Below are 139848 nucleotides of genomic sequence, written 5' to 3' on the forward strand. Positions count from 1 at the left end.
GTGACATTACCCAGGGTATAATCTGGACCGATGAACAGCTGTGTCCCCTCAGTTCTCCAACCTGGAGTGCCTTTTAAACTGCTTTGCTGTGAGAGTTACCACTCCTGGTTTGCTCATACTCAGCCTCCAACATGTAAATTCCTCCCAGGTATACCGGATGAGTGCTACGGCCAGCCACCCTTGATTTACACAGCAGAGCAACGCCAGCAAATTCCCAGTCCCAGATTTCCCCCCAGAAGTGTACATCTTGTACTACCCAGCTCGCTCCTGGACCACGCAAGCTCATATAAGTCCATCATTTTATTAATGGAAAACGATATGCAACAAACTCTGTTATCCCAAATGGAGTTTCCCAAACGCTTCAGTCCAAACACACTAGTCTAGATAAAACAATTAAAACAAGTTTGTTATCTACAGAAGGATAGATTTTAAGTGACTACAATTAATGAGTCATAAAAGTCAGAATTGGTTACAAGTAAATAAAAAAGTAAAATGCGACTAATGCCTAACTTAACAAGCTAAGTGATTTCAAAGCAAAGGCCTCTCTCACCACATGTTCTAGCCGTCTTACTAACTGACTTCTTTCAGCCAGGAGTCCTCCCCCAGCCCAAAGCTGTTTCCTTTGTTCTCCAGGTGTTATGGATGCTATGGGTAGTAAGAAAAGGAGGAATACTTTAGGAGGAAAAGGAGGCATACTAGATCTTCTTACAGTCCTTTTTCTTCTTTGAGAATCATCTCCAGCTAAGGTTCATAAAGTCTATGTGGATGGGAACCCCCAGCTGTTTCTTTTGTCAAGATGTAGATTTTTGCCCACATCCTCTTTCCTGCCCAAGAATGACCACTTAACCAAGTGATGGTCCATTTGATTTTGTTAACATCTGGCTGAGGTGCCGGGTAACCTTTTGTCTCTCGGGAACTGGTTTGCGACTCTTCCCCAGACTCAGAACGTGTCTTTGGTCATATCATACATTAGCACCCTATAACTTTACATACAATGTTGCCACACGTATTTTACCAGGACAATAACGATCAGTAAAGTATGAGTTTTCAAACAGCAGCTCACAGGGCATACTTTGTATGAAATTTATCATAGTCATGTAAAAGGGGTGAACATAGGGGTAACAGGCTGTCACAAGTACCTAGACACCCCAATTGAGATCAGGGTCTGAGTGTGCTAGGCGCTGTACAGACGAAGTGTGATAGGCAGTGCCTGCCCAAAGAAGCTTGCAATCTACAGGTATGTCTGCATTTTAGTCAGGAGGTGTGACTGCAACACGTGTAGACAGAACTAGCTTTGATCTTTGCTGTACTGAGGGACCCAGGCAGGCAGGGCTCACCCATGCCACAGCTTGTTACTCGGGATTGATCACATATGTCTACACATGCTGCCATCACACCTCCTGGTTGTAGTGTAGACATACCCTAATAGACAAGACTAATAGAGGACATAGCGGGGTAGTGACTTGCCCAAGGTCATACAGGAGGTAAGTGGCAGAGCTGGGACTAGCACCCACATCCAGGCTTGTGCCCTAACCATTGAGCTACTCTGCTTACATCCCAGAACACATCTATCAGCACCGACTCCCATAGCAGCCGCTGGAAAGATTCTGCTCGCATGTGAGATTGCTCCACCCAGGACGGGAGAGATGGGTGGATGAGAAGCCACTTTGGCCGTTGTGTGTGTGAAAAGTAATGTGTTTTCTGCATTTGCATGATTAAAATCCCTCTTTCTGCCCCTTTCCCCCCACAATCACACTCATTTATGCAAATCTTCCCATTACTTCTCAGACATAAAACATTTATGATTCCCTACATTAGGGCTTTTTTTTTTTAATGTCTTCCACTCCGGCTCCCTCAGCTCTGCCAAGGCGCGCCACACGAGGAACCATTTCGTTTTAATATAACCAGTGAGCAGAGCGGCTATGAGGAATAATTTAGATTTTGCTCAGGGAATGTAATGCTTTTTTAATTGCCGTCAACTGCAGCTTCTTAGCAATGTATTATTGATAGATATTATTCAAATAAAAGTCCCTTTATTTTCCTTGTGTATGGGACTGGTGACATTTATATTGTTCATCAGGCTCGCTCTCTCTCTCTGTCTTTATCTCTTCTCTTCCCATTCTCTTTGCAAGGGTTTTCTTATTCCCCCTTTCTTCTTGTTCTTTCTCATTCTGTCTTCCCCACTTCTCCCTCTCGCTTGATCTCCCGTCCTCCCCTTGTTTCCCAGTTGGGTTTTCTCCATGATCTCTCCAGTTTATGTAGCAAGCTTTCTTTTCTTACATCTTTTTCTCCCGTATCCTTATTTTCCCCCTCTTTCTCCCTGCCTTTCTGTTTTTCTCTTCCTATCTGCTGCCTCTTTTTCTGACCAGTCCTCTCCCTCCCATGTACCGCACATGAGCTGGCACCTTCCAGGTAGATTCCAGGAGAACCTTACCGCCCTGCTGCAAGTTAAACTGGGTCAAAATTGAGGTCCTGAGTCTCAGCACAAAAAGCACACTCAATTCACGCAGCCAGCTACCGTCAGGTCTATGCCAGGAGTACTGTGCCAATACAGCAATACCACTATACTATACCAGCAAAGCACTCCTAGTGTGGATACAACTCATACCAGCAACAAACTTTTGCCCGTATAGCTTATTCCAGCCCCCTCCCACTCAGTGAAAGAAGCCGTATCAGTAAATGCGACTTTGGCCGGTATAACTGCATCGAGTGTAGAGGCTTGTGCTGGCACAGCTCTGGTAGTCAGAGATCACACCCCTTTACCTTCCTGACCATCAGAGCTAGGTCAGCAAATGCCTCTTGTGTGGATGCAAGAGGGTGTCAGACAGTGATCTGTGCAAGGAAAGGGGAGATCAGGACGAACTCTCTGATGCTGTGGCTCATGGGGAAGGCTTATGTTTCTCAGTCTTTCTTCATGCTGGACACTGATGGATATCACTAGAGGCATGCTGTGGGCCATGTTCTCAGCAGGTGGGAATTAGTCTAGCCCCACCAGCTGAGAATCTGGTCCTGTGTCTCTAAGACAAAAATCAGGGCTCTCAGGAATGCCAGTGGCTCCACTCAACACCTTCTGTGTAAGGAGCGGAGAGGAACATTACACCGCCAGAAAGGCCGGGAAGCAACTGGCAGGGCCCATCCATCTCCTGCTTGGCTGACAGCTTCCTCTCGCCCTGCCCTTTCTCACTCCCTTCCCCAGGACACCTTGTGGCTTTGGCACTTGTACGGTTCAATCCTTTTTCATTTCACCCACCCTGGGCTCCAGACTCAACAGAGTGACTCGCAGCAGAGATGATGTAGGTCCATTACGCTGGGTGCTCTCCCATTGGCCAGTCGGCTGAGCCAGCTGCCCACATGGGGGAGTATATTCTTAGGGTGGAGGTCCTGATCCCCCTTCACTTCCTCCAGTTTCCATCGGCTGGAGGCAGCAGTACCAGCAAAGTACTAGAGACACTTTTTAATTATACTGTCCAGGGGTCTCAGAGCAGCCTGGGAGCCTTAATCAAGGCTTCGGGTAGCCCCCAGCACTTTGGTTAATAGTAATCCCCTAAAGTCTGCCTTCCTGCAGCAAGGCTGAGGAGGTGAGCACCTGCCCTTATTAATGATACCTTTGGGATGTAATGCTAGCCCTGCAGGGTATAGTGAAAGCTGGTGCCGATGGGATGGTTCTAACTCCAACCAGACCCACCGCTCTGTGCAGGGGTGATCAGTGATGGGAGATGTGCAAGGGATGTAATTGGCTGCTGTTGGTGCTGTGCTTTGATCACTGCTTTGGGTTGCGAACCAGACACGGTTTTCCCGGGCTGAGCTACCAGGAAGAGATCCAGGACAGAGGAGATCCTTTCATGCTGCTTTTCTAGTTCTCCTGAAGACAACTTGTCCCTATCCTTTGTCAGGGCTGCCCAGAGGATTCAGGGAGCCTGGGGCAAAGCAATTTCGGGGGCCCCTTCCATAAAAAAAAGTTGCAATACTATAGAATACTATATTCTCGTGGGGGCCCCTGTGGGGCCCGGGGCCTGGGGCAAATTGCCCCACTCCCACCCCCACCCCCCCGGGCAGCCCTGTCCTTTGTCCTCTGGCCATTCCTGACCCTGCTGTGATTAATGGATGAACACTGGGGACTTCCCAGCATGCATTCCACTCTGCTTCTGACCTCAGCAGCAACCTCTCTCTGCAATTTGACTGTTTTCTCCTGTCTCCGGCTGCTCTGGGAAGCAGTGGTGGTGGTGGCAAGGGGAGGAGAGAAAGGAGAATGCAGCGGTTAATCTCCCTTGAAGGACATAAGATTAACCAGACCAGATGGGGCCAATGACCTGTCAAGTCACCTGCTCTGATGGGCTTTTTTGGACTGGGTGTTTGCGTATAAAGGACGGTTGCAGACATGCAGCACATTTCCAGACATGGCAGTGCAGGGATTCCCTAACTTATTAGCAGCAGGCTTCCAGATCTGGATGAGGGAGTTGTAGGTACCAGCTTCTCTCTCGTTTTCCTTATCTAAATGTAGTATCTTTCCAGCGACTAATATATGCTGGCTAGCATATAAATGTATATCATATTAATAATATGTATTATCCACACCATAGATACCTGTTAGTAGGCATTAAGTACCAATAACATTAAGCACAAATAGTGTAACAGTGATATAGCTTAAACTGGCCTATCCCATAATCCTGTTCACTTATGCTAAGTATCCCATAACTCCTTGCATTTGCTGAAGTAAGGATCTGGCAGAAGCGGATAAGAAACTTGTCAAAATCAAGATACAGTCATTCTACGTCTTAGTACAAGCTCGCACAATACCTGGAATGTGAGCACAGGCGCCAGCTTCCTCCGGGCCCAGAGCCCCCCGCTCTGCCCCCCACCCAACCCCTTCCCCCAAGCCCCCACCCCCATCCCGCCTCTTCCCACCCCACCCCAGGCCCCGCCCCCACCCGCCCCCTTCCTCAAGTCCCCACCCCTGCTCCTCCTTCCCGTCCAATTCCGCCCCCTACCCTGAGCGTGCCCCGTCCCTGCTCCTCCCCCTTCCTCCCAGAGCCTCTTGCACGCTGATTGAAGTGGGTGGAAGGCACTGGGAGGAAGGGGGAGGAGTTGATCGGCAGGGCCGCTGGCGGGCAGGAGGCACTGGGGAGGGGAGAGCTTGGCTGCCAGTGTGTGCTAAGCACCCGCTAATTTTTTTCCATGGGCGCTCCAGGGCTGGAGCGCCCACAGAGTCGGTGCCTATGAATGCGAGTATTCAAAACAAAGCTAAGGAAGGAACAGAACAACAAGTTAGGGAAGTGGGACAAACGGATGGGTTGGATTTTAGTGATGTGTAAAGAGATGTGTAACTTGTAAAATTATATAAATAACAGCAGCTGAAATGGGTTACTTGGGGAGCACACCTTCTGCGCAAGGTAAATGTAACATCACTGCACCAGGCTGCTCTTTGGAGACTCCTCTACCACATTAATAAACCGGACTGGCATTGGTTATTTGGGCTCTCGAGTATATTTCATAACAAAATAAGGAACCAACCTGTGATCAAGCAATTGACCATACAATTGCTTAACAACTGGAATGCAGGAGACCTGGGTTATATTCCCAGCTCCTATACTGACAGCTTGCTGTGTGACCTCGGACAAGTCTCTTCCCCTCTCAGAGTTTCTCCTCTCACCCTCTGGCTGCATTGTCCATGACATTTTAAATTCACTGGGGCAGGAGCAGTCCCTTACTATGCACCCAGCGCAATGGGACCCTGATCTCAGCTGGGTCCTGTAGATGCTACTGTCATACAAAGATTCATAACGAGCTCTTCCATCCTCTAGCTTCTTGCGCAGACTGTATATGAAACACCCTAGAATTAAAAGAGAGGATGTGAAGGGACAATACTCATTTGAGGTACAATTGAGGCCCCTTCACTACTCAATGAAAGTCTTCCCACTGACTCATGGGAGGTGGAGTGTGCATTCTGACCGTGTCCATTAACACGGCGCCAGTCATGAAAAAGTCAACATTCTACTTACATCATCACATTGGGATTTTGAGATACCAGAGCATTTCCCTGCACTTGGAACAGGAGACCATGGAGGACGCATCTCAGGTGTTCTTCTGCAGCAGCTCTTGGTAAATGTAGACTTGTAGGGGTAGAGGGGTAGCGTTTGATCCTACTCTGGACAAAGCTAATGGAAGAATTGAAGGGTAGGATTCCACCCGTTCTCAATTATCCAGCCCCAATGGGAAAAAAATATCATATCTCAGTTTTTATAAAAGTTTAATAAAGAACTGCTCGGTTTAGTGAATGATTTTGACTCATCATTACTTTCATAAAGCAAAAATTTGCCCAAATCCCTCCTGTACCTTATTGCCAGTTGTCCCCATAATAAAAGTAATTGCGTAATTAGAAATTAACAGGGCTTTTACAGTAATTGATAGCAGTGACATTCTAGCATATTAGTGCTTGACAGAGTAGTAGTGGGATGTTCTGTGATTCCTTTTGTGGGCTCAGAAGTGCTGTCGATTCACTAGCAGAGTTGCTTTTCTTGGAAGTTTCTGCTTTTGTTGCACTGAGTGAGAGAAAGAGACGAGATCATGGAAGGCAAGCTAGTGAGTCAGTCTAAATAGCTTAGGGAGACAAAAAGCGGGAGGGGTGAAAACAGAGGCACAGAGAGGAGAAATGACTTGGGCACGATGAGACACTTCCCTTTAAGGAGGTGATGCGGGAGAGCTGCTGTTCCACCGGCATCCGATTCACTCTCCGACAAGCAGCAGCTGCGAAGCAGAGGTGAGTGATAATCTTTCTGTTCTGCCAACCTTCATTTGTTTAGACTGTAAGCACATTGGGGCAGCGACTGCCTCACACTAGGTGCACATACAGTGCCTTGCACCTGGTCTCAGCTGGGGCCTCTAGGGGCTACTGAGCTACAAACAATAACCAAGAGACAAATGCAACAGTGAAGAAAGCATTGGAAATGTGTGACAAGGCATATTGTGCGGGCTGGTGAGAGAGAAAGCACAATATAATAATAATACCTCACTCTTTTACCCCACTTTTCATTATCCCCATTTTACAGATGGGGAAACTGAGGCATGGAAAGGTGAAGTAATTTACCTAGTCACCCAGCAAAGCTGGGGCTAGATCCCACATCTCCTGAGTTCCACTCCACTGCTGTAGCCAGTAGACCACTTTGCCTAGCCCCACCAGAAGCACTAGATGGGGGAGGACAGGTTTAAGAAGTCCTGGCCCCACCACTGCACTTGCTAGATTCAGCTCAAGCCTCTGAGCCCTGCATGGCTTCATCGGTCACCCGTGAGCATCTTCTCAGGGCTAGTCTACATGAGAAGTGCTACAGTGGTGCAGCTTTGCCGCTGTAGCGTGTCTGGGGAAGATGCTCTGGCGACAGGAGAGCGCTCTCCCATCGGCATAATAAAACCTCTTCCACGAGCGGCAGTAGCCATGCCAGCGGGAGAAGCTCTTCCGCCGACGTAGCGCTGTCCACACCGGTGTTTAGGTCAGTGTAACTTACATCGCTCAGGGGGGTGGTTTTTCCACACCCCCGAGCAGGGCTATCACCAGGTCGGGGCGAGCGGGGCAGCTGCCCAAGGCTCAAAGCCATGGAGATGGCAAAATGAGGTGGAGAAATAAAGGGAAAAAACGGTAGGGGGCAGAAATTTGCTTGCTCGCCCTGGGTGCTAACATGTCCTAGTTACGGCTCTGCTACGAGCAACATAGGTTATACCGACATAACCTGTAGTGTAGACAAGCCCTCAGAGAAACCCTTCTTTCAGACGACTACATGGGCGTTACGATCGCAGGTGTTCTTTACTCCTTTCCCACGTGGAAAGGGCTTGTAGAGGCTGGTGGACTCTTCCATAAACCCCCGGCATATTAAACAATCCCACTCGCCACGCCAGCGTGTTCAAACATTTATGCGTCTGCAGGCACGTAAAATGGAATTGCTCACACTCTCGCGCCTCTATTTTGCCCAGACTGGAGAGAGATTTTACAGCCGCCTGGCGCTGTCTTGGGTTTAAGAATAAGTCACTGTTTCCATTAGAAACCCTGAGAGTCAATTCTGCTCTCCACTACCCCAGTACAAAGCTGGATGAACTCCGTTGTAGCCACTCTGGATTCACCTTGGTGTAAACGAGATCGGAATCTGGCCCCGGGTTTTGATGGGTTTATAACCTGGCTGATTTAACTCACTGCGGGCTAAAACGCCACTTACAAGTTCCCGGCCTGGGAGACATTGAGAAAAAAATCATGATCAAATTCCTTATTCTTTTTAAAGGGGGTATCACCAGCTAACCCCAAGGTTTTTCAGATCAGCCCAACGTTCTTTTCTACTTTGTGCAAGTGGCTTTTTTGTTGCCTGTCTCTTTCTGTCTTGTCTTTTAGCTGGGAAGCTGTTCAGGGCAGGGAGTCCGTTGTATTTTGCATGTACAGCCCCTAGCACAGTGGGGCGCCGTTGGGGTCTTCAGGTGCTACCAGGGTACAAATAATACAAAGACTCATCCCTGTTGCCTCAAAACTCCAAGGTATCAGCCAAGCAACTTCTCACTGACAGGGCTTAGGGAAAATCTTTCCCTATGGGCAGGTTTTCCAGTCACTGCCTACTGTAGCAGTTCTTGTGCCTGAAGCAGCTGATGCTGGCCACTGGCAGAGACGGGATAGCAGGCTGGGTGGATCCTGCTGTGATCCAGTCTGACAATCCGTATGTTCCATATTCAAGACAGGTTCCACCGGGAGCTTTTCGTGGCTGGCACCACCAATGTTCTGAACTAGGCAGTGTCATTATAGCTGTGTCGGTCCCAGGATATCAGAGGGTCAAGGTGGGGGAGGTGATCCCTTTTATTGGACCAGCTTCTGTTGATGAGAGAGACAAGCTTGTGAGCCACACAGAGCTCTTCTGCGGGTCTCTCTAATGTTCTGAACTGTCCCTTTATAGGGAAGTTTCAGGCATCTCTTCCCCCCACCCCTTCCTGATACTTTCTGATGAACTGCATCTGAGTGCAAATCATCTGCAGCAACATGGCAAACAAATCACGACTTTACCCATTGCGTTCTGTTCCCCTGAGTGCCTGTCGGGCCTGATTCTCCCTGCCCATTGGGCGGAGTTGCAGACTGTGCAAAGCAGGGGGGAAATATGGCCCTCCCCGTGCCCTGGTATAAACGACTGCACCTTATCCAGGGTGCAGGAGAATCAGGCCTCTCCTCTGCCCATCCTGAGGCTGCTCTCCAAAGGGCGACCTTATCCTGGTGCTTGCTGGGCTGTAACCGGATGCCCTCCCTGCAGCCACGTGCCAGGGCTCAGAGCAGGCCACATGCGCTCAGCGCACGCGGCCAGAACCATAGCTCATTCTCTGCTGAACAAAAGAGAACAAATTAAATATCCAGCCGGCATCCAAGAGAAGGAGGCCAAAGGTGCAGGCACAACGCGATGGAACTGCTCCACCAAGGCTTGCCAGCAGGATCCCCCAGCACTTGGCCATGTGCACTCACCCAGATCCCCATAATGAGCGGCCCGGCCCCACCGCCACCATCTTTGTTGCAGAAAGTCCCCGGGCCGATCTCCATTTCTCCAGCTCAGGACTGGCCTCACGTGGGACAAGTGGCTGCTTTGGGGATCCTTGCTAACTCACGACTCGCTGCCCCCTTTCCAGCAGCAGGACCGCCGGAGAAACTCACAAGCCCCCCTGCCGGTAGCGGGACTGTAGGAGGCAACAAATCATGGGACCCGCAGTCAGTGGGAGCTGTGGGTGCTCTGTCTTTCTAGGCATCTATTATCCTCCCATTACGGGGTGTCCTCTCCTTCCTGAAGCTGCGTGACTGAGGGTACGTCTACACTGCAGCTGGGACCGTGCTTCCCAGCCGGCGCAGGTACACAGACGTGCGCTAACTCTGCTTGAACTTGGCTGCAGCGGCATGGGTGCCGGCTCAGGCTAGCCACCTGAGTATGGACCCGGGGGCTGGGCGCAGCGGTACTTGGGCCTGCTGCCGCGGCCACGCTGCTGTTTTCAGTGCTCTGGCTCTGCTCAGACCAGAGCACGTCGGTCTGCCTGGGCTGGGAAGCACACACCCAGCGGCAGTGCCAGAGGGGCCTGAACGGCAGTCGAGACAAGCGGTTCGTGGGGGAGCTGCGTGTCCACGGCCGCCCACTCCCGGCACAATGCCCCGTTTCTAGCAGTAGCAGGGAACCCCAATCTCTAGGCTCTGACACCAAACCAGGAGGCGAAAGCCCTTTCTGGCACAAGCAATGCAAGGGACATCCTGGCAGCAGCTCATTCCTGCTTGGGGTCCTGTTCCAGGGAGCCTTGGAAAGCCTGAGGCCAATGCAGTGCCCAGGCTGGAGGGCCTGCCTCATGGAGGCTGCACCCTTTCTTGGGGTTTTGGGGATTGGGGTGCAGCAGGCAGGAGTGGCACAAACGTCCCAGAGCACCCAAGGGGCGGAGGCTTTGCCCCCTTGTGACGGGACAGGGCAGCCCCGGGCAATAGAACGGAAAGGAACAATGGGATACACTTGATGGAATGGGATGCTTGGCTACCTTTGATCATGCTGGCCCCTGGCTATCATTAGCTCACCCACAATGCCCCCTGGGAAGTCAGAAGTGTCCTGCTCCTCCCGGGGGGGAAACTGAGGCACAGAGCCAAAGTAACTCGCTACAGCGTAAATGAGAGTGACCACTGGGATCACTTGAGAGCTCCGGAATTCCTGGCTTCCAGGCCTGTGCTCAGACCACTCCCCTCTCTTGTATATGGTGCCTACTGCATGTCCCTGGCAGGTTATTGTTACACACAAGGCGGTCGCATTAGGGCCTTAGTGTGTGAAGAGCTCCAAGTAGGGGGACCTGTGATGTTTTTACCTGCTCCGGGCCAGCGACTGGAGAGGGGAAGATTGGGCCAGCCCATAGATTGCCAAGTCGGCGCATGGCCCCAAGGCTTTATTCCTCCCTAAAGCTGTCTTTGGAGTGTATGGCCAATAATAGTAGGAAAGAAAAGACCCGCTTGGGTCCAGTGGGGCTTGGCAGCTCCCTGGCAGCTGGCACTGAGTCACCAGGATTCATTCCTGGCCCCCGGGCTAGCGTGAGCAGAGGCTGCAGGTGCAGCTGGGAAATTTCTGCATCAGAATCACTGCTGGGCTGGGAAATAGAATAGTCCCTTTCTGCCTTCCCTGTGCATATGTGCAGCCTCAGGCGACAGAGCAGCCTCTGTCTCCCCAGGCATTGGCCTAGGAAACCGGTCACCTTAATAAGCAACATGGCTCTGGTGTCTCCGTTGGGCAGGTCAGGCCTGGATTTTCCCAGCTGACTCTGTGTGGCCTTTGGATGCTCCGCACTGGATCACAAGACGCCCCACCTAAGACACCAACTTCTTTATTGGAAAAACTGATTTTTGTGCTGGTGTAAAACACCCAGAAGAAGGGCCCGATCCTGCAGCCACCACTGTGCTGGCCGAGCCGTGCACCCCTGAGCACATGGGCCTGCCCATCCTGCTGCGGGAGTGGGGCCTTCTAGTCGTGGAAAGTAATGCCCGCTACAGAAGAGGGACCATGGGCAGTGGCAATGCAAGCATCTCCCCTGTTCCAGCCCCACCACTCCACCAGCTTTTTGCAGGCTCCTGTCCCCATCCAGGGGAAGATTAGGCTGGATCCCTTAGCTGTATCATCTCCCACTGATCAACCGCATCATGGAGATCCCCATTAGTAACACCCCACGTGGCACTGAATGAAAAATGGACCGGTACCCCCTTCCCTCCCATGCCACACCCCACCCCTAATGCTGGGACAGACTGTCTGCTCTCCTCTAACAAATGGAACTTAGGGGCTTGTTGCAACCTCTGAGGTCACATGACATTAGAGTTGCATCACATGTTGCGCCCCTTGCACTCTGCTCTGCTATGGGGAGTATTTATTTAGAGGGATCACAAGATAGTGACAGTGGGTGGCCTTGTGACCTGTTACGTAAAGCTGGCTGGGCAGTGAGACACAGCTCTCAGTGTGCATTGTGCTCTGGGGCCGGGCGGGGGGGAGGGATGAAGCGGGAGGGTACCCGCTGCTACGGCTCTTTAGGGATTCAGCACGTTCCCTTCCTTTGCCAGCCAGATCTACTTGCTGCAGAAGGAAAGGAGCAGAGCCAGAGCGCCATTTCCTCTCCATGCCTTTTTGGGTGGCTAGTAGCACCGTATGTAATTTGCAACCGTGCAGTCTTTGGGCCTCTGTTACGCTAAGGCACCCTGATGCCACTCGGGCAATGTAAAAGGATCTAAAAGTGGGAGCAAAGGTCCCCTGAAAATCCCCCATGGGCAGGGGGCCTCCCAGGCCATGTCCTAAGGGGTGAATCAGGGACATATCTAGAGTTCCCTGCACTATGGCTTTTCTCTGCTTCCAAGGACTCAGAGGACTAGCCACCAGTCCAGAGGCCAGGGACAGCGGAGGGAGGATTATGATGTATAATTAGTCCCTGGGTAATGTTTGTAGAGCCAGAACCTTGAAAGATCTGGAGTCATTTGATTGTTTTAAAAAAACTACAGTGGAGCTACTCCAGGTTTACACGGGTGCAGCTGAAAGTAGAGTCTGGCCCTGGGTTTTCAAATAATAATAATAATAATAATAAGAGAGAAAATAGAAGTGAAATAATATATTTTATTGGACCAACTTCTGTTGGTGGAAGGGACAAGCTTCCTCTTCCAAAACCACCAAATCCCACAGGGAACAGGATGACTGCCTCCATAAGCACCTAACCATAACGTGTACGGAAAAAAGTTGTGTGATCATGGGGGACTTCAGTGGATGCTGGAGGTCTCATCTGGCTAGTACTAAAACATCCTTGGAATTTCCAAACATTATAGGTGACAACTTTCTAACTGGAAAAGGATTGCAGCCAACACAGGGGAATTCTATTCTAGACCTTCCCATAACAGATAAAGAGGATCTGATCACAGAACTAAAAGTGAATGGTAGCTTAGGTACAAATGATCATGACTTGATCACATTCATAATGTACAAGCAGAACAAAGTCCAAACCAATCATATATATATGTGTGTGGTGCTTTAATAGGGGCAATTTCACAAAGACGAAAACAATTATAAGTCAAATCAGTTGGGATGAAGAATTTAATCAGAAAAATGCGACTGATAATTGGGAATCAATTAAGGACACCTTAGTAGATGCCCAAAAAAGTGAAGGCAGCTATAAATACAACGCGCAAGTTTAAAAAGAGCTGGCTGAGGCGTTTGCTGGACCATTCATGTTGATTTGCAATAAGTCCTGGAGCACTGGGGAAGTTCCAGAAGAGTGTAATAGAGCTATTGTTGTGCCAATTTTAAAAAAAAAGGGTACATGGAATAACGTGGTTAATTATAGGCCTGTCAGCCTGACTTCGATCCAGAGCAAGATAATGGAGCAGGTGATAAAGGACTCGATTAATAAAGAATTAAAGGACAGTAATGTAATGAATGCAAATCAACATAATTTATGGAAAATAGATCCTGTCAAACTAACTTGATTTATTTGGTAATACTACAAGTTTGATTGATAAGGTAATGGTGTTGATGTAGTATACTTAGACTTCTGTAAAGCATTTGATTTGGTACCTCACAACATTTTGATTAAAAAAACTAGAACAACATAAAATTAACATGACACATGTTAAATGGATTAAAAACTGGCTAACTGATAGGTCTCAAAATGTAATTGTAAATGAGAAATCGTCATCGAGCAGGTGTGTTTCCAGTGGGATCCCGCAGGGATCAGTTCTTGGCCCTATGCTAGTTAACATTTGTATCAATGATCAGGAAGAAAACATAAAATCATCACTGATAAAGTTTGCCGATGACACAAAAATTGGGGGAGTGGTAAATGATGAAGAGGACAGGTCACTGATTCAGAGCGATCTGGATCATTCGGTAAACTGGGAACATGCCAACAATATGGCTAAATGTAAACATATACACCTAAGAACAAAGAATGTAGGATCCTATTCTGGGAAGCAGTAAGATTTGGAGGTCATTGTGGGTAATCAGCCGAACACGAGCTCCCCATGTGATCCTGTGGCCAAAAGAGCTAAGGTGCTGTTGGGATGTGTCGACAAGGGAATCTCAAGTAGGAGTAGAGAGGTTATTTTACCTCTATATTTGGCACTGGTGTGACTGCTGTGGGAAGACTGTGTCTTATTCTGGTGCTCACAATTCAAGAAGGATGTTGATAAACTCAAGAGGGTTCAGACAAGCCCTGAGAATGATGAAAAGATTAGAAAACCTGCCTTATAGTGAAAGACTCAAAGAGCTCAATCTATTTAGCTTACCAAAGAGAAGGTTAAGAGGCGACTTGATTAGTCTAAAAGTGTCTACATGGGGAACAAATATTTAACAATGGGCTCTTCAATCTAGCACCGAAAAGTACAACATGATCCAATGGCTGGAAACTGAAGCTAGACAAATTCAGAGTGGAAATAAGACACATTTTTGACAGTGAGGGTAATTAACCACTGGAACAATTTACCAAGGATCGTGGTAGATTTTCCATCACTGATCATTTTAAATCAAGATGGGATGTTTTTCAAAAGAGCTGCTCGAGGAATTATTTTGGGGAAGTTCTATGGGCTGTTATACAGGAGGTGCGACTAGATGATCGCAATGGTCCCTTCTGGTCTTGGAATCGATGAATGCTCACATTAAGTGATCAAGGGAGTAAGTGTTTGCAGGATCTGTTGTTTAGATGGTAAGCTATAGTAAGCAGAGACTGTTCTCTTGCTATGTGTGCATGCAGTGCTTAGCCCAACAGGGCCCTGATCTTGGCGGGAGCTCCTAAGTGCTATTGTAATCCAAATAATTAATAATAATAAAATAGAAATACAAAGAGAGATTTGCAAACGTACTTTCAAGTCTGCTGTTGAGCACATTGTAACCTTTTATTTTAAAAACATACACCCACGACTGCGAGCTGAAGTGATGTGTGAAGTGCAGTGATTTATCTGTGAAACACCTACAGGGGGAGGGAAGCCAAGCAATGGGCTTACGGTTGCTGCAGCAAGGTAAATAATGAGTCATAATGCACTGGAATAATAATATAAATCACAAGGAACAGAGGGGCGAGAGCCAGGAAGGATGGTCTGTTGGTTAAGGTGCTCGCCAGAGATCTGGGTTCACTTCCCTCCTCTGCCACTGATTCCTGCATGACCTTGGGCATGTCACTCAGTCTTTCTGTGTATCAGTTAATAATAGCACTGCCCTGCCTCACAGAGGTGTTGTGAGGATAAATAGAGATCGCGGACATGCTCAGATACTATAGCTAGGTAGATATATGGTGGGAGGAGACCAGAAAGTCATTGACTCAGGGTGGATAAAAATCAATTATTTTTTTTAAATAAAAAAAATTGGATTTTTTTTTTATTTAAATTGGATTTTTTTGATAAAATGCTGTTTGAGGAAAAAACCTATCTAATGATAGTTTTAATTAAGGTACATTATAGCTCAAAGATATCTCATCATGGAATAGGGATTATAAATTCTAATTCTATAGTATGAGACAATATATTCATGTAATGTTTAAGAAAAGTTTTGTAAATGAGTTCCAATAGTTCATGGATTAGGGACCCAATCTTATGGGTTCCACAGGCTTCTATATAGATTATTTAGGTTAATCTTTCAATCTACCCAATGGGACTCAGTGCTCAGGCTAGAAGATACCATCAGAGATGCTTAGTTTTGCAGTTCTCAAACTGTGGATTTGTGTCTCCAGAGATAACATGCGTGTTAACAGCAAAAATGTTTTTAAATAAATAAATATAGAGAGGTGAGAAATAACAGACCTCAACTCTATTGTCCCTCTGCAAATTTGTGTACACAGAGTCAATCCCTTACCTCGTTCTAAAAGTGCAAAATTTCAAAAAGTTCAATGAATAGAAGATTGTTGGGGGCGGAATAGATCTGGACAAGGAGGAGAAGTCTGGATATAAATGTGAGAAGCGAGGGACATATGCTTGTTTTGTTAAAATATTATATGTTTGCTTTTGAAGAAAACAATCCAGAATACTTAACGTTGTTGTTTTAGTTAAATAAAACAATTTAAATGTTTGTCTGGTGATGTTCTCCTCCTAATACAACATGGCAAGAAAATCCTCCAAATATTAATGATTAACCTGTTGAATTGGAGATAGTTCACCTCCCAATGACTTCACAAATATCCGCTTCAATTACCTTTGGTAAATGAAATAACCAAACAATCGTTCATTTTCTGATATAGCTGTAAAACTAATCTGAAAAGTTTTCAAAATAAATCACTGTTTAAAAATGTATAGTGTGTACCTTCTAAAAATGAAACCTACATCTATCTCTGAGTTGTGAAGAATATGTATTAAGGTTATAACAACCAACAAGAATGCACTTTTATGTAGAAAACCATGATTAAATCGAGTCTTCCTGACTAGTGATTTAAATCAATTTAAATCAAATCCACCCTGCATTGACTATTTAAAGGATGGGAGCAGCTAGTTTAGCCCTGATCCTACAACTGACTATACCAGTGATCGGCAACCTTTGGCACACGGCCCACCAGAGAAAGCCCCTGGCGGGCCGGGCTGGTTGGTTTACCTGCTGCACCCGCAGGTTCGGCCGATCGCAGCTCCCACTGACCGCAGTTCGCCGTCCCAGGCCAATGGGGGCTGTGGGAAGTGGCGCGGGCCAAGGGATGTGCTGGCTGCCTGTCCCGCAGCCCCCATTGGCCTGGGACAGTGAACCGCGGTCAGTGGGAGCTGCGATTGGCCGAACCTGCAGGTGCAGCAGGTAAACAAACCGGCCTGGCCTGCCGGGGCTTTCCCTGACAGGCCGCGTGCCAAAGGTTGTCGATCCCTGGACTATACAATCTGTCTTTGCTGGATCTGGGCTGCGAGAGAGGAAGAGTTTCATGACTCCCAATAAGTCACTGAAAAAGTAGATCCAATGCTAGACACAAACATTTCTAACCATGCACCTTTAATTAGAGCAGCCATGGGTATGTGGAGACTTTCCCTATATAAAAGGACCATATACGAGGTAGACTTAAAGCTCTGCATTTAGGCCCTGATCCTGTAAACACTTATGCCTGTGAGTAACCTTACCCACCCATTACAGTAATGCACTGGGGCTACTCATATCTGTAAAGTTACCCACGTGCATAAATATTTGCAGGATCAAGAACTTATGTTCTGTAAAACAAAGTGTTATAAAAACTAAGGGCATGTATACACACGGAGGTTACACTGGCTGAACTTACATCGGTTTACAGGAACAGGCTAAACCAAACCAGGTTTAAATCAGTTTGAGTGTCCACAAACAATAGTTGTACCAGTTTAACAAACAAGAACATAAGAATGCCCATACTGGGTCAGACCAATGGTCCATCTAGACCAGTATCCTGTTTTTTGACAGTGGCCAGTGCCAGATGCTTCAGAGGGAATGAACAGAACGAGGCAATTATTGAGTGATCCATCCCCTGTCATCCAGTCCCAGCATATGGCAATCAGAGCTTTAGGGACATGGGGTTGCATCCCTGACCATCTTGGATAATAGTCCGATCCTCCAGGAACTTATCTAATTCCTTTTTGAACTCAGTTATACTTTTGGCCTTCACAACATCCCCTGGCAACAAGTTGCACAGGTTTTGCAAAGAAGTACCTCCTTATGTTTGTTTTAGTTGTGCTGCCTGTTAATTTCATTGGGTGACACCTGGTTCTTGTATTATATGAAGGGCTAAATAACACTTCCTTATTCACTTTCTCCACACCATTCATGGTTTTATAGACCTCAATCATATCCCCCCTTCGCCGTCTATCTTCTAAGCTGAACAGTCTGTGATGGGTTATCTGCCCCACACTGGCAGAGAAGGGGTTAAAAGCAGTTTAGGGAGGCTGTGCAGGGAGCAGCCAATCAGGGCCCAGCAGGCCCATATAAAAAGAGCTGCAGGGGCAGGTGCTCAGGTGCTGCAGGGAGTCCAAGGGAGAGGGTGGGGTTCCTAGAGGACTGTAGGTGGGTAGTACTTCAGGGCAGCTGCCAGTGGGGACTGTGGGAGCTAGAGAGACCTGCTGGAATGTGTAGGCTTGAGGCCCTGAGAAGAGGGCAAAGAAGGTGCTGGGGCTGCAGGGAAGTAGTCCATGGAATTGAAGCAGCACTGGTGAGAAATTAAGGAGAGGTAGCAGGAAGCTGCTAGCTACAGGGTCTGTGGACTGGGACCCACAGTAGTGGGTGGGGCTGGTGCCCCCCTGGGGAAGTGGCTGGGCTACTGAGAAGCTAAACCTCCCTTGGAAGCTGGGAGCACAGAATGTGACATGGCTGGGGGGCTGTGTCATGAAGAGGATGCTGTGGTCCTTGGAGTGATGTGGGACCAGGAGCAGATATGACAGTGGGTAAAGCACCATTGGGAGAGAGTGCACTGACCTGTGGAGCTAATCCCCAAAACCGCCAGTAGGAGGTGCCAGTGTGGTGAGTGAAGCCCCACCACAAATCCCAGTGTTTTTAATTGCTACTCCTATGGAAGTTGTTCTATGCCCCTAATAGTTTTTGTTGTTGTTGTTGTCCTCTGTACCTTTTCCAATTATCTTTTCTGAGATGGGTCAACCAGAATTGCATACAGCAGTCAAGATATGGGTATACCATGGCTTTATATAGTGGCATTATATTTTCTGTCTTATCCACCCCTTTCCTAATGGTTCCTAAGGCTCTGGTTGCTTTTTTGACTGCCACTGCACGTTTAGTGGCTGTTTTCAGAGAACAATCCTGGGTGACTCCAACATCTTTCTTGAGTGGTAGCCACTAATTTAAAACCCATCATTTTGTATGTTCAGTTGGAATTGTTTTCCAGTGTACACTACTTTGCTCTTATCAATATTACATTTAATCTGTTATGTCACTCTTTTGTGAGATCCCTTTAGAAGTTTTGAATTATTTTGTATTCTCTGCAAACTTTGCTACCTTATTGTTTCCCCCCTGTTCCACATTCATAATGAATGTGGAACAACACGGGTCCTGGTACAGCTCTTTGGGGGACCCTGCTATTTATCTCTCTCCATTGTGAAAACTGACTATTTATTCCTCTTGTTTCCTATCTTTTAACCAGTTACTTAGCTCCTCTCATAGGTTTCCTCTTATCCCATGACTGCTTAGTTAGCTTAAGTGCTATTGGTGTGGAATCTTGTTAAAGACTTTCTGAAAGTCCAAGTACACTATCAACTGGATCACCCTTATCCACGTGCTGCTTGACACTCTCAAAGAATGGTAATAGATTGGTGAGGCATGATTCCCCTTTACAAAAGCCATGTTGACTCTTCCCCAACATATTGTGTTCATCTATTTCGGATGATTCTGTTCTGGACTATAGTTTGAACCAATTTGCCTAGTACTGAAGTTAGACTTTCCAGCCTGTAACTTCCAAGATTGCCTCTGGAGCCTTTTAAAAATTGGCGTTACATTGTCTATTCTCTGGTATGAATTATTTTGCATGGAGCAGGCTTCAGATCAACAGGATCATCTCCATAGTTAGTTCTTGCTTTACAAGGAAGCAGGAGGATTTGATATATACATTTTGGACTACTTGTCTCCTACTGTTTGCAACTCAAATTTTTGGCTGGGGCATGAGATCTCAAAAGTGAAACTGACTAGAAAAAAGTGAAACTGATCAGCCTACTTTTCACTGTCCAACCTGAGTGAAAACACAACCTAAACCATCACCAGTAACAAACTATACCCCCTATCTTGCAATGACCTCTGCCTAGGCAAAGCTCCCCTGCACTAATGTCATGGCAGGATTGGGGCCCTAGATTCTTAATTTCTTCCCATTTTACTACTCCAGGCCCCAATCCTGATACCTAATCCACATGGGTGAACCCCTGGGCCCGGGCCCTCTACCATGGATCATAATGGAATATTTACTAACCCAGGGAAAATTAGGTAGAAATGTCTTTTTAATGTTTTTCAGTAAACTGACAGGGTGCATGTACTTTTCTTCTGCTTTCACTGAGTTTGTAAAGATAGGAGGCCTGGCAAGAGATGGCAAGGAAAAATGAGCAGTGTAGCGTGTGTCCCGCCCCCCAAAGATTAAGAGAGCTTTCTGCAACACCCAGCCCTACCATAAACCCCACAACCCTCCCCCCAGCACTGATCTCCCCACCGGTTTCCTGCTGAGATCTATTAAAGGTGTGTGGGTGGGGGGGACTCTCGGAGAAGGAAGATCTGCCTTTTGCCTTTCCCCCTTAAAAAAGCAGAGCCGAGAACCAGCAGCAGCGGGGCTGGGACTGTGGCTTGAGGCCACCTTAAGAGACTTCCTCCTCCTCTCTGGGATGGGGTGAGGCTGGCTGGGGTAGGCAGTGGCGTTGCTATGACAAGCATTTTCTTAAGCTAGCGCTGCTCGTGTAGGACTCGCTCAATTTGCAAAGCGCTGGCTCTGAAAACGGGGAGAAGAGAAGGCGAGGGAGAAGAGAAAAAACAAACCCAAGCCTCGTCCCTATCTGCTGATTAGCTTCAGTGCAGAGAGCGGTGTGGGTTTGCTGTTTTTTTTCCCTTAAAGACATTCAGCGTTAAAGGACATTGGTCTCTTTCCAGCTTCCTGCTTCCCTCCAAACTTTGGGAAGAGCAAAATCAAGCGAAGAGGGGGAGTGGAAAAGGAGGGGGGGAAAGCGAATCCAGGAGTTTGGGATTTTTTTAACCCCTTCCCTTCCATGGAAATCCAGGGGGTTTTCCCCGCCAGTGAAAGGCTGGATTGCTGGAGGCGGAGGGAAAGCAGCGAGAGCAGCCGCAGCCTATGAATTGATTCAGTCGTGCAAAGCCATTGCATGGCCGCTTCCCCCGCCCGCAGCCTGCTCTTCGCCAGACTGAAGCGCCCCAACTTGGAGCAGCTGGGCGGGTGGTAATCCTCGGGCTGGAGGAACCTCGCCTCCCGAGCCAGGAGCACAGTAAGTGGTTTTTCCTGTTGTGCTGGCAGCCTTTAGCCTCTGCCAGTCCCCTTCCACCATGCATGGATTTGCTGTTCCACGCAGGGTCAGGGGCTGGGTGGGATTTCTCTCTTTTGGGGGCGGCGGCTGCCTGGCTTCCTCTCTGGCTGAGGAACAGGCACAGAATGGAAAACTGTTGCAAACATATTTTCCGTGTCTGTTTCTCTCTGCTCTGGTGCTAGTTGTCCGCAGAGCGAAAGGAGGCAGAAGAGAGACTCTCACCCGGGGAGGCTGGAAAGCAGAGTTGTGTGTCTGTCTCAGCTTTCTCAAATCGCTGGTTGCAGCAACACGAACAGCTTTTTTTTTTTTTTTTCGGGGGGGGGGGTGAGGGGAGGAATTCCTTTCTCCACGGAAATCAAGCCGATGACTCGCCCAGCCCTGCCATGCTTGCAAAAACAGCCCCTGGGAGCCCTTCGGAGTTTGCAAGTTATAATTAGCTGTGGAAAATTTAGGGAGTTCCCTTAAGTGGAGCTGGCTCTAAAACCGAGAGAAAAGCTCTGTTGTCTGGGTGGGAGGGGGGGCTTCTAGGAGAGAGTATCCGGGGCGCGGGGAAGGAATATTTGTAAAAAGGGAAAGTGTTGTGCTTGTGTGTGTTTAATCAGGCTTAGGAGGGTGACGGGGCTGGTTACTGGCTGGGTTGGTTGACTTATCAGACGCAGGGGGGCTGGAACAATTTTTATAGAACGGGGGGCCTGAGAGCCATTGAACCAAACTGTAAACCCTGGATATAATAGACCACAAACCACTTCAAGCCAGGGTGTGTGGTAGCACCCCCAACACCTAGGATCAGGGGAACTTTCATTTTTATGGGGGGGGGGCCATAAAGCAGAAGCCTCTGGTCCTGATGACTTGTTTTTTTGGCAGGTTGGGGGGGAACTTCCCCACTCCCTGGACTCAGATCTGATCAGCTGATGCAGCAGTATTTTCTTGTGCATTTTCATCCTCAATTTTTCTTCCTTCCTTCTACCCGCCAATGTATCTTGCATTAAGCGCCTCTTACAGAAAAGGGCAGGGAGGTGGTAGTGGAGCTGAATCCAGGCCAGCGTGGAAGATTTCTCCAAGGAGAACTGGGCGGTGGAAGAGTGTTGGAAGCTAGCAAGCCTGCCCCTATGAAATAACCGATAGCTTAGACAGTAAAACAGGCAGTGTGTAATTCTGCTTACCTGCATGTGGGTGCCTGCCTGGCTGTAGCAGACTGCAAGTTCCCTGGGGCAGGGGCTGTCTCTGGCTGTGTGCACTGGAAACCTGAGCCTGGCTGGGGCCTCTGGGCACTATGGTATATAAATAAGGTGTGTGTCCGTCCATCATCCTAGGCTCTAGCTTAGTGACATGCTACTTTATTGGGAGCACAATGCTGGGTCTGTCACCCCTACTGTTGAGCCTGGCTTCATTTGAGAGGGGGAGCTCAGTCCCCTGCCCTGCCTCTCTTAACCCCCTCCCCACTGGGAGGGCTGCCAGGCAGATGGGGAAAGTGCCAGCTAACTGGGTGGGGCATGCAGGGATGGGGTCAGAGAAACATTTTGCTCTCCTAAGGGACCCACCAGTGTCTAGTCTATAGGGGGATTTGCCAGGGGAGCAACAGGACGCAGTGGTCTGGCTGGGATGCTGTGCTGGGAACATGTGCTCCCAGGGCGCTCCTGCTGCTAGGGAGGGTGTCAGCTGGTTCCGCCACTGCAGAGTTCATTCATCAGGGAGATGGCTGGGGGCACTGTGTGTGTGTGTGTGGGGGGGCTGCCCTCCCTCCCTGCTCGCACATGATCCTGCTGTGTCACAGCCTGGCATGCTGTGGCGCAGCAGGTGGGATGGGGGATGCTTTTAAGGAACAAACAGGTCAGGGGAGGGGGGCTCAGCCAGGAGCCAGCAGGTTGCCCCACATCTTAGCAAGAGACATTGGGGGCAGGGGGCAGCTCCTGGGGGTGCAATGAATGACCAGCATGAGGACCGGATGGAATGGGTGGAGGGAGAGGCTGCTGCCTCCAGCCCTTCAAAGCCAAGGAGGAATTGCACACTGTGGGGTACAGAGATGAGGGGCAGAACAGGCCAGCTCAGACCACTGAACTGGCCCAGCCTGATTTCCAACAGGTGCTAAGATCTGGCTTAGCTCCCCTTTCAGAAGGGTGGGGTGCTTCCTCCTTGCTCCCCTCAGATCTCCAATAGGGGGTTGTGGGCAGGGTTCCATCCCAGGGGGACACAGCAATGACTAAGGGAAGGGAGTGTGGGGCCTATGCTGGCAGCAGAGCTAAACTATTCCTGGTGGGGGGGTGGGACATGGACAGATGTGGGTTCAGGGGGCACACCTCTCCTTTATGCCACTCGACAGAGGATCCCACCCTTGCAGCAGGGTGCTCCAGGGCCCCCTGGGTTCAAGCCCTGCAGTCTGACCCCACTGATCCATTGTGCTGGAGTGGGTGGATACCTGCAGCAGGTGGGCAAGGAATTGAAGGTGTCTCCCTCTGGCCTGCAGCACCCAGGCAATCCTGGTTGACTCCCCACCCACCTCATGGCAGGTGGGAAGGAAGAAAACTCCAGCCGGGGAGACTCCCGTCTGTTATTACACTTCTCCTTGGGAGAGCTGCAGTCATAAGCCTCTCTCCGGCTGCTGCTGCTTGGTGTCTGGGTGGGTCTCCCTGACCTTGTTAGCCTGCCCTTGGGATCACAGGGAGCATCACCATCTGGATTCCCCATGTCCCTTTGTTGCTCAGGAGGGGTCACCCATGTCTTGTCTGGTGGTCTGGGGTGGCTGGCTGCATGCAGCTGCAGGATAGGATAGTCATTAGAATGGGATGGGTGGTGTGCATCTTCCCCTCTGGAGTGCTAATCCTGAGCAGTCTGGCTTCAGGCACTGGTGAGAAGAGGTTCTCGTGATCTCAGCTGGGTGATGTTGACCCATGTGGACTGGAACCATCGGCACTGTAGCTGGTCACTGTTGGGGAAGGGTCGAAATAGCTGTGGGGCGGGGGGCTGCAGGTTGGGGTTGAGGTGCACTGTCTGGCAGGGCTGTGTGGGAGTCCAGGACTGAAATAGTGGGGGGAGGGGAGGAAGGGAAGAGCATCAGGTGTGCTGTGCGGCAGCAAGCGTTGAGGTGCCCTGGTAGGGCTGCGTGAGCACTCAGCTCTGGAACAGGCAGGGATGTCCCAAGTATATTGGGAGAACCAAGCTGGAGCAGCACAGGGCAGACATGTGGGTGGGTGGACAAGCGGGTCCTGGACTAGTAGGATGTGTTTCAGGGTGGGATTGTGGTGCATTGGCTGCGCTATATGGGGGCAGTTTGCTCCATGCCATGCCTGGCTCTACCACTCCCTCCCTCCTGTCTCTTCCCATCCGTCACATCAAATTAAAATAAAAAAATAAGCAAATAAAGCAGCAGGAAGAGCTGGATTGCAGTCCACATGGCTGGCAGGCAAATGACTGAGAATAAGTACTCTTCTGGCTCTTCTCTCTGCCCCCAGCACCCTTCTTGCTGCTTGGTCCTGTGCTCTGTAGGTTGGGAGCATTCTTCTGTCACACTGAGCATCTGGTTTGAATCTGCATGCTTTGTGGAGTGGCTCTTCTTGTTACACAGCTGGGAGGAATGTGCAGCAGGAGCAAGGCCCCCTGTGCTCAGTTCACAGGCTCACTAACCTGCCCCAACCCTTGCTGTTCACTTGAGGGTGATGCTGAGGGTCTCCCTGCAGCTCAAAGAATTAGAGGGAGCTTCTGGGGGGGAGGTTGAAATCTGGGTGGTCCCTCCCTGCTTGGCAGAGGCAAATTCAGACCAGAACTGAAAGTAAAGGGGAAGGGCGTGGGAGCTGGTACAATGGGTTATTGTCCTTGTATCTCTGGGGCCGTGGGCTTGAACGGGGCTTGGATCATAAACAACATTAGTTTAGTAAAGTTGATGGGATTTTTGTCTGCAATGCAACACACTGCATTAGCATACACCATGGTTGTCAAGAGTCTGTGAGGGAGAGGAATTGCAGTGGGTGAGTGGGGCTACAGGCTGGGATTGAGGTGGATCACCAGAGCTTGGGACTGGAATAGTAGGGAAGGTTGCAAGTCAGGCTTGAGGGGTGTGGGGAGCCTGGGGTTGGAACAGCAGTGTGGGAGGACTGGGTCAGGCTCAAGATGCATCGACCGAGTATTGGGGGGAGCCCAGAGCTGGAATATGAATACAGTGGAGGGTCAGGATGGCGGCCCCTCAGCACAGCCAGGCAGGAGGACTGGAACAGGACAGGAGCCGGGTGTGGTGGCAATATTTTGCAGGCTGCCTCTGCCTGGCTCCAATCAGTGCCCTCAATCCTTCACTTCTCTGAGCACTGAAATGCACCTAAATATTAAATGAGGCCGACACCCCCGCTGCCCTCACATCCCAGTCAGAAGCAGTGGCACGAAACTCCCTTCCAGTGCCAGCAACTAGTGAGGTGCTGCTGTGACCTCTGACCTGGCTGCTGGGTGATTCTCCCCAGGGAATTGCAAAGTAAGATACAGGAAAGGGACAGTTTGGGTGTGTGTGTGTGGGGGGGGGGTAGGACTGCACCATCTCTGGGTCTTGGCTTGGGGGGTGATTGTGGGTTTCTTTCTTCTGCTGCTGGCTTGTTGGAGGCCGTGCGTAGGGAATCCTCTCAGCTCCTGTAGAGTGTCCAACAACCCCAGAGCCTTTCCTGAAACCAGTTGTGATGCCCCTTGACCCTTGCTGAGTTCTCCATAGGGCACCTGTCACCATGGTTTCTAGGTGTTGGTTTGTGGCAGGTAGAGGAACCCTCTTCTTGGTTTCCCAGCAAGTGAACAGCCCAGCTGTGCCAGGGTTGGCATGAAAGGTGCCCAGTCTGTGTCCAGCGGGGAAGGGGACTTTTGCTGTCTGTGCAGGGCATGCTCCTGGCATGACTGCCCAGAACTGAGCAGGGAAATGCCCTGCCAGGCTGCTGTGCTCCAGGTGGAGTGGTGAGAGGCAGCAGACTGACCCCTTTGGAGATCAGTCCTCTGCATCTGTGGAGCAGAGGCAGGGTGAGCATCCCCTGGGCTCTGAGCTGGAGGCCCTGCCTCTCTCCCCAGGGCAGATGGGAGTTCCACATCCAGTCTGTTCAGCTAGTGATGTCCCTGCTGAGGCTGCAATGTTGTGACATGGGCACCAGTCTGGCCAGATGTGCACTAATACCCCTGCTGGGAGCACTCCTGGGGGAAGGAGTGGGGGTGGGGGGAGATCAGGGGAGGGCCTTTGATGGCAGCAGGAAGGGGCGAGGGTTACTTGGTGATACTGAGAGCCAGACAGATCTCCCCTTCCCACTCCAGACTAAACATGGGTCCTTCCAAGTGGGAATTCCCTGCCCTCTTAGTCTGTAAATCCAGGTGTCTGGCTGCAGATCTGCCTGTTGTCAGCATGCCCAAGGACTTGTCTGTCCCAGGCAACCCAAAGGTCCCACCAGGGCTATTCTTGTGGCAGCATTGGGAGTCCTAGTGCAGACAGGCCGCTGGTGCCCAGCAGCACATTAATCACTGGGTCCTCAAGACCTGCATCAAGCAGGTGGCTGAAGCTCCAGTGCCTGTTCTACACTAGCCCTCCCGCTGGCAAAGGCAGTGGGAGATTTGAGTGGAGAAAGGACTCCTGTAGCTGCAGCAGAGGAGAGCGAAGCCAGCGTGCAGGAGAAGGCAGGGAGGGACTGCGCTATTGTCGTCTAGGTAGGAAGAAGCTGGGTGGAGCAGCTGCTGTGAATGGAGCTTGCTCCTACTCTTCCACCCCAGGAGTGCAGTTCCCAGAGGCCCTGGGCTGCAGGGCTGCCTGCACTAGATGAGCCTTCTCCACATTTTCTGTTGGCCTAGCCCCATGCACAGGAGCAGCTGCAGGCATCCTGATGGCTCTGTTCTAGAGTGACCAGATAGCAACTGTGAAAAATCAGGATGGGGTGGGGGATAATAGGCACCTATATAAGAGAGAGCCTCCAATATCAGGACTGTCCCTACAAAATCAGGACATCTCGTCACCCTACTCTGTGCCTACCTTGTCCTCCCACCCACCTCTGCCTGTTTTGGATAGCTTGACTTGGGGGCAGGGTCTGTCATCTGTCCCTTGTCTATAAAGCACCTAGCCCCTTGGGGGCCTGATTCCAAAAGTGGTACTCTTGTAGTGTAACTTGTAGTAACTCTGCCATCCAACCCATGTGGGAGCAGGTGGCCAATGCACCAGCAGCTGCTAGCAGACTGTGTACTTGCATGTCCCCCAGTGCTGCAGTCACAGGTGGGGCTGACATGGTGACAGTAGTAGGGAAATGTAGCCTTGACTAGGCCTGTTTGGTTTCTCCAGTGTCTGCCTTTTCCTCCTCCCACTGCTCACCTTGCATCTGAATGAGCGGTGGGAAGGGGGTGCTGTACATCTCTCTGGGGACCTGGAATGGGGACACCTTCGGAGGAGACTTATGGGCTGGCTGCATCTAATCCTGCTGTGTCCTAGTTAGGGCCTTTCTGCACGAGCAATATCCTCAACTCAGCCATCAGTTTAGCAGCACTGGTCTTGGGGGGGCCCCAAGTGCTGATGAGGATGTGCCAGGTTTTGCACTGAGTGGACTAGTCAGAAATTCTTACTCATAAAGACCCCCTGAATGCCATCTGCACTAAGGGTCAGTACTGTTGCATGGACACCAGTTGTTGGCTCAGGGTTATCCCTGAGCATAGACAAGACCTGCTTTAGTAGGAGGCAGGCTTGGGGGAGCAAAGCTTCTTTGACCCCATTTTCCTTCTGCTCCCCTGGGCTCCACAAGGCTGTTTCTCTTTGGGCCGGTCAACTGCAAAATAAGATGTCTGGGAGGGCCCCAGTACAAGAGTTTTCTGGTTAACGTTGCAAAAGTGGGCCTAACAGTGTTTCTCATCCATGCTCCAGCCCCAGGCTTTCCATAGCTGGAATGCTATTAGGGGAGATGATTACATCCCATTTACTGAGCTGGTCTTGACAGCATTGGGGAGCTTCTGTTTTGTAACTGCATCCCCCAGCAGGCTTGCCCAGCGATGCCAGTGATGTTCTTCCACTCTCTGTTGCTCCATTTTGTGTGATTTCCTCTGCGCCCATCTGTCCTTCCTCCACGTTCTCTCTTCCTTCTACTCTCATGTCTCCTGTCTCTTGTATGCAGCCCTGGGAAGGGCCAGCCAGGGCTGCATACATGTCTGGACAAGTGCTGCTCCTCCCAGCCAGGGAAGGCTGCCCTCTGCTCTTCCATGTACCTACATAGCTCTAGGAATGTTAGCTGCGGGGGGGCAGGTTCAGATAAAGGAAGCTGGGGCTAAATCTCCTCACAGGTTGCAGAGGAGGAGAACCAACACAGTGGCCCAGCTTTGCTGATTCTCCGCCCTGGGTGGATCTAGCAGCTCTGACTGAGCTTGCTACCTGCTGCATCAACAAAGCCCTCAAGGTTGTTTTTATATTTTGGCACGAGAAGCCACCTGGGAGGGAGCCAAGTGGCGAGGGATTGGTACCTGCTTGGTGAGTTCCCCTGCTGGGGATTCAAAGGTAACTCCAAGTAATAGAACAGAGATCCCAGGACCAATGACAGAAAATTGCCGTTTAAATACAATGAATGCACCATCCTCTGGCTTTGGGAATTCCTGGACTGGGGGAAGAATTTCCTTCCCCATAGACCTTGCCCCAGCCTGATATTTCTAATACAAGAGTACCTTGAGGCTCCAATGGAGATTGCACAGCACCCAGTGCACTAGGCCCCAAACACACAAGCAAGAGACACTTCTGGCCCAATGAAGATCTGGTAGCCCAGGCTTCAATATGGGCTAGCTGCCTGAGTAATTGGCTTGTCCAGAATCCCAGACTGGCTTGTGCAGCCTACTCTGCTGTGGCTTTACTGCTCTTAGGCTACTAGATCAAAGCTACTTGGGTAGGTCTACACCTGCTGCCATCCCACTTACAATTGCAATGTAGACATGCCCCAAGTGACTAGCCCAAGTGGCTCAGGGAATCTGTGCCAGAGCTGGGAACTGAACCCAGTTCACTTCAATCCCAGTCCAGTGCCTTGGGCACAAAACAGCCTTCCTTGCCTCTGGTTTTCTCTTCTTGCCATTCACCCTCCTGTACTTCCTAGCAGGGTTTGCCACTGATGATGGTACCAGTACCTGAAGTGCTGAGATGCTCCTTCACAGAAGATGTCCTTAATAGACCTAATGGATGATCTGCCTCCTTGGAGGAGGTGGTGGTAGTGATGTCTAATGGTTACACAGCATGTCATTCCAAAGGTCCTGAATAGAGCTGGTCCAAAAACCAGAAAAATTCCTGAAATTTCAAAGCTGGTTCAATTTGCAGGGCTCAAAAGAACCATTTCCATGCCCAGATTTTAAATGTCTGTTTTTATCCAGTTTAGTTTCGATGCTTTCTAGATTGTGCATGGGAGGATGGCATGAGAAGGGCTGTAGACCCCACATGGTGGGGAACCATATGTTGGGAGCTGGGGGGAATAGGAGGTTCAAAGTGCACATGCTAGAGACCTGTGGGATGGGAGAAAGGGGTTCGGAGGGCAGGAATGTAGGGGATGGGGAAAAGGGGTATTTACTCCAAGGACAGGGTGAAAACTGAGTGGGTAACAGTGTCTCCCAGAAGGAGTGGGGCTGTACTGTTGTGCTGGAGGTGGGGTGGGGGGGTCAATCTGAACATCTGAAGATGGCACGTGGCGGTGCCAGGGCTCTACTAGCCTGCCCAAAGTCTGTAGTTTGCATGCATCTGAAGTGAGGTTTTTTTACCCACGAAAGCTTATGCCCAAATAAATCTTCGTCTTTAAGGTGCCACCGGACTCCTTGTTGGTTTTTGTAGTTCACCAAACACCCTTGGCCAGTCCCAGGCCATCTGCAGCCACCTCTGATGTTTACCCAGGTGGGGTGCTTGGCTGAGCACTGGGTGCAGTGTCCCAGTTGCAGGTCCTGTCTCAGTGTTTTCCCTCCATTCCAACTGGCTGCAGCAGCTGCATTCCCTGGCACCCCCTGCCAGGGCTTTCTGAGGCTGAACTCCTAAAACATCTGACTTTGATGCTGTTTTAATTAGTTGCTTTTGGCGTTAATGTGCAGGGATAACAGTTTCCATAGACTTATAAACCTGCCCCTCTATTTGTTTTTTTCTTTAATCAAGGCTTTTTTGCAGTGGGCGAAGGCTTGAGATGCACAAGACACCACAGCCGTTTGCTCTGTGTGGTACAACAGTCCGCCCTGGACAATGGCAGATTAAATATTGATGGTGATAATACTTTGTCTTCTGCAGCACCCTCTGTCTGAGGATTGCATACCTCTTGGTAGATAAGAATGAGTTAAGCCTCTCATCACCCTTGTGTGTAGGGAGTCAGTGTTCTGTTTTACAGATGGGGAAACTGAGGCACAGAGAGGGGAAGTGACTTGCCCAAAGTCTCTCAGCAGGTCAGTGGCAGAGCTGGGAAGAGAACCTAGGTCTCAGTAGATCCCAATCGCATCCTCCCAGCCAATTTTTCAGGCTCTTCAATCCTGCAATAGGGAGTGAATGGAAAGGAGGTGTAGTTGGTGACTTGGATGCAACTTTTCACCCCTCTGTGCCTCAGTTTCCCCACCTGTAAGATGAGGATGCTGCTGCTTTACCTCCTGTGGAGGTGGGATTGGATTGCAGGGGTGGGTTGGTTAATATTTGTAAAGGGCTTTGCAGATGGAAACACTAAGGAGGGTTTATTCCATACACTAATCAATGTCAAAACCAATCATCTACCCATGATCCCTGGAATCAACTCCTGACCCACCTCTAACTTGAGTGACCTGCACATGGATGAGACACGAGGCTGGGGCCATGATGATAGGACTGCAGATGCCCAATCAGGACTTGCAGGCAATTCTATTAGCTGCCCAGGGTGATGGCAGCTGCCCTGGGGGCCCTTCACCAGCTGAAGGGATCATAGGGCTGAGTGGGGACTCCATTTGGACCCTTGCTGTCAGAGTCCTTTGCTGATAGCAGCAGGTTATGGACACTGGGCAGGCCACGTGGGCCAGTGTGGAGAGCACAGCACGGATTCCGGACACCTGACTTTTCTGCTGACTTGGGAGAGTTGTTTCCTCCCTCTGCCTTGTTTTCCCTCACACCTTTGCCGGTCTAGTCTGTTTAGACTGTAAGCTATTTGGGGCAGGGATCGTCTCCCTCTATGTATATGAACAGCACCGAGCACAGTGGGGGCCCTGTTCTCTGCATAGGTGCTATTGTAAATCAAATAAACAAGCGCCTCGTTTCCAGAATGAAGGCAAGTCCAGTTACTCCAAGAACAAATCCCAGTTGACATCAGGAGGGTGGATGGCTTAGCACCTTCCTGTAATCCAATTACCTTTACCATGTGGAAGATCCACTTAGAGAAGTTGAACCCCCACCCCTGGATCTGCCTTTCTATACCAAATAGCCCAGGCTTGAAGGCAACCTTGCAGGCATCCTGTCAACATCCCCTTCCTACCCCTGAAACTCACTGCAGTGATGGGTGCAAGTGGCTATAAGTTTTGTCCTCCCCACTCCCTCCCTCCCTCATGCCTGTGCCGCTTGTTGGTGGGAGCAGCGCGTCAGCTGGGAGCCTGAGCAGGAACAGCTGTCAGAAATGGTAAGGAGCTTTCTGAATTCTTAATTCAGGCGATGATTTCATGTTTCTCTGCATCTCTTGCTTGGCGCACATGCGCAGAAGCGTGGAGTGTGGGTTGGTTTTTTTAGAGAGATTGAGCTACGCCTTCCAAGGAGCTATGCTGATTTACACCAGCTGAAATCAAGCTGAGGATTTGGTCCGCTGACAGCATTCTGTGCTGATGGGGCAGGGGGAACTGAGTGTTGAAGGTGTATGGCAGAGATGAGTCTGTTTGTTCTCAGCAGTCGGACTCTTTGGGCATGTCTACACAGCCAACAGCGCTTTAACGTGGCTGTGTAGTTGTAGCTCCCAGCACTGTAGCTTCACCCCCCTGAGCAAAGAAAGTTTCAGTGGCAGTGTAAACAAGGCCTCTAGAAATGCAGGGCTGGAAGGGACCTCTAAGAGGTCATCTAGTCCAGCACCCTGTGCTGAGACAGGACCAAGTAAACCTGGACTGTCCCTCACAGGTTTGTCTAACCTGTTACTAAAAACTTCAAATGAGGGGGATTCTGCAACCTCCCTTGGAAGCCTATTCCACAGCCTAACTATCTCTATAGTGAGAATTTTTCATAATATCTAACCTAAATATCTCTTGCTGCAAATTAAGCTCATTAGTACTTGTCCTACCTTCAGCAGACATGGAGAACAATTGATCCCTGGGCTCTTTATTACAGCCCTTGAGACTAACTATGCCCAGTTTTCTAAACCTTTCCTCACATAAAACCTGACCTAAACCCTTTATCCATCTTTCCTAAAGGGTGGCACCCAGAACTGGACCCGGTACTTCAGCTGGCAAATAACACCCAACTGCATCTATAGCCAGTGTGGGACAGTGTCTCAAACTCCTCTTAGCAACTCAACTCAGGCCTGTTCTGCCAGGGCTGTTCCAGGCTTTTGGAATTGACTACAGCAGCTCCACTAGGCTGAGCACTGTACAGGTACACAGGGGAATGTCTGCCTGGAAGAGCTTACGATCAGAACAGAAAAGACAGACAAGGTGGGAGAAAGGAAGGATTTTTACAGAAGACAGATTTAAGTGAGTTTCCTGAGGTCATCTAGGAAGTTTATGGCAGTGCTAGGAATCAAACCCAGATCTTTAGAGTCCCAGGACAGTGCCTTAAACACGAAACCAGCCTTCACCCCTCTCTCAGAATGGGGGTCCTCTGCTTGCTCTGGGGAGTGGTGCCTTTAGTCCCCAGGGCTGCCAATACTATGTGTAGTGGAGGAATCAAAGTGGAACTAGGACGCTGCTCCATACAGATTGGTTCCTTGGCCTGCTTTCTGCCCTCAAGTTGGGGGAAGTGGTAATAGGAAGCAGCATTTCTGAAACCTCCTTCCTTGCCAACGGTCAGAACGGAGAGATCCGCTCACTGGCTCCTTGATTCCCAAGTCTAAAAATAAGCCTGCTGGCCCTTGGAATGATGAGACTTCATATCTGTTATGAGCGCCCCAGCCCTGGAGCTGCATGGGGGGGCTGGTAGAGAATCTGAAAAGCCAGGGAGGGGCTGGAGGAGGTGGGAACCCCAGTGTGCTGGCAAGGGACCCTGGATTTCCTTCCCATCTCCTGGGTGTTTGGGTCTGAACTAAAGCACATGTCCTCACAGCTTTCTTAAAGGCCCAGCAGTGACTCCTGAGTGACCTTTGCTCTTTGATCACTAGATCCAAGTTGTGCTCAGATTTTCAGGTCTGTCTCAGATTTCAGACAAGGTGCCTGACTTTGCAGAACAAGATTTCCCAGGAGATGTGTTAAGGACCCCACTGTAACTGCTGGAGCTTTCATGTCCCCATGACCCATGGTTATAAAAGACAGGCCCCTTTCCTCTGCTTCTTCCCAATCACCCCCATGCTTCTCTGCATTGACTGCCATCTGTCCCATTAATCCCAGTTGTATCCATGTCCTGCACTCACCGGTCTCTCGTTTGCCAGTGCAGCTTGCTGACATCAAAAGACAGAGCTCAAAACTGAGATTTCTGCAAACTTTTCACCCTGCCCCACAACCCCGGTTTCCTCTTCTACCATCTCATCACTGCGAGAGACTTAAAATCGTTTAGTGTTTAACTATCATGCCCCTTGTGTGTGCAGGGCACCTCAGCCTGTGCTTGTCTCTTGTCCCTCCCCTGGCACTAACTACTGAAAGCAATCCCTGGATTGTTTTAACACTTAGCTGTCGTGGGCAAATCCAGGGCCTGCCGAGAAGATGCCATTAAACTTGGGTCAGGAAAAGTTACACTCCTACCTCCTGATTCTCCTCTCGTGCATGCTAGTGTAAATCGGCAGTAATTCCACTGTAGCCAATAGAACAAAAGGGAGAGAGTTGGCCCCGCTGTGTGCTTTCTTGCTGTGCTTTGCATTTAGTTTCCTATAGAGAAGAGCCAGAACCCCAGGCTGAGGTTTCTGATCTCAACTGTCTGACCACTTATGCTGGACTCCACCTCCAGTTTAGACTCATTCCATTTTAACCACATAGCCAGAAAAGAATTCCCTAGCCACTGGGGTAACTAGTCAGTTCCAAATTGTAATTAACACCTCTCCTGTGGCCAGTAAGATCTCCAGGGCAGGGACTCTTGTTTTTCACACTGGAAAGGACAATGGGTGTTCATGGGCTCTGTATAACTTGGGTTGTAAGCTCCTCAGGGCAGGCTCTTGTACATCTCTAACACTCCTTGCAAATCACTGGCACTAGATAGAGCAGATCCTACATTAAACTGCAGTTAAAATGTCACTGCACTAGTCTATTGCTCTCCATGATGCCAAATGCAGTTTGCTCTGCTCATAAGTTAAAAAGACTTGTTTGTCTCTTTCCTAATTGCCAGCCCTGCAAACTCACCCTGGGATCTGAGCGTCAAGCTGGGTTTTGTGCCTCATGCGCTCGTACCCATTAATAAGCATTTTGCAAGTGGAACTTAGTTAATAATTCTCAGACTCTGTGATGATTAATCTTTGAACTCCCTAGCCTAGACAGATGTGTGACACAGATTAGAACTGAGCTTGCACTCCCATAGCTGTTTTACCCTAGCACTTAGGAACCTCAGGCATGGACCAGAACCCCATTGTGCTAGGCACTACAAACATGCAACAAGAAGACTGTCCCTACCCCAAAGAGCTTGCAACTGAAGTATAAGACCTGACTAATAGACATGGATAGATGGGGGCGTATTAGCCAGCCTGGTCTCAGTGCACTACTGTTCGAACTGTTCTCAAGTTGTTTGTGGGCATGTTGGCAAAGTGGAGTTTTAAGGAGGCATTTGATGGAGAACAGTGAAGTGGTTTTGTGATGTTCACAGAGCTCCTCCCAAGTGTGAGGGGCAGCATGAGAGAGAGCATGAAAGCTTGTTTGCAAAACATAAGTGGGCAATGGCAGCTGGCATCATGGGCCGGTGGGAGTGGACATTTTGATAGTGAATGAGAGATGATGGGGATGGTCCATGAAGGGCCTTGAAAGAGAAGACCAGTCACTTCTGTGGGATGAGCTAGAGAAGGGTAGCCAGTAGGGGGAAGCACAGCTGTTGGCTCTGCAGTGCTAACAGAAGTTAAAAGAATAAGACTATTCATGCCATTAGTCTCTTATAAGGCACTGAACTGGGATTTGGGAAATCTTGGTTCAATTCCTACCTCTGCCACAGATTCCCTGTATGGCCTTAGATAGAGGAAGTGATTTGCCTATCTGTAGAATAGTGCTAATACTCCTTATCTCACAGGGTTGCTGTTCAGATAACTTAATATTTGTTCAAAGGTCTTATATGGCCCTGTACAGTATGAAGTGCTGAGCAAGAAAAGACCTGTACAGTAAGAAAATGCCTTTTTTACATTTTTTCCATGACCACATATTCATGTGACAGCCAAATGCTACAGACACTTTCCAAGAACTTTGTAAAAATGCAATTTATAAAAATGGAGTCTCCTTTTAAATGAGCAAGCAAGGGCCAGCTTTTCAGTGACATGCATTTTGACACACATGCTGCTTTTATTTCCTATGTGCTTCTGAAACTTTGGACCTACAAATATAACTTGGCCAAATCTCCCTTCATAAAGGGGCTTTAGCCAAAGCGGTGACATTGGCAGAAGTGATGAGGTGAAACAGAACTCACTCAAGGTTAGCACCACAATTAGCCTGTAAAGAGGGGCATACTCTGTACCCACTCTCTTCTGAAAGAGGAGGAGCTGGAATAACATCTGAAAAACTGGTAGGATGGCTCCTGTAATCCAAGACCATGTTTTGGGTCATGCCTTGGAAAAAGGACACTTTGGAAGAGACCACTGATTTTTAGGTGCCCAGCTTGACTCCTTGAGAGGTTATTTTCAGAGGGTGAAGAGGTTAGTGCTTTCAGGAAAATCAAATCCCCTTTAAAATGTCTCCACTTGGGTATCTAAAAATGGAGGCACCAAAAATGGAGAATTCAGGCTGTACAAATCAATACATAACCCTTACTGTGTGTCTATATACATCTGCATGCTCATGTGTATTTTGATGGGTACAACATGTCCTGGTGAAGGAAAGGGCAAAATTTAGAGGAGGCATGTCAATGTTCCTTAGAAAACAGAGAAAACTGTTGGGAGTGAAGAAGTTAGCTGAGAATGTACTTGGAGGAGGTTCTGGACAAGGAGGGGCTGTGGTGGAAATCTGATATAGTTTCCCCCCTACCCCTGGATGGAGGCGAATAAAGACCAAAAACATCATATTGAGGAGCTGAAAGTCACAGGCTTTGATACTCATGGGGAACTTTAATTACCCAGACATCTGCTGGGTGACAAATGCAGTTAAACATGGCTCATGGGGTGGGGACTCTTACATGCTTGCCTCGCCCAGCCACCAACCCAGTTAACGGCATTGTTCAAGGGCAGAGGATGGAATGAGCCCTGGTGACTGGACTTTCTCCTTGCCCTTAGGATAGGTCCCCATCAGGTCAGAGCTGAGTCATGCTGGCCGGGTGGAGGGGAAATTAGCCCTGTCACTGCTCATGGTGGATCTGCTCTGTGGGGAACCAAAGGCCTTCAGTCCCCAGGGGTCTCAGTACAGCACCTTCCACCAGCCCCCAAAGCTGCTTAAAAACCTCCTTGAAAGGGAGTTGAATCTTTGTGGAAAGTGCCCTGGGGGGTGTGGGCTTGCCAGCATTCCTTGAAACCAGTAGGATCTGGGGGGTAAGTCAGCCTCTATGGCCTTTCCCCTGGAAGAGCATGACTAATACTTAGTCCTGCTGTGAGTGTAGGGGACTGGACTAGATGACCTCTCAAGGTCCCTTCCAGTCATACAATTCTGTGGTGGTGTCCCACCGGGCAGTGTTATGGGGGCACAGTGCCCACAACTGGTGCCAGATTTTCCTAAGAGCATGGCATCCAACATGCTGAGCTCTCCTGACGATCTGCCCCCTGTCTCTGGCTTGCCTGAGGAGTCTGGCAGAGCCAGGACTTGAGCCATCGCTGCCTTCACCACAAGACCCCACCCTTCTTCCTAGTTTCGATGCCAGCAGCTGCATCCTCCTGCTAGCACCCCTCCCCCAGCCCCACCAAGCCCTGTTTTATGTGCTGGAGGGTGAATTCCTGCAGCAACTCACCGGACCTCTTTAATTTTTCTAAATCTGCTATCGGCGCTGTCTCAAACACTCTCACCAGCCACCTGATGAATCTCATTTCATTCCCTTCTTTCCCTCTTCTCGCCTTTATTTATCTTTGCCTCTTCTCTTCTTCCTGCTCTCCATCTGAGCCAACCATCTGCAGTCAGTTGCACTCTGTCTTCTCCAGGCATGGCCATGCATCTCAAAGTGCCAGCTCCCCTGAGCACCGGATCCTGTTGCTTGTTTATCTGGCCTTACATGGCACAGTGTAAGGTTCATATTCAGCAACGGTCAATGGTTCCAGAAAAGAGACTGGGTGGAGGCAGGGGGGAATCTTTCCACCTCATTTCCTTCTGCCGCCCTTCCTCTGCAGTACCTGCCTGTCTCTCTGCAGGGCAGCTGGCGGGGAAATCCTGCCGTCACTGACGTGTCCTGCAGTCAAACGTGTAATGCATTAAGTCCCTGCAAGATGCTGCAGATTACACTGACTTTCTGCAGCACAGGGCGGTTCGTTCTGCAGTGCTCTACACAACAATCGGGACTGCCAATGCATGGGCTCTCAGCGGTGCTATGTGTCGCCTCTGGGCAGATTGTGCAGTTGTCCCAGAGGTCTGGGCTGGAGGAAAGCTGGGGAATTGTCCTGCCTGTAGCACTCAAATGTATTGTCCTTTCCAAAGATAAAAGGAGATGGCAGGTCAGATTCCCCTCTCTTCAAACACCCCTTCCTGCTTTCTCTCCCAGACAGAGGACAGAACAGCTGTTTGCACAAGATTGTGGGGAGTCTGCTTTTATGGGCTACAGGGATAGTTGGGCATCCTTGGTAACTGCTTCTAGCTCACCCCCTATTGCTCCATCTGCTGAGGTGGGAACCCCAGCATAGTTCCTTCATTTTTTTTAAACCCTGCTGCAGATCCATCCCTGGTGTGAGGCCTAGTGATCTGGGAATGATTAACTCACGTGGGCTTTTCAGCTAGATCATTGCTTATATTTGTTTCCCCAGAAAACGGGGGGGGGGGGGGGGGAGAATTCACCCAACCATGTCAGAATTTCCCCCATGTTGCATTCAGCTGAGGCTCAAGAGGTTGCTGGGTTCCCTCCCATTGGCCTTTAAACTGGAGAGCTGGCTTCTTGCTGGCATTAATGTGCATCTTTTAAAGTGCATGAGATGTAGGACCTATGTAACTATGCTCCTGGCTGACTTAACCTCTGGATCTAAAAGCATCAGCCGCCTCTGCTAGAGGTAAAGGACCTGGTCCCTTAGACTGGCCCACGGTAATTAGACCTGTTTCCATGTTGGAGATGCACATGAGGACCTTTTACCCCAGCACTTGCAGCCTGGCTGTGTCCAGAGTGAAACATGCTTGTGCACGTGGGCTTCTAACTATGTTATGAGAACCTTACTATAGCCCTGGTCTTCTCAGGATTGTGGCACAGATCCCTTAATGTCCATGACAACATGGTTCGGTCTGGTCTGCCCATGCAAAACCCAATCACATTGCTGACCCTCCATCACACAAGCAGTGCTCCACTGACTTCTTTGGGACCATGTGTAGAACCAGGCTCCATCTGGGCCCCATTGTAACAGGCTTGGAGCACCCCTGGACTGGAAGTCCATGCCCTAACATGACTGCAATTGCAGACTGCACCTGACTTGCAGAAGTAACTGAGGCTGAGACGGGTCACTGTGGGGAAGGTTTGAGTTCCCTGCTTAGAAGACAAGAGAGGAGGGCTGCCAGACCTCTGCTGGAGTCACCCAGTGAGTGACTCAGCAAGCAAAGATTTTTCATTAATGCAAAGAATGGAAGTCAATGGGCAAGACTCTGCTGCTGGTCACACAGGTGTAAGCTATTCTTCCGAACGTTTGCTGCAGTATTTGAACATTTTCTGCCCTGTCTCCTCGCTCCCGCTCACTTCACTCTGCTGAACCTCCCTGCAGTTTGAAAACTGCCCTGGGGTCCTGCTTCTGCAGAGCGTTTGATCTTCAAATTCGCCCCCTGGATGGGAGTCTAAGGGTAGTGTCAAGCAGTGACACAGAAGGGATTTGTGAAGGAGCATGCCACAGCTGTTTGTTCCAGTTCAGTGTGGGATGACACTGAAAAAACAAGGAAATGGAGGAGCTGTAGCATCAAAGGCATGGGTGCCAGGTTACTGTCACGGTCTCTGCTTTGCAGGGTTGTCAGCAGTGGTAATATTGCCAGGAGGGGGTGCAAGCTCCAGGAATCCTGCCCAAGCAGAACTCAATTAGCAATTAAATGGATTTGTGCTAAAGAGGAAGACCTCTCTCCCTATTCCTCCACCCCCTCATAGTTTGATAAATGGAAGTGGAGAAAAATGGTCAAGTTTCAGAGCCGGGTGTGAGCAGGAATGTAGGCTGGGCCTTTGCTGTTAAGCCAGTAACCCTGGCCACTTAGCATATTCAGTAAAGATCTTTCCTACAACTGCCTGCCTACCATGCAGTTTATTGCTAATGATGCCTTCTGACACTCAGATTGCTGCGGTAATCGCCTGCCCTATCCCTTCTAAAGCGGTCACTATCCACAGATTATAAAGTATCTAATCCCTAATGCTAAAGGTTTGCAAAAGGCAGAAACTATTGCAAAGCTTCCCTTAAATGGTTAAAATGCCAAGGGGTCCAACCTGTGCAAAGTTATTAAAATGTCCAACTGTCATCCTACATAACCCCATGCTGTGCAGAGCTCACAGAGCATGTTCGCAGGGGCACCGTAGTGGTCTCTCCTCTTCCTGTTTTTTTGCATTGTTTTTTCCTTCCCCTCATCTCCCCACACACATCCAGAGATTCCAAGCAGAGGCACTTTATTTTTTTTATTGTGTTAGCACTTAGGAGCCACAGATGTGAACCAAGACCCTGCTGCGCTAGGTGCTGTACAAACACCAAACAGTCCCTGCTCCAAAGAGATTACAATTGAAACGTAAGACAAGAGACAGCAGGGGGGATACCGACAGGTTGGGGAGTACAAGGAAACCATGACAGCGTTGCTCCCCATGACAGGCCGTGGTCTCAGTACACCAACAGCCTAACTGTCAAGTGTTGTGGTTTTTTTTTGTAGGCCTCACTGTTCTGCTGTATGGATTTTGGGCCGATGGCCAACGGATCAGGACTGGTAGACGGGTTACTTAGTACAGCTAGCTGAGCTAACATTCTATCTCCCCGAGAAGAGAACAGCTCCGGTGGCTCATTGCTTTTGGTTCAAGGGCAGACAAGTTGGGGAGGTCTAGCTCACATCAGCCCTGAACTGTGACAGAGGGCCCCAAACCCTGCTAACAGGAGGCTCGCATCTGCCCTGCTGTGACTGATGCCCTCCTGCCTCTAGGATCTACCCCTGTGTCTGCAGCTTTTCCGTCTTAAATTGAATGACCAAGCCTCAAGATGCATAACCCAACTCAGTCCAGCCTGCCCCTAAACGGCTGCTGAACAAAATCCCTTCCTGACAGTGGGACTAGGGAAAATTCATCTTGTTACTATCGTTCCCTCTGTCTACACTACCAAGCTCCTTGGGGTGGGGCAGACATACATGGCCTCTAGTTGCCACTGTCCTATCAGTGATGATGTGATAGTCAGCACTGAGCTGCTAGAGGGAGCTTTGGGGGGGGGGGGGGGGGGGAATTCAGAGGCCCTTCATTAGAAAGGGAAGCTGGAGATGGAAGAAGTGGAGTCACTGCACCAGGGCAATCAACCCATCTGCTAAATGGAAGGGCATGAGATGGGTGATCATGGCTCATGACTTCAGGTTGGTGCTTAGGAAAGGGGTGTTGGGTTTTTTACTTCTATTTTGTATTCATGCAGCTGGGAACCTGTGAGGCATTGCCCAAGACAGGAGCAAGAAACCACATGATGGGGTTTGGGATGCTGCTGCAGTAAGTGGGAGGAGAATTGTAGGTCCCGCTGTAGGCACAAAAATGTGAGTTTAGAGGCATGTTGAAGGTATAATTGGGTGCGGGGGGGGGGGGGAGAGAGAAGAGAAAGGAAGTACAAGTAGGCATTTAAATGTCAGTCTGTTCTCTGCTACCCTGCTTCAGTGGGAGTGGCTCTGGATTTATTCTGGGGTAACTGAATCCAGCCCAGGGTGTGGAAAGGGAACAGGAAAAATGCAAACGCCTGGATGCACTGAAAGAGGAGACCAAGGCTTCCTTAGCTCAGGCTTCCAAAATCCTCAAGGTGGCAGTTCCATCCCAAGCGCACGGTAAAGCAGAGCCCACCACAGGGGTGGAAATCAAAACATGCAGGAGCCTCCTTGAAGTCAGGGTGAGCTGCAGCAGCACCAGTCGCTCTACAGGTGTAAGTAGTGTCTACGTGCAGGCCTTGTCTTGGGTCAGGGAAGAGAGGGCTCTTAAATGTGCTAGCACTTAAAGCATGCTAGTGTTTAAAAATGCATATGCACCGTGGGTAGGCAGGTCCTAATCTCTTCAGCAATGAGAGCTGGTTGCAGGGTTATGCTAGGAGGCCTGTGGTTGACATGGGGAATGAGCATTAATGGTCAACTGGCAGCATGTCTTGCATCAGTCCCCATTTCACCTGCCTGCCCCTGCTCTTAACAGGCTGTTGCACTAGTTGCTCCAGCAGTGATTGGTATTTATTCACTTATAAACCAGTGCACATGCAGTTGTGGATGTTAGTTGAAACCTGGCTCACGTGGGCTCCACTGTGCTGGGAAACTTGCAGGCACAAGCTGAACTGCTATAAATAGTTTGTCACCGAGCAGGGCTTCTCCCAGCTCCAAACTACACACTGTCATGCCCAGTCTTTTCAGAGGTTTATTTGTTTTTGTTTACTTCTATTAAGCAATCTTTTTTTAACTCCTCACTTCCAGGCTTCAGCCCCACCTCTCTGACCAGCTCTGCCCCCTCTCTGGGACAGTAGCCTCAGGGCTGTCTCCCTGGGCACCTAACCCAGGAGTTAGTGCTACTGTCTCCACTATGGCTTTCCCTCCCCAGGCACAGGCTGTCCCGAGCCATCACCTTCACCCCCTTCCACCTCCCATTTGCTGTCCTCTGTAGGCCTAGGGGTGGCCCCCAGCCTCCTTGGATTGGACACCGCTGTTCTGAACCTGGGAGGCTGGGCCTAGTCCACCCTGTCTCAAATGCGGCCACCAGGGGGTTTCTCAGCAGCCACTACAGCTTCCTGGATGGTGGTGGGGGATGGGGACATCCCTGTTGCTCCTGGATGTGCCACTCTGCACATCTCTGGAGACAGGTGGGGCACTACACTGAAGGAGCAAGGTGAGTTCTCTACCTGTGTGTGTGTGGGGGGGGTGGGCCTAGTGGGGCTCGGATTTCAGCCCTGGGTGGTTGTGCAGTGGGGACTTAGGCAGCCTGGCTGCAGAGTAAGGCTCCAGCCATGGGGCTTCAAACTCCAACCCCTGGCCATGCAGCGGCAGGCTCTGATCTCTTGCCATGTGGTGCCCGACTCCCATTCCCACCGGCGGCTGCTGGCCAGGAATCAGAGCCCCCGCCACGTGGCCAGGGGTTGGCATGCGCTCTGACCCTGAGTCCAGCAGCTGCTGGCCCTGGGTGCAGAGCCCCCAGCACTGGCCTCAGGCTCTGGCAGATGTTGGCTCTGGATGCTGATCTCTAGCTGTGGCCATGTGGCAGCAGGCACAGCCCCCACGTGCCAGCCCCAAACCCTGGCAGCAGCCAAGCCCCGGTGGCATGCTCTGATCCCCAGCCCTGGCCATTGACCTTGGGCTCTGCTCCTGGGTGTTGACCCTGGGTTCTGGCAGGTGTTGGCCATGGGCACCAATCCCCAGCCATGGGTGCAGATACCCAGTAGTGGGCACCAGCTCCAGCTGGTTCTGGACCCTGACCTCCAGTCCCAGTCATGCAGCAGCTGGCTTTGGCGGGTGCTGGCCCAGGACACAGACTCCTAGCCCCAGGGGTGGATCTCAAGTGCTGACCCCCAGTCACACAGCAGGAGGTGCCCCCAGGCACACAACTGCAGGCACCAACCCAGGGCACCAACCCCCCAGCCACAGGTGCCAACCCACACCTCTGACCACACAGTGGCAGGGCCCCCATCCATCACCCTGGCCTCTGCTGCCTCACCCCCCCACCTCTCCATCCAGGTCTTAACTTGCCAGGACTTGCTGTGAAAGGTGATATTAACAAACATACAAATACCACTTTTTCACAGCAGTATTTTTATTGTCCCTGCAAAACACCCCACATAAATTACAATGATCTGGATGTGTATACATGCACCTTTATACAATCAAGAGTTGATGCCTGCACTCTGAGGCCACCAAACATTTGTAGAGAACCCCTCATCTAGTCTATGTGCAGGGATCGGCTATCCTGTGACAGTTGTAAGCTGATATAAGAACATTCACACAGAGGTTTGCATTGGTTATAAAACTGGTTTCCGTTAAACCAGTGCAACTTGGAAGGGATGGGGGTGGGGGGAGAGGCCTGTGAACCACATGTAACAGATGTTTGTCACATGGTTTAGCACACCGCTCCCGTCATTAGAGTACCTGAACAAGGACTCGCATAGAACCGGACAGATGGTTCTCTGGTGCTGCTACACCAGCGCCTGAAATCAAGTCTAGACAAGGCCTTAGAGGGATGGCTCCTCTCTCTCGCTCAATCTCCCCCAGCTAAGCAGACAGCATTGCTGTGGTTGAGATTGCAGTTGGCACAATGCAAGGCACTGAGATGACATGTGACTCCTTACTGGAATGTCACTCCCTTGAGCTCGGTTCCACTGTGCTTTTTAAACCAGTCCAGCTATTTAGGCAGCGTTGGGCTGGCTGGTCAGTCTTCAGCTCAGGACCCTGGGAATGTCTCCTTGTTTTACTACAGTAGAAATAACAGTGCAAGAGGGGGGTGAATGGTCCCCTGCTGTGTTGTACTAGCCTGAGCATTTGGCTCCAATCAGCCCTGTTTTTCTCCCCGCCCCCCCCCCCCACTGCTCCCTTGGCCCATGTGGCCCTGTTCCCTTATTTATTGGTACCCCGATCAATTGTGTGCAAAGCCGCCACACTGCTGGGTCTCATCTCCTGATGTCTCAGGCATTGCTCTGCAAGGGTTGAGTTTGGTGCCTGGGTTGCAGGCTTTCTTCCTTCTTACAGATATTGCCTTCTGGTCTTCTGTCTCTCTCTCCCCCTCCCTTTAATTGGACTTCTTACTGCATGGAACAGTTTGCAGTTATATATGGAAAACAGCCTACACTTTCCCAGGAGCAGGGCATGCCGGGAAGTGAAGCTGGGCTAGCAGCAAGCTTGCTCTCCCTGGGAGAGTGTGGTTTTCTTTCCCCTATTACAGCTACACTCTGCGGTCTTTGTATTTAACCATTTAGGGGGGTTTGGAGGAAGAGAAAGTGGGTGGGGATTGCTTTTTTTTTTTTTTTTTTCCCCCTTTCCTGAACTATTTTGGCAGAGATGCCCAAAGTTCTAGTTTGAGTCCCATTTAAGGGGAAGTTCCTACCCCAAGTTGATCACTGCTAAAGATAGGCTTGTTGCCATAAAAACTTGAACTGGATTTTGATTGCCTCTGTTTTGGGGGGTGTCTGCATCTGAAGCTCTGGAGAGCATGGTGAGATTTGGCTTCCAAGACCCCCGTGTTGGGGAACTTCTGATCTGGGGTGTTGCTTTGTGCCCATTTCAACTAAGAGCTGGCACAGGGAGCTGTCCCTATTCCTACATGGATGGCCCCATTTCTAGTTTGCCCACAATGGGGGATATCTGTGGGCTGCACCCTAACTCTCTCCCTGTCAGGACTACGGCCATGTCTCCTGGCTCCCTTGCCCTAAGAGTTCCTGTTGACTTTCCAGGGCAAGGCAGCTGGTAAGGAGAGTGTATGCTGCACTTGCTACCCAAGCTAATCCCTTCTTCTGTATGGGACCCTGGCAGTCCAGGGAGGGGAGAGTCCAACCGGCCAAGCAGTGCCGCAGCCAGGAGAGGGACATGTTCTTAATCCAACAGGAAGCAATGGTTTCAGCAGAGGGCTGGGGAGTCTGGACTCCTGAGTTCAATTCCCAGCGGTAGGAGGGAGTGGATTCTAGTGGTGGGTGGATGGGGAACAGTCAAGACTCCTGGCTTCTTTTCTGCCACTGATTCACCATGTGACCTTGGACAAGCCACTCCCCCCTCTGTGCCTCAGTTTCCCCTTCTGAAGGGGGATGATAACACTGAGCAGTACAGGCAGTCTGTCAGTAAAGCATGCCACTGCTGTGGAAGGGAGCAGTATTACTGCAGTAACTAGCTTGCCCCAGTGAGACGCTTTCCAATGTCAGTCATGAGCCCCTCTTTGGAGGTGTAGCCAGGCAGAGGACATGATGGGGGAGAGGGGGCATAACAGGAGACCTAAAAGCTTTGTGTGGGGATCCTGCCCCCTCTTCTGGTGGCTGTATTAGTAGCCAAATAGCCAGTTTAGACATGGGAGCTGGTGCGTGCCACTGTGCAGACGGGGCCTCTGGGAAGAGCTCCATTGGCCTGTGTTCTCATCCAACAGTGCCCAAGAGACGCTACCATGCACGTGCTGCCAATGGCACGTCTTTGAGGCCCATAGCATGCAGCAGCCACCCTGCCGGCTCCCGGAGCCTGACCTGCTGGCTCCCTCCTGATCCCAGCCCTGGAAGCTGCTTGCAGCTATGCTAGGAGGAAGTGACAAGGCCTATTTTAAGCTCCCTGGGGACCTTCAGGATAGGAATCCCCTGGGCCAGTGTAACTCATGCTGCCAAAAATAACCTAGCTGTGCCCATGTGTGCTGGCCAGTTACAGACACATCTGTCTCAGTGTCATGTCTCTACCCTACTGTTTGCTCTCTTGCTGTCCTTCATGATCTCCGTGTCTGTCCCCTCTCCACTGGTCAGATTCAAGCATCTCCATGCTGAGATCCCTCATCTCCCAGCAGCCGAATGCGAAGTCAGGTCACTCTCAGAACACCAGCCTTCCGTGGAGCTCGCAGCCCTTCTTCCAGTGAAAGCTGCTTTGAGCTGGGGGAAGGCTCTTGTGCCTGGCTTCTGGCACAGGGAAGCAACCTATTTGGATAGGGCATAAGACTGATGGGCCCCTGAGGTTAGGGTTGCCAACCCTCCAGGATTGTCCTGGAGTCAACGGGGATTAAAGATTAACCTTCAAAGGTTCTCATGTGCTGAAACCTCCAGACCAAAATTGGTGACCCTACCCTCAGTTGTGTGTTCTCAGCTCCACCATTGTCCTGCTGTGACCTCCAGCAAGCTGCCTCTCTTGCTCCTTGCCTCAGTTTCCCCATTTTTATTTTTATTTTTTAAATGAGGGAACCATCGTTGTTGCAGGAAGGAATTCGTTAGTGCCTATAAACTTGCTCAGCATGTGGGGAGGCCTGGAGGGCTGTGATTCCAAACCCAGCGTGTTAATTCTGCCCTCCGCTGGGGCTTGTTTCCGAGCATGAGACAGTCTGAGTTCAGTATATCCCGAACATCTGTAGAGAAATCTCTCACTGGTTTGAGGGATATCCTAAAGGCTTGGTGCTGACTGGCTCTGTTGTGGGGTGGAATGAGGGAAGCGGCCGGGGCTGCAAGTGGGTATGGCAGAGCCTGTGTGTGACAGGCAAGTGTAGGGGGTGCTGAGATGCAGGCATATGGCACTGAATGGCTGGGCATGATGCCAGCAGCTCCGGCTCTCACAATGAACTAGGGAGGGGGGCAGGGTGGAGCTGGATTCTTGAGCTTGGGTGCAGTGCTCTGAATAGCAAAGCTCCTTCACAAGCACCGTCTGGTTCCCTGCCAGGGCATGGAGGGGGAGGGAATGCTTCAAGGCCTTCCTTGTGCATGCTGCCTTCTCCTCCCTCCTCCCCCCCCCCCCCCAAAATAAAAGTGCAGCTGCCTTCTAAAGCTGCTGCGTCTGTAGGCTGGGCTCCAGTAGAGACCTTATCCAGCAGGCCAGGGTTGGGGAGTGGCTGAGAAGGCAAAAATGGCCAAAGAATTGTGCCCGGCAGCAAGGAGCTGCTGTGACAGTGGTGGGGGCAGGAAGGAAGTGCAGAATTTGGGGCTGCTGCGACTCTGTGGATGGAGACTTGAAGGGGGGGGGCTGAGATTTGGGGGTTTCATGAGCCTGGATTCCTAGCAGGACTGCATGGGGAAGCTCTTGTATAACGGCCTGATGCATGGAAGGGGCCGGATTGCATGCAGAGGGAGGGCAGAGGCACAGTTGAGTTCATGTCTCCTGCAGCTCTGGGGAGGTTCCAGGAATTGCTTTGTCTGCTTGTCCAAAGAAGCAGGGCTGAGCTTGTGTACACCTCCCTCTGCGGTGCTGGTGCACGCCAGGCAGACCTGCTCAGCAGAGGTACAGAGCCATGCTGGGGGGGATTGAGGCAGACTGGATGCGTAGCTCCTGAGACTGGAACTGTGTTTGGGGAGAGGCTGTGGGTCCGGACTGAGGTGCATCAGCGGAACTGGGAAGGAGGGGAGTTCCAGGACTGGAATAGCAGAGTGCCGTGGGTCAGGATTGAGATGCATGGGTAGAGCTGGGCATACAGAGCTGCCGGTTTGGCTGGCTACATTTCTGACCGCTAACTTTGTATCATGTCTCCCTTGTGACCTTTAGCTGCCTGGAGAAGAGCTAGCCTGGCCCAGCCAAACTTGCTGCAGGGATGGGGGGTTCTTGACTCCAGGCTGAGGAGACAGGAGTCGTGTCCCCTGCCTGTCACTTCTTGCATGTATTTTTAATGCTGTCCTCGCTCACGTCCTCCAAGTTGCTGCCGTTGCTGGCTGACTTCACATCACAGAGAACGCTGTACAACAAGCTTCAAAGGGGGCAGGGGCTTCCTCTGGCAAACTCCCAGACTCTGTGCATCAGCCTGCCCGTGCCATTGCTGTGCTGTGCAAGCCAGGCAGAAACTCTGCTGGGAACAGCCCATCTGCCTGGCTGGGGGAACTCCCAGAACCTCCTGCAGTCTGCTGTGAGGGGAATCCTGCTGGGAGGAGGTGAGGAGCGGGAGCCTTTGTGTTTTGACAGGATTCTGTCTTCCCCCTCACTGTAAGATGAGAAATGCCCTGGGGACCTCTCTGTGCATGGCCCAAGCACAGGGTGGAGAGCCAGGAACTTTAAGAGTACTTTGCTCTTTTTCTAACACCTTCCATCTAAGGATCTCCAAGCCCAGTGAATTAAGTATCCCTGGAAGGTAAGTTATGAACTGCACTGTGCAGATGGGGAAACTGAGGCACAGACAGATCCAACTTGGGACACCTTAAGTCTGGGGCTGTTTTTTCTCCACTTCCCCCCAGAACAGCCAAGCAACCGTCATTCTATCTGAAGTCAATGCCAGCTGTACCTCTGAACAGCAGAGCCCATCTCTTTCCTAAAAAACAGGTCTCCACAATCCGAGGCTATGCTTGAGAATTTGTTCCTTTGCGACTTGCCCCAGGTCAGCGGCAGAGCTGGGGATAGAACCCATGTCCCTTAACCGCAAGACCAGATCTTTCCTCTTGCATTGTAATTTCAGCTCTGCTGCTCAGTCTGAGGCCTTGTCCTAGTCATTTAAAGGGATAACAAATAAGATTTATCTAATGCCGATCCCATAGATGTGACAAACAATGCCTTATTAGCCAACTAACCCACCTGGCACGAACGCCTGGTCTACACTGAAAACTCAGCCAGCTGTGTCACGTAGGGGGTATAGTTAAGCTGAAGTAAGCTCTGGTGTAGACACCACTAGGTAAATGGAAGAATTCTTCTGTTGACCCAGCTACTGCCTCTCAAGGGGGTGGATTTACTACAGCAATGGGAAAAACTTCCGTCGCTGGACCTGCAGTGTTGCAACTGTGCTGCTGCAGTACTTGTAGTGTCCAAGTTCCTACAGGTATTTCTACATCGGCTAAGCTGCTCGTTCATGTTGTGCATTTCTCTCCTCTTGGACAATGGGAGTCTGCTTCCCTCTTTGGCTCTCATGCGCTAGCAGTGTCTGATGTTTGGGTGGTGAGTGCTATAGTTCACAATGCTTTTTTTTTTTTTCCCCTTCCCCCAAAGGCTGCTGGGACGAAGCTTTCTGCTTTGGTGGTGGGTCTTCTTGCCTGGCTGGGCAGCGCCTCATGATACAGGGCTGCTCCCAGCTGGTTTGTGTGTGGTGGGGAATGAGGAGAAAACCTCGCTGCTTGGGTTTCATTGGCTCTATATCTGGTCAGTGGAAGTCAAGCTCACCTGAGCCCTCCCCTTGATCAGCTTTCAGCCTTCTGGGTTCCTTCTCTTCCCCATCCCTTCATCCCCTGCTTCCACATTGGCTGCATTGGGTCCCCTTGGACCATGACCCTGTGCCCATGTGTTAGGGGGTGGATTTAATATCCCAGGGCATCAGTGGAGTTTGAACCTGGGTCCTTCAGTGTTGGCACTGTTCTGTTTCACATTAGTTTTCGTAATGGGCTCCAACTGTTCTGTGGACTCGGCATGTATCACACTCCTGTCGCTTCTCCACTCACCTTTGACACAGCCCTCTCCTCAGCCTACCCCAGACATGTCCCCATGCCCAAGGCTGCAGAATAGGGCCTGTTAAGGGGCAGGCCCAGCAGGGATCGTGTCAGAGAAGGGTGAGCCTCACCTAGATCTGAATACCCTGCAACTTGGTGGGGGTAGTGGAATCTGAACATGGCCCCTTGGCTCATTTCCAGTGTTGATATTGGTGGTTGCTCCCGGACACTGGCCATGGATGTAACCGCTCTCAGCCCAGAGGAGTTGACCGTCACCAACACCCCATGAAATGGTGAGAGTAGATCGCTTCCTGGAGTAGGTGGGGGAGGATTATATGGACTGTCGGCCTGCTTGGCTTCTGACTACAGGTCGCACCTGAGGAAATGTCATGGTATCTGTCTGAGCTGTCTTTTCCCTTCACAGTGCAGAACTGTGACATTACATGATGGTGCTCGGGAGCAGAGGGAGAAGACGTGCTGTGTTAGGGACAGAGGTTGGTCAGTGGAGGCAAAGGTGACATCTCATAGTGGCAAATACCAGTCACTTGGACTTGTGCAAGAGTCCATCCCCCTTTGTGCTAGTCTCTTGGGTTTTCTTCACTACCTCATTCAGGAGGCTAATGTTGCTATTTGTCACTAGTTGTATGATAGTGGCACCGTGGGGCCCTGAGCAAGACAGGCTCCTCACCAGTCAGCTGTGTGCAAACACTGGGAGTCTTTTCCCTGAAGAGCTTGCAATGCAAATAGATGTGGGTGTGAGGGGAAACTGAGGCACAGGAGGGGAAAGCGAGTTGCACAGCAAACCAGTGGGAATGGAATCCTGGTTTTCTGAGTCGTCAGTTGGTTACCCACTAGCCAAGTGTTGCTCAATCTTTTTTGATACTGGGGCCAGCTTTCTGCTTTCCTAAACTGTGTCAGAGATCTCGGGGACTGGCAACGGTGCACAAGCCAGTCATTGAGAAACCCTGCACTAGGCCACATGGCCTCCCAAAAGTGGCAGACCTGAACCAAACCTATCAAACTCTTTGGGGGAGTTAGGGTAAAATGGAGCCTGGATCCAGACCAGGGGTAGGCAACCTATGGCACACATGCCAAAGGTGGAACGCAAGCTGATTTTCAGTGGCTCTCACATTGCCTGGGTCCTGGCCACTGGTCTGGGGGGCTCTGCACTTTAATTTTTAAATGAAGCTTCTTAAACATTTTAAAAACCTTATTTACTTTACATAGAATAGTTTAGTTATCTATTATAGACTTATAGAAAGACCTAAAAACGTTAAAATGTATTACTGGCACGCAAAACCTTAAACTGGAGTGAATAAATGAAGATTCGGCACACCACTTCTGAAAGGTTGCCGACCCCTGATCCAGACAGTCCCAGGTGTTGGCTTTGCAAAGCCAACCCTGCACTCAGCCTCCTCTGCACATATCTAGGGCTCTCCCTTAACCCACTTTCCAGCTCCACCGCTACCTTGTAAAGCACAAAAGAGTTGTGAGGGGAACTTGGGTGATTTACTGCAGGCGCCAGGAGAGAAATACCAAGGCCTTAGATGGAAGCGTTTCCCCTGACAGCTCGTCTGGAGATTTCCCCTCCTCAGATTTTTTTCCTGCCTCCTGTATGGTGCAGCCTCCAAGAGGAAAGCCCCTGAGGCTGGGGGTACTGGCAGTCGGACTGCTTCCCACATTCCTGACTCATGAGTGAGGCTTCTTCCAAGTGGTTCTGCTTCTCGGCCGCCCTGTGGCTTTTGCCCATGTATGAGTCTCACCAGGGCTCAGCGGCAGGGTTAGTCAGAGGATCAAGTAGCTTAGATGAATAACCGGTTTAGCCCTGCATTTGGGAAACCGGTTTTGGCAGCTAGCTGATATTCAGGTTGTTTGAACCAGTGAGGAGGCGTGGGGGGGTTGAGACACACTTCCCACCAATCCTAGACATTCAATGTCTTTCCTTAGCACTGCCCCATTGCCAAAGTCCAAAACCTTGTCACTCCTAAAAGGGAAGAGGGTGCTCCCTTTCTTTGTTAGCTAACCTGTGCTCAGAGCCTAGTGAGGTCAAGGCAGCTGTAGCTGTCACAGGCATGAGCTGGTCAAGGTAAATGTTACAGGGAAGCCTGGTGGTCACCTCAAACTGCACAGCTGCCTTGTTTTGGCTAGGGTTTCACCTCCTGCTACTCACGTTAGCTAACACAACTAAGAGATCACCTTTTCTCCCTAGTGCAGACACTCCCAAACCTGACCCTTGTGGCTCTCCCTACTTGAGTCAATGATGCTGTAAATACCGTTAATGGCAGAAAAATCTGTTCCAAAGCTCTCTTTAAATGTGTCATGCAGGTTTTTAAGCTTGACTGGCAGCTCCTGGAACCTTTTCCTAAATCTTCTGCTGCAGGAAATAGGAATGCTCAGGCTGGTGGCATTTCCTGTATTGCTGGAGGGTGCCTCCGGGCAGAAGTTTCCCCCACCTTCGCTGCCTGGCAAGACTGGGTTTCAAGGGGTCCCTATAAGGGGGTGCTGTTTCACCTTCCCAATGTCTTGCCCGTTGCTCCTGAGTTCAAGAGCCTCCGTAATGGCCCTGAATTTGAGCCTTCAGCACCTCCGACCTCCTGAGCACGCTTGGTTTGTCTGGGCAGGCTTTTGTTTGGCTGCTGATCGTCATGCTGCTTTGTTCCAATGTCCTCTGCCCAGGGCCAGGTTCCTAGTCCATCTGTGGCTTAGTTCTCAGAAGGGGTTTTTACTTCTGCAGGAAGTCAACGTTGGGCAGCTAGAGGAGAGGGGAGCTCATCACAGCCTCCTGTGCTTGCCCCAGGGGAGGACTGAGGTGCATTTGCCATTCTGAGAGTGCTGGGGATGGTACAGCACCCTGTCTCAGGTGGCAGCAGCAGAGCCTAGGCTAAACTGCAGTGCAGGGATGGAGTAACAGGGTCAGGGCATAGGAGGTACAGCAAGTTTTCATGCAGCTCTCACAATGAGTCTTCCTAACCCATAATGGCCCTGTTGTTCTGGGGTCCTTACTCAGCTCTGCCAATACCCCCTCGTCCAGATCCGCAGAAGTCCCTGCTATTCCAGTCTTGAGACCCCTTACCTCTCCCCTGATGCGTGCAGTTCTGTCCGTGCACTTCAGTCCTCACTTGCAGCACTCGATGCTAATCCAGACAAGCTGTTCCCCATAGTCCCCGTGCTCTCCCACATGCCTCCCCCACACAGCTGGGCCCAATGCTCCTCCATCCTGCCCTGCAGCACCCTCTTCTCTTGCTCTGAGCCCTGGCTTCCTCTGGCAGAGTGCCAGTTGTGTCAAACTGCACAATGGTTTTCCTCTAGGGCAAGTTTTTTTCCTCAGTGGGGATTAGGCAGAGACCACCAAAGTTGTCACTTGAGCCCTAAAGAGGGCACTGGACAGCAGGTGTCGAACACCACATGGTTTCAGACATGGGACTGGAAGGCAGTTTTGCAAATCTGGACAGTCCAAAGGTAGCCTGAGATAAGTGGCCTCTAGCAAATCTGAGACTGGCAAACCCTGCCCCATGAAATGAACCTGGGAGCAGCTTGGAAACTTCCCTCAAAGAAGGGCCAGGCTAGCAGCTGTGGCTGGAGAGACATGGAGGACAAGTGACTTGGTGATGAACCAGGACCGGTACAGGAGTTGTGGGAGGTGGTGGTGGGTTTATCTGCAGCTTAGTCCCTGCCCAGACTAGGGAGACCAGCTTTGAGGAGGGAAGCCAGGAAATGGGTGTTGCTTGTTCCACAGCTGGTCAGACTCTTACTGACACCTGGCTGAACAGGTAAGTCATGCTGACACACCAGTGCCTGTGCAGCTGACCCCCTGACTAGCACACAGACAGGCATGGCCACGTGCACCAACACACAGATGTGACACACACACACACACACACACACACACACACACGTGTTCAGCAGATGCAGCACTGCAACCCCCATGTGCACATGTGTATGTGCCTGCAGTGTGCATGTGTGACAGATGCACATGGATGTTGAATCCCTCAGCGTTGAGCACCCAGCACCCCCACACCCAACCAACCGGTACTTATGGACACAATCCACAATGGATGTGTAGATGCTGATGTACACACCCAGCTGATGTTCACAAGCACCACTCCTCCCTGCGCCGGAGACCTATGCACTAACACATACACGTGGGAGCAGTAACTCAGGCACTGACACACGATTCACTCCCATCTCCAAGGGGCAGGAGAGCCGTAAATGTGGGGAGAGGGACAGCTGGCTGGCGGTGGCAGATAGAGCTTGGGCGGAGCAGGGTGTGGCTTATTCCAGGTAGTGCAAAACTGGAAGGTAGAGAGCAAGAGCAGTTTCTGCACTGCTCCCAATAACTGTGTTCTCTTCCCTACTTGCTCCAGAGTCCCAGCTCATCAGAGTGGGTGCTGGCTGGCAGGGAGGAGTGTGGGTGTCAGTGCCATGTGGGAGCTGGGGAATGGTAATGCAATCAGTTTCCTAGTTGCTTTTGTTCCAACTTCCCAGGGCTCCGCTGCTGGTGGTGGGTGAGGCTGCAATGCCGTGTGTGAAGGGGACAAAGATCAGATGCTCCGTTTCCATTCAGGAAAAGTCAGAAGCATGGAAGCCTGCACAAACACACCAGCCCAGCTAGCAGTGCTCTTTGCAGCGAACGCTGCTTAAAAGTTAGCCAAAGGAAGGCACTTGGGAGGACTCTAGGGTCTTGTGGTTAGAGCCAGGGCCTGGAGATTGTGTTCCTGCCTTGAGCACTGGAACAAGTTGCCTTGCTGCTGTGCCTCAGTTTCCCTTTCTATAAAATAGGGCTGATGCTGACCTGCCTTTGGAGATCCCTGGTGCTATGTAAATGATGATAGATTAATTGGCGGGGGGTGCATGGGAGCTAGTTTTACCCCAGTTGCAGTCTAAATGGCCAGGTGGCTTTAGGATAGCAGATGGGCTCACCACTCCAGAAGGATAGGAGCTGGGATGCTGGTCCCATAATGGTCAATGCAGATGGTCACCCAGCCATGGCCTGAGGGGGACTGTTTGGGAACTCAGCAGGGAAAGGAGGTGCTGTTCTCTCCTGGCTCCCCCTTATTTTAACCCTCACATTTCCTATGCTCCTGGGATAGGAGCCTGTTCCCCTGAGAACCAGTGATGTGCATAGCTGCTGCCCTCCCCCACAGCGGGCACAGGGCTGAGAGGGTGCTTTCCTGGGCAAGCCAGCCAAGCCTGTCCTCGTTGGTTGGTGGGGGGGGGGGAGGTCCCCAGGGGGTTCCCCACTGACACACAGCTGTTACACTGGGGTGGATTTGCTTTCCTGGCAGCAGCATTGGTGGAGGCACCTGCGACGGGGATTGCCAAGTTCCTCCACATCTACCCGGTGTCTGAGACGCTGCCACAAATGGGCTGCTCTGAAGCAGTGCTGCGGGGAGAAAACGGACTCCAAGGGGTGTCTGGCAGAGGGAGATCCCAGCTCTGGGGATGAGGAGTTGGTGGGCTATTGGGGGGGCTAAGCTGACATGTGTTTGGGGGGTGGGGGAGGGAGTGTCTTCCCCCTCCTCTCTCTCCATTTCCTGTTTCTTCCTACTCTCCACCACCTCCCCATCTCAGTTTGGGGTTGTTGGTCTCCACCCCTGGTGCCAGGATCCCCAATCTCTCTGCTGCCTGTGCCCTTAAGTGGTGGCCGCAGCAAGTGCTGGCAGTGGGGGACTTTTGCTGCATTCTCCACGGGCTGCATTAAATGGCTGTCTTGATCCCAAGCCAGGTGTTCCTTTCTTGGTTGGTTGTGAGCAAGAGTGAAGGAGAGTTCCTGCCCCCAGCATTTGTAGACTGCTCCCTTCCCCATATCCCCATCTCCACCATATACCCGAGCCAATCCACCCCGCTTCTTCGCAACCCCAGCGCCCTGGGAGCCAGGCTCTGAATAACTCCTCCCCTCCTTCCGCTAAATCTGTGGTTTGTAGCCATGAGTCACCTTCTCTGCTCCTCTCATTAGTGACTCTGGATGGGTTATAAATAACCTGCTGAGCCTCCTCGGCCAGGGTCCTGAAAGCCATTGGCATTGATGGCCTGCCCAGGAGAAGTTAACCTCGCCCCTTCTCTCCCCCCCCCCTCCCCCCCTACACACTCTCACTCTCACACATGCGCAGGCTGGACCCATGTGGGACTGCAGCCAGTTGGCGTGTCAGTTGCCAGGGGTGTCGCTGGCAGTTTGCGGTGTGTGCCATCATCCGGGCACTCAGATGTGTGGGGGAAGGAAGGGTGGGCCTGTTGGCGTATGTTCAGCTCCTCCCACACCCTCAAAAATAAGACTTTAAGGTCCAGATGAACTAGAGACGCTGATGCGAAGCAGGGATGGATCTGGCGTGGTAGACTCCCTTGCCACCTCCTTCCCCAAGTCTCGGCCGAGTTTCTGTGCTCTTCATCTGCTCCTCTAACACCCTGCTCAGTCTCTGGGGAGTAGGCCTGGTGTGTGGCGGCTGAGAGGCAATGGATCAGCTCTCGCCTGTATTGACTTCAGCTTATCTATGCCCTCTGGTGTCAAATTGCTCAGTGTCTGCAGGGCCAGATAGGCTGGGCACTGTCAGGAGAGGAAGGCTGGTTTGGGGCTTAAGACACTGGCTTGCATTCAGTTCCCAGCTCTGCCCAGACTCCCTGGGTGACCTTGGGCAAGTCGCTCTGTGCCTCAGTTTCCCCATGAGTACAATGGGGAGAATAGCCCTGCCTCATGGGTGGAGGGAGAATATGTTCATTAGCGTGTGAAAAGCACCTGGATATTTGAGTGATGGACTAAACTGGAATTTCCCTGTCCCCACTCCATTGGTTAGAAGCAGGTCTCATTCTCCTCTCCTGCAATAACCCAAAACGGGGCCCATCATTCCCCTGCCGCCTTCCCTGAAGGAGATGAGTGGGGCTTCTCCATCACAGCCTGGGGGGGGGGGGGGGGGGAGAGGCAGCTTGGCCAGTTTGAGTGGCTTATCCCACTTGGCCAGCTTTTTTTTTTTTTTTTTTAAAACCCTCCATTATCCTGCCAAGACAAATTTCTTTCCAAAACTCTAATCTGCACTATGCTGCTTTATAAACTAATTTCATCTGTCAGTGCTCTGCTGGTCTCTTAACTGTCTGGGGAGTGGTCGGGGTGTGTGTGTGAACAGATGGTTGCCACAGCATGGTGGGGGGTGAGGAATTGGGGGAGGGGAGCAGCCCCATTTATAGTGACTCACTGTAAATGCGGGAGCAGCCGGCAGGGTTGCCTGCCGTTATAGGGAAGAGCGCACCATGAGAGTGGAGGGAATGCATTTTTGTCTCACAGCTAGCAGTGGTTCCCAGAGGCAGCAGGACTGCATTGGAGCACAGATTTATGCAGGAAAATCTCTGCAGTATATAGGCCTGATTACCTGTTATGCCAGGGCTCCTTTATGCCATCCTAGCAGTGTAAAGGGGCCTTAAAGTGGGTGGAAATGTCCCCCCTTGTGCAGACAGCCTCCCTGGCTGTTGAGAGCTTGCGCTGGCTCTGCTCCAAGCCATGCTGCTGGATGTAGGAGGTGTATTGGGGTGTGGCCAGAGTTCTCTGCTTCCCCAGGCCCATAGGGGTCCATAAGACTCTGTACAAGTTAGAGCAGCCCTGAGGCTGCTCTGATTTAGCACAGGGCCCCAAAATACAGGAAGCCCCACTTCAACCATGCTTCAAGTGCAATAACACAGGAGCTGAGAATCCAGCCCTGTGCTCTGACATCTGTGCCCATCTGAACATGGAGTCAGAGCTGCTGCACCCACGTGGTATGCTCTGATCTACAAATAACCCCCCAGAGGTAGCACTTAACACATCTGCTTTCCCTCCGTGGCATCGCAAAGTCACTTTTGCTTTTTTGGGATTTTTTTTTTTTTTTTTTGTATTTATTCCTCTCCCCTTCCCGAATCACTTCCGCGGAGGTGAGTCAGCCCTGCAGCCGTGCGCTCAGACCCAGCCCGGTGGTGAGTGTTAATTAAAGGAGGTGTGAGTAGAGCTCGCGCTGCATGAAGTGGCCCTGATCTCTCTCCTCTTCTCCCCCCCGCCCCTCCCAAACTGGGTTCATTTACCCAGGTACCCAGGGTGCTTTTGGGCACCAGGTTGGGTTTGTTCTCTAAATGGCTTTTTTTTTTTTTTTTTTTTTTGTCTTGTGCCCCTCTGTGAGCATCTTTCCCTGCTTTGGATCTCTTTTCTCCTTCCTCCTCCTCGGGCCCTTTGTCCTTGGCCGAGCCCCGCTATCCCCGGCTGTGGTCCTGTAGCGATGTTAAGAGCTGGGCTTTTAAAGTTTTTTTTTTTTTTTTTTTTAAATCTTAAACCCCAAACTGGGACACTTTTTTTTTTTTTTTCCCTTCCATTTGGTGGCATAAATAGCATCCTGTGACAAAGCTTTACATTGAGTTTGCCATAGCAACCTACAGCAAAGCCAGTGTTTATAACACCCTGTCACCAGGGCTGGAGAAAACAAGCAGCTGCTGCCGTAGCAGGCTGGGGTGACTCTCTCCAGTAAAAGGGGAGGGGGGGGCGGCGTCCACCGTGAGGAGCTTCCGGTGCTGGAGCAGAGTTCCTCTACAGGGCCTGACATCAGGGCTATTGTGGGCTCATGCAGTAATCCAGCTGTGGGTACATGGAAATGTGCCAGGCAGCTGCTTCGCTGAGTGGAAGGGACGGGGTCCCAATGCCGCATGGGCCTGGTCTTTCTCACTGACTTTGTTCCTTTAACTTGCTTATAGGAATAAGAGAAGCAAATGGTTTCATAGAAGGACTCAGAAGCCAACCTGTTACTCCCAGAAGAAACTTGGGGGAAGGTTGAAATTGGGCTCTGAAGGCAGCAGCCTGGTTCATTTTAAGTGGGGCACAATTCTTCCGTGCTTCACCAGCCCTTCTGTCCTCGAAGCGGTGAGCTCGATCCTGATCTCCCAGCAGCACAACATGGGAGAAACTCCATTTGACACCAGGATCAGGCCCATTCTTCCTCCCTTGTATCCTGAATCACAGCTGTGATATCTGTCCACAGACAGGTGGGGAAATACCCAGAGGGACTCAGAATCTGAGCTGATGAGATGCTATTTAATCTTGGAACCCAGAGTGGGGGAGGCCAGGGAGTGGAGGCTAGGGAAGAGGGGGTGATAGGGATGGAAATTAGAATTCCTATCCTCTTCCCCATTGGGGAGTGAACCATGGAGATGGCTGGGCAGTGAGCCCGTATACTACCTGCTACACACTCCTGTCCAACGCCGAACTGAATAATCAACTGCGCTTGATCTCTAGACCCTTGGTCTCTGGGAAAGATCATCCCTATCTATGTAATTTGGCTAGAAGCTTACACTGCACTCAAGGCTGTAGCATGGGAACGCTCTCCGCTAGTTGCTGGGAGAGGGCCTGTGTCAAGACAGGGCGCCTTCCCAGCATGGAGAGCTGGGATTGTCAAGGCAAGGTAACTTGGGGGGAGGAGGGGGAGGGGGAAGCAAAACCAAGGTAATTGGGACCCTCTTCCCGATGTGCAGCTTCCACTGGCTGTGGGTGTGTACACGCTGAGCCCTGCAGGCTGATCCCAGACCTTGGTGTCTCCACCCTGACAAATAAGTTGTGCATCTTTCTCCTTAGTCGTGAAAGGGCAGTAGGTAGGGTGGTCAGAGCTCAACAGCTTGTGCCTGACTCCTTCCTGCCCCCCCCCCCCAGAGCACCTTGCTACCTTGAGAGCAAAGAGAAACTGCCAACTCCAGGAGATGGCCTAGTAATGCCCTGAGCCAGGGCCAGAATCCATTTTGGGACTTACAAGTACCACTGAGCATCCCAGGTAAGCCATGTTGGCTAAAATATTGGCTGTGAGCAAAGGAGCCCTCTCCCCAAGTGACACTCTGGGGGAGATGCAGGGAAATGCTGGCCTGGACCATTGTCTCGGGAGACAATACTGCGTACAACCCTTTCCAAAGACCCCAGGAAAGGACAGAGTTGGGCTGGGATCTGCAGACCTGGAGCCGAGGACAGGGAGCCAACAACTTTTTTGTTTTTAGACCATCTTTATCAAAAGGAGTCAGTGGCTTTTGGATGCCTCCATCTTTTTAGGTGCCCAGCTTTGGACCTCTCCAGCCTGAGCAGCCGCTGCTTCAGTCCAGCCCCAGGCCAATCATCCAGCCAGTGCTCGCCACTGATCTCTGCCCTCCCAGATCTGGGAGCTAGGACCTTTCTTCCCCCTTCCCCTCCCCCCCCCCCCCCCCCCGGGGACATGGGTCCTCATGAGGAGTGAAGCCCCTAGTAGGGGCATGGGGAGCTCGGAGCTGTGGAGAGAGGCAAATAAAACCATGCACTGTGATTGCAGGCCCCAGAGCCCTGTCTAGAGGGGAGGGGGGAAATGCCCCCCTTGACAGGTACTTACTGGATGTTAGGTTGGGCCTGACTGTTTTAGAGAGACTAACTTCTCTGGCTGCCTCTCACCCTCACCTGCTCCTGCCCAGGTGTAGCTTCCCTTTCTCTCACATGGGAATGCCCTGCATTCCTAGGGAGAGGTCTGGGCCCCAGATCCCACTGGCCATTCTGTGTTGGTCCCTGCAGTGGAGAGATGGTGCTTAGATGCCATCAGCTGCGCTTCTGCCCGCTTGCCTCTTGCTTTTCCGCCCCTGGGAGGGGCGCCCGGTCTCCCTCATGCCAGTAAGTGTCTTCTCCCTCTGCCATGCTGGAGGTGTAATGCAGCCGTTTATTATTCCGGGCAGGTTTGTCTGCAGCACTGCATCAGCTCCATCATTCCTCATCAGTCGCTCCCTCCTCCTCCTGCTCCTGCCAGCTTCTCTCTCTCTCTCTCTGTTCCACACCCCCACACTCACTCCCTCTGTACACACTTCCCTTCCTCCCTCCCTCTCTCCTTTCTCACTTGGCTACACACCGACTGTGACTGTGCTGGGAAGGGTGATGGGATGGGAGTGATTGGGGTGTGGCTGGGGGCAGGAGTCTGATGGGAAGCGGGTTTAGTGGAGATGGAGAGGGGGCTGTGTATGTATATTTGGGGGGGTACATGACAATGATTTTTAGGGGGGACCCAATCTCACCCTCCCCTGAATCCTGTTCCCCTCAACCCAGGTGGAGAAAGGAAGAAGCCTGCTGCTGTGCTGGCCTCCCCTGTCAGCAGACCCCATGCTCCTCATTTGAAAGGATCCTTTTGGCTTTAAATCTCCATCTCCCATTTTTGATGCCTCTGCAGCGGGCCGCATAAAACCCAGCCTTGCCAGCGGGGCAGTGGCATAGCTGCCTGCCCAGCCAGCGCCAACCCTTCCCCAGCTTACCCGGCCTTTAAATGTTTCCACCCTTCTGCCCTATCCCTGCCCCTACGCTTGCAGATGTGGCTGGGCTGGGGCGTGATCAGCTGTAGAGATGGGCTCAGAGTCTGTGACCCTGCTCCACCAGAGGGTATCAAGGCCAGTTTAATGCAGAGGCGTTTTAGCGTAGGCCTCCTAGGGCTTATTCCCTAGTCTTCTCTTGACCTACAGGAAGCCTTCACTTGCCATACCCCTCTGCTACACAGATGCCCATCTGGAGGACACTTCCTCCAACCCTCTCTTCTTTCCTAGCCCCAGCCCAGGGCACTTAGCCCTGGAGATCTGGATTTAAAGCTTGCTTATCCTGGTGAATTCAAGGGAGTTGTTTACATTCACTTTCCAGGGTGACTCTGGCTCATCACAAGGCAGCACAGTTGGCTGTTTCTGCTCAGCAGGTGTCCCAGGACTGGAATAGCAGGGAACTGGAGCCAAGAGGCACTGGCATGGCTGGACAGGGTGGTGCAGGGGGAGACACAAGAAGGCAATAGCAGAGGGGAGCAGCAGGTCGGGAGTGAGGCGCGTCGGCAGAACTGTATAGAGGAAGCCCAGGGCAGGAATAGCAGAAAGGAGGGGATTGCTGGTCATGGGAGGCATGCTGGTGGCGCTGATGCAGAGGGTGGAGATGGATCCCTTTTCCCTAGAACTCTCCACTTGTGGCTATTGCAAAACGATGATGGTGGATTCATCAGAAGCCAGACTCTGAGTCTCACCCAACCCCCAGAGCTCTGAGACAGTTGAATTCCCAGGTCTCAGTCCTGTCCAGCTCAGGGACCCACTGGTTGAAGAACCATCTCTTGATGGACCCACCCCTAATCCTACCTGAATCGGGGGACAAATGTGCTAGGAGCCCTCTGATACCAATTAAGAAGACTCACCTGTTGGGGACTTTCTCCACTTCCTTTGGGCTATTGAAGGGTCAGTTGGGGAACAGAATCCCTGCCCCTCTTGTCCACCCCCTGCTTCACATGACCTATACTAGGTGGAAGGATGTAGCCTTGTGCAGTGGCTTTGTCCTTGTGCAGTGGCGTCTCTGCACTTGGCTGCCAGCAGCTGAGTGTTCGGGCTGTTTGCAGCTGCCTTCTGGTCTTCCCCACTGCCTTTCCCTCCCGTTGTCGCTCTCCACCTCACTCTCCCTTCCGAGGAAGGGACCCTAGGAAAGAACAGCTTCCCCCTTGGTGCCTAGAGGCTCTGGAAACTAATTAGGAGAGTTAGGGACAGTCGGCTGAATAATGCCGGAGTCATTAGATGCTTGTTAGAGCGCTGCTGTTGGAGCAGCTTTACTCGGGCTTTCCTCCTTCTCTCCTTGGCCACGGTGGGGCTGGAAGGAGATTCAGGAGGGTCACCCCACCCCATGGGGTTCTTTCTGTCCCTGGCAGGGGCTCTGGGGCCATTTGTCTGGCTCCACAGAGCACCCTGAGCATGTACATTTAGTAGTTTCCAGCTTTAATATTTAACACCCGAGAGGGGACTGGCTGGATTGGGCCTTTGACATGTAAGTTGCCTGGAATGACATGGCTAGATGGGTGTTACCTTAGTGTCCCCTGATTTGCTGTCTGCATGGTTGGGGCAAACATACTGTGGGGTTCTTCCCACTCCCCCCATTAGGGTGAACCTGGCATACGTAAGAGTGTCACCGGGGCAGTGTGAAGCTGTAGACCTCATGGGTCAAAGTGTGCCCAGGCTGAGCTTGCACCTGGACTCCCAGATGAGGGGGTGGCGGTCCTTAAAGGAGACTGAAAACTGCTTTTGATCCATCCCGGCTACACCCAGATGCACAGTGGGAGCGTATTTCCTGGGCATGCCCCGGGTCTGTCCTTCCTAGCGAAGAGTCCCGGCTGAGCTCAGGGCCCCAGTGTTGCAGGCACGGTACATGCACCTCGTCCCTGTCCTGGAGAGCTTGCAGTCAAAGTAGAGCTGACAAGATTTTTTTTTTGGGGGGGGGAGAGAAACAGGACTTGCCTAAGGTCACCCAGCAGGTCTGTGGCGGAGCCAGGTCTCCTGACTCCCAGTTCGGTGCCCTACCCTCTAGGACCACAGTTCCACTCCACTGGGCAGCAATGCAGAGTAGAGCCGTGGGAGTGTAAGTGGACTCTTTCCTCCCCCGGGAGTCTGGTTTGTTTTTTTTCTCTTCTCCTCTCTTCTCTTCTCTCCCCCCCTCCCCCACCACCACCACCACCTGCCAAGAGGAATCCCTGGCACTCCAGTTCAGAGGAGGAAGGGAATCTGGGGAGATAATGATAGGTGCTCTGCAGGCTCCTCCAGGGGTAATTTTGAATCCTGCAATTCCAGGATTAATTAGCTGCCTTTCTCTTAACCTCTTAGCTCTTTTCAGAAGATGTTATTTGCTATGAAAGGGAAAAAATAGGAAAAATAATCCCCCCCTACCCCAACACGCTATTAATCAGCAGGGGTCTGTTTAATTGGATCTGCCATCGGGTACCTCCTCCCGCAGGGAGCTTTAACGCCCTTAAATGATAGATGAGTAACGGCTCCACTAGAGAGGCTCCTGCATGCCTGTGTGGGGTGGGGGATGGCAAAGCAACTAGATGGATGGACAGATGCGCTTTCTTCTATAGCACCAAGCCATGACCTAGAGTTGCTCCCCTCATCCCATACCAATGACCTACTGCAGGCCTTAATAATAATAATAATATATGGAGCTATACCTATCTCATAGAGCTGGAAGGGACCTTGAGTCCAGCCCCCTGCCTTCACTAGTAGGACCAAGTACTGATTTTTGCCCTAGATCCCTAAGTGGCCCCCTCAAGGATTGAACTCACAACCCTGTGTTTAGCAGGCCAATGCTCAAACCATTGAGCTATCCCTCCCCCCAAAGGCTTCCTTAAGGGGTCTCTTGTTTTAAGGCTGGGGGGAGGCAGACTCTATATCCCTGAGGTCGGCCTACTTTTTTAAGGGGGACCCTGAAAAGTAGTAATGGCCTATTAGAGTTCCTTCCCCTAAACAAGCAATTTGTTGGTCATCTATGTGTGTCCAGGGCCCAGCACAGTGGGGCTGTGGTCCCTGATTCATGGTAGCACCTAGAGTCCCCGGTCAGGGATCAGAGCCCTGTTCTGGGCACTGTTCAGGCAGGGATCACCAAGCCCATCCCTGCCTCAAAGAATCTACAATCAAAAGCCTAGATTCCGCAAGCTGTTCTGCTTGGCTGGACCCCCATGGGCACTGAGATCCACCCGCATGGGACAGTGTGCGGGATTGGGACCTTGGCTTATAAAAAGATTCAAAAGGAGGATGAACAAACAGGAGGAGGTGTGGTAGCAGTGAAAGGAGCAGGGGTTTCCTGGAAGACAGTAGCTACAGCTCCCCACTTTCCCCATGTGCTGCTTGGGTCTGCTCTGGGTGTCTTGCTCAGCCTGGGTGTTTGTGACACTAACTTAGCTGGCTGGCTTCCCTTTCTGTCTCTGTCTCTGGTTCTCCTGCACTAACATGATGCTGCCTGTGTTTCTGGGAATGCCCCAGGGTGACCCTGTTCTCACAAAGGCATCTCTTGAAGACACTTCTGCCCCTGTCATACCTGACATCTGTAGCAACTCTTAAAATTCCCTTCAGAGGCTAAATTTGCGGGCACACAGACAGCATCTGTCAGGTTCTCTGCCCCAAGTGAGGAGAGCGTTTCTCTCCTGCTCTATTGCATGCTGATTCCATATCTTTAGCCACCAGCCCAGAGTCTTCTCTTATCCTGTTTCCTTATCGCTAATCTCCACAGCCCAGTCTGTCCCTGTCTTCCCTGCAAGTAGCTGAATTATGCTGGGGGATGGGTGGAGTCATGACAACACCCCACTCCCTGGCCTAGCGGGATGGTTTTTCTGAGAATGCAGCTTGGATCATGTGCGTCTTTGCCTCAGGGGGTTGGTTCCATGGGATCTCTGCCATCCTATTGCTTATGGAGGGAGTTGGCGCATCAGAGAGACTGAGACTTTCCATGTTGCGTTCAGAGAGAAGGAAGGGGATGGGGTGAACAATTCCAACAGTGGACAGTTCCTAGCAGCATACCCTACCCTAGTCCCTCCTTCCCAATTTGCCCATCTACATCCTTGTGCTTCTAGTGCGCCCCCCCCCCCCTTAAGTAGAGTGTTATCTAATTGTGTTGCATTCATGCCCAAAGGCCCCATACAAATGCATAGGAAGAGCCTCTGCCCCTGCCCCTCAGAGCTTACAGTTTAAGAAACCGGGTGCGTCAAAGGACTGTGGTAGGTAGGCTGCTGTGAGCTTCCTGGTCTCCCCAGTCCCGCTTCAGGACAGATGCAACCCTGAAGAAATCCCAAATGGCAGTTGAGATAAGCCTGTGCTGTGCATGCATTTTCAGGGTCCGTGAAATTGAGCAGACTGCAGTCCTGAGTCCAAGCACTAAAGAAGGCACAGGTGCTCTTGGACTGTGGGTGGAGAAAGCCCCCTCTAGCAATCTGGGGAGGGGGACACCCTCAAGCGTTCAATCCCCTGACCCCTTCCTTGCCAGCTGCTTCTGCTCTTGGAGACTGCAGGGAAAGCCTGGGGCCCCCAAATGTTTGGAATCCAACTGGTGTATGATGTTCCGTCCCAGCATTTCCCTAGAACTGTTGCAGGTGAGTGGCGTTTAGCTGACCAATACTAGAGCCAGGGGGAAGGAGGACTTCCTCCTCCTGAATGAGGAGGAGAAGAAACTGAAGTGGATTTCTCTGCCCATCTGGAATGGGCTCTTGAATCCTCCCCAGTTTTAATATTTCAGGCTCCCTCCCCCTTCCTGCTTCCCACTGAGACTTGCTCTGGAATTCTCCCTTCCATGCAGGATACAGCTGGTGCTGACTCTAACTCAGCTGTCATCTGCACGTGGGGCTTCATTGCTGAATAAGTCATAGTATTTCTCTCCTCCTCATTGCCCCATTCTAGGTAATGGTAATAGAGCTAGTAATCCTTGTACAGATGGGGAAAGTCAGGCAAAGACGCCAAAGGGATGAAGTCTAAAAATCTGTCTGTATTTAAATGTTTGGGGTTGTTTTACCCATGTTAACTGACAATCCACTCAATAACTTAAAAACAAAAGGCCTTTTAAGCTCCAATTTATTTGTCCACATTTATGTTTGTTTATGTCTTTAGCTGTGTCTCCCTTCCAGACAGGAGAAATCAGTGGAGTCATTTTCACATTTTATGTATAGTCCATTTCACAGCCAGATTCTCAGGGCGTCCCTGGCATTGCAGAGGGGTGTGTAAGAGACAGCTGTTTTCCACTGGAAGTCTTTGTTTTTAAAACCAATGAATGGAAATATTTCTCTTCCTCTCTGCTTTGGGCCAGACAGCTGTGGATGGAGCAGAGCGTCACCTGGGTCCTCTTCCTGCCCCTGACTCAACTGGCAAGTCACTTATCCTGGGAGCCCTCAATCTTCCCTGCTGGGTAGTTCGGCCAGTGATGCTGATGCACTTTGAAACGCTTTGAGATCGAGAGATGAAGGACCAGATCCTCAGCTAGCATTTAGCAGCATAGTTTTGTTGAGGTCAGCGGAGCTTAGATTTTAAGCTCCTGGGGGTGAAGACTGTCTTGTTCTGTATTTGTACAGCACCTAGCGCCATGGGGTCGTGGACCATGAAAGGCTCCTACGCTTCCCAGTAATACAAATAATAGACCCATTTCTGCTAGCTAACAGTCCAACTTGAAAAGGACTGTACTAGTGCTAAACTGGGCATGCCCCTTTAAGATCCTGCCCTAAAACAGGGTAGAGGTGGGATTAGAACCTGGGGGTTCCTGGCTCCATTGCTTATTCCTAGACCTTGCTGCCTCCCAATATTTCTTGCATAGGTGCGTCCCTAGCACCGTGGCTCTCGGTCCCCCGTTCCATGGCACGTGCGTCTCGGCTCTCTTGCTAATGATGATATTTTTGTTTTAAATCTGTCTTGCAGCTCCTGTTGCCGCTGGTATCCAGGGAACCTTCCTCCTTCTCCAAGAGATACACACTGGTTGTTGCTAAGGTCGCTTCCACGGTAACATGCACATCCTGTTTACACCTTTATCTGGAGAAGTTGGGCTCAGCTAGTCACGCCAGCTTCACCTGGGAAGCTGTAGAAGGAAGCACCCGCTTCCCCACTTCTGGCACCTCCGCTAGGATTCTCCTCTCTGTCAAGGCCCCACCATCCAGTCCTCTCCGGGGCCGTGGAGCTAAGGCGGCTGCTGGGAGCTGCCAAGGACCGTCTGTGTCCCCTGCGGGACATTCAGGGGAGGGAGGTGAACAAATAGGAGCCAGCGTTTTTCCGCTCTCGTCTGTTGCAACTCGCGCTGTTTTGGCAACATGACGAACAACGCTGCTGACCACCATCCTGGGAATTCGGTCACCGAGGGCAGCCATGAAGGGGATTTCGGCTGCTCTCTGGTCGATCTGCGGACCCTCATGGAGCTTCGGAGCGGCGAGGCTGTCGCAAGGATAAATGACACGTACGGGGGTGTGCAGAACATCTGCAAGAGGCTGAAGACGTCGCCGGTAGAAGGTAAGGGGCTGGGCTGGCCCAGGCAGGTTAGCAGAGAGGGACTGAAACGGGAGCGGTTTCTCCCAAGCTCCCGTGTGCTCTGGAGGATCAGAGGGAAACTGTTCCTGGTTTTGCCTGTTATTGGTCAGTGATGGGTTAGAATATGCAGTCTTGTTAGGCCTAAGCCTGCAAATTGGAGGCCACAGGCCTATGCTCCCCATGTAGTTGCGAGGCTCAGTAGTTGTGAGCATCCATCAGATTATGGTAAGTACCTAAGTGGCCCAATCCGAGATCGGGGCCCCATTGTGTTGGGTGCTGGCCGTACACCAAGTGAGAGACAGTCCCTGCCCCAAAGAGTTTACAGTCTAACTAGACACTACAGCCCAAAGAAGTAGTAGTATCCCCATTTTGCAGCTGGAGGGGACTGAGGCACAGAGATTAAATGACTGATTTGGGAGTAGAGCCCAGATCTCAAGAGTTCCAGCCTTAATCACAAGACTATCCAGTCACATTCTCCCTGCAGCTTCCTGCTCCCTTCTTTTTGCCAGGTCCCCAAAGTGGGATGCAGACTCCAAACCTGAGGGACTGGACGAAGGGTTGAGTAGTTCAGGGAGCGTTAAAAGCTGTGGGATTCCTTTCCGCAGCTGGCCTGGTGCCCGTGAGCTTTGCGCCACCGTTTCTCCCGGTCAATAATTGATGGCGCTAACAGCGGGATAACGCTGGGGCAGCTTGGGATAGTGGTGAAGGAAAGTTTAAAAGGTAGGTTAGGAACTCGGCAGCCAAGTCCAGCTACCAGCCAGACAGCTGTGACTCTAGCTGAGCTTGTCACATGTCCTTGCAAAGCTCACACACTAGTGTCCTGAACAACTGTGTATGTAACCAACTGTTCCCCAGAGGCAGACACTTACAGGGGATGCTTCTAATTTGGACACACCCACTCACCAATTCTCCAGGCTCCTAAAAGGGCCTCATAAGGTCTACATGTAAAACCAAGGAACCCTTGGGTGGGAAGCCATGCTGACCAGGTTGCTGCCTGAGCCCCCCCAGAACACTTCCCAATAGAAATGTGGTCCTTGCAGTGTTAGAAAGTAATGCTGGGGGGCTGATGATGATTCTAGTCGGCCTCACAGGCCAGGCTTGTGTTTACTGGAGCATTGCACTCCATAATTTATTTTTATTTCCCTAGCCCCAAACACTTTTGAGGACTCTGCAATCTAGGCTTGCAGGAGGTAGGATCACTTCAATGCATGCTGGGTAGCTGGTGGCCCTAGCAGAGAAAAGGGAGGAAAAGACAAGGAAAGTGCCTTTTTAACACCAATGAAGTGTGTTGGACAAGGATTCCTAGGAGGGGAGCTAATGCTAAAGCGGTAGGGACTGGGCTGGCTGAATAGGCTTGGCCATTGCCTACGGTACGTAGAGGGGATCGGCGCAGATGGCAGCTGCATTAGCAAGGGCAAGACTCCAAAATCAGGCGTTTTTTCTTCGCTTTGAGAACTTGTTATTCTTAGCTCCTTCATGTTGTGGTGTAAGTGCTGGATTAGCATATTTCACAGCTGTGCCTGGGAACGGGAAGGTGTGGTGGGGAGAAGGGAAGACAACACAAGATGTAATGGGGGGAGGAGGGATGGGGACATCCTGTTTGGAAATGCCAAATTCAGATCACAAAAGAATGTTTCCCACGCCAAGCGGTGTGTGCACATGCATGGTGGGGTGGGAGGTTACACCTCAGATGCTGCGCTGTGCTCTTATTTCTGTTTGCAGGGAAGAGAGCTGAAAGGCAGCTGTCCTAATTCCCCGTCTCTTTGCCTGTTGACTCTCCCTTGTTTCCAGACCTGCATGTCCCTCCATCCCACGCAGCCCCAGTGTTGCTCTCACTTGGGTTTATTTCCATCCATCGCCCAGCGCCGAGGTTACAGTGAAGGCTGGAGTGCTGCATCCCGCCGAGTTCCCTGCTTTTTCCTGTGATCCTCCCACGTGGCCCCTTTTTCTGTTGTCTCACTTTTGGATCTTGACAGGTTGAGAAATTTTGTTCATCATTGTTGCCTGTGACAGAAGATGTTGAGGTGATCGATGGCCCTGATGCAAGAGGCATGTCCTCAGGGCTGGGGAAGACAGCATAGCCAGCAGCATGGTAGACTGTAATGATGTCATTTTCCTCTGCATCCCAGTAAACCTCATGCGTGCATTCCATGAGAGAGCCTGTGCACAGCTTGATTCATCCAGATAATGTCACCACAGTGACTGGCTAGGGAAACAACCAGCAGGTCAGAGAGCCTGCAGGCCCAGGGTAAATAGCCCAGCATGATAGATTTAGTAGATGGCAATGCTCTCTGCACAGAGAAGTACAGCCCTGGGGGAAGGGAATGGACTCCCCTCACTGGCAGCTTAGTGAAGCCAGCGTTTTCAAGAGTTGCTGCTGATTTGGGGGAACCTCAGTACTTGAGAGCCCAGCCTGAGATGCTGATTCAGGAGGTGCTGAGCACCCACAGTGCCAGTTGAAGTTGATGGGAGCTGCAGGTGCTCACACCTGTGAAAATCCAGCCCGAGGTGTCATGCTGGCTCCTGAATGTAGGTTGAGATGGATTCCTAATGGGACCTCCAGCATGGCTGGGGATCAGTATCCATCTGTCTGTTAAAGTGTAAGTCTCTGCCCCAAAGAGCTCTCTTCTGGGTTTGTACAGCACCTAGCACCATGGGGTCTAGTTCGTGACTGGGGTCTTAGGTGCTACTGCAGTATAAACCATTAATAATGGGGGAGCACAGAGTGTTTTGGGGTTTTTTTAAAACTCCGCCTATGGAGTGTCATTACCCCTCCCCCCCACCCCCCAGTTACTGGGGCTACTGCCTAGATCTAGCAGTTTTAAGTAGATACAGGCTAACCAGTGTTCAGGACCCACCTCCATTAGGCAGTCCCTTTTATTAAGTGGTCCATAAAGCAACCCCATGGTTCGCCTGCTGAGTGCAAAGAGGTGGTGGTGGTTAATGTGGTGTGTTTATGGCAGTGACACCCAAAGGCCCCAGTCAGCAATGGGCCCCACCCTGCTAGATACTGCACAAACTGAGGGGAAGTCGTGGGTGGTCTGTGACTCATTTGTCCTGGCCATTGGTGGTTGTGTCAGATGGGTTCCTCTGACCGTACACGTTCAGCCCAGCTCTGTGGAGTCCCGTACCCCATGCCTGTGCAAGCTCCAGATTAGAGCTTGGAGGGAAGCTTGAACTTGCTTCCCAGGAGCCAAGACCCTTTGCATGTTGGTCAAGTTCAGTTCCATGCTCTGCAGCTGGCCCCTGTTTTTGTCCTGGGCTGAGCCAAAGCTTTGGTTCCAAACAGCCCACCCTTGAACCTTCTGTCCCCCACAGCTTGGGCCCATCTCTGGTATCAGCAAGCCGCAGGGATGAGGCCAGGTTCGACCGCAGTTAGACATGCTGGCCACTTCTGGGCCAAATCTTCTCTGAATCTTTATTCCGCCCATTGTTTTTCATTTCTTGCGGCAGCCCCTGTGCTTCTGACTTTTGCTGGGATCAGAAGAGCGTAATGACTGAGAGGCTGTTCTTGGATCCTTGCAGGCCAGAGAGAATCTGGCCTGGAATAGCAGGGGGAGCAGCAGATCAGGACTGAGCTGCAGCAGCAAGAGTGGGGTTGGGGTCTCAGGACCAGATAGCCCAGAGAGCCGCAGGTGAGGATGGAAGTTCAGTGACAGAGCTGTATGGAAGCCCTAGGATTAACACGGAAACATCCTCTTAAGTTGAGAGGAAGCTACAGAATCTATTTTGCCGATACAGTTTGTCCCCTGGGACCTTCTGCCTTGACGTATAAAATATAGGAGCCCTCTGTGGGCAACTTCTAGTACTGCTGAATTCCGGCTTGGCTGCCCGGGAATGTACACGTCCAGGGTGTCTCACTCCCTGCACTACGTCTCCTGCTCTTCCCTGCATTGCAACAGAAGGTGCTTTTGGGCAGGGACAACGTCCGTGTGTGCTAAATCTTGTCTACAAATTGTTAGCGGCAAAGGCCATATTCGCATCTCGAGGCATCTACGGCCAAGTCCAGTCTCCCTAAATGTTGAATCGTGGGGTTCAGCAAGAGGGTGTTCACCAGTGAGACTCTCCTAGGGTGTCCAGATTGCCCGGGTCAATACTAGGGTGCTTTATTCGGCACTAGAGTCCAGCTCCTGTCCCCACTCTATGAACCCCATCTCAGGAGGACAGCTGAGCGTTGAGGGTTCTTCACACACAGCCTACGCTGCTCTCTATTAGAATCGTCGCATTTTGAAGCTTGAGCTTCATGGCTCAGAATGACCCCTGCTCAAGAGCTCACTGCTAGGTTTGTGTATCCCAAAGCATTTCATGACTTCTTGGGCCAGGTGGATATTTAAAGAGGCCCTGATGGACTGTGTGGTTGGGAGCTAGAGAACCAGAGGGTCTGTCTACCCAGCAACCTCCATGAAAGATCCCCCTGTACAGTCATAACAGCTCTCTTCTCTGCCACAAGGGACACTGGCAGGGGAATCATTTTGTTCTGCACTGTGGAGCGTAGTTTGGCTGTGTCTGTGCCATGCGGGGGCCGCCTCCTGCTAAGTCATCTCTGCAAACTGGCCCCTCTGTTTAAGCCAAGCAGGGCTCTGGCCAGCTCTTGCTCGTGGTGGGACCTGAGTCAACCACCCGGTGACTGTCAGGGGATGTGGAGGAGATGGCGCATTGGTGCCAGGAGGGGAGGGTAAGGAGGTCCCCGCTGCCAGGCGACGAAGAATGTCCCCCTGCGGCAATGAATGGATTTCTCCTGAGCTCCTAGCTGCTTCAGTCCTCTGCCCCTTTGGGTGTTATCTCATAGGCATGTAGACTACTGTCCCTCTGTTCCTCAGCTGGCCAACTGCTGTGGCATTAACCCTCTGCTCTGAGTTTGGAGCAAGGCTGGTTTGTGGTGGAGAGGGAGGTGGGGTGGGAAAGGGAGCTGTACGCGGCAGCTGTTGCTCTAAGCAAAGGCTTGTTCTGTGAGTCAGTTTGACGGGAGTCTCTCTCTCGCTTTCCTATCTACCCTGGGGGATGAGAGTGTCAGCAAATCCAGCCTTGGCTCACTCGTTGGCAATAACCGCACCAGAGTCCCCTTTTCCTCCCCTGGCCCGCTCTCTCCCTCCTCCGGCCTGCAGAGGTAGCGTGCAGAGTCCAGCCCATAATCAGGGATCCCTGGGCCCAAGGCTGGCTTAGCCAGCCAGTCACCTCGCACCAGCGTCCGTAGCGGAGGCAAATCTTCCCGCTGGCAATACAAAATAAAAGAACCCAGTGGGGCATGGGGAATAGCAGAGGCAAGTCATGAGAGAGACCTTTCCAGTGCTCAAGGACTGCAGCAGCAAGAGCACAGGGAGGGGTAAAGAGCCAGGGCCGGGCACCTGACTTGTTTTTCTGTGTGTGTGAACGAACCTGGAGAAGGAGAGCCACATCCAGTCAGGAGAAGAGTGGAAAGGGGATGCTGCATCCTGGGGGAGAGAGATTGCTGTTTGGGTCCCCCTCCGGAGTAGTCTCAGTGCCCTTTTACTCCTGCCAGAGGCCATGTCTACACTAGAGCCCTCTACTGGTATAGGTACATTGGTATGCTATACCGGCAAAGCACTCCTAGCGTGCATGCAGCTATCCCAGCGTAGCTGTGCCTTGTTTCGGTGTAGCAACCACCCCTGTGAACAAAACAAGATACCCCGGTGAAAGAGCCGCTTTGCCAATATAGCTGCACCTACGCTAAGGGCTTCTGCCAGCACAGCTTTGCCAGTCGGGGGTCACACGTCTTCACACCGCTGGCCGGCAGATCTATGGTGGCTAGAGTCCACTGGCTCCTCAGGCCTCTAACCCATTCCCCTGTCACACCCAACACCTAGCCATGATTGGCTGCCCCTAATCCTTGCCTTCCTCCCTGACAATGAGATGATGGCCACAGTTAACTTGATGCACGAAGTGGCAGGTGGGTTATTTTTGAACCTCTTCTCTCCCTCTTTGTAACTCCTCACCCCCCCCCCCCATTAACCCTTTCTTTCCTTTACTTCCTACTTTAACCTGCAAACATCCTGGGGATTGCGATGGCCTATAAGAGTCTATCACTTTTTTTAATCTATAATTGTTCTTGTGTCTAGAGATCCCTGCTGAGATCAGGGCCTCATTGTGCTCGGTGCTGTGTGTACAGGGTAAGAGATGGAAAATAAACGGCCGTTGGATGCCTAACCCTTTTTAGGGGCTTTTGAAAAATCGAACCCTAACAGACGTTCCCAAGGTTGCATGTGGCATCTGCAATAGAGCAGGGAGTTGAGCTCTGATATTCTAAACCCCTGGCCAGTGCCTTAATCCCAAGACTAGCCTTCCTCCTCCACATCCCAGAGTCTTACACAATTCCAGCAATGGCACCATAATAAACTTGGGAGCTCGCAGAGTGCTGCACCCCTGGAATGTCAGAGGGGGCTGTGGAGATCTCGGATGGTTTGGCTAATTTCAGGACAGCAGGTGACCCTGTCACTGGCTCATCATGGCACGGATGCTCCCATTTTCCTGTGGGCCCCCAACTCCAGTCACTCGGAGGCTCTACTTTCCCCCAGGACTGTGGTGAATTGGTCCCCTTTGGAAGGGGAAAGGGTGTGACAGTGCCTGCTGGCAGGAGGAGGACTAGTGGAATGAGATTAGAGGGTGACTGTGAAGAAAAGAATATTGAAAGTGGGGGAGAAGGAACAGGGCAGAGCAAGAGGGTGGGGATGGCTTGTGAGGAGACGGGCGGCTGGCGTGTATGTGTGAGCAGCAAGTTCCCTGCCAGGCCAGGGGCTAAGCAGTTAAGGTGAATGGGGGGGGGGGAGGGGGGAGTCTGCACTGACTGGATTCTGGGCTGGCACAGCCTGTGGCGGTCACCTGCTGTGGCCCAAAGGGGGGCTGCTTGAGGGTAGAGGGAGAGCAGATCCGCTGGCATGGGCATAAGGGGGAGACAAACCTGACCCATGGTCCATGTTTGTGCTAGCAGTTGAGGGGAACAGTTATGGGAACTTGCGGAGTGGGGACTCTGGGACATGGGGGGGCTCTCTGCCTCTGGCATGCAGCTGGGTCTGGGGAGGGGGCAGCAGCCCTGGGCTGTAAGGCGCGCGCTCGCTCGCTCTCGCTCTCTCTCCCCCTGTGGCAGAGAGTCTGTGTGTTTGAGGAGTGGGGATGGCAGGCAGCAGGCCCAGGTGGGGCAGGTGCAGGGCTGAGTTGTGGGGTGGCAGAGCAGAATATAGGGTGTGGGGGCCCAGCCTGTGAGGCTGTGGGGGGACAGGTGCAGGGCTGAGTTGTGGGGTGCATTCTGTCACTCTGGTACAGAGCCAGTGTACAAGTGGGGCTGTGAGGCTCAGCCCCCTCCCTATGGCACAGAGCTGGGTGTGCCGGTGGGGCTGCAGCTGTCCTTGTTCTCTGACTCCATGTGCCTGGCATTCCTCCCTTCCCCCACGTGCTGGGAAGCGTGCGCTCATCCTCCCCTCCCAGTCCCTGGGCCATGACACCGCATGAGTCAAACCACCCCATTATTTTCCGTCCGGTCCAGAGACTTTGGGTGGGGCTCGTTCCCAGGCAGGCTTGTAGGGACACCCGGGCTGACTTCACTGACCGGCTTTCCTCTCCCTGGATCCTGCCGCCACGCGCCTCCGTCTCCCTTCGGACTGCGTGGTGCCAGCCAGCCTGTGATGGGAGGGGGGCCTTGTCTACCCTCCGCTCTCCACACCTCCTGCCTCTGCCAGGGCTGCTCCTTCCCTGGCCCCCCTGATCTCCTGCAGGTGGCTGCAGCTGGGTAGAAGGGGAGGATTTTGTTCTCCTCCTCTCCCCAGTGGAAGCACCTGGGGCTCAGCCGGCTCAAGGAGGGGAAAACCCCCTCAAGTGACAGGGAAGTCAGTCTCCAGCTAGAGGGTCTGGCAGGGTTTCCAGGCTGCCCCAGCCCTAGCCCACATGTGGAGGGGAGAGACAGTCCAAGTGGCTACAGTTCAGAGCACAGCTCCGAGTCTGACCTCCCCTGCCTGGTGCATCTCGGGAGTTGGCAGGAACCTGGCTGGGGCACCCTTAAGGTGGAAAATGCAGGGCTCTGAGTTTTTTAAGGTGGAGCTGGTGAGAAGGCAGGGTGTTATTGATAGATTTCATTTAAGTCCACCCCAATGTAATGCTGGTTACCCAGCCCCCAGGAGACAATTCTTGTGTGTCGCAACAGGGCAGAGATGGCTTTGTGGTGAAGGCACTGGACTGGGGCTTGAGGACTGGGCTCAACTCCTAGTTATGCCCCAGACTTTTCTGTGTGACCTTGGGCAAGTCACATCCCCTCTCTGGGCCTCAGTTCCACATCTGTAAAAGCGGGGGAGGGGTTAACGCCCAGATATGGAACTGGGGCCCAGAGAGGGATGCGACTTGCCTCACTGCCCAGCTGAGGGTACACCCATTAATGGCTGGAGCGGAGGGGACCATGTGCTCCAGTGACGGGCCGCGTGAGCACCTTGATCTATAAGCAGTGGTGCGTGGCCAGCTGGGCCTTGACCATGGGTGTTGGGGGCAGCCCCAGGGATCTGACTGTCTCTCGTTAACCCTTCTCTCCCCCACCCCCACCCCCCATGGCCAAAAAAATACATGTGGCAAAGGGGGCGAGAGGGAGAGGTTTCATTGTGATGGACTTGCGCCAGTATAAGACTGGTGGAAGCAGCAGCTGGGCTCTGGAGGTCTCTCCCCAAGCCCATGTCTTCCCTACAGCATCAGCCCAGCAATGTCTCCCTGCCAATGGGGCTGAATTTACAGATCCAGCCCTGGCATGAATGGAAGCACCCATTGCTGTCCCTATCTGTGCAGCTCTCTGCACTGACTCTCCTCCCCTTGATTTCCCTCCCATGTCACAGCCCTTTTCTGGAGTCCTGGAGGGGGGGACTGCAGGTGGAAGGGATGGGGAGGGCCCCCCACTTGATCTGGCCCAGGGCCCCACAAACCCCTAATCTGCCTCTGCCAGCTTCCCAGAGTTGGAAAAACCCTAGGACGTCCTGGAAGAACTGGGTGTAGTTGATTGTGCGAGGCTGGGGAAATCAGGAGTGATGCCTTGGATTCTCTGCCACCTTGCCTGGGAGCTGGATGCAGCACAGATCTGGTTGTCTGAGGCTTTGTGGGTGGTACCTGCTGCCCACATGCTAGGCAGAAGACTGATTTCTCCTGAAGGCCTGGGGCTGAAGAGAGCTCTGGCAGCCGCTGCCTCTCCTGTGAGCGGGAGGGAGATACTGAAGCAGGCAGCTCTGATTCCACACCCGTTATAAATGCCAGATTCACAGCTAATTTGATGCAACGTGTAAACAAGCCAGTGAGCACCAGCTGGCATTCATTGGCACATGAGAGGTTTGCTAGGTGGCAGCTGTGTTGGAAAGGTGGCGAGAATCGCTACCTTTGGTTTGTTGATCCGAGTTAGTGTGTCCCTTGTTCCCTCTGGCTCTCGCCCCTCTTTGTATGGTACCTGGTCCCAGCTGAACGTCTACACTTGAAAGACCCACCCGTGCCACTGCGTCTGAGCCCAAATCCGGTGGTAGCCATGTAGACATTGGGGCTCAGGCTGGAGCCCGGGCTCTGAAACTCTCCCCCTTGCTGGGTTACAGAGCCTGGGCTCCAGCCCGATCCTGAACGTCTACACTGTCTTTAGCCCTGCAGCCCAGTCCCCGTGACCCTGTCAATTGCCCCGAGCTCTGACACTCAGCACTGCGGGTGTTTCTCCACAGTGTAGACATACTTGTAGGGACACCCCAGCTCACGTGTGTCCAGTTTGCCTTATTCTTGTCCAGTTTGTCCAGTTTGCCTTATTCTTTCCCGTCCCTTTGCTGACCAGTCACACACCTTCCCTAGCAGGCTGATCTGGGTTGGTGGGGGAACCCCAACTGGGAACCAGAGTAAAGCTACCCACTGTTCTCATGACCCACTCCACCCACTGACGGGTCCCTGGCCCAGTGTCGGGGGTAATTGAGAGTGTAGCGGGGGCTCCCAGGTTTCAGTCTTGCTGCATCATTCAAGGGAAATCACCCAGTTGGGCTCACTTGTCTCCGAGGGCAGCTCTGGCACTTGTAACCTCAATGCAAATCAGTGCCGTTTGGTATGGGTGGAGGAAGCTTGCCAGCTTCTGTGCTGGAGCCTGATCTCTCCAGGGCCTGAGCGCCCTCTGCTGTTGTCTGCTGTGGAGGCCCAGCCAGAAAAGCACATGCATGGGAGTAACCGAGAATAAGTAGTAGTGCGGTCTAGTGGATGGGTATTAGGAGACCTGAGTGACTTTGGACAAGACACTGCCCTGCTCAGTGCCTCAGTTTCCCCTCCCACCATCTATCTGTTTTATCCGTGTAGGTTGTGAGCTCTCTGGGACAGGGTCTGTCTGTACAGCGCCTGACACAATGGGGCCCTGATTTTGGCTCTGCTGTGATCTAAATAACACTGAAGGGAGTGCTAGAAAACGAAGGTACCCAGGGATATCTGAGGATGATGTGTCAGCTGCAGAGATGGGGGTGGCAGGGTGACATTCCTCTCCTCACCTCTTCTTCTTGCCTTCCTCTCCAGGCTTATCTGGGAACCCAGCAGATCTGGAAAAGCGGAGGCAGGTCTTTGGCCAGAACTTCATCCCGCCCAAAAAGTCCAAGACCTTCCTGCAGTTAGTCTGGGAGGCGCTTCAGGATGTCACGCTGATCATCTTGGAAATCGCAGCCATAATCTCCCTGGGCCTATCGTTCTATCACCCCCCAGGCGGTGACAGCGAATGTGAGTGCCGCACGGCTTGGGGGGAGAGGGGGGAGGGGCAGTGTCTCCTGGAACGTTCGCTCAGAACTGGTACGGAAGGGGTTGGTCTTGCCAGGAGCTGCACCATCATATCTCCTGGGCTGTATCATCTGTGTTCTGGAAAAGGGTCTCTGGTCGCTGCTTTAGGCTTCCTCTTTAGGATCAATCCTCCGCTGGTGTGACCCTGGAGTTCCACCAGCTTCAGTGGCGCTATCTGGATTTGCACTGGCTGGGGATTTGGCCCAGTGCCTTCAATGGAACTCTGTGGCTTTGCACCAGTTGGGGATCTGGGGCCTCATTTTCCCCCTGCCCCCCTCCTGCCCCGGCACACATGCTACCTGATTGACTAGTAAGCAGAGTTTCCCTAGCTGAGTTCCCTAACATACAGCTGACATCACTGTGTTTTCCTGCCTGTTTCCTCACCAGCACACCCCTCCCACTGTACAGCTAGATGCTACAGTGCAGAAAATGCTACCATCCATGAACTGATCCAAAGCCCATTGAAGCTAATGGAAAGAGTCCCATTAACCTCGAATGGGCTTTGGGTCAGGCCCATAGACAAAAAGGGTTCGTTCCTATGTCCTGACCACATTCCATCTCTGTTAATTCTCTGCCCCTGGCAGTTTCAGGGAGATACAGGATTCACTTACTGCAACACCGTTTAGAACAGGGCCCTGTTAAACACCTTTGAGGCACCACCTCAGAAGCGGCTGCATCTGAAGGATGGGGGAGTCAGGATTCCTGTTAATAGTGTATTGGAGAGTGCTTTGGGATTGTTCGGGCTTAAAAGGCGCTATACAGAAAGATATGAGAGCCACCTTCCGCGTGCCTCTAGTCCCTGCAAGGAGAAGTCAGTGGCACGATCCTGGCACTAAGGGATGCTGTGGGCTGGACGTGAGACCCTAGGCTGTGGTGTGGGGGGGTTGGAAGCCAGTACTTCCCTCCAAGCTAGAAAATGGAGCTGAGTTTTCATCCTTTGGAACCATTCAGTAGAGGAGAGGAAACTGCAGCATGTCTCGTACCCTGTGCATCTCCGCATCAGCTTATGGATCGAAATGAATCACAACTCTAAACACAAGGAAGCCAGGCATGCTTGGCGGATGGGCTGAGACAGGCAGGGGGGAGAAATTCTGCTCTTGGCCTGAGATAGCAAAATAATCCCAATTGGAGACCCCAAGAGAAAAACAGCTCCCTGACCAGGGGCGACAGGCTGAAGAGAGGAGATGAAGGGCAGAGGGGCGGTTTGAGTGACATGCTGATCGGGGCTTGGTCTACACCCCTGGTGTGCGGGTAGCTAGATAAATGGAGGCAGGCCTTCACTGGTGTGACGGCAGCATGCAGGGTCCCAGCTGGTCGAAGTGCTGCCTTTTCTATGGCCCCATCTGACTCCCATCCAGCTCAGTGGGAGTCATTCCATTGCCTCAGATAGGAGTTGGAGCAGGCCCCTTGCAGCCAATACCTGATGCTTCAGAGGAAGGTGAGTCCCCAACCTGTGATCCTGGCTGTGCAGTGCTGTATGCCTAGAACAAGGGAGGAAGGTTCTCAGGACCTGTCATGTATCCATACGTGTGTGTGTGTGTGTGTGTGTGTGTGTGTGTAAGCTCTATCTGCCACCAAGATACGAAGCACTCACCTATGTGTTTATTAGTAGGCTTAGAAATACCTGAGTGATGGTCTGTATAGCCTAACCATACCAGATCCCTGTGCACATACATAAACCATAGCTAAAATAAAAGCACCCCCATCCCCTGAACCTCCTCATCCTAGCGCATGATCATTTACATTTTGTGTTTGTGCACTGGTGGTCATCCTGCTGTGTGCTCAGCCCCTGGGATACCTACCATGAAGCAGGCTATACGGGGTCGATCGTAGCTGTCATGAGAGAGAGACACGTTTCCCACAGGCTGATCTCATGTCAGAGTGTATAATCTAGCACATGTCATCCAGGGATCTGAGTCCTTTGCCAGAGGCATAATCAAGACTTCGCAATGTCCCTGTTAGGTGGGCTGAGAGGTGTGGTCTGACCACGTGACTTAATTCCAGCTCTGATGGGGTGCCCCTTTGTGGTTTTGGAGGTGGCTGGGCAAGGCACTTCACTTCTCTGAGCCTCTGTAAATCGGGACCTTAATCTGTGAGGATTAATTGGTTAAGGGTTGCAAAGTTCTCTGCAAGGGCCCAGTGATGGGGCTTGCTTAGTTTTTATTGGCTGCTGTTTTGTTTCTTAGATGGTGGCTCTTTGAAGTATCAAATTGGGATAACAATTGAGGAAAGCGAGACCAAAGATGGTGACTCATTCCCAAAGTCACACCTAGAGAGGGCATGTCAGAACTGTGAAAAGAACCCTGGTGTCCTGATTCCCAGGCTCCTGCTCTGTTAGCCCGGCCTCAGAAATGGCTGGATGGGCAGTGTGCCCATAGGGGAAGGGGGAGACCAGAGGGAGTGACTTGTGGGAGAAAGGGACAGGAGGCATCTGTGTCTATGTGGGCCTTTCAGGCCCTTTGCTGTGCAACACGCTGATAGATGCACCGAGATCTCCTTTACGTGACTGAATCTTCCTCTTCTCTGTGCTTCCTGCCGCCCGGCAGTGTGCGGCCAAGCAGCGGCGGGCGCGGAGGACGAGGGGGAGGCGCAGGCTGGCTGGATCGAGGGGGCAGCCATTCTCTTCTCGGTGATCATTGTGGTGCTGGTGACGGCCTTCAACGACTGGAGCAAGGAGAAGCAGTTCCGGGGCCTCCAGAGCCGGATCGAGCAGGAGCAGAAGTTCACGGTCATCCGCAAGGGGCAGGTGATCCAGATCCCTGTGGCCGAGATTGTGGTGGGGGACATCGCGCAGATCAAATACGGTGAGTGGTGGGAGGGGAGCCGGCCCACAGAGAGTTGACCTGGTCAATTCAGGCACTCCTACCCCCTCCTGTGCCTGTCTCGCACCTTGCCCCTTCCCTCCTTGAGTTGGCTCAGTCATGGAGCTGCCCACAGTAGAAACTCAGCCCCGGCTGCCCCCACTTGTCCCAGCATGCCTCAGGCCTGACCTTATAGGGGCTGGTGTCCGTGGAGGATAATGTCGCTAGCTCCACTCTCCCTGCCAACTTTCACCCTGGGCTCCTCACGCACAGAGGCAGCGGTTGGTGCTAAGCTGAGCTCTGTGAAGTGCCTCGTGCTGTAGCCACTTCCCCAGCGGGGACTCTCACCAAATTGCTTTTGCTCAGGGTCATGCTTTCATTGCACTGAAGAAAAATGTTTCTCCAGTCAGCCATCTTCTCCCCCCGCGTCCCTTTGCTGTCCATCACCCACCACTGGGAGTTCGTCTCCACAGCTACGCTGTAAGGAGTGATTTGGACAGGCAGCATGGTGCTTCCTCGTGTGGTTTTGGTTTGTTTTCCCCCCTCACCGTTGTGCCACAGCTTATCCATGCCTTGGGATTCTGGGTAATCTCCCTGGCATCAGGAATTCTTCAGGCCTTGCCTCCCCAGCCGCAGACTGAGAAAAGGGCAGGATGAGCTTTGTGTCGGGCACAGACTGGCCTGTAACGTGTTCCCTCCTCTCTCAGGTGATCTGCTGCCCTCGGATGGGATCCTGATCCAAGGCAATGATCTGAAGATCGATGAGAGCTCTCTGACTGGGGAGTCGGACCACGTCAAGAAATCAGTGGATAAAGACCCCATGCTGCTTTCCGGTGAGGCCACCAGACGTGACCTGTGACCTAAGCCCTCCGCGCTAGGGCTGGAAACCCCAGCCAGCTGCCCAGCCTCTGGCTGCTTTGGGGTTCGGCAGGATTCTTGTTCAGACGACCCAGTGCTGGTACCCTCCCAATGCCGGCACAAGTTAGACCAGGTTCTGCGTGCCCATCCCTGGAGCATGGGCAGCAGGAGATGGCTAGATCCCTTCTGCCCATTTGTGGTCCTGGCACAGCATAGAGTGGCCCCTCAGCTACTGAACAGACCAAGAATGGTTTGTGGATGACCAGCCTTGGAGGGCGAATCCCCTTCCAGAGCAGGGGCAGCAGCAGAACAAGCTTCTGTTGCCCATTGCTCCCTGCCAGTGTGCTTCACCCCTGTCCTGGAGGGGTTTCTGTAGTGTGGAGGCATGCAGCTACTATGTGGGTTGGGGCCAGTATAAGAATCTAGCTAGACTGACCGTTGTGATGGCGATGCCTGTCCCATGGGAACCTGGAATGAGATCCACTTAACTTAAAACGAGGCTCTGAGCAGCCGTCATTCAAGCAATAACTTTGGGTCTCGGTTGACCTGGGCCAGATTTGAACTGGTGACCCAGAAGCAACAGGCTCTGTACCCCATCCCCCTGAGTCAGATAGTTTCTCGTGTTAAAATAGGAAGTTGACTGTTAACGTCGTCTCTTCCTGGCTCATGTTTTCCCTTCCCCTCGGTGCTTCATTCCCCTGGCCAGGTACCCATGTGATGGAGGGCTCCGGACGGATGTTAGTCACAGCTGTGGGCATCAACTCGCAAACTGGAATCATCTTCACTCTTCTGGGCGTGGGAGATGGGGAGGAGGAGAAGAAGGTGAAGAAAGGTAAGGAGATCTCTGGGAGCCCAGCTCTTTCCTTCTGGGATGCAGTGAGCTGTGTCCATGGCTGACAGCTGAAGGGGAACACGCAGGCCCGTTTAGTGTGAGTGACTGAGCTGGGCCTGTCAAGCCTTAGGAGATGAAACTGGGGGAATCCCACTGCTGCAACCATCCGGTCATGATGCAGCGAACGCAGGGAGCACGCAGCATGAGAAGGCCCCTTCCATGCTTGGGCACCTCGGGAGCTTGTGGGAGCAGGGCTTCAGAGGCAGAAAGGGCGTGGCTCTGGAGTTGCTATCAGAGCTGGCTTTGGCAAGGAGGCTGTTGATGGGGTTACTATTGCTCCAGCCCCATGGCGGGAGGTGACTGATAGCTGAAATGATCCATGTCCTTCAGACAGTCCAGCACCCGAGGGCTTCACCAGCAGCTTCTTTCTTTCTCTCTCCATTTGTTTTCTCTCTCTTTTTCATCCAAAGACATACTCCCCAGCCCCAAGGGTTGACCTGGCAGTGTGGGGGTGGGGAAGGACGGCTAGGAGGACTTGCTTTGCTCCGCAGTCTTGACATCCTCAGATGGTAGGAGTTTGTGCAGGGAAAGGGTCACTCCTGGCTCTCTGACTTCGGTGGGTGGGGAAGTGCTCCTTCAGACCCCCCCTCCCAACATCGCATTAGGCTATTGCGAACCTTGAACCCATTCCCATCCCAGCCACCCATTTTCCCCAGGAAAATGCTGTGGGGCCTTGCGGTTAGAGGGTTCAGCCCTTTGCTCTGTCCACTCACTGGCTCCAGGTCACTCATAAGCCCCTTGCAGTGGTATGAGCTACAGCGCTAGGCTGATCCCCATGCTGCTGTCTGAATCCCTGGTGTTCTGAAGGCCGACTGCACTCTTGGGGGGAGCCTGTGTGTGTGTGTGAGATGCAGTGTGTGCCCACAGGGTCGGGGAGGGGGGCACATCTTGTCAGGCTGCGTCGCTCACCTACGCAGCACCGACTGTGCCAGAATCCAAACACCGCCCTGCCACCACTCCGATGTCTTGCTGCTTATTCCACCCACTCTGCCCCGATCCCTACCGATCACAGCTGGCTCAGAACTGTGGAGCCTCCTTTCTGGAGCTCCGAGATGATCCAGCCACTCCCCACTCGCTTTGGGGTTTACAGGGTGCTCGAAAGAGCTCGGAGCTCATTTGGGGGCGGGGGGCTTGCGATGCAGCGTCGTGGCATGATGGCCTTCGCGGCAGCATGTCTCCATGCAGGCAATTCATAGCCCTGCCAAGCTGATTGGGCCAAGACTTGGCTTTGGGCACATAGGCAAAGCATCACAGTGCTTTGGGGGAGCCCAATCTTCGGAGCTCGGGTCTATGGGGAGAGTGGCAGGGCTCCCACATAGACAGTCTAAAACTCCTCCCACTCCCCACCTTCTGATTATTTATTTTGTATTGTTTGTCCTGCCTCAGGACAAGTGACTCTGCTGGCCAATGGCTAGAGGAGGCTGGGCACAAAATGGGGCTGGAGGGTTGAGCTGGAAGAGAAGCCTGTGGGTGCATCGTGCCCTTGTACTTACATCGCAATCTGCCAGGCAATGACGCTCGAGCCCCCTGGGCTTTGCCGCCAAACAGAAACCAGACAGGGAGTCAGATCCTCAGCTGGTGTAAATCAGTTTAGGTCTATGGGAGTCCATGGATCAACACCAATGTACACTAGCTAAGGATTCCAGCTTCTGAAAGTGTGTCTGGTGTTTCCTTGCTCCCTGGTAGAGGCCAGGGTGTAAGTGGCAGAAGGTATGTGGCTTATCAAAGCAGCCCAGTGCTCCCTCGCGCGCAGTCCACAGAACAGGCTTTTGTGCTCTCGATCCACTTTGGCAAACCATCCGGGGATTAGTAAAAGGGACCGGATGATGGGCTCTCCGCCGTCTCCCCTACAGAATGGCTGCTAATGGACAGTGCTTGTCAGAAGGATTAAGGAGGACAAGGCAGAGTGAGTGGAGAGGCAGCCGTTCATCTCCCCTCCCGCTAGCCAGACAATCCTGTATCTCTCATCTCCAGAGAATCGCTCCTCTTGCTCAGGGAGTAGTCTTCTGTCTCGCTTTTGAAGCTGTTCCTTCTGTCTCAGGAAGTTGCGCCCAACTTCTTATTTATTCTGCTTCCTGAATGTCGCTTGGCATTTCCCCTGTCCCCGGGCTGTAGCGTTTGCTGACCGTGCTTGACATCCGGTGCTGTCCCCAGATGTTGAAAGCAGGGGATGGGTGGACCGAGGGTGTTGTCTCTCGGGGCCCATTTCTCTCCATATCACTGGGCGGGGGGTTGTCTGGATAAATAGTCCAACTTTAGACCCACCAGGCAAAGCCCCTCCGTCCTGCAATGCAGATTTGTTCCCAACAGCTCTTGGCTTCTTGTTACTGTTTGTATCACAGTAATACCCAGGGACCGTAGTCCTAGTCAGGGTCCCATTGTGCTCGGAGTTGTGCATTCACAAAACAGACAATTCCTGCCCCAAAGAGCTTCCAAACTAAGTCTAAGACTGTTTCATTGTTACTTGTATTGTGGTAATCCAGATGGGTTGTCTGAGCTGGAGCAGTTTTTAGACGAACAGGAACTACGGGCTTGATGCAGAAATCAGCATGTGGATCTCTGGCCGGCGTTCTGCAGTTCCAATGATCACAATGCAGGTCCCAGCTGAGATCAGGTTCCCTTTGTATTAGGTGCTGTACAAACACATAGACAACCCCACTCATGACAAGCTCATACACTAAAGAGATGAGACCACAGGTGGAAGAAGTGAAGTAGTATTTTCTCCATTTCAGATTGGAAATTGAGGCACAGGGAGATGGAAGTGACTTGCCCAAGGTGTCACGGAGTCTGTGGCAGAGCAGGGAGCTGAGCCCAGAGCTCCTGAATCCGACCCCAGTGCCTTACCCACGAGACCAGCTTTCCTCTGGCAGAGACTTCCCCTGCCCTGTGGCTAAATGCTCTTTCCAGCAGCAGGGAGAGGAGGGTTGAGACCTGGCAGGAGAAATCCCCATTGGCTTTTATGGGTGGGCGGCACCTTTGATCTCCTGAGTCCTGACCAGTTACACGGAGCCCAGCAGCTGTGTGGGATTCCTGCTGTGTGAGTGCCAGTGTAGAGAGCACCCAGAGTGTGTCCTGCCGGCAGGGACGTTAATGTCGAGAACCGTGTGCTCAGCACTCCACCCTTTTTCTCTTTGTCTGAACAGGTAAAAAAGCAGGAGCCCCTGAAAATCGCAACAAAGGTAACCAGCCTCTCCATCCTTTGAACCAGCACCACACTAACTACCAAGCATTCCTCCTTCCTTCTTCCCATGAGTCTGTGCTCTTCGCCGCTGCAGCGGGAATCTCGCCTTGTTGTCCCAGAAGAGGGTGTAACAGTCCCCACAGTGCTAACCTCCACGCTTCCTTTACCCCGACCCCCAACCATCCCGTCCAACTAGGGGCCAGCCTCAAACCCCAGGTCTGTGCTGCTGGAGTTGCAGCGCCCTCTGCTGTCAGCCTAGGGTTCTGATGGCAGGGGGTTGGTTTCCCCCCCCCCCCCCCCCCCACCATTGGTGCTGTGAGTGGGGGATGATGGTTCTTTCTGTGCCCCATGCGGTGGCCTGGCCTCTTCTGGGAGGAAGACAAACAACAGCACATTGAGATCTGTGGGGCAGGAAAAGTGGGAGAATGGAAGGGGGAAGCCCCATTGTTCAGGGAGGCTTAACATCAGCCTAGACATAGACCGTTGGGACTATCTGCCCTGGATGGTTCTGCCCTGTCTCTGATCTGGGATATCAGTTTCCACTGCCACTTTGTACCAGCAGGAATTTGACCACGTGGGATTGTTCTACAGCACAGCAGCTAGTGGTTCCTCCCTCCATTGTTCCTGGATGAATGGGACATGGAATCTAGTGAGGAGAGTGCTCCGTGGCAAATGGGGTGGTGGGGATGGGGTTTTAGTCTGAGCATGAAGTGCTGCTCCCCTCCCCCAAGTTTGGAACTGGATCAGTGGTGGGTTTGGCCTGTGAAACTGTTACACCCTGTTCTTCTCATGGCCTTTTTGAATCAAAGTGAGCGTCTACTCCTCCAGTATGTTTCTCACAGTGTTCTTTCCAGGCTGTGTAGAGGAAGCCCATTTCTGCACCTGTCTGTTTCTCCACCTCTCTCTCTCTCTCTCTCTCTGTCTCTCTCTCTCTCAGCAGTTTACGTTTCCTTCCTTCCAATCTGACATGTTGGGTTGTTTTGGGTTTGTGGGTGTTCTGGTTTTGTTCCCTCCTCCCCCCCATTTCTGTTCTGTCTGAAAGTCCTAACCATGGAGGTCACAATTTTGGAGCAACCGTGAGTTCTTCTGAATCCATAACACTTTGGTAGTGGAGGCTAGAAAGGGGAATCTGCTCTGAAACAGTTGGATCCGTATGTGAACCACGACTTGTCTGAGTTGTTTGGATTTTTTTTTAAACCCAAGAACAAGAACTGAGATGAAGCAAATAACTTCCATTATTATTGTGGAGTTTTCTACTCGTCTTCACACCCACACACACCCACACACCACTTCCTGTTTCGTTGGTGCTCTTTGGGTTCAAATACTCACAAGTGTAGGCCAGCGTAGCTCTATAGACCTGGGGGGGAGCTATATCTGGCTGCACCATCTGAGGATTTGGCCTTTTTATGTCTTAAGGATCCTAAAGAAATTTTTGGGCTGGATCACAGGGGGCTGAGGGTAAAGGAGCCGGTTCACTCCTCCGCATTAATGAGTCAGTCTCCACCCCCAGTCCTTAAACTTCCCTCCCCTCCATTCCACCCCCTCGAATGCTGTCTGCGTAAAGTGACTCCCACTGAGCTTCCATGAAGGCATTAGAGAGATCATCCTTGGCACGTGTATAGAACAGGGGAACTGAGGAAAGGAAATAGCTTGTGGAACTCATTGTCACTATCTCCTGGAGGCTAAGTGCTTAGCAGGATTCCAGAAAGTACAGGACATGCATATGGATGTTAATTATCTGGAGTTATAAAATTTAGGATTAAAGATGACCAAGTGTTTTGGAAGGGATCTAAACCGTCATGCTTCAGGGCATCAAGCAGCCTCCACTGGGAGTTAGGAGGAAACTTTAATGTATTCCATAATGCCCTAGTGTAGGGGTTCCTGCACCTTCCTCCGAAGTAGCTTGTGCTGCTGGCCACTGTGGGCGAGAGGATCCTGGATTATGCTGTAATCCGATCCAGCCTGGCCATTCTGATGCTCCTGTATTCAAAGGGCTTTACAAACACTTAGCAAATTAAGTCTCCTAACATAACCATGTAAGGTAAGTATCGTCAGCTGTATTTCACAGATGGGTAAACTGAGGCACGAGGCAGTGAAGGGGACTCTTGCCCAAGACCACCCAATCAGGATCACTGGCAGAGCTGGGACTAGAACCCAGGAGTCCCATACCCTACTAAGGCTGTCCTTCCTCCCCGGTGTAGTCAAGTAGAGACGTTTTTTCCTTACCTGGGAAGTGGGGTTGGGAGGGCAAGTGAGCAGATCCCACGAGCTGTTACAGGCACTTGCCCTATGGGGCGGTGGGGCAGGCTCCCTGGGATTGTGTAGGCTTTAACCTTTAGTGTTTGCCTGTGTGGGCTAGGGGAGTCTTTTTTGCTCTAGGTTTCTTTCTCTCTCTCTCTCTCTCTCTCTCTCTCCCTCCTTCATCTCTGTCAATGGCGTCAAAAGCTTTCCCCCGCTGCCCCTCCCACTCACCCACTGTGTCTCTTTTGCCCCCGGGGTGTAGCTAAAACTCAGGATGGCGTGGCCCTGGAGATCCAGCCCCTGAAGAGCCAGGAAGGGGTGGAGAATGAGGATAAGGAGAAGAAGAAGGTGAAGGTCCCGAAGAAGGAGAAATCGGTGCTGCAAGGGAAGCTCACCCGTCTGGCAGTGCAGATTGGGAAGGCAGGTGAGCCTGGATGAGGTGGATCTTGGCTCTCGGACAGCTCCACACTGGGCTTCTCCCCCGTGATGTAGTAGTGGCAGGATGTTCCACTAGATGTATTGGCTGTGACCATGAGGGACAGACAGCGCTGGTTAGAGACTGGCATGGTGTCAGACGGTCCCTCAACTGGCTCCGCTGCTGCCCCTCAGTCCTAACCTGCAGCACGTCCTGCTATTCCATCCTTGGATCCCCACACTCAGCTTTGCTGACGCCCCTTCATCTCACCAGTACCCCCTGCTATTGCTGGCTTGGGGACTCCCCAGGCCTATCTCTGCTCATGCCCCTCAGTCCTGAACTCCAGCTCTCCCCTGCCATAGTCTAGTCCTAGGTCTCCACATAGCTCTGCTAATGCACCTCCATTTTCACCTGCAGCCCCTCGGCTAGTCCAGCCCTGGGAGTCCATGGGATCAGAGACCCTGCTGTGAACACACTGAAATGCCGGGGCAGGTTTAGGTGTGGATGGACACGCAGGCAAAGAGCCCTCAGGGCTCATTCTGCACAGGTCACTTCAGCAGGGTTCAAGGCCCGGGGAAGCAGAGCTCCAAGAAACTCCTGTCAGCGCGGCTTTCCCATCTCAATCCCCAGCCTAGGAGTGTTGGGGGGAGTGCCTGTTGCTGGGAGGTGGGGGCATCGCTACAGGTCCCGCTGGCCTCTCACCTGTCTCCTCCCCTAGGACTGATCATGTCGGCCATCACGGTCATCATCCTGGTGCTGTACTTTGTGATCGACACCTTCGCGGTGCAGCGCAGGCCCTGGCTGGCGGAGTGCACCCCCATCTACATCCAGTACTTTGTCAAGTTCTTCATCATTGGTGTCACTGTGCTGGTGGTGGCCGTGCCTGAGGGCCTGCCCCTGGCTGTTACCATCTCCCTGGCCTACTCAGTCAAGGTGAGGCCACAGCCTGGGCGGGGAACGGTGGGGTGACTGTGTTCACCACGAGGGCAGGGGTTGTTCCCCCTCACCAGAGGGCTGGGGCTGGGGGAGTGTTGTGCGGAGGACAGTAGTGGGTGCCCATCTTCACCAAGGCGTATAGAGGGAGCGCTATGTTCACGATGGCTAGAAGGGCTTTGATGGGACAGAGTGCAGCTGGGGGTGGCTGTCCTCCCCACAGGAAGGCCGGGAGCGGAGGAGGCAGAGGCCTGTTTTTTTTCCCATCTGTTGTGCAGTGAGGCCAGCGCTGGGCCGTGTTAGCTGCTGGGTGGGGAAAGGGACTCTCAATTGCTCTGCTGCTATTCCCCTGCCCAGCGTCCTGTTCTCCCAAACAAACCCTCTCTTCTCCTCGTTCTAAGTAAGCCAGGAGCCTGGCCCGGCACTGCTGGGGACGCACGTGGCAATAGTGCTTCCTGCCAAGCCAGCGGAGAGCCCCAGAATGGAGCTGGGAGGGCATGCTGGTGTTGTGCTGGCTCTACAGAGATGGCATCCCTCGCTGAGGTGACGCTGAGTGCAGCGGCCCACGGCCCCCCAGTTCCTCTGTGTTCCCAGTGCCCTTGGCTCCAGAATCTGCCTGCCTGTGGGGTGCGAAGCATGGCTGTGCGCCCTGTGAAGACACGGGTGGGGAGAAGCCTACCTGCCTCTTAACGCTTTCACTGCCTGTCTTGCGCCCCGCTGCAGAAAATGATGAAGGACAACAACCTGGTGAGGCACCTGGACGCCTGCGAGACCATGGGCAACGCTACGGCCATCTGCTCGGACAAGACGGGCACGCTCACCATGAACCGCATGACCGTGGTGCAGGCCTACGTGGGTGACACCCATTATCGGCAGATCCCCGACCCTGAAGCCATCCTGCCCAAGGTCTTGGACCTCATCGTCAATGGCGTCGCCATCAACTCAGCCTACACGTCAAAGATCCTGGTGAGTTGTCCTTCCTCTGCTACTCTGACAGCACTGCTTCTAGCCCCTCCCAGAGCTCAGGTGGATGGCGACCATCCAAAGGAACAGCACAGGGAAAACACGGGGCTGTGATAGGATATGGGGGATGGGGTGTAAGATCTACTCCCTGGTGAACAAGGGTTTAAGAGCAGCTTAGCACCCTTTGTGTCCTCTACACAGCTGGTCAGAGGATCTAGTTCAAATAGGCATGAATGGCCCCTGTTATGCAGGAGGTCGGACTAGATCAGGGTAGGCAACCTATGGCACGCATGCCAAAGGCAGCACGCAAGCTGATTTTCAGTAGCACTCACACTGCCTAGGTACTGGCCACCGGTCCGAGGGGCTCTGCATTTTAATTTAATTTTAAATAAAGCTTCTTAAACATTTTAAAAACCTTATTTACTTTACATACAATAGTTTAGTTATATATTATAAACTTATAGAAAGAGACCTTCTAAAAACGTTTAAATGTATTACTGGCACACGAAACTTTAAATTAGAGTGAATAAATGAAGACTCGTCACACCACTTCTGAAAGGTTGCCGACCCCTGGACTAGATGATCAATGGTCCATTTTCCCCTTAGAATCTGAGACTTTCCGTCACCTGGCACAGGCTTTTACACTGATGCGGTGATATGTGATGGCGCGTGCAGAGAGTCTGAAACAATGGGCCAGGTCCCTAGCCGGGGTTTACACCTCTTAGTGCTCCGGGGCTGGGGTTGACCTCAGTGGTGCTATCCTGATTTGCACTAGCCAAGGATCTGGCTCCAGGGCTCTAAGAAGTGGAATCTACTCCCATTCATCTTGGTGCGTTAACTCTGGACCCTGCTGATCACAATCTAAAAAATTCAACATCCATTCTATCCCTGCAGATCAGACTTCCAACTCCTCCCCCTTCCCCCATCTCAGTGGGCCTGGCCGGGAAGATTTTATTGACTTTTATTCCCCCCTTTCTGCCCACTTTGGGAACTTCTTAGCCACCAGAAAAGGAAGGGGGTCTCCCGCGGCAAGTGGGAAACAAGACGGAGTGCTCCCTGCTGGGCTTCGTCCTGGATTTGAAGCAAGACTACCAGGTGGTTCGGAACGAGGTGCCAGAGGAGAAGCTCTACAAGGTCTACACCTTCAACTCGGTGCGCAAATCCATGAGCACGGTCTTGAAAAACCCGGACGGCAGCTTCCGCATGTACAGCAAAGGGGCCTCTGAGATCCTCCTACGCAAGTAACTACCCTCCCCTCCTACGTTGCTGAGTAAGCCATTCCCCTGTTGGAGCCACTAGTGGTGCTTCTGAATGCAAGTTCTCCAGCTGTGCTCCACAGGCCACTGATGGTCTGGGGAGCCCTTCCCAGAATGAACCCAGCATTTGGGGGGCGGGGGGTATTGCAGTGGGGAGGGGAGATATGTGAGCGATCTCTCATGTGGACATACCTGCAGAACAGCGAATAATAATCCCTAGTTCTTCTATAGCACTTTTTTTTTCTCATCTGTAGATCTCGAGCACTTTACAAAGGTGATCAGTATCATTATCCCCATTTTACAGATTGGGGAAACTGAGGCCCAGAGAGAGGTGACTGGATTGGTCACCAAGCAGACTGGGAATAGAACCCTAGTCTCCCAAGTCCTGGTCCAGTGCACTATCCCCTAGGACACACTGCCTCTGGGAAAGCTTCAGGTAGCACCTAGTGAGGTGAAAGGTTCTCTGCCATCTTTGAGCCTGCATGGGGCAAATAGAAGAGCATTGCCCCATACAAGACAGCCCCGTGGCTTCATCCTCAGTTGCCTGGTATAAAATACAATATGTTAATCGGGGCTCAAGCGGAACCTCTTGGGAGGGAGCTGGACATATTTGCTGTGTAATTATTTTGTCACTTCTACTGCTGCCTTTGCTCTCCTGGCAGCCAAAATGGTGGTGTCTGCAGCCAGGTAGTGCCATACATCAGGTAGGGAGTGTGTTCCAGAGAGATTCCCAGCCCAGCTTTGCAGCCCAGCGAATCTAGGCTGGTTCAGGGAAGGAAGCATCCACCTCTTTCTTTCTGTGTGCTCACCTGAAAACTCTTGGGGTTCATGCCTAACGGACAGATGAGAGGGGCTTGCTAAATCTCTGTGGCACAGTCTCTTCTGCTGTGTGGTTGAGGGCTGGGAGGCTTGCGCCTCTCTCTCTAGTTCGTCTGCAGATGCCGAGCCGTCTCTCCGTTAACTTCTGAAACCTCTGCCGTGTGCAGGTGCACAAAGATCCTGGACAAGAACGGGGACCTGCGGGCGTTCAAGGTGAAGGACCGGGATGAGATGGTGAAGAAGGTGATTGAGCCGATGGCGTGCCAGGGGCTGCGCACCATCTGCCTGGCCTTCCGCGACTTCCCTGCCGACGCCGAGCCTAACTGGGACAGCGAGAACGAGATCGTGTCTGACCTGGCCTGTATCACCGTGGTCGGCATAGAGGACCCTGTCCGGCCAGAGGTACCACAACACCACCTTGACACGGGCCGTTCGGCTGCTTTGCTGGCTGTGCGTCCCTTCCCCACCCCGCTGCGGGCATGAGCTCTGTGCCCCTTGGTACGCCGCTGCTGTGGGGTGATGAGTGAGGTGGCTGGGGCATCCGCACCCCACAGAAAAGTCCTGCAGTGTGCCATGCATTGTCTCCCCCGGTCCCTGTGCCATGTGAGTGCCTATTCCTGAGGTGCCCTCACTCTATGCCACTATTTGGAGCGCCTGGGGTGTGCACTTCCCTCCCTTGCCTGTATACCAGGCGCCAGTGGCAGGCGTATCCCCGCAAAGGCATCTTGGTCCGTGCCAAGTGTCTGGGCGCGAGCGCTTCTCCAGTGCCAATGTCCAGGGGAAGGGTGTGTTGCCAGAGGTTGCAGAGAAGCCAGGCGGAGAGTGCCACAGGTGAAAGGTTAACAGGCGGTGGGGGGGAAGAGGAACTGATTTGCTGCCCCCTAGGGTGGGAGAGTACCTTTTACAGGAACCTGTTTTCCCCAGCGACACCCACCCACTCCTTCCCCCCTGTTCTTTCTCACTGCTCGCCTGGGGGTGACAGACAGATCCCTGGGTTAACGCAATAAGCAGTCCCATGCCTGCCTCTTGATTACATTTTGGAGCCTGCCTCGCTCTCGTCTTTCCCTAATTAGACGTTGAAGTATCTGGGCTCAGGAATCGCATTACAGATGCCCAGTCTGCACCGGCTCTGGAGGCCATGATTCAATTTGCTGATTTCTCAGTAATGTTTACACACACACACACTACCCCTGCTCAGGCTCGTTCTGTCTGAGATAAACCCATGAGCGCAGCGATGTGCTGCTGCAATCAGAGAGGCCAGGCCAGGAGAGGGCTGGGCTGCTGTCAACATGCCATCCTGCAGAGCAGGAGAAATAAAACGTCCCACGTCTTGATCGGATTGCTCATCCGTACCTCAGCACCGGAGGTTCCTGAGCGCTGTGGCATTGTGTGGAGGAGGCAATGAGGTTACGTCTCCCTGGGGGCAGTAGAGGAACGGCACCACAGCCAATTCCAGGAATGGCTCTGAACAGACCTCCTAGAACCGTGGAGAGAACGAGCTACTTGGTTCAGAACCGCTCAGCCAGCGCCTCCTACACCGAGCTTAGAAGTGAGCCGGCTCCTGCCAAACTCTCAGTAACTTGAGTCCCCTGTGCGCAGCCTGGTACGATGGGGTTCCAATGCTTCTCTGTTCTTCTAAAGTGCCCTTCGCCACAGCGTCTGGGCTCCATAGACCCGAGTCGCCATGCCCCGCCTCCCTGCTCCTGTGGAGCAAGATGGAGACTCTCCGCCCTGCCCTCGAGTTAGCCGCCGCCTGGTTCTTGACTCCAGGGGGCCAGTGCCGAATCAACCACCCCATGGGCTTGGAGGACAAGGTGTAGAAGCAGGACTTTGGTCCTTCCTGATCTCTAGTTCTTGGGGATTCCTCCATCTGGGGCGGTCCTCCCAGGCTGCCCTGAGCCTTCCACCCTACGTAGCATCCCTCTGCTTGATCCTGCTGTCAGTGGCCGGCCCAGCCCAGCGGTGTATTGGGACCAAATTAGGCCTGAATTCACCAAAACTCGAACGAACCTCCTGCTCCAACACCCTCAAAACATCTCTCAGGCCCACCCTGGGCTCCTTGATCTTCATCCCCTGGACCTTCTCCCTGGATGGGCTCTTCCCAGCTCCCTCACGCACCCAACTTTCCCAGACGCTGCTCTTCAATTTGCCCTGGCTCGCTGCTGGCCAGGATTCCAGCAATCCTGCCTTAATCTGCCACTCATTCCCAGGGAGGCCTCCTGCTGCATCACAGCTGCTAGCGTGTCCCTTGTAGGCCAGCGTTTCTGTGCCAGTGCCCGTTACCCCCATCCCCCCATTCATGCTGTCCAGGTGGGGCTCCTTGAGTCTGTCTGATCCTATGGGTTTGTTTTTCCCCAGCTCCTCTTTTTTCCGGTCTGTCTCTCTTCCCCCTCTTCCCCCCCCGGCTGTCTCTTTCCCACAGTGTCTCTCTCTCTCTCTCTGACCTTGCCCTTAGGTGCCAGAGGCCATCGTGAAGTGCCAGCGTGCTGGCATCACCGTCCGCATGGTGACAGGTGACAACATCAACACCGCCCGCGCCATCGCTACCAAGTGCGGCATCCTGCTGCCCGGGGAGGACTTCCTGTGCCTGGAGGGCAAGGAGTTCAACCGGCTCATCCGGAACGAGAAGGGAGAGGTAGGAATACAGATAAGGGACCCTGCCTCTGTATGAGTCACTTGGGGGCCCTGGGCAATGGACTCCAGGGGCATCTTCAGAAGCATAGCCTGCTGACAAAGGGTGCTGTTAGCTCTGAACCATAGACCTGGAAGTGCAGCATATGGAGGTAGCCTCTTGCTCCTGCCTAATACGTGGCCTCTTGGACCAAAACTGAGCTGGACCTAGCTGGGTTTTTAATGCTTCGGGTGCTTGTCGTGGAGAGCTGTCAGCTCAGCTAGCATCAGCTGGGGCTTCTAGCTAGCTTGGCCAGGGACCAGTGACCCCTGGAGGACGCCTGGGCTCTAGACATGCCGTGGGAGAAACAGCTGAGTTGAGGTGAAGGGAACATCCAGTTCTCATTCCCCATCCTGCCCTACCGAATGATCCTTTGCTCTCAATAGAGCTGGACAAAATGTTTCAGTGACTAGTTTACTCACTGAAAAATGCCGTTTCAGGTTGACCGAAACTGTTCAAGAGTTTGGGTCAAATTCCGCCTAGCATTTCAGCTGGGGGGAAAAAAGAAGGGAAACTTATTGGAAAAAGTCGAACTACACCTCTATCTCGATATAACGCTGTCCTCGGGAGCCAAAACATCTTACCGCATTATAGGTGAAACCGCGTTCTATTGAACTTGCTTTGATCCACCGGAGTGCGCAGCCCCGCCCCCCGGAGCACTGCTTTACCCCGTTATATCCGAATTCTTGTTATATCGGGTCGCGTTATATCGGGGTAGCGGTGTATTTTAATTGGATATTTTTGCTAAATGAACCGTTTTGACTTCGTGTTTTGAAATCGAAAAACTCCACACCCGAAAACTAAACTAAACCTTTTGGACCCACACTGAATAGTTTGTTTTTCAGTTTTTCTTTTCGGCCAGCGAATCGAGTAATCAATGATTCACTCGGCTCTAGTTTTCAAACGCCTGCCTGGCCAGGTGACCGACTCAACGTCTCTCTCTTGGTTGGTCCTGCAGGTGGAGCAAGAGCAGCTGGATAAAGTCTGGCCCAAGCTGCGAGTCCTGGCCCGTTCCTCCCCCACGGATAAACATACGCTTGTGAAAGGTAAGGGCAACCGGAGAGCCAGCACACATGCTCCTGCACAAATGCCCACAGGGTACGGAACATCGAGCCAGGACTCCTGTGTTCTTTTCCCAGCTCTGCCATTGACTCACTGTGACTTAGAGCAAGATGCTTTTTCCCCCCATCGTCCCTTGTGCCTCACATTTTTCCCCCCATCTGTATAACAAGGCTAATTGGTGCTGATCATCTTTCTAGGGGGGCAGAAAGGCTTAAGGACTGAGATCCTTGCAGGGAAGGTGATCTGGAAGGGTGAAGTATCAGCAGTATCCTGCCGGAGGTGCTGGGGGTGCAGCTGCACCCCCTGGCTTGAAGTGGTTTCCTTCATATACAGGGTTGACAGTTTGGTTCAATGGCTCTCAGCACCCCCCTCCAACCCCCATATAAATAGTTCCAGCACCCTTGCCAGAAGAGATGCTGGATGAGTCTTAAAACAGTGCCTGTCCCCAAGGAGAGAGGCAGCCCTGCAATATTCAGTGGCTGACAGGTGTCCGCATTAAGAGAAGTTGTGCCACTGTTGTATCGTTGCCACTTCGTGCAGATCTAATGATTCCCAGGCCAACTGCTACCCAGTGCAGCTGCATCTGTGCGAGGAGCCCATGCTGGGGCCTGTTTCCTTTGAACCCTGTGTCTGTGTTTCAGGAATTATTGACAGCACTGTCGGAGAGCGGCGGCAGGTGGTGGCCGTGACTGGGGATGGGACCAATGATGGCCCAGCCTTGAAGAAAGCTGATGTCGGCTTTGCTATGGTATGGAAGAACAAGGGTCTTTCTCTGTGTGCTGCATTGTTAGGAAACATCCTATGGATTTGAAGAGGAATGGAAACCTTTATGTGGTGTAGGAATCACTCAAAGGCTCACAGGATGTAATACAAGAGATCATTTTAATCATCCTATAGAATTTTATCCCTGCTATAAAATTCTCTATTAAATTCCATAAGATGGTTACAAAACTATCACCTCCCTGCAAAATTTTTGATTAAGTGCTATAGGACTTTTGCCACAAGGGTCCTGGAAAATATCCCATGCCGAGAAACAATCCTCTTATCCTGTCTTAAAGACAGACCCTCCCTCCTTTTACGTTCTTAAAGGGATATTGTCAGATTAAGAATCATGGCCTTAATTTTCAAACGTGGCTGCTGAAAGCTAATGTCCTAAACCCATACATAGGCACCTAAATAAACAGCCTGGTTTTCATATATGCTTGGGACAATGGTAGGTGCAGATGTTCAGCACCTCTGCAAATCAGCCACATGTATTTAGGAGCCTGACTTAAAGGATCCAGGCCTGGAGTTACTGACCCAAACTTAAAATAAACAACCCCAGTTCTTTCTTATCTTTATGATTAATGCATTCGCTTATTTACCCAGAAAGAATTTGAAAATCTAGTTCACTCTGTGCTGTTAACTCTGTTTGCCTACTTTTTTGCATTTCTTTCAAATGGTACCATGAAAATAGACTGGTCATTTTCCCTTGTTTGTAGTCCGTTTTATGTTCAGGTTCTGGTACACTAGCATAAGGCCGCAATGTTTGGGTTGCAGCCACTACAGAGGAATGTATGTATGTTTAAACAAATTCCTTTTCAGATTTTTTTAAACAAAGATCTGTTGGAAGCCATTTTGCAGGCCTTGGATTTTAAAGGGTTTGCAGTCCCATTTAATCCTCCAGAGCCCCTGCAACATCAACATTTTCTCTTTCTCTCACTCATTGATTTAGTCCAAGCAATGGACTTGATCGCTGGCTAAAACTAAGGTCTTGAATCTGCATGCTGGACACGGGAGTTCCACAACTGGAGAGGTGACTGGATCGGGTGCTGAAATCTGGTGACCCGTCCTTTTGGGGCTGAATGTTGTGCTGAGAATTGAAAAGAAGGGCTGCCCTGCTGCAGTCTGGGGATAGACTTTCCCACAGGAACAGGAAACTAAGGGCCCCTTACTGCATCTCTCTGACTATGGACTCCGGAGACTGGGAAACAAACAACATGGTCAAAATTCAGTTTCACGTTTGCCCTCCTACCAAAACCAGGGAATTCACAGCTAGGGACAGAATCTCCCAATACCCAGGCTCAACAGGACCCAGCAGGAGAACATTAGGGAAAATGGTTAAGCGGCTCCCACGTAACACATCTCCTGGCAATGGCAGCATTTGTGCAAACTGAGCACCGTCTAGTGCCCACTACTGATTACTGCAGCCTGATCACTTTTAAATGTCCATTGTATAGTGCCTTAAATGTATGTGGCACTTTGCAAAACAAACAGAGGGAGTCTGTGTCCCAGAGAGATAGCAGTGGGCACAGGGGTCCACCTCCGTTTGGTGCTTATTGCCGGATTACAGCCTAAATTAAGACCAGAGGAGCAGGGGGAAGTGACAAACACAGGGGAGAGTAATCCTCCGAGACCTTTACCAGCAAATGAACTATATTGGGTGCAATTTTGGGGGGGAAGCCTATCTATTCCTCTGGAGCTCCCTACCAGAGAGAGAGAGCACTTCTGAATCCCAATGGTCTCTGTTTGTATGAATGTTTAGCAAAAAGGATGGAGGGGAAACAGCTACTTTTAAGCCACTTTGTGTGGCTATTAGCCATAGCATTAACCTCCGAAGGCCCACAAGCCTCCTGCTAGGGCAGCAGCATGCCAAGGGCTCGAGGAGGAAGTCACAAGATTGTTCAATATTCTATGCACCCACCACTGTAAAGCCCCGGTTTGGAGGCAAATCAACCCTAAAGCAAATGCTTCCGTTCCTTTACGGAGGTGTAACAGCAGGCAGCATGACCCAGTGTTGAGGACACAGTACTGGGATGAGAGAGCCCAGCGTTCTGTTCCAACTCTGCCTCTGACCTGCGTGACCTTCAGCGAGTTACATCCCCTCCCGTGTACCTCATTTTGTTCCTCCATAAGATGGGGGCGATGCCACTGAGCTGCCTTTGTCTAACGCTTTGCGATCCACAGATGGAAAGCGCTTGCGTGCTCAGCAGTATTGTTACTACTATTGCTGTCTGCTCCCTTTCAGCACTCTGTGTAGTAAGAGATGCTGGCAGGGGATCCACCACCAGAATTGACAGCCTGCTGTTCCCACATGGGAAGGAAGGTGCTTGGTGCATGGGACGTAGGAAGCTGTTCCAAGCATAGAGGGTGTCCTGTAAAGATGGAGGCGGGCCTAGTCTGATCTGGATTCAAACCTCCAAGGCTTGTCGGCGTTGGGAGACAGGCCTGTCTCTGGAAAGAAGCCGAGCACTGGTGTGGGGAGATGGACAGTTTGCCCAGTGACCCCCAACTATACATATAAAATGATGGGTCTAAGTTAGCTGTGACCACTCAAGAAAGAGATCTTGGAGTCATTGTGAAGTTCTCTGAAACCATCCACTCAATGTGCAGCAGCAGTCAAAAAAGCAAACAATGTTGGGAATCATTAAGAAAGGGATAGATGATAAAACAGAAAATATCATATTGCCTCTATATAAATCCAAGGTACGCCTGCATCTTGAATACTGCGTGCAGATGTAGTCGCCCCATCTCAAAATAGCTATATTGGAATTGGAAAAGGTTCAGAAAAGGGCAACAAAAATTATTATGGCTGCCGTATGAGGAGAGAGTAATAAGACTGGGACTTTTCAGCTTGGAAAAGAGACGACTAAGGGGGGATATGATAGAGGTCTATAAAATCATGACTGGTGTGGAGAAAGTAAATAAGGAAGTGTTATTGACTCCTTCTCATAACACAAGAACTAGGGGTCGTCAAATGAAATTAATAGGCAGCAGGTTTAAAACAAACAAAAGAGAGTATTTTTTCACACAACGCACAGCCAACCTGTGGAGCTCCTTGCCAGAGGATGTTGTGAAGGCCAAGACTATAACAGGGTTCCAAAAAGAACTAGATACGTTCATGGAGGACAAATCCATCAATGGCTATTAGCCAAGATGGGCAAGGATGGTGTCCCTAGCCTCTGTTTGCCAGAAGCTGGGAATGGGCAACAGGATGGATCAGTTGATTACCTGTTCTGCTCATTCCCTCTGAGGCACCTTGCACTGGCCACAGTCAGAAGACAGGATGTTGGGCTAGATGGGTCTTTGGTCTGACCCAGTATGGCCGATCTTATGTTCTTATGACTCATCGCCACCCTCTTCTCCACTCTGTTTCCCCTCAAGGGCATCGCAGGCACTGACGTGGCCAAAGAGGCTTCAGACATCATCCTGACAGACGACAACTTCACCAGCATCGTCAAGGCAGTGATGTGGGGCCGCAACGTATATGACAGCATCTCCAAGTTCCTGCAGTTCCAGCTGACCGTCAACGTGGTGGCGGTCATTGTCGCTTTCACAGGGGCCTGCATCACACAGGTAAGGAGGCATGGGGAGCAACCTAGTGGTTAGAACTGGATGGGACTTGAAGCCAGGAGTCCTTGGTTTGGCTGCTGACTCACCATGAGACCTAGGGCAAATCATTTAATCTCTGTCAAATGGGGGGATAATGGTATTTTGTGATGGGAGGGTTGTGGTTAAAATAATCATGGCAAAGTGTCCGGTGAGGAGCCACAGAACGGTAAAGGCAGTGGTGGTGGTTTTATGTATTGAGCGAAGAGACCACGTTCTCCATGGGGGATTCTTCTCCCTCTGCAGGACTCTCCGCTGAAGGCCGTCCAGATGCTGTGGGTGAACTTGATCATGGACACCTTTGCGTCCTTAGCCCTTGCCACAGAGCCCCCCTCAGAGTCCCTGCTGCTGCGTCGGCCGTACGGCCGCAACAAGCCCCTGATCTCCCGCACCATGATGAAGAACATCCTGGGGCACGCGGTGTACCAGCTCACCATCATCTTCACGCTGCTCTTTGCAGGTGAGTCTGAGGCCATAGGGGAGGGAGAACCTCCACACCAGCCACCCCCTCTGCCTCTAAACCAGTGAGGTGTAAATCCAGGCAGGCTGCTATCTAATCAAGCTGGGTATGTGCCCACCTACAGTGACCCCAGTTCAGTGAATCACATTGTCTGCACCAGAATCTACTAGGTGCAGAGCTCACACTGTATCCAAGGAAGTGGCTCCTTTCAGCTCTCTACTAAGTAAAGGGTTAATGAAATGAACACTTTTTTTTTTTTTTTTGCTGCTGGAGATGGATTGGCTCCCGGGATTCATAATGGCCCATAGGACCTTAAAAGTCTAGGTCAGTAGTTCAGTTCTGGCCGTGCTCTGCAGCGACTGCAAGTGGCTGCTGGGTGGGACTCGGGCTAATTCCAAGAGAGTCAGCATCCACAACACAAACCGCAGCTACTGCCTGCTCTAAATGGCCTCCCTCCTTGGCCGCCTCAGCACGTAGGCTGAGAACCCAATGGGTGCTCAGCTCCCCAAGGTGGCAGCTTCATGTCAGGGAGGGCAGCATGAGGTGGGGGAAGGAAGCTGCTAATGATGATCCTCTTGGGACGAAGGGAGGACATGGCTATCTCTGGCTGCCTGTCCGGCATTAAATTCCCATCTGTTTAAAGACCTCCAGTGCCTCCAGTAGGGCCCAACGTGGGGACATATCCTCCCAGGTGTCTGAATGGACTCTGCCTGGCTTATCCATGATGCACTGCACTTTGCTGGTGCCCTCAGTCATGCTGAGACAGGCATCTGTTTCTCCACATTCCCTTAGTCCATCCCCCCATGTTTCCATAATCAAGCTCCTCCTGCACTTAGAAAGCCAAAGTGGGGGAAGGTCCTATCTTTTATTGGACCAACTTCTGTTGGGGAGAGACATGCTTTCAAGCTACACAGAGCTCTTCTTCAGGGCTGGGAAACTGACTCGGGCTATGTCTACAGTATATCACTCACAGCGCACTTCTGGTGAAGACTCTCTAAGCCAACGGGGGAGAGCTCTCCAGTCAGCTTAATGACTCCTGCCTCCATAAGAGGCGGTAGCTATGGGAGAAGTTCTCCTGCCGACTGCGCTGTCTGCACCGGTGCACATCACTCAGATGTGTATTATTCACACCCCGAGCGACATAAATTATACCGAAGTAATCTGTAGTGTACACATAGCCTCAGCGTCCCTGCTAAATTTGAGGTGGAACAGATTGTTTAGCATAAGTAGTTAACACATTTCAAGGGACCATTCAAGGTGAAGTGGCCTGTTTATGACTGGAGGGATTTAGGGTGGAGAAGGAGGGGGTGGAGGGAAATAGCTGGGCAGAGGCGGGGTGTCAGTGGGTTACAGATTGTTGGAATATGCCATAAATTCAGTGTTTCTATTCTGTCCATGATTTTTAGTGTCTAGCAGAGTAGTGAACTTAAACGCCCAGGCTCTTCTTTTCAAGGTGTTGTGCAGGTTTCGTTTGAGGATAAGGACTGATACAGTGATCGCTTTGTGAAAAGTGGTCACCCACAGGTGATGTAGTGTTTTTGTCTTATCGTTGTCCTGTGTGAGTTCATTTGAGAGTGTAGTGATGGTCTGGTGTCACCTACATAGTTGCTATAGGAGCATTTAGTGCACTGGGTGAGGTGATAGGCATGTGTAGGAACCATGGGCTGATAAAAGGTATTACCTCCCCTTGCTTTGTCTCTCTCCAATCGTGGGACCAACACGGCTGCAACAACCCTGCTCGTCCTGCAGTGTCAGTTCAAATTCCAGGTTACGCGTGAAGGGGCAGGGAAAAGACGCACAAACTTTCTCTTTCACCTCCTGTCTGGTAGGCGAGAAGTTCTTTGATATTGACAGTGGCCGGAACACGCCGCTGCACTCGCCGCCCTCTGAACACTACACCATTGTCTTCAACACCTTCGTCATGATGCAGCTGTTCAACGAGATCAACGCTCGCAAGATTCATGGCGAGAGGAACGTCTTTGATGCCATCTTCCGGAATCCCATCTTCTGCACGGTGGTGCTGGGAACCTTTGCCGCCCAGGTAACAGCAACGGGCACTGAGAGCAGCGTGGGTGCGTGTGGATGAGAGATAGGTAGTGCGTACTGAAGAGAGGAACGATGGGGATCTCAGGAGAGTGGGGTTTGATTCTCTGCTCTGCCACAGACACCCTTTGTGACCTTGGGCAAGTTTCTTAGCCACTGTGTGCCTCAGTTCCCCACCTGTAAATGGAGATAATAGTCCTTCTTTACCTTGCAGGGTGTTGCAAGGATAATTGCATTAATGCTTATGAGCTCCTCAGATACTACGGTGATAGAGCTAGAAATGACCTTGAAAACTGGGTTTTGCAGGACCAAGGAGTAGTTTGGATCCAGGGTCCATTTTATCCAGAGCCCTGCAGTCAAGGTGGAGCTAGATAAAAGGTTCTGGTTCTGGCCCAACTGGGAAACTTACCTGGCTGGAGGAGTCTGTCTGCTCCCTACCACTACAGCCTCATAGGCACAGCAAGGGCCAGTCCTTTGGTTTCCCTTTGTTCTTTACCCGGCTCCCAGGAGCCAGAACCCAGATGCTGACATGGATGAGCACACAGAGTTTCCATTCTGTTGCTCTGGGGTTTGGCATTTTACAGCTCTGAATTGTACATCCTGTACAAGCCGCTGCCTGGGATGTTAATTTGGTCCTTTTTTCAGTAAAAACACTTGGCGTGTGCCTAGTTAAGCCTGCCACTCCCTTTTGAGATGGGGAGAATTTGAGTGGCTGGGTGTGTGGCGCAGAAGCCTCATCTCGCAGCATCTGGGGAGCTCTGCTGCAAAGAGCATTTATTGTAGAGAGGGTTTCCAGAGCTGTCCAGACAATGCCCTTTGCTCGGTGTCGCGACACTGGGATATGAGAGGATAAAGCACAAGGAGAGGGAAGTTGTTGTGGTTTCTTTGACCCTTTTTTGGGTCTGAATGAGATACCTGCTCCAATATACTGGTCCGACCGGGGTGCAAACTGGAACGGGATTAGGAGAACTAGTCAAAATCTTCTTATGGTGAAAATTTTTTCCCGGTGAGAAACAGCCTTTTATGTAAATGTCAGTTTTTGTTTTGAAATTTTCCGGTTTTTCAATGAAAACCAGTTGCTGAAAACTTTTTTTTTTTTTTTTTTTTTTTTTTTTTTTAATGGAAGTGACGTGGCGTAGCAAAACTGAACGTTTTCAAGGGGCAAATACTTAATTTCCCTTCAGATGCCTTTGGTGGGAAATTCTTAGTATTTTCCAATCCCCCAAGTTGTAGCTTTGCTGTCCTGCACCCAGTGACACTGAAAGCATCCTGAACCGGTCGCTTGAGGAGGAAGAGACTCCCAAATGCCACGAGACCTCTCTGACTGCGTGTCCCCTCTAACAGCCCCGCGGCGTGTGCTCTTCTCTCCTGCGCTGCAGATCCTCATCGTGGAGTTTGGTGGGAAGCCGTTCAGCTGCTCCGGGCTCACCTTGAGCCACTGGCTCTGGTGCATCTTTATCGGTGTTGGAGAGCTACTTTGGGGCCAGGTGAGGGCTGGGCTGATGACCCCACCCCCACTGTATATTTCCAAACCCACCGCCCCCGATGGAAACATCTTATCACTCTGCATGTACACATGTATAATACTTAGTCCTGCCATGAGTGCAGGAGACTGGACTAGATGATCTGTCGAGGTCCCTTCCAGTCTTATGATTCTATGTATTCAGGAGTTAAAGCCCCCCTCTTCTCTGCCCCCCCCCCCCCCCCCAGCACAGCTTGCTTCCTTTTGCTAAAAACAGAGGGAGAGCTCTCCGTCCTCTGGCTGGTGCTGTGAGACGAACATCTTCTCTCCCCCCCCCCCCCCCCCCCCACTCATATATATCCTGGGGGAGTTGGAGGGAGTGCTGCTCTAGGCTGGCAGATGAGGGCTCTCCCTCTTTGTAACTACTGCCTTGTGAGCAGCTCAGGGCCACAGGCGAGCCAGCCTGAGCAATACTGATGGGGGACTCTGGGGGGATGGGGAGCAAAGATGTCACGTCCCCGGGATGAGGAAGCAGCTCCATTGGTACAGATGATGGCGAGGGATTAACCCATGGGTCCCCGTGTCTCTGTAGCTGATCTGCAGTGTTCCGACCAGCCAGCTGAAGTTCCTGAAGGAAGCCGGACACGGTACCACCAAGGAGGATATTCCAGAGGAGGACCTGCCGGAGGACATGGATGAGATTGACCATGCTGAAATGGAGCTGCGGCGGGGGCAGATTCTGTGGTTCAGGGGCCTCAACAGGATACAGACTCAGGTACCGTGTTGGGCACTGAGGTGCCACTTCCTGTTTTCCCAGGGGCCCTGGCCGAAGTGATCTAGAGCCCTCCTGTTACCTGTGCAGCTCCTCGTGGCCACGGTAACACTTCAGCCCCTCCAGGGTCTAGAATTCCCACTGCCAGTGGCTTTCTGGGTTAGCGCCGATCAGCGAGCCAGGCCTGTGGGCATGCACTGCTGCTTAGCTGCGTGTGCACAGCATGCCTGCTTCCCAGTGGGGCCGGGGCTACAATGAGAGTAGGGGTTGTAGCTACTGTGGGGAGGGATCTTCGTGCCTTCCAAAGCTGGGGGGGGAGGGGCTCAGAGCTGCATGGCCCTCGGTGTTAATGGGGCTTGGGCAGGTGACCATGTAACCGTAGATGGTGCAGCTGGATGGATATTATTCAGCCTTTTTCTAAGCATCGTCTGCAGGATTGCTGCTCCCTGAGTGGGAAGTAACTGCTGGGCAGCCTTAGCCAAGCCCTGATGAAAGATCCTGCTCTAGGAAGGCCCGTCTACCTGCATTTGGGATGGAGTTGAATACGCTGCGGGAGATGGGGCATTTAGCACCCAGGTTCTCTCCTTGTTTCTACGTTGCAGGTGTGTGAATCCCATTCGATAGGGATCAGAGCTCCACCCCTTTCCCTTCCCCACCTGTCCTCTTCCCATTGACTTCAGTGGCCTTTGGATTGAGCCGTTTCAAACCCCAGGCTCAAGATGAGGACAGCAGCCCCAGCTCAGCAGAGAGCCAGGCTGGCTTAGTTTGGTGGAGTAGCAGAGCTGCTTGTTGGGACTTGCCACTCTTGAATTCCCATCTCGGAAGTTGGGGGTCTTCCTTGCCAGCTGAATGCCCGCTGGCCTCGGTCAGCTGTTGCACAAGAATTATTGGCTGAGTTGGAGGCGTGTTGGCTTTCGCCTCTCTGGAGCCAACACGGTCTCTTGCGAAGGCGGCCAGAGCAGCGTGGTGGTGGCCCGGACCACGGTGACTTTTCACACTCCCTCCCCATTGGTTTTATTTATCTTCTTCCCTGCTGCTCCCCCAGTCTCCTGATAAGTCCCCACTCGTGGGTCCTCTCTTCTTTATCTACTGTCCCTCGTGCTGTAGCTACAAGGGGAGGAGAATTGTATGAGGAAAAGAAGCCTGGTTTTGGTTTCTTTAATAGTTTTTCCATTGCAGTTTTAAAAACCTCACTGACTTTTTTTTATTGTTTTTGCCGAAGAGCATATTTGTCCTTGGGACCCTCCTCTGCTTTTTCGCCCTGAAAGGAAGCGTCTCATCCTGAAGAATACATCATGCACATGAGCTGCTCACATTTCTCTACCAGCTGTTCCCTTCTCAATATTTCTCTTGTTAACAGTCCTCTCCCTGCCCCCAGAGCCCCCTCTACTCCATGCTGATGGAGGCTTTCTCTGTCCCTCTCACCTCCTGCCCCACACTGGGAAGGTACAAGGCTGGGGGTGAAGAGGCGGGCGGCAAAGGCCAAAGTGAGGAATGCCATGCCCAATGACTTGCAAGCTCCTGAAGCATGCTCCTAGCACTGCCAGCCCCTAGCAACGGGCTCTCCTCCTTGCTTTCCTGGCTCAAATGCCGTGCTGGGAAGCTCGTGAATTCAGCGTGGATGTGAGGAACAGAGAATCCCCGCTCTTCTGCAAGTGGCACGTTCATTCCACCTCCTCGTCTCCTCTGGGTATTTCCCTTGTGTTGGCCTGTCTGTTCTTCCCCTACCCTCCGGCGTCCTGGCTGCAGATTGGGCAGTTGCCTAATAACATGAGACGTCCGGTTGGGAATAGCAGGGGCTTTTCAGCCCCTTGAGGGAGGCCCAGCATCTGTCGACCTGGAGCATCGCCATTGCCCTGGCTCCAGCTAAACAAGTCTGGGGGGGGGGGGGAGGGGAGGAATTTGATAGCCTGAAAGTGTCTTCCTCAAAGGCCTCTGGGAAACTTACCTGACTGGAGGAGTCTGTCTGCTCCCTACCATTACAGCCTCATAGGCACAGCAAGGGCCAGTCCTTTGGTTTCCCTTTGCTCTTTACCCGGCTCCCAGGAGCCAGAACCCAGTGATGAGATACAAGGGGGAAGGGAGTTATTGAAGGGAGTGGGATAATGGCTGAGCTGCCTTTGGTTATTGTCACACATTTATTTTTCTTCCCAACTCTTCTGCCTTTGTCAAAACCCTGCTTTACCAGAGCAGGTTCTGAGGGGCTGCGGATGCTTCCCTCTGGCGTCTGAGTCCGGTGGGAATTTCAAAGTGAAATTCCTCCGGGGGGGGGTCATTAGGGTGGGAGCTCTGGGCAATATCTGCAAGGCAGAGTAAGTCCATGTGTGGCACATGGAAAATATGATAAACCCAAGAAAAAATGTCTCCTGAGACCCATATCTGCCAGGCTATATCCTCCTGGTTTTGTACAGTGGTTTCTTCTTCCCTACCCAAAGCAAGCAAACACCCCCACCCCATGTTCACCTTTTCTTTCCACCACAAAGGCTACTAGAGGTTTCTGAATGTGAAGATACCAATCTGACCACCTCCACTCCTCCTGCCTAGGGACCCTGCCAGAGTTACCATCCGATTGTTAAATGTACAAGGGATAAGGAAGGAGCCATGTTGTTTTGCATGTTTCAGAATCATGCAACACACTTGGAATGAGAATTTTAGGGTGGCTGCATTTCAAAGAAATGAGGGAAAGAGGGGGCTGGGGGCACTTCATGGAATGGAGGTGCTGAGATGAGGCCTCAGTATTCTTGTTCACGTTGGATTCGTGAAGCTTGGTCACTGTTTCAGTGCAGGTACCCGCTTCCATAACAGTGGCCAACCAGCAAAAGGTCCCTAAGTCCATTGGACTGGGAGATGTGCCCACATGGGATTCGCATACAAGTCCTACTTCACCCATTGAACTTATGGTTCATACAGCCTTAGGTGTGACACTTTTTTTTGCAGCACATAGGAAATGCATGTGATCCACACTAAAGCCACGTGTATGTGGTTTTAAAAAAATATTGGAGCATGGCCCACATTGAGGTCACTGTGAGTTGTGTGTGAAAAACACGAGCCGGGGGGTACACATGACTGAAGCCAACATGTGATTTTTGTCGTCTTTTTTCCTATTCTTTTAAGCTTTGGTGCTGGCTTGTATCGGCCAGGCTGGGGGTTATTTTTGCAGTAGGATATGGGGAAAACCGATTCTGTTGGGGTCAGATGTTGCTGGTCATTGGGACACTGGCTGTGCTTGCTAATTTCTCAAGCTAGCCTGCAGCATGATAACGCCTTTGGGAATACAATGCCGTTACAAGAACGATCCAGACTTGCCGGAGTATGGTAGGTAGAAATTTCTGTAATGTGGTGATACAGGTTCTAGGCGCTGTCTCCAAACCAGTAAGAAGAATGAGGTAGCGATACCAGTAGCCACCATGTGGTGCCCAACGAGTCTATACTGGAGCCAGTTTACTTATGAAGCTTTGCGTTCTTGCCTCATGAAAAATGCTGCTTGCTATTGCAACACTATGCAAAGCCCTGGGTTCTTTCCAGCATCACGTCTGTCCTGCAAATCCTAGCAAACCAGCCTGGAGATCAAAACCCTGGAGTTCTAGGCTTCCAGGAGAGTGTCCTAAATACATGTGCCTTAAAGGGAAATGGCGGGGATTCTTTCACGATTGCCCTCGCTGATCGCAGGAAAACGTTCCTGCATCACAATATGAGAATGAAACAAGGAAATGGCAAAGCTGTGCACGGAATACCCACTGGGATGGTCTGGGAAGCTGCGTGCCGTTCCTTGGGGAGGCCTTTTTAATAAGGATCATGTGACTAGGGCAGTGGCCAAAAACACAAGGAAACTGCAAGAACACGTAGCCTCCTGGTTCTACCTGTATGGACCAAGAGATAGCTAGGAGAGTGAAAATTCAGAGCTGTGTAAATCCCCAGGTGTAACTAGCTACTGCTCTGAGCTACCTTCCTTGGAATGTGTCTGCAGACTGACACTGCGGCTGCTTCCTTATTTCATAGCTGATGGTTTTTGTTTCTTTGTTCTTTATATTTAGGGCATTTGCATAAATCACTGTGTGGTTCAGGGCCTGATCCTGAGAGAGGTGCTGAGCATCTGTGAGCCCGTTTGGCTTTAGTGGGAGTTGTGGCCGCTCGGCGTGTTTCTGGAGTCAGCCCCTTACTCAGTCCAATGAAAGACATGACTGATTGGAAATGCTTTTCTGTCCCATTGCAGTTTTCTAGAATACGGGCTGCACTTTGTGTATCAGTTGCCAGCTCACACGTACACCCCCCACCCCCACCCCCTCTCTCTCTTTCCATACCTCCTGCACGTTGCCTTTATGTACTAGATCCTTTTCCCTGACTGCCCCACCCCCTTTGGGTCTGTAAAGATTGCATCTGATGCAAACTCTATAGAGAGAGAGAGGGAGGGAAAGGCTGAAAGCTAACGTCTAATCTTTGCTCCATGTCTCTGCTTTTGGATCACCTGCCAAAACTGTATTTACGGGAATGTAATCTGAAATGGGTTTTTCCTTTCTTCTCCCTGCCCACCTCCATCCTCTCTTCCTTATCGTCTGTTTGTGTCTGTCCCTGTCTGCCCAGCCTCCCCTCCTTCCCACCCCCCATTCCTCTTGGTCTCTGACTGTGGGGCGAAGCTATCTCACTCTCTGATTCTTTACAGATGGACGTAGTTTACACATTCCAGACCGGCGCCTCCTCTTTACAGGGAGCCCTCAGGAGACAGCCTTCCATCGTGAGCCAGCACCACGATGTAAAACATGTTTCTAGCCCAACCCATGTAGCTCTTTCCTCCGTCAATTCCACTCCCACCACTTCTGCTGCTGCTGCTGCTGCATCTCCTACTGCGGGCAGTGAGTGATAGTCTCTATTACAATGCATGACTTCCTAATAACCACAAGAGAGCACTTGCATCGACCTAACGCAACCTGTTCTCTCTCTTCCTCTTTAATCCTTGACTTGGCCCAATGGTTCCTTGTCTCGATGCGGGGGCAGGGTGGAGAGGCCATTTGTTTCTTTTAAAGCTGTTGCATCTTTAACCATGTTTAAAACCTTTCTGGTTCATTTCCTTCTCTCCTCCTTGTTGCTTCTTTTATCTTTTCTCCTCCTTGCAGGATTTTGATGGATGTTGGTTTGTTTTTTTCCTTCCCATGGGTGTAAAATTTGAGGTTCTTTAAAAGAACCGTGTGGGTCGAAGGACCCCAAATAAAATGGGGGAAGCCGTTCTTTCCACAAGTCAGGATTTCTGACATGGCTCCCCTCAAATCCTCTGAGCTGGTGGTTTTACTTAAGTCTTGGTTTGTTGGAGGCCAGTGGGACCACTGAGCTTTAGCGCTAACTTGTAACTGAACAGCCTCCCGATTGGCCTTCGCAATAACTTGCACATTGCGTGAGCCACAAGTCACTCGAAGTGACATCAAGCCCTGTGCAGAGGACTACTGCTTAAGTCCCCCACAAAGCCCTGTTATGAGGTCTTAGGGCCCTAATTAGGTCAGTTCTTAAGCACGTGCTTAAATCCCAGTCAGTTGGCCTTGAGGACATTTTGAGAGTTAAGCACCTTTTAATGCTATGGGGCCAATCACACGTGCCCAGAATATCAGACATTCCAGGACTTCTGGGCACAGTGTGGGCCTACCACCACCTGCATGGCACCCAACCCCCTCCACATGACTTTGCATGCAAGGTCATGCCACACGGGAGGCTGCCATTTTGAAGAGCGTGCCACCCCGCCCCCACCAGCGTGACCTTGCACATACAGTCTGTGTGAGGACATGCCGGGGGTGGGGGGACAGCATGCACTTAATTATGGCATCCCCCGTCCGATACCAGACAAAAACACATCCAGTCCTGTCTCGGACAGGGGACAAACCACCTCAAAAAAGGACTGCCTGGTTCATAGGCAGACAAATGACCTCCCTATTTAATGCTGTCCTGAGTAGGAAGCATATGTGTAAGTGCTTTCCTGAATTGGGGCCTTACATGGGACGGTGGTGGCATGTAGGCCTGTTTCTGGGCCTTTGAATTTCACCCTGTATGTGCAAATTAGGTAGATCACTTAGACAGCTGATTAAAAATCTTTTTTTACAGAATCCCATTTTCCACTTGCATGTGGAAACACCTGGCATTGAGCGCGCCAAGGTTGCAAGTGCACAGTTGTTAATGCCTCGCTCTTCTATGGCACTTTCCATCCATAGACCTCCAGGTGCTTTGCAAATTTAGATGCCAAGTTTGAAAATGTAGCTTCTTTTTTTTTAATTTTTAAATCAGTTATAAAATGGAATGGGAGAAATCCTGGCCCTGTTGAAGTCACTGGGAGTTTTGCAATTCCGTGAGGTCAGACTTTCACCCAAGGAATGTATAGGGATTTGCCTTTTGTTTACTTCTGCCTCCATGCACCAGCATAATAGGTTTCTCAGAAGGAAGTGTTCTTAGTCTGTAGCATTCGCAGAGGGGGAGAAACATAGTGGATGTTGGTGTGTCCCACCAAAACACCATTTATGCTCATTGATTAATGTTCTACTTGATTGCGGGAGGGAATCGATAACTTGCAAGGATAGCATGAGCCCTACCAGATAACAACTTTCCCAAAAGCTAAAACGGGTTGCTAAGGGTTCCCTCCATTTTATCTAGACTTGGCTCTACTTCCTTTCTGCTGTTCTCTCTTTCTAAAAACTGTATCCCTGATAACAGATTAACTGAGCCCCTCTGACTTCCCCTTATTATTTCCTGGTGGAAAGTCCTACTGTGCCAGATCTCAGCAGTCCTGAATGCTGTGTTACTGTTGGGTGGTGATGTAACAAAGGGGAGATCTCACAAGTGAACCACAGCTGGTGGCTTGTAGATTTAGGCTTTGTCTCCACTGGGAATTTTTGCCCTGATTGCAGCTATCGGTGTCCCAGCTCCACCGAGCCCCTAGTCTGAATAGGGTAAAGCACTGCGAGCCACACCTTTGCACTGGTGCAGTTTACCTCAGTTTCAAGGAGCGGTGAGCTCGGCCAGTACAAGTGGTAGCTTGACCTAGTGGTTTGCCTGGGTTCACCTAGTCCAGGGGCTGGAATTGGGGCAAACTCCCAGTGTAGATGATGCTTGAGATGCTGTGGAAAACTTGGAATCAAGAGGAAAGGCAGGTCCTTGTTCTGGGCATGGAAGATGGGTGTTCACGCTACATTTTCAGAGAAATTGAAACATGTCATTGACATCACCCTTTGGGTGTCTGCATAGACTCTAGCCACTCCTGTGGATTGCAGAAATTTCTGCATGGGAAGTTCTTAAACAGTTCAACTCCCCATGAAGTGGCCATAATTCATGCAGTGCTCTGAAAGCTCGCTAACAATGGACAAACTTCCTACGGCTTGGGAGTGGGGGGATCATCTGGATAAGTTCAGATGCTTGATCCAAAGCTGAGGCAAAGGTGGGCTAGGTAGTCGTGCACCGAAAGGCTTTCTTGCAAGGAGCATCAGAAATCCTGCTTCCAGCTGGGCTGGAAATAAGACCAACATTTCTTGCAGTTTTTCTGAACTTGCATCTGAACCTAGAAGTGCTGAGTAGATGCTTGAAAACAAAACACAATGAGAAAAAGCCAGTGAAATGTTTCACCCCTCAGAGATGTGGTTCCAGTTTGGAGCAAGGGTTTGGATGGACTTTTATTTTATCCAGACTGGTGAACCCATCCCTAAACTGTTCCTCCTTTGCTTGTCTTCCTACCCGGAGATCCTTTAACAACGAGGTGGAATTTGCACTGGTTTTATGTTAGTTCTGCCGACAGCTTCTTATGATCAGCTGCAGAAATAGTGGGACCTGCCTGGGGGAAGGCAACAAAATATTTCCTTTATGAACTGAGTGGGGAATTAAAATGTTAGAGAAACCAAAACCATTCATGGACATCTGGACCAACCAGTTATGCTCTTGGATGGGTCACTGCCTGCAGAGTCAGAGCCCAGGAACTTTGGATCTAAAAGCATGAGCCTCTTCTGTCTGAGCTAAAGGAGCAGCTGTGCTCACTCAAGGGAAGAAGCAGACCGATTAAACCTCTGTATGTGATCTAGCCATGGGAGGGAGACTACGTGCCATGCTGTTAGTGGAGTTTACCCACTTGTGTTAAAAGCTGAAAAGCAAGTGATAGCGCCAGCTTTATTGGTGCACATGGATTTTTCAAAGCAGTCTAGGGGGTTTAGCCACACCTGATTAATGGAATGTGTCTAAATCCCTTGTGCTGCTTTGAAAATCTCTAAGCATTCATCGTTTTATGCAGATGTATCATTCTTGGTTCGTTTGCTTGGTTTTTGTTTCTTGCGCATTGTAGCGGTGCAGTGCATATATCTCTGAAGTCTGTCGATTGCTGATCTCTGGGGTTATCCCAGTGTGCACCTAACAGGATTGGAGTTTTGGTTGTTGGTTTCACTTTTTTTTTTTTTTTTTGGCGGGGGGTGTGTGACTTCAGGCTTCAGAGAAGTGGGTTTTTCTGGCACTAATGCCAGCATGGCTAACTCCCTCAAGCAAGGGCACCTGAAAGTTAGGAGGAGGAGTAACGTTAAATATTCTGATGGCTTCATGCCATGGCTGATGGAGGTGTAATATACAGGCATGATGCTGTACTGGTTAGGAGATGGACTAATGTCCTGGTATGCAATAAGGCCAAGAACTTTTCCAGTAGAATCCACAAATATCACCCTCTTTTTCTGGATATATAATGGGCCTCCATTGTCTTTTGGCCTACGTCTTTCCCAGCTCTACCTTACTCTTCCTCCGTAGCTTTGTGGTACCCTGCAGTGTGACGGGAGTTAAGAGAGGAAATGGGAGTACCAGAGTGCTCTGCTTGGAAGGAACCCCAAAGCACCTGGATTTCTCTAGCTGCTTCACCCAATCCATCGATCACAGACGTGCTCGAGTGAGAGAAGGCCTTGAATTCCAGCTGCCCCAATGTTGTCTACCCAGATATAACCTTCCCTTTTCACAGGTCAGGCCGTATGGCTCCCCACTGTGAAGGTGGACACTCAAGTCTTCCCCCGGATCTGTGTTTTTTGCTTGTCTTCCGGCCACTGCAAGCCAGTGTGTTGTGTGCTTATGTGTCCATGTGTGACATGAGGATGGGCTTGTTTCACTTTTATAGATGAAATGCTTTTGGCTTTCAAAGCCCTCATCATGCTGGTGTCAATGAGGATGTTCCATCAAAATGCTCATGGGTCATTATCCTGCTGCTTGGGGGCACCATCATCTCTTCAGGGTGGGTGGAGATGCCAGCCCAAAAGTGTGTCCCTGTTAAAGTGGGGGACACGGGCATCCTATAGGTTGACTTGTGAGGCTGTAAAGTTGGTGGGGGTCTCATCTCAAGCTTCCCTTTGTATAATGCCTTGTTTTCAATGCTTTGTGAATGCTGACATGCTGTCATTGTGCTGACACCAAAGATCTTTGGGGAGTTCTTTTATCTTGGGTATCTGGAAGGTGGTGATGGGAGGGGTTCTGGCTGGTTTCTCCAGTTGAGTCTGCTGGTGATATAGTAACCAACATCTAACCCAGTGAATCTCATGAGTGGTGGGTAGTGGTGTCCTGGTTTACCAGGATCGATAGCCTTTTCGCCAAGGTACAGTGAAGAAACAGTTTGTTTGAGCACTTGCGAGTGGAGGAATTGACTTTCTCCTTCCACTCCTCCTTCCTCTTTGCTTTCTGTCCATTTAGCTGGGACGTAGGGCGAGTGTTGAGAGAAGCTGGTGTAGCGTAGTGGTGCAGGCAGAAGCAAGGAGCTGTCATGGGCATGTGCATCTTCACAGATGTCAGCGCTTTAATGAAGTGCTCCACTCAACCCCTCCTGGGTTGGTCTAGGAACCAGAGGACTAAGAGCACTGTACTGATAACCTAACTCCACAGGCAGCATCTGAAAGCGGGTGGGCGAAGGTGACTCAGGGCTGGACGAAGGCACGGCTCTCTGCTGCTGGTGGGGGATGCTCAAAGGAGATATAAAGCAGTGACTTGAGAGTACACTGGAGTGGTAACAATTCCCTCCACTGCAGGAATCCCTGGGTGACTTTTTCATGGAGGAATTTATGCAGGAGGTGAGATTAGAGGATGGTCCTTTTTGCCCTCAAAACACAGAATCAGCTCAGTTTCCATCCGACGCAAATGGTTGATTAGAACTCCCCCTCCACTCGCTGGGGGAAGGAGCAAACCCAGTAGGTTGCAGCAGGTCACAACTGTAATGGGATGATGATGAACATCTTTGGAATGTAACTTTCAATGAGGGCTGACAGGCTGATGTCTAAGCTAAACCAGTGGCTGCAATTCCATGACACCTGGCACACACTAGCGCCCATTAGCTGGGGAAGGTTGGGAGCTGTGGACAGGAGTAATTCATGCAATGTGAGGCATGCCACTCTGACAGCATGGGGACTCAGGAATGTGGCCACTGGTTAATTAGAAATACTTTGGGGGGGGGGAAGAACAGGTGGGTAGCATTTTATTTTGCAATTTGGATCCAGATAACACTTTTTTCTCTGACCTCTCAAGGTTGAGAGAGTTTGTAGTAGTGGTTCTGGTTTTGTCAGCTCCATATAGAAGCCATTTAAACGTACGAGGATGCATGAATTGAATTGACGTTTAGAATGCGTACGCCTGAGTGTTTCTTGTGTACAAGTCACTCACGGGAACGGATGTGATCTTCCGCACCCAATGTCTGTGCATTGGCTGCAGTGGAATGACCTACATCGCACGCACACGCGTGGGTTTGGGGTGAGTGTGACCATGGAGAAGTCACCATCACCAAAAATGCAGTGTTACCAGGTCGCTGCCTGCTTCACCTTTGTGTGTTGAAAATGTGAATTGCACCTTAAACCTGTGACCGAATAAACTGTGACTTGACTGCAGGGTGGGGTGAGAGAGCTGTAGGCTTTCAGGCTTGGATTTTCAAAGGAACCTGAGGAACTTGTGAATGGGATGCCTTAGGCTCCTTTATAAATCCTGCCCAACTTGAGATGCAGAGGGCCTTAGAAGTGCTCAGAAGTGCTTTTCAGAAGTGCTGAGCCCCCATGACTGTTGTAGGAGCGAACGGGAGCTGTGGGCACCTCATGTCTCTGGAAAGCCAGGTCCAACACATGTCAAGCGGGGCACCTGAAAGCAGCGGCTGCTTTTGGAAACGCTAGCCTTAAAAGTGTTGGCGCAGGCAAGGATCGAAAGCTCCTGACCAGAGTCTAGGCTACAGCGTGGAAACTCGCACAGCTTTGGTTTCCTTCTTGCATGCTCGGCTGGGTACGTTTGTTGTTAGTGCCATCTGCTTGGATCTGCTGCTCCACGCGGAGTTGATGAAGTCATGACACCTTTAAACTGATTCCTTTTTATAGGTTTACAAAAAATAAATAAATAACTAAAAATGCATCACTTCCCATTTGCCTAGAAGCCAAATCACTGTGTGTCTAACCCACCTCTCTTTTGAGTTGTACTTCCACTTTTATTTTGTCTTTTTGTTAAATGCACAGAAGCGTGTGCACGCACGCACCAGAACTAATGCATTTTGATTTCCATTCATTTCAAAGTGATCTGTTTGGAAATGTTTGTCTTTTCTTACAGCTTCTGAAGTCGCCCCATAGTCGGTTGCCCCATCACACACCTACTCCTGAATTTGATCCATGTGGCCATCGTAGTTTCCCATAGTTTCTCTTATTTTTATTGAGTTTTGTTCCGTATTGTTGTAGTGGTGGTGTTGTCTTTTTTTATTTTTCACCTGAAGTCCCTGAGATCTCCCTATGGCCGCCTCTCACCTCTTCTCTGTTTATCCCCCACCCTCCACCCCAACCTCCTGACAGATCAAAGTGGTGAATGCGTTCCGTAGCTCTTTATATGAAGGCCTCAAGAAACCCGAATCCAGAAGCTCCATTCATAACTTCTCAACTCACCCTGAGTTCATCATGGAGGAAGACGAGCCTCAATCCCCATTCCTCGACGACGCAGAAGAAGACTCCAAGACTGACGGACTCAAAAACCAAGGTGGGAGTAGCCCAGGTGAATCCTTCTCCCTCAACCAAAATAACAATGCGGTGGACAGCGATCTAGCCGAGAACACCGTCCCGGAGTTTGAAAGCCCCTTAGACAGCCTGGAATCATCGGTTTGACCTTTGAACTTTGATACCCCCTTCACTTCCTTCACCCTGAGTCCTGTGTGATATCAGCACCAATAACTGATATTGCAGAGCGGTCACTTCATGTTAACTGCTCATATGTATACTGTTTTGTTTTCCTTTTATGATTTAGTGGCAGGAACCAGAGTACCATGGGTTGGGGAGGGGGGAGGGAGCAGTTTGCAGTGGGTATTTGCCCAGGTGGGAAACAGCCAAGTTGATATTTCTTCTCCTTGAGTCAGGTTCCGTGTGTCCATAGGGGTTTTTCATTTTGAAAAATGCATGTTCAAAGAAAAGGTTCAGATTGTCTTAAATAGTCTTACATGCACGCTCACCATCTGAGGGTGCATTTGTGGGGTGACTTGGGGGTCTTTTAGCTTGTGGGATTTGACCCCCGATAACGTCACACTGTGGGGCGGGGGGAGAAGCAGCATGAAGGTACAGATTTAAAAATTGAACAGGGGGAAAAATCTTGAATTGTGTTAAAGAGGAGGAAAGGGAAAAACCAAACAGCTATTCCCTGCGGGAGACTCTGATGGTTAGAGTATGTAAACCAGTCTTCCACCTTGAAAAAATGGTACCTAACCTTTACTACTTTTCTGTCTTCGTATGTGTGTGTCTCTCTGTTTCCAACATGCTAACTGTGATTAAAAACAAGGGAGGAGGGTGATTTAAGAGTCTTAAATATGTTGGCTAAGAGATGATTTGAAAAAGACCCTGCTTTGTTACAAAGCCCCACGGGAGATGCTGCCACCATTGCTGGGAATGTTCTCCAAGAACTGCCATGACTGGAAATAAGAAGTCTTACTTTCTGCAGATCTTTTTAAATGCATCTTTTTGCTCTTGAACTGTGATATATCGGTCGGCAGGATTTTCGATGGTCGGCAAGAGTCATGCGTAATTTAATAGCAAATCATTTCTGAACCACTTTGGTGAGCAGAGGTGTTTTTGCGTGGTTGTTTTTTTTTTTTTTTTTTTTTTTTTTTTTTTTTAATACTGTCATTCAATATTCCTTTGGCCCTGGAGTGAGGCTAGCTGCGGCTAAGGTTCATCCCAAAGAACATACCACGTGCTGTACATCTTTTTCAAAGCGGTGGCGGGGTCTGGATGGGAATTGAGTGCCAGCTGCTCATGGAACCGCTGGGGCAACTTAAGGCTACCCATCCTTGCTGGGTTTTGCACGTCCCTTAGGAAAGAGAAGAGACTGTAGTAGGGGAAGCCATATTTGCAGGGGCCATATCTGCACAATCCCATTCAGTGTACATACCCGCCTCATGATGGAATTGTCCTGTCTGTGTCTTTCTAGGGTTGGATGAAGCCGTTTGCAAATAGGGGCATCCTCCTATAACATGGCTGTCTTATTCCTGGGAAGGGCACCTCCTTCATCAGAACTTCAGAGGAGGCTTAATAGCTAGGCTTTGCCCCACTCTCCCTTGTCACAAAGGTCCCCTCTCCACGTTAAACCCTAATTTGCCTCCCCTCTTGCCTGGATCTTGTTGCATCTCAGTACTACAAGCAGATGCAAGAAATGATGATCCGTGAAGCTAAGGTCATAGCCAATGTAACTTACTCTGGAGAAATCCGTTCCAGGGTGTCCTGTGCTAATTGTTAATGTGTCTCTTGGGGTTTTTTAGGTTTGTCCCCTGATATTTAAGCTGTGGCAGGGTGAGAGGCCTGGGCTTCAGCTTTTGATCATCTGGGAAGCCATCAATGAAATAGTTCTGAGCAAACTCACTTGTGACGCCAAGAAAGGGTCAAATCATGAGTGATGGGAGATGTCTGCAACTCCTGTTAACTTCATTGGGTACTTTTTGTGCCTCTCAGAGTTTGGCCCTAGATTGGTGTCATTGAGAAATGCTGTAGAAGGTTACCTATTTTACCCCCTTATCCAACACTTATTCAATTAAAAGCTGTACCTGGAAGCAGAGAGAGAACCCACTTGCAACTGGCTGTATTAAAGGGTTTGTGACAAAAAGGGACAGGGGGCCTTGCCCGACCTCCTTCCTAACAAGCAGAAATATCTTAATGAGCGAGTGAAGGTTGTGTGGGGTGTTTTTTAGTTTTTTTGTTTTTAAGAACGCACAGCAAAAACTCCCGTGCCTTTTCCAAGCACTGCCCAAAGCACCGTCTGCCACTTGGGAGCCCGGTACTTTGCCAAGAAATAAGTGTTCCTTAAACAACCCAACACTGAATCATGCCCTGGCGCTGTCACGCTTCATTCCACATCTGTTCAGGGTAGACCGATGAAAGGTCCTTCTCACAGGGTCTTCTGCTCCATGGCTAGTAAAGAGGAGGGGATGCTAGGCTCCACAAACTACCAATACCAAGAAGAAATCACCACCACTGTGCATCTTACTTGCAAATCAAAGCCCACCCCTTTCATCCAGAAAAAAATACCTGCTTCCTTCATTCCTTTCATTCTTCATCTGAGCTATAATTGGGGGGGATTAAGGGGGAAATGTAGCTGTTTCTTGGTCTCTTACATGACCTATCTGATAGGAAAGAGAAAAGGATTTTCGTTTTTCTGTTTTAAAGCTTACATTGCTTAAAAGATCATTTTTCTATTTTAAATACTTGCAAAAAAAAACCCCACAACAGATGAAAATACGGTGTTCTTAGGAGTTTACGTAAATATTTATTAAATACTTTTGAGGGACACTGATTTTGTTTCTTTGATATTTTTTTATTACCTCGGACCTGTTTAAAAAAAAAAAAACTTTTTGGGGGGGCGGGGGGGACTTTGGAAGCTCTTAAAAAGTCACTCCCAGAAGTCTCTGTGACTGGCAGGTTACCATGAGGGTCTGGTCTACCTTTTTAGTCAATTTATTTTTTTGTTCTAGTTTCAATCGTAGGAGGGGGGGAAATAATTATATATAAATATTATGCAAAAAATATAGTTTTCTTTAGATCAGAAACTGATATTTTTAAGTCAGCCATATGTATTTTGTTTAAAGGAAAAAAACAAAGCTGTAAGTCATGTGTCTGCAATGGAATGTGATCACATGACTGGCAGTTTAAAGTGACAGGTAACTTAAAGATTGGTCAGACTCCAATCAACTTCCTTTCTCTTAGCAGCCATCTTTGTACTAAAAGTTAGTTGGATTACACAGAACTGTTTTTTATATAAATTATGTTGGTATGGCTGGTTGCTTAAAGTATAAGCGTTTATTGTGCATACTTTTTTATGTAAAATATTGTTTTTCTATTTAGTTTCAGTGATAAACAGGCAGCAGCTAACTATGGCTTAAGTTATTGAGGAAACTTAAACTGGGGAGAGAAAGAGATGGTGCTTTCAATTTAAAAGGCATGGTAGCCTAAATGAATTTCTTAAAACATGCCTTGAAAGCTGGAGAGAGGTTTTTATTTTATTTTTTACTGCCAACAGAACGAGTGGGAGGGAAAAAATTAAACAGATAGTGCCATGTCAGACAGGAAATGAAGTAATATCCTGTGATACGTGTTAACTTGCCTTGGAATGCTGTGTTATTAAAACACTCTAAACGATTTTGCATCCAGTTCTTAAGGGTAGGGTCTGTTTTTTGTTTTGTTAAATCAAGTGGCGGATTGGTACCAAAGACATTACATCACTTCCTGTGTGCAATGGTGAATATCCATTTGTAGGAGCTTTCATCATGTGATTAGGTTTGGAAAGGGGGTGTTTGTTTGCACAGGGATCTGACTTTAATTTTAAAAGGTTTTGTGCAATAAGTTTTTAAGGAAAAAATTTAAAACAAAACAAGAACAATAAAATCTCCAGAAGGAAAAATACTAAACTGAATTTTAGCCATGGGTAGGCTGTAAAAATAAATGAGCTGGGGCAGAGGAACATACTTCCTTTTGATACATGTTCAGTCTGTCCCTCATCTAGAAGCTTTCTCTGTGGGGAGCATGGACAACTTGTAGCGGGTTTAACTTTGGATCATGCCGGGGAAGAGTCCATTCGAAGCCCACTGCAGACTCCCACGGCCTTCAATGGGTTCTGGATCAGGCCTTCTGAGGAAGGGATCTTCAAGAAGATCGGTTGCTATAGTGACTTCTTCCAGTGTTCCACCAGGCAGGGACTCATATTTTTTTTCCCCAACAGTCAAGGCCTCTGCTTTTCATGTGTCCCCAGGTTTTCTGCCTTCACATGTGTGTTGTAGCAAATGGCTGTTGACAGTTGTCTCTGGGAGCTACAGCCCCAAGAGGAGGGGAAGGGTGATGGTAGGTTCTGTTTGTGCCGTGAGAAAGTCTTAGATGACTTCAACTTCTGCTGTCCCCACCTCCTTGTGAATTTACCAATTCGCTGAGCTATCTTTAAGGATCTCCTGAAATGTGCTCTGAAAAATCAACTCCCCCGCACATATTCCCGCAGTAAATCTTTCTGAGAGAAGGACAAGCTAAGTATAGTTGTGGTGAATATAACTTTGGCCTGATATCATAACTGACTATAACTCCTTCAGGCTTACCTAGAATTTATGGGTCAAAAACAATGCTGCTTTGTGGCTTGTGCGGTCCTATTAGTGATGTCTCTTTTTCCCTTTCCTTGTCAGTAATTCTGCCCATCTCTTCCTCTTGGCTGTCTGACCTCTTGTGCTTTTGCCTCTGATGTCCCTGCTGGCCCCCCAAAAAGGGGGCTGTGGTTGGGATGTTAAGTTAATTAGCCTTTCAGCAAAGTCCATGGCTAAAATGGCCTTTAGTTTATTTCCTAACCCTAAATAAATATATATACAGAAATATACACTTTGTATATATTTATCTGACTCTCTTTAAAACAACAATACAAAATAACCAAAATCTTTCTTTTGAAAAGAGCACGCAGGTTTGAACTTGAGTTTCTTTTTTTCAGTAACTAGTATAATAAGCACTGGTATTTTTGTATTTAAAAAAAAAAAGAAAAAAATGACAAAATAAAAGATTGAATATTATGTGGTATGCATGACATTAAAAACAATGGTGGTTTCAAAGCAATATGTACCCTGGTGTGTTTGCCATATCCTAGAGTCCAGCTTAAAGTGCACCTGATCTGTATTTGCATTTTGATATTATTTAATCTCTATGTACAATGTTTTGCATGTAATTTATATGGTTCTTGGGGAGGAAAAAAATACTTTTTTGAATGAATTGTCAACTAGCTGCTTCTGGGAGAATTTGGAACTCAAAGCATAGATAACGCTGTGATTGGAAATGAAAGGGGCAGGGGGAAACTGCACAACGGAAGATAGAGGGGGAAACAAAGGGGTAACGTTTTGAATCAATAAAGCTTTTGCTGTTGAGCAGAAACAATGTGCGAGTGCATTGAGAGAATAAAATGTGCCCACATGTAATTGTGCTGTCCTTAGTGTATGTCTACCAGCTTGTGAAGTCACTGATCATCTACTGACGCTGAGACGAAGCGTTGCACTTAAAGGCTCACCTCCGAGCAAAGCTGTAGTGTGGAAACTGGTGGTGTTTTGTTTGTTTCAATCTCACACCATGAAAACAATTTTATTTAAAAGGTTTTCCAATCTCCCTCTTCAGCTGTGGGTGACTGTACTGAACTCTGTTTGTTTCAGTTGTTCTGACTTCTACCATCTTCGAGCAAGGTCCAGAAGCAGCTGTCAAATACTAGCCAAAGCTAATGTCTTCTCACAGATATGGCCATGTGGACATTTTCCTATTCCTCTGACAGTGTCTCTCCAGAAGCTGTCTCCAACTGCAGTACATGGCAATGGAGTTGAACTGCAGCTTTCTAGTTTTGACCTCAATTCAGTAAAGCCCTTTAAATATCCAAGTCCATCCTTCTTTAGTCATATGCTTAAGTGTTTTGTTGAGCTGGAGTCTCAAACAGCAATTAGCACTCGAAATTTATCAAAAGATGTAGCTGAAACAAGCCCTGATCCTTTGGCATTTATGCTCAGGAATGGCTTTACTAATCTGAGTAGTCTATCAGAACCAATGGGACTGTTCCCACAAGTGAAACTATTCAGGGGTTGCACCATTTTTAGGACCATGTGGTTTGATATCCGCCCCCCTTTCATTACAGCATAGTCAGCTCAGGAGAGGAGCTTGGGCTGACGACGGAGCTGGGGCTAGAGGTGGAGACTTGTGGGAATGAGGGCGGAGCTGGGCTGGGAGCAGGGCTGGGTGGCACTCTCTCATGCCTCCTGTTGGGACTGGCCTGGGCCTCCCTGCGCACCTCCCCCCCCCATTTTCAGTGGTATGCCCCACAGTTTAGGGACCGCTGTCTTAGAGACCAGCAAATCAACTGATGTGAATTAAGCTTAGATCTGAGCTTAGGTGAATGGGAGAAGTGGTTACAGGAGTTGTAATGCAAGTTCCTGGCAGGGTCACCATTGTTCCCAGTGGTGTTCTGTCAAATATTTAACCTCTTTTTGGGATCACACACTAGCTAACCCTTAAGGCCTGTCTTTTTGGGTTTAAAAGATACAGTCAGAAATGTAGTTTATTGTTAAAAGTAAAAGCTGGTTCTGATTGGATGCTATTCAGCACAAATGCTCCCAATGGTTTATGGACCTAGTCAGTTTTTTCTGAACAGCAGCTGCGATGCTAATTTACGTAGTTGTGTGGTGTTGTTTTTTCCCCCCATACCCAGTTATCATGCCAACAATCGTGGCTCACACTGTCAGTCTCTCATTTTTGTGCATAATGTATGTTCCTTGTTACTGTGTTGGCCTGTAGCTCCTTTTGTGCGATAATTTGGTTGGTTGGGCATTGGCAGATATGAGCAAGATCATTATTCCCACTGAGCTTGCATCTCCTATTTCCATCCTGCCACTTTGATGGGAACTCAACTGCAATTAATTCTACCAAGATACGTTGTAATGGGGCCAGGTTACCAGCTGCAGAGGCACTGGCATGGGGTCACTGGTGAACCACGTTGCGGTCCTACAGTAGCCAAACTTGTGTGTGATTGGGAAAGGCTAAGAGATTGGACTCTATGCGTCTCAATCAAAGTTGGGCCCAAACTGAGTGGAGAAGAGAGATCAGGATACAAGCTCAACAGATTGGGCCCAGATCCTCAAAGGTATTTAGGCACCTAATTCCTTACACCTTTTGACAAGCTGGGCCTTCCTCCCTTAGGCTTTGGGGTGGATAAATAGGGCAAAAGTACTGTTCTTTAACATAAATGGCTTTGCACAGAGCTGTAGCATGACCTGGATTTGGTGTGGAAACAAGCAACTTCATGTCACTGAAATTGGTAGGTCAGGGGGCCCTTCATTACTCCATCACTTTAGTTCCTTTCGCGGGAAGGTCCATGCTCCCTGAGGCTTAGCCTGCACAGTTTTTGTACAAACACAAATTTTTCAGTGGGAGGGGTGATTTCCTACCACTGTAATTATACCAGTAACAAGCCCTAGTCTAGATGTAGTTATACTGGCATAGCTTATTCTGCCTTCACTTAGTGGAATAAACTGTTCTGGTATAAGCACCTTTATATTGGTATAACTGTATCTGTGTAGTTAGTGGTACAATTTTTTTTATGTTGACAAGCCCGTGGTGGTGATCACTTTAATGGGTGGGCATAGCCAATCTTAGCATTGAATTTCAGGTGAGATTCCTTAGGTTTAGTCTACATGAGGAAATTTACCAGCATAATTATACCTCTCTAGTTACACTGATAAATGTCTCCATATGAACGCTTACTCCAGATTAAAAGTGCCTTTTTTCTGATTTAATTTAAACCCTTCAAAAGTACTACAGGCAAAATCAGAAAGAAGGCACAATTATTCCAGCATAAGTGTGTCTAAGTGGGGAAATTTTCCAGCATAACTATCAGTATAATTATGCCAGTCAGTTTTCCCATGTAGCCAAATCCTTAAACCCATGGGCCAGATCCTCAGCTGCTATAAATCCACTGGCTTCAATGAAGCTAGGTTGAGCTCTTGACTGGCACCAGCTGGCATCTGTAATCAGAAGAATATCACTGCTGCAGGAAAAGTTCTGCTTTTCAGAAGTGCGAAGCACCTGTGATTCCATTTCCAGTTAAAGTCAATGGGTGCTGGAAGGGGCCCAGCACCTCTGAAAAGTTAAGCCAGAATTAAAACTGACTTCTTTTTCAAAAAAGAAAACAACTGATTTAAAAAGGCTCCCAGCTGCATACAGGTGTTTACTTCCCACTGCATGTTACAGTGTGAGCTAAGTATTTCCTGGGCTTTTACCTCCTCATGAGCCAGACTTTCGCTACCTTGGCTAGTTTGCTAACTGCTTTTGGGCCTTGACTCAACACCATTTCACAAGAGCCTCCTACCTCAGTCTTCATTAACTGAATGGGGTGGTTGATAGAGAACTCCTGCAGCCTGCCTGGGGTCGTGATTTAATTTAAGTGATGAACTTTTGCTGCTTTAAACAGCCAAACAACAAAAAATTGACCCAGCGACTCACTGCCTTAGTCTGTGGTTTAAAAAAATAAAAATAAAAGCAAAGCCTCATTAGATATCAGTGCTAAGTATTTACTGCTTCTGTCCTCCGTGTCTGTCGGCGTCTATGGTCCTCCACAGTGTGTCTCTGACAAAGCCAGACTGAATATGGGAGGCCATCAGTCATTCATGGGCAAGCATTTTTTAATCCTGTTGTAAATAAAAAGATACAAAAATGTCATCCATTTATTTCCTTCCTGGTGTGTTTGGGCTTCATCAGTGTCAAGCCAAAAATAATAAAAGGTGGGAGGGGGAAGAGGGTGGCTGTCTGTGTGTGGCTGGTATTTGCTCTCATTTCATAGTCCTGTAGGCATGGAGAGATGTGGATGTATGCCAAGGCAGGCCGGGCCTAAGATGCACAGGACAGATGTGTTTGACTACTCCCCAGCAGCCCTTTTATTAACACCATGCTCAGTCTCTCTCCAACTTGACCCGTTGGGTTATTTCTTGGAATGAGTTGGGTCAGTGTGAAGCACTGCATTTGAAATCGCTAGCTCCACTGGGCTACAGCCAGGACAATGGGACCTTGAGCGATCTCTCTGAGAGCTTGTTTGTACGCAGCCACCCCAAATCAGCCATTGGCTGTCATCGATGGCTCTAGTTGTGCTCCCTCTAAAGGCCTGTCAATGCTCGGAAAGCACATTGTGTTAAACATGTCACTCACCATATGTAAAATACAGCTGAGCATTCACATGGTCCCTAGGGTTAACCACAACCACCAGCTGAAACAATGCTAACCCGCTCGTTCTTTTCTACGCTGAGTTTCACATCATATGAGCTAACATGTCAATTCCGTGTGTAGACATGGGCGAGTTGGAGTTTGCATCAGTTGAGCCCAGTGCGGTTTAGCTTAGCTTGCCCTTGTCTAGTCTGAGGGATCAGTGCTGGTGAGTTAGGCAGTAGCGGTCAGCAATCAGGCGTGGCCTGAGAGTGCACAAAATCCAGGAAGCTTTTTCTCCCCTGTGATCATTTGTCTTTTCCCGTCTCTTATCTCTGTCATCGCTTCCTGGTTACATTTTATTTCCTAACATTTTAATTCCCCTCTTTTTGGCTGTGAACACCTAAATTTGGTCTCTCTTCGTTTCTTTATCTTTCAATTAATCACACACCTTTCCCTGCTGCTGACCTTGGGGCCTAACCGGTGGTGCTTTGTGTGGCCCTGTGGAGGCCCCGTGTTGGTTTTTCTGATGCAGCTGCTTGATGCCTCAGCTGGTAGCTCTAGCGTGGCTACACTTGGGTTTGAAGGAAGAAGAATCTTAGATCACTCATTAAAGAATAAGGCTGATGAGCGTAGGGAAGGGAAACCTATCCAGTCTGGCTCATCTATTTGCACTTACACAGGGCTTCATCAGTGGATGTCAAAATGGAGGAGCCCCTCCAATATATCAGCTGTAGAGAATAAAACATCATCCTTCCCTCAGTTCCAGTGCTTCCTGTCATATCCCAGAAAACAAGCTCTTGTTAGGACCAGAGCTTTCTCCTCTAGTGCAAGGCAGCCAGTTTACATTCATTGCTATTTTTGTCATGCCCTGGGTGTGCATAAGATGGGATGGGTCCCAGAACCCAGGTAGTCTTGCAATCTAAGTTAGACTTCATGCGGACGTACAGGCACGTTTGGCATGCAGAAGGCTTATGGCATCATCCTAGCGAAGCTGATTTTTTTTTCACATCATGAAAATGGGTTGTGGGACAGGAGAAAAGAAGTGCAATGGGTGGAGGGAATGACACGTTATGTAGGGCAGTGCTTCTCAAAGTCGGGCCGCCGCTTGTTCAGGGAAAGCCCCCTGGCAGGCCAGGCCGGTTTGTTTACCAGCCGCGTCCACAGGTTCGGCCGATCGCGGCTTCCACTGGCCGCGGTTCGCCGCTCCAGGCCAGTGGGGGCTGCGGGAAGCGGCGCGGGCCGAGGGATGTGCTGGCCACCTCTCCTGGGATGTGCTGGCGGATGCGGCCAGGGGGCTTTCCCTGAACAAGCAGCAGCCTGACTTTGAGAAGCACTGATGTAGGTATAGCTGATAGCTGTTCAACAGCAGATGGGATGCTACACCCACCTGTGCTGCTTGAAAGGCAGGCTCCCTGCTCTGCCGCTCTCCTCCCTGGTCTGTCAGAGGAGATAGGAAACTAATGTGATGGGTTTTAAGGTTAGAAGGGGTCATTCTGATCATCCAGTCTGAGCTTGTGCATAGCCTCATTGGAAGGCAGGGCGGAAAAAGACTTTGAGAGGCCATCTAATCCAGCCCTGAGGTATAATACAGACCTCTGCCAGTCCTGTTCTGATGCAGCAGGTGGGCTGCCTAGGGGTGAACGAAATATCCCACAGCCCTCCAAGAAAAAGAGGAGATAACCCTCAGCATGTGGCTCAGGTTTCTGCACACCAAGCAGGTTCCAAGAGCCAAGCTGTCAATTAGGTGCTGTATGTGCCTACACTGTCACTGTGCTACTGTAATATCCTGTTACCGTGAGCTCCTTGAATTGATGCCCTAAGATTCATGTAGGTACATTGCAGATCACCAACCCCATAGGCGAGCTGCTTTCAAGACACTGAAAGGACAAAAAACAAAATAACTATTAAGGAAACTGACAACGGTGTCAAGCCGCCAATACTCCAGCACTGCTGCGTCATTAATGCAAGCGCCCCAGATAACGGCCATAATATCCAGCCCCTATTTCCTGCCCATCTGCTCCCAAATTGCTCATGAAAAGTTTCCCGCACTTTTGCAGTGTGTGGGTGCCCAAGAAGTTGTTAAAGGCTCTGACAGACAAGGGGTAAATGTACAGGGAGGTTGTGGAATCTCCATCATTGGAGATTTTTAAGAATCCGCTAGACAAACACCTGTCAGGATGGTCTAGATAATATTTAGTCCTGCCATGAGTGCAGGGGACTGGATTGGATGATCTCTCACAGTTCCCTCCAGTGCTCCGATTCCATGTTCCAAAGTCCATCCCAGAGAAGGCCCTGCCAGCCCTGTTTAAAGTGAAGGGGGTCCAGCTCTGCTCACAGCCGCAGCAGTTTCACACAGAGAGGGTCAGGCAGGGCCACGAGTCACAGATGCATTTGTTAATCAACAGCTTTATCCAACTGCATGGAGTTCATTGAAAGCTCCGGCTCTATTCGGTTGCATCCCTGCCTTGTGAATCTCTGTCGCACATTTTAAAAGCCCCATGTCACTCATTCAATCTATGGCAGCAAGAGAAATATTCCAGTACTTTGCCCTTTTATCACCGCAGACGGAAAGCACCGATCAGGGTGTCAAGTCTAATGGTTCCCAAGCTAGGATCTGTTGACCACCATTGGCTTGCAGAGCATTCAGTGATGGTCCATGGAAACCTGTCTGGTCAGTAGTGCTGGTGGCTCCTCATTTCCTGCTGCTCCGTTGCTTTAGAAGAAGCTAAAAAAAACCGTAAACGCTTTCCCAAAGATACTTGCCCACATAAGCACTTGTTCTGGTCACTGATGTTATTTGATCGTCACTGGGACGGGAAGTGGGCTGCGTGATTGTGAATGGGAGGGAATGTTTCCACAGGACATCCACCCTCTGTTAAGATATGGTCTGTGCTATGCAAGTGTTTGAGAACTCCATGGCATAGTAGCTGACTCCAGGATTGTTCTCTGCACAATATTTTTCTAAAGTTTTGTCCAGTCTAGATTTAAATGCCCCAAGCCATCGGGCTCCTGTCCTTTGGAAGAAAGCACCTTCACTATGAGCATCACAAAGCACTTTATCAAACAGTAATGAATTTAGCCAAGTATCATCACCCCCCATTGTACAGATGGGAAAACTGAGGGACCGAGAGAAGTGAAGTATCTAAGGACACGCCTCAAGCCTGTGAAAATAGAACCCAGGAGTCCTGAATCCAAGGGCCTGATTCTCTTCTGCCTCGCACCTTGTGGGATCTTTTTCACCTGCGCAAAGTGAGCATGCAATGCTGCCAGATCAGAATTGTGTTCACTCGCCTCCTACTTTGCACAGGTGTAAATGACAACACAAGGTGCAGGGCAGTGGGGAGGACTTCTAGGCCTGTGCCTTCACTATGAGACCACACTACCTGCCACAATGGGAGGCTTTGGGGAGTTGGGGATGGTGGCTAACAGCGGGCAGGCAGCTGGATAGTCAACAGAAGATCTTGGCGAAGTTCAGTGATGGCAGCTGGACACCCAACAAGGTCTGCGCAAGATTGGGAGAGGGCGGGTGAGGAGTTAACTGGTGGTCAGATAAGGTAGAGGTGGGGGCAGCAGTCACGGATGTGAATGTGAGGGAAAGAAAGAGACAGGGAGCAAAATAAACCAACGGCTACAGGGAGAAAGTGAGAAGGGAGAGAAAAACAGAGCAGGGAAGCCAGCCAAGGAGAGGAGGGAGCTCCTGGCTATTCCCTCTGCTTGCTTGGGTTTGGAATTGCCGCCTGACCGTTTGGATTTGACTGTTAGAATAACCATATTTGCCCACATTCTCCCCCCGCTCCCTTCCACACACAGAGTGAATGCTTGTCAATTTTTTTCCAGCAAGGGGGAAATGGATTGAAGGCTGGGTGATGTGGGAGTACCAAGGGGGTGCACAGGCATGGACCCCACAAGAGGTGACACTGGCTCAGCCAGGGGAGAGGGTGACTGTTTTACCCAGCACCCCTGTCTCTCCTCCAGGGCCGGCTCTAGGATTTTTGCCACCCAAAGCAAAAACAATTTTGGCCGCCCCCCCTGCCTGTTTTTTAATTACCCCACCCCCGGCCCCGCCTCAACTCCCCCCCTTCCCCAAATCCCCAGCCCTGCCTCCTCCCCCCAGGCTCTCAAGCCTGGGAGGGAGGGGGAGCAGCGGCGCGCGAAACACGCGCCGCGGCCGCTCGGGATCTCCCCCTCCCTCCCAGGTTTGAGAGCCTGGGAGGGACGGAGGGAGGGGGAGACTCCGAGTGGCCGCGGCGTGGGCCCCGCTTCTCCCCCTCCCTCCCAGGCTCTCAAACCTGGGAGGGAGGGGGAGCAGCGGCGCGCGCGCCGCGGCCACTCGGGATCTCCCCCTCCCTCCCAGGTTTGAGAGCCTGGGAGGGTGGGCGAGAAGCGGCGGCCGGGGCACATTTTTAGGGGCGGCATTCTGGCGCCGGCTATGCCGCCCCTAAGAATGTGCCGCCCCAAGCACCAGCTTGTTTTGCTGGTGCCTAGAGCCGGCCCTGCTCTCCTCCCAAATCCCTTTCTCCTTCCTACCCTTCAACCTCCCTTTCTCCCTCCCCTCCTTCATCCTTTACCCCCTTTTCAGCCTCCTCCTTTTCACTCTCCTTCCCATTCCCTCTTTCCTTCTTCTTTTGCAATTTGGCTAATGATCGTTGGTTTGAATTAGCAAAAATATTATTTTTCCAGCTTAAATCCTGTTCTAGTAGTATCAGAACATCCATGTCTATTTGGATGTGCCTTTGCATCAAAGCTCTGCAGGTTAAATCTGGGCCCAGGGAAGTCAATGTGGCAACATGCAAGAGTACTTTTATGGCTTTATAAATCTACACCAGTAAGATATTATAATTAAATTAATAATTTATTGGGCAGTGCTTAGGAGCCCCAGTCATGGCCCAAGACTCAATTGTGCTAGGCACTGTGTTGCCGGCCCAGAGGGCCCGAGGGGGGGCAACAGGGTTCGTTGCCCGGTGTGCGTCGCACCAATAGACACACCAGGGTGGAGAAGCAAACCAAATTTATTCAAGAGCTCTGAATAGGCACTAGGAGACCAGCATGTCTCAAATCAAGCGCAGCAAATACAAGCAAGTTTCCCATTTTATATTCCAAGCTGTTTGTGTGTAAGCCTTTGTTCTGTTCTCCCCCTACCCCTCCCTCCCTGACAGCAGTTACAGCAGGCATTACATTGTGGCGTGTTAGAAAAGTTCTCGTCCGCATGTTTATCTTTGGCCTTGCAAGCTCTACGTAGTAGGCCTCTCCCTCCCGCTTCCCCCTCGTTATCACTACTGCTTCTGCTAGTGTGAGCGAAACTGCAGCTGTCTGCTAAAAAAAGCTGACCGTTACATATTCTGCTTCAGCATTTAGGCTGTTAGCATGGAGGCTGGTTAAAGTTCACAAGATGGAGTTACTGTGGCTCACTTAGACCCAGAGCAGGGAGGTTTCATCGGCACTTATGGCCTTCCACCCCCCCCCCCCCCCCGAGTTACCTGGTAGCTATGCCTAGTGACGCCAACAACTGTACAAACACAGAACATAAAGATGATCTCTGCTCCAGAGACATGCTAGGAAATCACTCTTTCTCCACATACCATTTATACAAGGCCCTGGTTTTCAGGAATGCTCCACATCCCAAACCCAATTTGCAGTCAGTAGGAACTTCCGAGTGCTCAGCACCTGTGAAAATCAGTCTTTGATGTTTTTGTTGTTTGGGGGATTTTCTGGTGGGATGCCAGGAGACACAACAAGACTAATACTACTGCAAGCATCCAAAAATCATAGCTCAGCCTCCACTCCAGAATCATCAGATTTTTAAATAATAATTGCTGGGGTCCTTGATATTTGTCTTCTATTGTCTGAGCCTTTAGGGCTCACATTTACAAGCTTAGAGACTAACAAATTTGTTAGTCGAAAGCTTATGCTCTAATAAATTTGTTAGTCTCTAAGGTGCCACAAGTACTCCTGTTCTTTTTGCGGATACAGACTAACACGGCTGCTACTCTGAAACATTTACAAGCTTTTCTCCACAAACACAAGAGCTAGAAACTTAAGATGTTAAAAAATAATCACATGACCCCAAGAGCTGGAGCTTTTACAACACCGCCAGCTACGGAGACTCACAATAAAACTGTGAGAGGCAGCAATGGTGCAACAGTCGTCGTCAATTAAGGGCCACATTATTTTCAAAATGGAGGCCCACCTCTGGATGCTCTCCACTGCAATTGCCTGGGCAGACTAGGTACAAACTGGGTCAGCTGCCTAGCCTACAAAGCCCAGCATGCCATACTTCCAGTCAGCCTACAAGTCCCAGCATGCACTGCTCCAGCGTCACTTTCTCCGTTCCCCGATTGAGAGCCTACCTGTCCCAGCATGCAATGCGCCACGGTGTTCTGACCTAGCTCGTGGAGACTACGTCTCCCAGCGTGCAACGACGACGCCGTTTCCCGGGCGCCGGCGGGCCGATGCCGCACTGCATGCTGGGAGTTGTTTTGTGAGGGCAGGCGCAGCCGCGTCGGCCGCCATGTTAGTTGCGGGCGGGTCGAGTGCCCGTATGTTGGTGTTGGGTGCCATCTTTGAGGCTGGCAGCGGCGGTGGGTGGCCCGAGCTTTGCCCCCGGCCCGGAGACAGAGGAGCCAGCGGAGCGGGGGGACCCAGCAGCCGCGACGGAGGCGACCGCTCCTTGGGGTTCGGTAAAGTCCCCGCTCGCCGGTAACTAGAGCCCGTTAATAGAACCAGGGCCGGGGGCGGCTGCTCACCAGCCCCCGGGGCTGAGGCCGGGCCTCCTGCTCCCCACCCCCCCGGGAGCGACCCGTGGGGACCAGGCCGCATCCCCCCTGCCGGCCCCGGGGACCCTCCCCTGGCCGCTCCCTCAGCCTGGGGCCAAGCGCTCTAGAGAGCCGGGGCGGGGACCCCCGGGGGGCTGCGATTCAGGGGTAAATCCGCCCCCACCCTGGGAAAGAGGGAGAGTAGGGGAGACCCCCCCACACACACACTTCCGGCTGAGATTGAAGGATCCCTGGGTCCGGTTCTTGGGGCTGCAGAGGGGGTTCCTCCCATGCCAGGCCCCTGTTACTGCCAGGGCACTGTCCCTCTCCTCCCTTGGGCACGTTAGGTTTTGAGTGAAGAATATTTGCCCCCCCCCTTCCCATTCCCAAGCTCCCTGTGGACTCCTGGGAAAGGAGAGTCCCTGGCTCAGGCCCAGATGTTAAGTGGAGCAAAGAGAAGATTCCAGTGTAGGTGGCTCCCTTTAGAACAAAAAGGTCTTCAGAGTTTAAAGGCTGTGCTTCCCGTTTCTGGTGGTACTTACAAGGAACCTGCTGTCAATTACTAATTTTGCAGGCTGCACACAGTACCCCAAAGGGATTGAAATCAGGATCTAGACTAACTCTGGATGCACCCAGTAGCTGACTTAAATTCTTCTTTAGCTCGTTTAAAAAAAATTAACACAAAATCAAATTGTTGGTTATATTGGCCTTGGCTGCCTAAAACCAACCAACAACCAACAAAACCCTTCCCATCAGCTTTGATTTTTAATTGAGAATGAAAATACGAAAATAGCTCCTCATATCATACCTATCAGTATGTGGAGTCGGAAAATCATTCCCGAAACTGGTGCTTTGGGGTGCACGAGTGCACATTGCACTCGGGGATTGAGCTGTGCACCTTATTTTCAGAATAGACTGCTGTGTTATTTGATTATAAAAATGAAATATCCTGGGAATAGTTAATTTTGAAACAGGGGAACTTGGAACTACCACCATGGCATGCGATTAAGTTGGATGTGTATACAACTGATTAGGCTTAATAGACAGTGCTAAATTTGGGACTGGATACCCGAGCATTTCAGGAAAAAGTTGGTGTAGAGGTACTTCCTTCTGTTCCTTTTCCTCTTAAAATAGTACCCATTCAAGCAACTGGTTCAAGAGGAAGTTGACTCCTACAGACACTCAAGAAAAGCTCACTTAAGTGGGCAAGATCAGTTGTCAATAATTCCATAGTAAAATTACTCCCAGTTCTGGCATAAATTTTGGAAATAGAGAATGAGTGCATATTCTTTCAGTGTGCCAGTCTCCCCTGTCTCCCCCAGTAGTAGATGCAGCAGCTTTAGTAGTGCCGGCAGTCTGGAATTTATTCCCAGTGCCCACTCTGACACTGAGGATGATGATAAAGTGGTGGTGGAAGGGGTGGAGCAACCTGCCAAACATAAAGGAAAGAAGGGGTTGCGGACTAAGGGAAAGCCACACCATAAAAAACTGGTGCTGTCTAAAAAGTTTGTTAAAGATCTGGGACCGGCAGGTGCTGTTGAAGCTGCCTGTGCTGCAGCTGCAGTAGTCATGCCTGGTGCTCCTGAGCAAGATGGAGAGAGCTTCTTTATCGAGAGCAATACAGTAAAACGGGTTCTGTTGCCTGGTACGAGAGCAAAGACTTCCATCGTGTGGAACTTCTTCCATGTTGATCCCCAGTACCCCTGTCGTGCCATCTGCAGCCTATGTAAAAAAAGCGTCAGCCGGGGCAAGCCAGGCACCCACCTTGGCACATCGACGCTTCAGCGGCATCTCCAAGCAAAGCATTCTGTGTATTGGGCCATGGCTAATAAAATAAGTGCTACTGGTGGAAGCAGTGTAGGGGAGGAAGAATATGCCTTTAATGTGCCTGTGTCACCAATCTCCCCTGATAGCAGATTTAGCAGTTTGAGCAGCAGCGGGAGTTTGGAATATATTCCCAATGTTCACTTTCACAGTGTCCGTGTGGAAGAGGCACTGGGCCAGTTTTCCAACAAAAAAAGAAGAAAGAAAGGACTGCAGGTTAATGAGTTATACCCAGGGAAACCAGAGCTTTCAAAAACATTTGCCAAAGATGTGGGTCCCACAGGCGCAACGACTGCAGCCAGTGCAGCCGCAGCAATAGTCGTTTCTGGTGCATCTGGAGAAGACAGAGAGAGTTTTCTCATTGAAAGCAATACTGTCAAACGCGTCCTGATGCCGGGAACCAGGACCAAGACGTCAGCTGTCTGGAACTTCTTCTACATTGATCCTCAGTATACCTGCAGGGCTGTTTGTAATGTCTGTAAAAAGAGTGTCAGTCGAGGCAGACCTGGCACTCACCTTGGCACCTCCACGCTGCAACGGCATCTGCAGGCCATGCATCCTGTACACTGGGCCATGGCCAACAAATCTAATGGCACTATTGGTAACGGTGTAGACGAGGAAACAGTTGAGGATTTTTCTGTTGGTCCTAGGGAGATGGACTTGTCACTTCTCTGTCATAGAAGCTTTTCAAGCTATTTCTCATCTCGGAGGGATAAACTTACAGCCAGTTACAGTTTAACATCTCAACGCCTGGGTGTCCATGCGCCAACTTTATCTCCTAAGCCAGTGCTTGGTAAAAGAAAGGTCATAAGTCCCAACTTTGGGACTCCACAAGACTCTCAAACATCCACTACTGAGAAGAACATTAAATTCCATGAAATTCCAGTTGCACAGCAGATAAATAGGGCTATTACAGAATTGATTATTGAGGATATGCAACCCTACTCATTTTTTTCTACCCCTGCTTTTCAGAGATTCATGAAGATAGTGGCACCAGGCTATCAGCTGCCATCTAGAACTTACTTTTCCACAAAGGCTGTGCCCCGGTTATACAATGTTGTGAGAGAAAAGGTTTTCATGGCTCTGGAGAAAGCTGAGTGCAAAAAAGTTCACTTAACCATTGACATGTGGACCCATGAACCAACCACAGACTATCTGACAGTGATGGCACATTGGGTGTCTTTTGAAATGCTGCTGTCTTCCGCTCACAGTGCCAGCAAATCTCCCAGTTGTAGGAAGCAGGCAGCTCTTTGTGTAACTGGCTTTGCTAAAGATTATGCAGCAGCCAGTATTTTACAAGAACTAAATTACCAAATCGGTGTGTGGCTTTCCCCCAATTCCCTCACCCCTGGCTTCATAGTTTCTGACAACACTGCCAATGTTGTGCATGCAGTGAGAGATGGAGACTTTACCCAAGTGCCATGCTTTATGCATTGTTTAAGTTTAGTCATTCAAGACTTCCTCCGTGAGCACAAAAGCATGAGGAGCATGTTAGTAGCTGCTCGAGAGATTTGCCATCATTTTAATCATTCTGTTAAGGCCCGTCAAATTTTGCAGGAGTTCCAGCATGCAAACCATCTTCCGCAGCACAACTTGAAGCAGGAGGTAGCCACCCAGTGGACCTCCACCTTTTATATGCTGAGGCGACTTTTAGAGCAGCAGAAGGCAGTGCATGACTATTCCATGCAACACCACGTGGGGAGGGTGGATGGGGTCATCCTCACCTCATTTCAGTGGTGTCTGATGGCTCACGTGTGTGACATCCTTGAGCCGTTTGAAGAAGCCACTCAGGAAGTGAGTATGTGCACTGCAGGTCTTAGTCAGGTGCTGCCATTAGTTCGCCGCCTGCTTTTGACTCTGCAGAACATGCGAAAAGACTTTCAAATCAAAGGTGCCACTGTAGCTCTCGGGCTGGTGGATGACTTGTCTCTGAGGCTTGAAACTGACTCCCGACTGAGCACCGTGCTCAGATCTGAGCATTACATCTTGGCCACTTTATTAGATCCCTGCTTTAAAGACAATTTAGAAGAATTCCTTCCTCAAGGTACTGACTTGATAAGCTATAAACAGATCCTTATTGAAGTAGTATCTGAGTATATGTGCACGTCAGTGGAGGGTTGCTCCTTGGAAGCTACGGAAGTATCAGGCCATTCATCCCTTATAGGAACCGATCCTTTTGCTTTTCACCTTAAGGAAGATTACTCTGGTTCAGATCCCTTCAGTGGCTTCTCTTCGAGTGGTGCAGCTTTAATAGGCAAGAAGAGGCTGTTGTGCCCATCAGCTGCAGCAGTAGTAGAAGAGTACTTTCAAGATGAGTCTTCAGGGATTACAGTTAAAGATGACCCCCTGATTTACTGGCAGGGGAAACTGAGAAGATGGCCTGCATTAACCCGAGTAGCTATTCAGTATCTCAGCTGCCCTCCCTGTAGTCTGCACTCTGAATGTGTCTTCAGCACAGCCAGACACCTCGTTTCAGAACACTCTGCTAGTCCAGGTTTTGACAACATTGAACAGTTAATGTTCCTTAAAATGAACTTAAAAACTATTAATTATGACTATTCCACTCTGGCCTTGGGCTTTGACACAGAGGATGAGATCACTCAGAGTAGCGAGGATGAGATGTTTTAGCCAGAGTTGGTAGCGTCAGTTTGTTCTGCGCTCTGGACCATTTGAAGTGCTGGGACTTGTGCTGCTATGTACTGTTCTTGTACAGTTGTTAATATCTAGCACTTCTTGTGCTTTCCATCTTAAGAGCACTTTACAGCATCCTCCAAATGCCCCCGTGAAGTAGGTAAATAAGCATTATGTCCATTTTGTAGACCAGAAAACTGACACCTGACTTAGTGAGAAAGGTGGGATTAAAATTGGGGAGTTCCTGGCTCCTGATCTTGTGTTCAGATTGTCCTAATAAACACCACGTAGGTTTTTTAATATAAACATTAATGAAAATAACTATTTTTTTAAAAATAATTAAAAATACAAAAACAGGTCAATAATAAAGAGAGAGCAAAATAGGATTCATGCTTTAAAATCATAAAGAGCACTAGGTAGGTATCTGTAGTTGATAAGCATGGTGCTGGCAGTAGTAACTGAATAGTGCTCCCTTATGACACCTATTAAGGTATAAAAATGTTCCCTCTGTGGACTTCTCTCCCCCATAATCCCAGCATACTGTTGAAAGGCCATGGACTAATGCTGGCTGGCAAACTGAAAAGATGGATGAGTGACTAACATAGTTTTTCAGTGTTGAGAAAGACAGGGCTCTGAAATGAACTGGGCAAATGTTCACTGTATTCTTGTCTTCCTTTAGTGAGGGTGAAGTGTGTGACCCCAGCTTTTTATTTCTTCTCACTGGTCTCTAATTATTGTTTTGATATAACTAAGCTCCTGTACAAAATGAAATTACAATGTGAACCACAGCTCAATCTCAATGTGAACACCAGTGTAATTTTCAGGATTTGATTGGCTTTGAAGTTCTTAAGCAGTTTCTGATGCAAGCTTGCTGAATGCGCCAGAGTTATTCATTTATTTTAAGCTTTAAGGGGTTAGCTCAGTCAATTTTCTGTAGTATTTAAATTGCTGTTCTAACTAAAGTTATTTAAATTTTTTATTTTTATTTTTTTTAAAGTCTAGTTTCTGTGTTAACATTTTTTATTTGTAGTGCTTGTACAGAACTGAGAGGCTTGAGTTGCTTGGTAGTATAATTTCAGTGAGGCTAATTCAAACCCTGGACTGTGTGAAAAGTACTAAGTATGTGCCGAAGTATGGAAGGTAATATGCAAATCCATTGAAAGAAATAATCAAAAATAGCGCACATTATCAGACCGACCAGGAGGCATTATCCGTTACTTGCCAAGAAATAAGTTTTGGTTTATGTGGAAGCATTTCACACTTTGAAATTGCATTGAATTCTGGAGGATATTAGTGAAAGTAAATTTGGCAAAACTTCCCTGTATCTAATATATGTTAATTGCACACCGAGAGAACATTAGTGTAGTTAGATACAGGTAGACAAAAGTTACCTGGGATACAAAATCCAGTTGTAAAGGCAACAAAAGTCAAAAGTGAGTAATTATTTAGATACTAAGGGAAGGACAGAGATTGATTCTTACCTTTTTTTAATTCCCCTTGTCAAGAGTTTAAAACTGATAACTAGTACAAGAACCCAATTTTTCCTCTCATTATTTTAGATTTAGGGAAACTCCCTCCCTTTTCTCCCCCCCAACCCCCCCCCCCCCCCCCCCAAAAAAAAATCCTGGAAAAATTCACTAGTGCGTGAGAATAAAAGGTCTAATCTTATTAATAATAGACCTATTCTATTCTATTTTGTAAGAACTATTTCATTCGATTTCTTCTAAGGTAGAATTGGAAAAGAATTAGCACAGAAATGTTTCAGTGCTTTTAATGTATGCAATGTTATTGAAGTCATATCAGTCCCAGGTTATTAGAGAGACAAAGTGGGTGAGGTAATATCTTTTATTGGACCAAATTCTCTCACCAACAGAAGCTGGTCCAAGAAAAGACATTACCTCACCTAACTTGTCTCTCTCGGCACTTTTAATGACACAGGAATTGGAATCTCTTACGTTTAGATCTAATGGTCAAAAATGCAGGTTTTATGGCATTCAGTAAAAATAAATAAACTGAAATGTCTCATTTCACAGTGAAATTAAACTGTGGTAACTGGAAACACCTTTAGGCTCCTTATGGTGTCAGTCATTGGTTGCTAAGAATTGGACCCAAGCCATCCTTTCAGACCTTTGCCATCTCACAGCGATGGATAATGGTGGATATATATACCAGGGAACAGTATATGGTCACAAACCAATAGTATTTGAAAAATGTAAAAGAAATTAAAATTGGCTTCCAAAAATCAAAATCAAAATCAAAATATTTCCAAATTGTGTCTCATGCAGCTGTGCCTCT

The 139848-nt window shown here is 50.5% G+C and overlaps 1 protein-coding gene across 2 annotated transcripts; it reads left to right on the plus strand.

Annotated features, from left to right (window-relative positions):
* The first annotated feature begins 20342 nt into the window (after positions 1 to 20342).
* ATP2B4 (ATPase plasma membrane Ca2+ transporting 4) lies at positions 20343 to 117280 on the plus strand. Of its 2 annotated transcripts, XM_065403992.1 has the most exons (22): positions 20343 to 20893; positions 66628 to 67209; positions 77734 to 77931; positions 80535 to 80792; positions 81497 to 81622; positions 82354 to 82479; positions 85683 to 85718; positions 88224 to 88385; positions 89095 to 89309; positions 90033 to 90275; positions 91272 to 91513; positions 92515 to 92749; positions 94803 to 94982; positions 95977 to 96064; positions 96722 to 96828; positions 100224 to 100415; positions 100695 to 100908; positions 102738 to 102949; positions 104331 to 104438; positions 105006 to 105188; positions 109846 to 109935; positions 116975 to 117280. In XM_065403992.1, the coding sequence occupies exons 2-22, from the start codon at positions 67014 to 67016 to the stop codon at positions 117278 to 117280; spliced, it is 3717 nt and encodes a 1238-aa protein (XP_065260064.1). In that variant the 5' UTR covers positions 20343 to 20893; positions 66628 to 67013. The 2 variants fall into 2 exon arrangements, with proteins under 2 accessions (XP_065260064.1, XP_065260065.1); XM_065403993.1 differs by lacking the exons at positions 20343 to 20893; positions 85683 to 85718; positions 109846 to 109935 and adding an exon at positions 83053 to 83071 and having other exon boundaries at positions 66956 to 67209; positions 82354 to 82502.
* The last annotated feature ends 22568 nt before the right edge of the window (positions 117281 to 139848 follow it).

Source organism: Emys orbicularis, chromosome 4 (genome assembly GCF_028017835.1).
Source record: "Emys orbicularis isolate rEmyOrb1 chromosome 4, rEmyOrb1.hap1, whole genome shotgun sequence".
Lineage (NCBI taxonomy): Eukaryota > Metazoa > Chordata > Testudines > Emydidae > Emys > Emys orbicularis.

Bases quoted from the DNA above. Each gene is read 5' to 3' on its own strand.
- ATP2B4 (XM_065403992.1), top strand. From the start codon at position 67,014: ATGACGAACAACGCTGCTGACCACCATCCTGGGAATTCGGTCACCGAG. The intron at 105,189-109,845 runs GTACCGTGTTGG...GATTCTTTACAG, and splicing joins TCAACAGGATACAGACTCAG to ATGGACGTAGTTTACACATT. The intron at 109,936-116,974 runs GTAAAACATGTT...ACCTCCTGACAG, and splicing joins TCGTGAGCCAGCACCACGAT to ATCAAAGTGGTGAATGCGTT.